The sequence below is a fragment of the Pyrgilauda ruficollis genome, unplaced genomic scaffold, assembly GCF_017590135.1.
Source record: "Pyrgilauda ruficollis isolate IOZ18807 unplaced genomic scaffold, ASM1759013v1 scaffold169, whole genome shotgun sequence".
In the NCBI taxonomy this organism is placed as follows: domain Eukaryota; kingdom Metazoa; phylum Chordata; class Aves; order Passeriformes; family Passeridae; genus Pyrgilauda; species Pyrgilauda ruficollis.
Window position 1 is genome coordinate 635,034 of NW_024515764.1, and position 142,891 is coordinate 777,924.

At 46.0% G+C, this 142,891-nt stretch overlaps 1 protein-coding gene across 2 annotated transcripts; it reads left to right on the top strand.

Annotated features, from left to right (window-relative positions):
- Nucleotides 1–13,317: 13,317 nt before the first annotated feature.
- Nucleotides 13,318–113,992, top strand: SKI (SKI proto-oncogene). Of its 2 annotated transcripts, XM_041463656.1 has the most exons (8): nt 13,318–14,009; nt 14,118–15,039; nt 101,996–102,121; nt 102,664–102,779; nt 104,193–104,455; nt 104,823–105,124; nt 107,014–107,244; nt 109,199–113,992. In XM_041463656.1, exons 2-8 carry the CDS (start codon nt 14,128–14,130, stop codon nt 109,385–109,387), a joined length of 2,139 nt encoding a protein of 712 aa, XP_041319590.1. In that variant the 5' UTR covers nt 13,318–14,009; nt 14,118–14,127; the 3' UTR covers nt 109,388–113,992. The 2 variants fall into 2 exon arrangements, with proteins under 2 accessions (XP_041319590.1, XP_041319589.1); XM_041463655.1 differs by having other exon boundaries at nt 13,318–15,039.
- The last annotated feature ends 28,899 nt before the right edge of the window (nt 113,993–142,891 follow it).

Here is a 142,891-nt window from a genome sequence, read left to right on the forward strand (position 1 = left end):
GAGGCAATTTAAGGCAATAGCTCCTTGTGATCAGAAGGAATGAAAACATGGCATGAAAACTTGTTTTTGGTAGGTAACAGAGCAGGTCATGACAAAATTGTTTTGTTCCTGGTGCTAAACATGACCCACTCCACTGTTTCCTGTTGTAACACACTGCTCTTGGTATAGCCCAGGTACAGCTCTGCTAAAGGAAATCATAGTGGTTTGACTTGTTAAAAATGGCCTTTCCAACCTGGGGAAGAAGCAGGGACTCAGTTCTGGACTTACACAAATCCATCATTCCATGTGTCTTTCTAATTGTAAGTGATCAGAATGTCAATGTATGAAGTAAAAGATTAAATATGGATAAACTGCAGGTGAATTCTAAGCATACACAACTCCAGTGTGGGTAAGACTGAACATCTAAAAGAAACATTAGTGGTATCATTAGTCATGGAGCTTTTCTAGGTATGAGCAAAAATGAAAGGCAGCACAAATCTGTGTCACACACCTCTTATTTGCATGTCTTCTTTAACCTGGATGTGTTCCCCATGGAGCTTCAGTAGACTAGCCCAAAATAATCTGCATGGATCCAAACAGTCTTAATTTTCTGTGTGTAAGGAGACTGAACTTGGCATTTCTGAATCTTACTAAGCTTTTCTTTTTAGGCTTAAACACAGGAAAGACTTCAAACCTCATTTCTCAGCTTATCGTGCAAATAATATTCTGAATCTTACAGGATCATAACTTTTTGTATAAAGCTTCCCAGCTGTTTTCTGTTGATAAAAGACTTTAGCTGGGCACCAGGAGATAAGCTGTGGGACTGAGAAATTGCTGACTTAGTCTTGTAATCTTCCAGCATGGAATTCCCATAGGGAAGTTATGGATAGGTGTAACTCTGCACAAGTTAATGTTCTAATCCTTGAATCCCAATGAATGGTTCAGCCACTGAATTTGATGGAAATTCTGGGCACCTGACACATTTCAGTGTTTTATACAGAGACTTTTAATTCCTGGCAGATTGTCAGTGTGGAGCTCAAACTGATTCCCTTGGGGCTGTTCCTCTGGATTTGAGAATGTCGTGTTCTGAGAGCAAACCTGGCTGAGAACTTCAGTGACACCCTTTGGAAGGACTCTGAACTTCCAGGCTCCAGATCAGGAAAAACTGTCAGGATCAAACATGATTTATAGCATGAAGAACTTTATTTATTGCCAGCAGAGAATGGCAGTGGAGTTTGGAATAGCTTAGAGCTTATGTTCTTTGCTTCTGATAGCAAATAGACTGTCCATCCCTTTGCTGGGACAAAGGCTTGTCTTGATGTTCCAGATAACTCTAATTATATAGACAGGGAGATAAAATTAAGACAAATAAACTGAAGATGGAAAATTAGTTAGACAAATGGAAAAAATGCATGCAGATGGTTAGGAACACCTAAAATCCCACATGGTGCAGTGACTGCTAAGTCAGCCAACATTTTTTTATGAATGAGAAATCTAATAAGGAGGGGAAACCAGTTAAAATTTGCCCTGGAGCAATTGTAACTTCTACACCTCTTTTTTTGGTTCATAAACACCTCTGTCGCCTGCAAAAATACTTGTGAAGATGCTTTTTAATATGGTTTGCTAAGTTTTGTTGCTTGACTTCATTGTTCCTGCAAATCAGTAAATGAATTCCATTCGCAGTTCGATTTTTTTCCTAAGACAAGGAATGTTCATGCCAGATTGCTGTTCCTACATTTCCCCTCCAAGCTCACACAGCACTGCAGCTCTGTGTGGTGCAGGAAGACACAAGTGCAGGATCCATGTGCAAAGAGCCAGACTATGACAGGTATTTTGCAGTGCTAATCCATTGAGTAACTCGAGCCATACATTGAATGGCACTTTTATCTCACATTTAATGGGTAAATACAGGCACTGAAGTTGTTGGCTGTGTGTCACAGTCCCTTTGTCTCAGCTTCACATGGCAATCGTTCTCTTCATTTCACTTGAGCTGTCCTGCAGCTGATTTATCCCCAGCCCAGCAGATAAGACACTCAGAGAGTGATTGGAGTCAAATCATTCCAGTCTGATACTGATACAAGACAAAGCTGTATGTTTGAAATCAGATTTTTCCTTAGAGTAAGGAAGAAGAAAAGGTGTTCTCCTCAGCTGAGGCAGCTGGGGGGCTGCTTTGTTTGCTTGTTTATTCAGAAGTTTGTGACTTTTTAATATTCCACTCTGTAGAAGACAGTGCTGATGCAAAGTACATAAAGAAAATAAGAAGTCTAAAGTAGAAAAAGTCTGAAAAGCAGAGAGAGCTTTGGAGCTGGTGAGAAAATGAGAGGTGACATGAGAACAGGAAGGAAAGGGGAAGGTTATGTCATTAGAGGCTGGAATTCAATGTTTTGATGAAACTCCATGGATACAGGAAGGAGCAGGGCGGGTAAAAATAGCCAAATGAAAATGGTATGAGTTCCAAGAATTCAACTCTGAAAAGAAAAAAAGAAATATACATTTTTGCTCAAAACCAGGTGGAAAAAGTTATGTATTCTTATGAAGCATTTGAAAGGGTGAAGCAAAATTTGCTGTCTGCATTTTCTTTATATTTTTTTTTCCTCCAACAAAAACTTGAAATTTTATGTTATTATACACATCTCTTCCAAATCCTCAGTGGCCTGGTTCCCAGGAGAGGGAACACTTTGTCAGAAAAGTCATCTCATCAGAAACCCTTGGATGCAGTTCAGATCCGAGGAGTTTTTGGGGCTGAGCACATGCAAATGCTTACAGCCACAAGAATTGTCTCCCTCCCTGAGTGACAGGAACACTCCTGATGACTGCAGGAGGAAATGGCCATCACTGGGAGAACAGTTGACTTTGCAGGACGTGGATTTGAGCAAAGCCAGCAGACAATTACACTGGAGTTTCTATTTTCTTGTACTGAACTCCATGTGCTCACAGTTCCCCTTGGAGATTCACTCTTATCCACAGAACAGAAAGCTCTTACTACAAGAAAAAGAAAGAAAGAAAATCAACCTCTTTGCTTACTTTGATTTTGTTTTTGTTAATTTCTGAACAGATGGTAACATACCACAATGGAAGTTTTATAAAAATTTCCATCTTTTAACTGAGTGCAGGCCTGAAATTTTTCCCTGGTGAAAAAGCGGAGTGTGAGTCATTAAACAGGCTCTGTGCTATCTGCCTGGGATTTTCACTCTGCAGTCAGAAGAGTCAGAAAGCCCTTCCATTACAGTAACTACCTTTTTTTTCCCCTTCACCTGGGCAAATGGCCAATTCCATCATCTCAGGCTCAGTAAGAACAAGGAAGGTGCAGTCTGAGGAGGGATATAATGCACAGACAAGGGGAGAGGCATTGCTACAGGCCAGGAGCAGGAGTCCAGTTCTAGAGCTCAAGCAGTTGTCAGAAGGAGTGGCCTGATTTATGATTTCTCCAGTCCAGTCTGAATTCAGTAATTGAAAAGTTATGGGCTGGGTTTAGAAGGGTTCTGTTGCCTGCAGAGTGCTCAGCACCTACTGAGTCTTGGCCCCAGATTATCATTATGGAGATAGAGAGTCTAAACCTAATCTTTGTTTGGACTCTGTTTGAAATTTGGCACTGATTGCTGTGGGACAAATAAGGCCCAGAGATGCTGAGTGTTCTTTTCTGCAGGTCTTCTGATGTGACCTTGGAGAGCTGGAGGAGTCCAAGCCCTCTGGTCTCCAGTGCTGTTCATCTTAGTGGAGTTACAGAACTTTGCTGAGAGGGGTTGGACATAAAAAGGGATTTTTACACTAAGGCTTCAGAGCATTTGTAAAATCCTTTGTGTCTCCCCAGGGCCCTGAGTGCAGGCTCTGGTGCCCAGTCCTCACACACAGCATCTCCCTGAGCAGTGCAGCCCTCACCAGCTTGTTCCTTGTAACACCTTTTTCTAAGCAAAATTACCTCAGAAAAATCAAACCAGGGTCTGAAATTTACATTTTGGACTTTCCTCTGTATCACATCGAGGTGGTGCCTTCATCAGCTTTGGAGTGGAGATGTGACAAAGTTGCTGACAATTAATGGGCGTGTTAGAAATGCAGAAGGAAGGAAGGATGGATGGATGGATGGATGGATGGATGGATGGATGGATGGATATATCAACCTTCAAGGTCTCTGTCATTCAGGAAAAGATGAGTTAATCCTTCTCAGTCTGTGTGACACTTAATGACATGTACAAAGGAGGTGCATGGCATCTTGTTGCATAGCAAGGGTGATATAGAACACAATTTCCCCTGAAGAAATAGCTCACATACCTTATATAATGAATGAGCTCATTTTGCCTGTGTTTGCCAGAAACAATAAAAGTTAGAAAATGTCCCAGTAATTAAAATAAAGTGTTACCCAGATTTATGGTGAGAAATGTGAAATGTCAGGCAATTGAGTGCAGCTCCACACTCACAAATAAGCTCCACATTCGTTAGAACAGGTTGCATTCATTAGGAGGAACAGTGTGGGTCCACTGCTGGCCCCAGAAGGCAAGGAATGGTTTCTCCTGCACAGGGAAGGAAAGCAGAGGGGAGGGAAAGGTGCCAGCTGGCACATTCCCTGATGGATCCTGGTCCTGGTGGTGATGCTGCAGCAGGCACGGGACAGGCAGGATCACAGCTTCAAGATGGGCTTGGATTACATGATGGATGGGAGGGGGAGAGGAGAGAGTCCCACTGTCAGCCTGCCACGTGCAGGAAAGAAATCTAATAAAAATTTTTGAAGGGTGGAGATGAAAAAGGGGTCTAAGCATGGACAGCCTTTCCTGCAGTCCTTCCTCTCACAGTCACTGTTCATTATTTTAATACAAATGCTGCACCCAGGAATAGTTTAGAAGTTTACTAGGTATGAGCTCATCTCTTGCTTAAAATAATCTTAAACCCTAATTATTTTTTCTATGCACCATTCTTTGTCAGAGGGCCACGTAAGTGAAGTGGGTTTAATCTACATAAATACCATTCCTGCAGCCATAGGGAACCCTGAAAGTGCAGAACTGCTGGAGACAGAAGTGGAACTCTCTGAAAGTCTGGTGGAAGCTCATTTGAGCAGGTCCTGCTGGAACATCCCCAGTGCCTCTGTGCTCTGTACAGCTGGAGGAGGGCAGGCTGTGGAAATGTCCTGCTGGGACACTGGGAACCTGCTGCCCCAATGTCTCCTGTCACCAGCTTTTGTGCTTCTCTCTTCTGACACAGCTCATTAAAAATTGAAGAGACTTGAAATGAAAATGCTTTACATAAAAGCTAGTCTGACAGTTGATGCTGTCTAGAAACTAAAATGTTCAGTGCCTTTTTCCTGAAAAAGAGAACAGGGCAATGTTAAATCAGGCACTTCAGTAAATACAGATCTAGTGGGGGACTCTCACTACCTGCTTCTACCAGACTGAAGGGTCTGGTTCAAAATATAGCCTGTCTTCTCCACTGAAGTATGGAACAGGACAAAAAAATATTTAAACAACCCCAATCCTCTTTGTCTTTCAGTGTTGGATTCTGTTATTCTATATAGTTTTGATCTGGGAGTAGCTCTAGGAATATCATGGAGTTTTGTCAGGAAAAAACCCAGTCATGAAGCTAAAAGCAGTTGATTTTAACTTGGTAAAAGATTTGGATTGTGATAAAGATCTGCAGGGTGGCCTTAAGTCAGTTGTGTATCCTCTCTGTTCTGCAGTTTCACATCTGTAAAATGACAGAATGAATTTGTTTCATTTTCATTACATGCTTGTAGGAAAAATCTCATTATGCTAATGAGGTGTGCATGTGCTTTAATCACAGGTTCATTCAGAAAGCCCATAAATGAAATAAATATGAGATCAAGGCATAAGAATTTGTGAGAAAGGAGTAGAAATGTGGGATTTTTAGGACAGCACGTTCTGAATGAGTGAAGTGATGATGCAAGCACTGATCTCCACAGAGTGCCTGGTGCTCTGTGTGTTATTTATAGGAAGCCCAGCCCTCTACAATAAATTGCAGGTTCACCTGTCAGACCAGCAGACAGGGGATCACTTTACAACAAGAGGGAAGAGGTCATAAATTTCAAGCAGAGTCATTCCCTGCCATGATTTTGGATGTTGAGCTGCTGTAAAGGATGTACCAAAGGACACGAGGAGAGACACCAGGATCAGAAGCTGTGGTGATAAAAACCCAGCAAGCAGATCAGGGGATCTGACAGAGTCTTTGTAGCAAAGGTGCATTAAGCTTATCAATATTATTTGCAAAAAACAGATACCATGATGATGAGAAATGATCTCAAAGATGGAATAGATTATGGAAGAGAGAGGTGAATTCCCTGGAGTCTGTGAGAGGCTCTGGAGGGAGGGAATGTTTGGCCTGAGGGGGCTGGGTGAGGTGTTAGTGAGGCTGTGTCCCTGCTCTGTCCCAGGTGGGTCACACTGGTTGTGGAGCCCAGCTCTGCTGCCCTTTCCTCGTCCCAGCAGCTGCAGCAGATCCAGTCAGCATTCCCAGAGCCTCTCCTCATGGCAGAGTGTGTGTGGGAGGGCAGGTCACCCACCTGGTGTGGTGCAGCTTGGGTTTTGCTGATCAGGAGCTCCTGGAGGGCAAGGCTGGCACACTTCCTTTAATATGGATTGCTTGGGATAAGTTATAGGAGAGACTTGCTTAAATCCAGGCTTAACTTTGTCTGAAATGGTTGATTTTTCTTGCCTGGAATGGTGATGGTGGCTCTGGGAGGAGCTGCTGAGGGGGGACAGCAGCAGTTCAGTGCACTATTGACAGGGACAAGGCTTTGGCTTCCTGTCCCTGCCTCTGCTGGATGTGGGGGCTCTGCCTAGTTTGCTCATCTGTGCTGAGAAATGAAAGATTTGCTGTTCATGTAAATGACAAAGATTTGCTGTGCAGCCTGACTCCCTACAGGACTATTCTGTGAGCTCCTTTGGGAATGCCAAGAGTTCCATCTTTATTCCCTTCTCTGACTCTGATTTTTCCCAGTGAATTCATTTTTTTATTGGCGGTAGCAAGCATGTTTTTTTTGATTTTTTAAATGAGGTGTTTGGCAGCGTCCACCAGGACATGTAGGTGCAGAGTGTGTGAGGGAGGGAGGGGCAGCCCTGAGCAACATACCAGGCAACTTGGGACGAAAAAATTCCAAAAAATGGGAGAACTCTTTTAACAATCTCTCACCTCCCATACTTCCTAGGATGCCTGATGATTTCCTGCAAATTTTATGGGAGGGCAAGTCATGTTTTAAGCAGGTCATATGTTCATTACATGTATTCATCATGGATATCTGGCCAGTGGGCCATGAGCAAGAGGTTCTGTATTTGGGAAAAGATATAAAAGATACAGGAGGCAGGTCATGGAGCTGAGCTGGACAAAAGGAAAAGGGTTAAGGAAGTAATGACGAATTTGAATCCATGGGGCTCTCTGGGAGAAGCTGCTGTGAACGTGGTAAAATAAAATCAGTGAGCTGGACCAAAACCCTAAAACACAGCCTTGCTGCCATTGCTGAAAAGTCCCAGCCACCTCACTGAGCTCTTTGTTCTGAAAGGTGTGCTGTAAATAGTTGACTTTTCTATAAATTTAAAAAAAAAAAAAAATACTGTTTTGGTTGTTATGAGTCTATTGCTGACCTTTCCAGACAGCGAAAATTTTTGTTTGTTCATCTTAACTCTGACTGATTCTTGAAACTTTTTTGGTGACTTTTTAGATGTCTTAAATTCACTTATTTCAGTGCATATCTCAGAGAAATATACACAAAAAGAAGTGATGTCTTTAAAATAAATGTTTCAAAATTAATTTTGGCCAAAAAGATAATTTAGTTCACATTTGTGAAGTCATTTTCTGTAAGCGGAATATGTGTGTTGATGAAAAATTTAAAGATTTGAATGAAAAAGACCACCTGACTCTCAGATAACCCTTTCCCACAGAGAGTTTGAAACCTTATTCCTCAGGTTCTGGATAGTTTGCCATTCCCCAGTTTCACTGTAATTGATCAGTGAAAATGACGACTTTGATAAATGATCATCTCTAAAGGAAAAGAGGGAAGGAAATATCCTGGCCATGCAGAAATTGTTTTACTTGAGCCACAATTAGCAATGATTTTAGTTGTTATGAGTCTATTGCTGACCTTTCCAGACAGCGAAAATTTTTGTTTGTTCATCTTAACTCTGACTGATTCTTGAAACTTTTTTGGTGACTTTTTAGATGTCTTAAATTCACTTATTTCAGTGCATATCTCAGAGAAATATACACAAAAAGAAGTGATGTCTTTAAAATAAATGTTTCAAAATTAATTTTGGCCAAAAAGATAATTTAGTTCACATTTGTGAAGTCATTTTCTGTAAGCGGAATATGTGTGTTGATGAAAAATTTAAAGATTTGAATGAAAAAGACCACCTGACTCTCAGATAACCCTTTCCCACAGAGAGTTTGAAACCTTATTCCTCAGGTTCTGGATAGTTTGCCATTCCCCAGTTTCACTGTAATTGATCAGTGAAAATGACGACTTTGATAAATGATCATCTCTAAAGGAAAAGAGGGAAGGAAATATCCTGGCCATGCAGAAATTGTTTTACTTGAGCCACAATTAGCAATGAATATGTACAGTACAAGCATGGAGCAAGTGGAAATTGGCTGCTCCAAGGGCTGTGCTGTCTAATGTGAGCTGCAGCAGGAATTTTGACGTGTCGCATTCGCACCCACGCTCCCCCCCTTCCTTCTTCACAATCTTCACAATAGGCCCTTCCCAAACGTTTTGTCAAATAGCTGCAATATGCAGCACAGCCCTTGCTAATCCCCAGCTCTCCCCGAGCAGGCAGGCAGAGAGAACCAGAGGGGGCTGGGGGGAAGCCACTTCTCCTGTGTGTGTACAAACACAGGCACAAACATCCCCCCAGCCCGGGGGACGTGCAAAAGGTGGGACCTGCTGCTGGGGAGAGGAACCGAGTGAAGGCGATGGAGAGGGAAGAGAACTGCCTGTTAAATATGGAAAATGGAGCCTGCTTTTTGTTCTGGGCCTTTGGAATCTGTGGGTGGATTGGAACTGGCAGGCAGGGAGCAAACACCCACCCACCATAGGGCTGTGTGGTTCAGAAGTTTACAAGAGTGTTTGTGTTCCAGGAGCTGTTGGCCTTGAAGCCAATGGAGAGGGGGAGGAGAAGAGGGAGAGAGTGAGAAAAACACTGTGGTGTTAGGGCCCTTCCTCAGAGATATTTTTCCCCTCTCCTTTCTCCAGCTCCAGGGCTTTGGAACTGGAGCGAGACTGACTGGGGGACAGATTAATCTGATTTTAAGATGCAGCAGTCACAGTCCGTCATGGAGAGGCAGAGACTCGAGAAGCCACTGCCACCTTAATGCCACATGACGGCTCCCTTGGCTCCCCTCCTCCTGCCCTGCTGCTGTTTGGTTCTGCAGAGTCTGTGGGATGTAAAGACGTGGAAGTTTTGCTGTGTTGTTGCTGCTGCAGGAGTTGAAGCTTGGTTTCTGTCCCGTCATGGCTTTCAGTTTGGAAGCTGCCACTCCAATTGCTCACTGTCTGAGTATTGCAGATACAGAAACTGAGGCACAGAGAGACTGAGCAACTTGCCCAAGGCAACAGGAAATCTGTGGGAGATCTGGGAATAGACCCCAGATGTCCTGAGTTTTCTGTCTTAACCACAAGACCATCCTTCCTGTCTCTTTGGTAGTCCCCTCTGCTTCAGGAATTCCATTTACAAATTCCACCCATAAACAATCTGTTGCACGATCCAGTGATTTACTTGCATTAAAAAGTCATTTGGAAGAGAAAATGGCACCTTTCTTAAAATGAACTGCAGCTACTGCTTGCTGTCCTTTCTTTCTAGGGGATGAAGGAGAGGGAGTGGAAAAAAAAAACCAGCCCAGCTTCCAGAGCTGAGAAGCTTTTCCATTGCTATCCAAACTTCCTGCAGGCATTAGTTTGGTTCTTTAAAAGAATCAGGAACTCCATATGTGATGTTTGAGTTTATCTGGCCATTTATATTTTAGTGGATTATAAAAAGGCCTGAAACTGCACTAAATCCATCTAGGGAGTGATCCTGCTGCTGGTCCCCATTGTATCCGAGTGTCTCTGGTGACAGTCTGGTCAACTGCCACAGCCCTGGGGGAATTCACTGTGTGTCTGGTGCTTCTCCCTTGTCACAGGCACAGTCAGAGCTTCTCTAAGAGGAGGCTGAATGCTGGGAGAGGTTTTCATTTACCAAAGCACACCCTTCAGTTTGGAAATGGTGGAGTGGATGGATGTCCCTCATATTAACAAAAGGTACCATATGTACCTTCTTAAGAATATAATTTAAAAATTATTCTTAACTAACACCTTTTAGATGATCCTGTTACCCAGTGAGGAATATTCCTAGGCCTGCTTTCTCTTAATGTGGCAACTTCTTTAGCATCAGGAATCAACAAGGACTGGGTGGCCTAGATTGTTAAACCTCATCTTGTAATATCTAAAAATCCCACTCATGGATCACCAAATCCTCCTGTGATGGATTGTATAAACAGAAACTTCAAGGGTCCTTCTTGCTACCAGTGGCTTTCTATTAAAGCAATTTGATGGAGAACCTCCAAGGGTCTTCTCTGAGCAGATGAAGACACAGCTGCTGACCTGGACCGATGTGTTTGGTTCCTGCCTCTTCTGAAGCCATTTAGCACTTTGAGGGTTGATGTCCAAGCTGGGTATGTGAGAGTGGGTTCCTCTCTGGGAAAATGCTGACTTAGGGACAAGGTCAAAGCTCTTATACAACTCTACACCTTTTCCCTTTATTCTGAATGGGATTTCAGAATATAAAAGTACAAATAAAACACAAGAGCTTGGTGTGTGTCCTGCCCCATTACAGTGAGTCTGAGTAAATCACAGCAGGTTTGTTTTCCAATTGCTCTTTTAAGCACTGTTTGGATATTTGTCTGTTTGCTCCTCCTCTTTTGTCCCAGTGTGTTTTTTTCTGACATTCCACTGCCATGAACTCTTCCAGAGGAGACTGTCCAAAATTCAGTGTCTGTGTCCCTCAGTCACACTCCATGGATGAGCAGGGCTTAAAGTCCCTGTTGCATTACAAACACTATTAACAATTGTGCTGGTGTGAAAGTGCTCCCCAGCCCTTTTTGGCACACAGTTGACAGAGCTCTGAGATAACAGTGGAAACCTTTTCAGCTTGTTCCTTAATGGTGATGCTAAGTGGTGATTTAAATGTTTGTTAGAATTCTGGGTGTGCAGTCCATGGAAAATGGGAGAAGACAGTTTTTTGCTTTGAAATTTGATATTAATAGAAAGAGCATCTCGCTCCTGACCTGAACAATAAATCCATAATGGAGTTGGCAGTGCTGCTGGGCAGTGGGTGCCCAGTCATTGGGTGTCCCTGCTGTGGTCACTTGGTGTCCATGCCCTGGGCATTGATGTCGGTGCCATGGTCAGTGTGTGTCTGTGCTGTGGTCACTTGATGTCCATGCCCTGGGTGTTTGTGCCATGGTTAGTGTGTGTCCATGCTGTGGGCACTGAATATCCATGCTATGGGGATTAGGGGTCTGTGCCATGGTCAGTGGGTGTCCTTGCTATGGTCAGTGGTGAGTGGTGTCCATGCCATGGTCAGTGACTGTGCAATGGACAGTGTATGTCTGTGCTACTGCCAGTGTGTGTCCGTGCTAGGGACAGTGGATATGTCAGTGCCCCAAGCAGTAGGTGCCATGGTCAGTGACTGTCCGTGCTGTGGTCAGTGGTCAGTGGTGTCTGTGCCATGCTCAGTGTACGTCCGTGCCCTGGTCAGTGGTGTCCGTGCCCTGGTCAGTGGTCAGTGGTTCCCGTGCACTGTTCAGTGGTGTCCGTGTCCTGGTCAGTGGTGCCCGTGCCCTGGTCAGTGGTGTCCGTGCCCTGGTCAGTAGTGCCTGTGCCCTGGTCAGTGGTGTCCGTGCCCTGGTCAGTAGTGCCCGTGCCCTGGTCAGTCCTGGTCAGTGGTCAGTGGTGTCTGTGCCATGCTCAGTGTACGTCCATGCCCTGGTCAGTGGTGCCCGTGCCCTGGTCAGTGGTGTCCGTGCCCTGGTCAGTGGTCAGTGGTTCCCGTGCACTGTTCAGTGGTGTCCGTGTCCTGGTCAGTGGTGCCCGTGCCCTGGTCAGTGGTGTCCGTGTCCCGGCCGCGGTTGTGCGGGGCGGTCGCGGTGATCTCTCATCGGTCGGTAGAGGGCGCCCGTCCCCGCCGTGCGGGGGGCGCTCGGTGCCCGGACACTCCGGACAGCCCCGGACACTCCGGACAGTCCGGAACACACCGGGCAACCCCGGACACTCCGGAACACACCGGGCAGCCCCGGCCCGCAGGTGGGAGCCCAGGAGCCGCCCCGCCTGTGTGCCAGCAGCGTGGCCTTGGCGCTGCCTCTGCCTTCCTGCTCCAGCGAGGGCTCGCACAGCCCCAGCCCCTGCCCACCCGCGCTGCGGTTGCGCCTCTCGCTCCTTCCACGCGTTGAGCGTCGCCTGTGGGTGGAAGGAGCGTGTGACGTGTGCCGGGAGCGGGGAACACATGTGTGTCGGAGCAAGGGAGCACACGTGTGTCGGGACAGAGAAGCACACGTGTGTCGCTCGCCTGTAGTGCTCGGTGGGTTGGGGGCTCCGGTGTCCCGTGGCGCCCCGAGGATGCGCTCTCGTCCCGCGCGGTTGTCGCCCATCAGTTGCGCTCTCACGCCTGTGATTGCTGTCGGCTCGGGGCGTGTGCCCGCAGTTGACGCCGGGCAGGGCGCCGTGAGTGCTCACACACGCTCCGTGCCCGTGCGAGCGCGACCAGCGCCGCTCCCCGCTCCTGTTCCATTTCACCGCTGCCAGAAATCCAGCGGCGAGAGGGAAAAAGCCCTCGCCCTACCGCCCCTCCTTGGCGGCGCGGCGGTCCGTGAACCCAGCAGTTTATCCTCCCCCCCGCTCCCTCCCTCCCTCGCCGGCGCTGCCGCCGGGGCCGCGCCGCGCGCCCGCCCGTGCAGCGGCTCGGCTCGGTTCGGCTGAGCTCGGCACGGTTCGGCTTGGCTCGGCACGGCTCGGTTTGGCTCGGCACCACTCAGCATAGCTCGGCTCGGTTCAGTTCGGTTCGGCTCGGCTGGACTCGGCACATCCCAGATCGGTTCGGCTCGGCGCAGCTGGGCTTGGATCAGCTCGGTTGGACTGGCTCGGCTCGGCTCGGCTCGGCTCGGCCGATCCCGGCACATCCCGGCCGGTCTGGGCGCAGCACGAAGGGGGAGGCGGGCGCTGTTCCTGGAAGAGCCCGGCCCGGGGAGTTGGTCACATTCTTGGCCGGGATTCAATGACTGAGGCAGACACCAACAAACAGAGGGGGGGAGGCGGAGGGCGGGAGGCTGAGCCCGCCTGCATTAGCTCAGCTCTCAGGCACTCTCAGTCACTGCTGGAAAGAGGAGCTGGGAGGATGTGCGCGCTCTCACCGCGGCTCCCCACGGCACAACGAGAGCACCGGCAGAAATAAGGGAAGGAAGGCGAACCGAGAGCCGAGGAGCCCTCCCAGGCCGAGCAGAGGGACCACGAGGGGCAGCGGAGCCGCTCCTCTCCCGTGCGGAGCCCCCGCGCCGCTTTGGCAGTGCCGGAGAGCTGGGCCTTTTCTCCTGCGTTCTTCCTTCCACAGAACGAGCGTGCTGCCTCCTCCTGCTTTTTACTTTCCTCCCCCGCGCCTTCCCTCGGTGGATATGGACAGAAGGGGGATCACTGCAGAGAAGCAGCAGCCGCCAGAACATATTTGAGCCCCGGGTGCTCGGAGCGTGGCACAGACTTTTTGTGTTTCTGTGGGTGGTGTGTGTGTGTGCGTGTGTGTGTGTGTGTGAGTGAGTGAGTGAGTGAGTGTGTGTTGGAGGTGTGGGAGGAGGGATTGGTTTGCCTGGGGGTTGGCTGAGGGGGTGAGTGCTCGGATGAAGACCTCTTTTTGCCGTGATTCTGTGCTCCATCGGGGCAGCTTGGAGACTTGGAGGGTTTGAAATTGTAACGCGAAGCAAGAGAAAAGAAAGAAGAGAGAGACACGCATACAAAAGGATTTATTTCCTCTCCGTTAGTGGATTGCTGAGTGAGAAGGAGGAAAAACACAAGGGTGGGTTGTTTTATTTTGTTAATATTTTTTCCTTAAAAAAATCCCTTAAGTGGATTTGCACCAGGGTGGAAGATAACTGGGGATTTTTGCTGTTTGTTTTGGGAATAGAAACTAAAAAATGGAGACTGTAAGTAGAAGCAGCTTCCAGCCTCATCCAGGACTGCAGAAGACCTTGGAACAGTTTCATCTGAGCTCTATGAGCTCCCTGGGTGGCCCTGCTGCTTTCTCAGCACGATGGGCACAGGAGATGTACAAGAAAGACAATGGCAAAGACCCAGCGGAACCTGTACTGCATCTGCCCCCGATCCAGCCTCCTCCGGTCATGCCTGGTCCCTTCTTCATGCCCTCGGACAGATCCACGGAGAGGTGCGAGACCATCCTGGAAGGAGAAACCATCTCCTGCTTCGTGGTGGGCGGAGAGAAGCGGCTTTGCTTGCCCCAGATCCTGAACTCGGTGCTCAGGGACTTCTCCCTGCAGCAGATTAATTCGGTGTGTGATGAGCTACATATTTACTGCTCCAGATGCACTGCTGACCAGCTGGAAATCCTCAAAGTCATGGGCATCCTGCCCTTCTCCGCTCCTTCCTGCGGGCTCATCACGAAAACTGATGCTGAGAGGCTTTGTAACGCCTTGCTTTATGGTGGCACCTATCCTCCCCACTGCAAGAAGGAATTCTCTAGCACAATTGAGCTGGAGCTCACGGAGAAGAGCTTCAAGGTGTATCATGAGTGCTTTGGGAAGTGTAAGGGACTTCTGGTGCCAGAGCTTTACAGTAACCCCAGCGCAGCCTGCATCCAGTGCTTGGACTGCAGGCTCATGTATCCACCTCACAAATTTGTGGTCCACTCTCACAAATCGCTGGAAAACAGGACTTGCCACTGGGGCTTTGACTCTGCAAACTGGAGATCCTATATCCTCCTCAGCCAGGATTATACTGGGAAAGAGGAGAAAGCTAGACTGGGCCAGCTCTTAGATGAAATGAAAGAAAAATTTGACTATAACAACAAATACAAGAGGAAAGCCCCCCGGGTAAGTGGTGCCTGTAATTTTAAAGGGGGCGGGGGGAATTTCGGTAACATTCGTCGATATCCCCACATTGTTACCAGCTGCTTTTCCTTGGAGTCCTTTAGCAATTTTAATCGTGTTCTCCATTCTCCCCGCGTGTGTGTCACTGTGGAGGAGCAGTGCTCGAGATGGCACCTTTATTTCTCTGTTTTGACCACGGTGGTTGGAGTTTGTTTAAATTACGTATGTGTATTTCTGTATTTTACTATGCGTGGACCTTGATCTTTGAAGCCCATCACGCTGCCCCAGACTTTATCTGGCAGTGGGTGATTTCGGGTCTTCAAGGGTTTCTTCACTCAAGGCACTGCCGGCAAGGAAGAAGCCAGAAAAAGGGAACAAGTGCTGATGGCTCCACACACAAGTCCATGCACTTTTCTGGTCGCTTGAGTGTCGCCAGGGATGGAGGTGCGGGCTGAATGCTCTCAGTGCTTGTATGGAAATAAAATGTGCCTGTTAAGAAAAAAAATTGTGCCGGTAGTGCAGGTTACTGGTTTATAGATGAAGTGTTCAGAACGTGAATGGAGAAGTCCTTGCTTTTTAAGTATCCCTGTGGAGCCTAAATTTCCCCAGCAGACAGGCTTTTATATATTGGATTATGTATACATCCAGCAAATGACTCTGTCTAGGGCCAGCTGCAGCAGCTCCTTAAGGTATTCCATGCCGTGCTGTGCTGAGCCAGACAGCTAAAGCACATTTTTTTTTAGGTGCCACTTGTTTTTCTTTCAGTCTGAGCTGCCTTTAGATCCCAGAATCCCTGGTGTGTGGGTGGGAGGCTGCCTTGGCATCTGGCACCGGTCCTGCTCCATGGGCAGCAGTGCCACAAGGCCTTGGGGACTCGCAGACACCGGGATGTCTGTCTGGCTCCTGCATGGTGCAACTGGCTGGGGATGAGCAATTCTGCTTCCTGCTCCTTCCCCCGTGCGAGGGGAAAACAAACTCCTGCCTCCCGAGTTCTCCCCTGCAGGTTTGTTGGTTGGGCTCTGCCTCTCTCTGTCAGAGATTTCTAAACTTTGGGGTTTTGTGTCTGGAGTGGAAGGGCAATACACAAGCCTGGAAAAGAGAAGATGTTTAAAGCTCACTGTGAAAATTTTGAATTAACTTACCAAATACCTGTTTAAAGGGGCAGACACACACTCTGACTAAGGTAGAGCTTTTATTTATAAAAAAGTGCAACAAAAATGCCCAAGCAAACCACAGATTAAAAAAAAATATGCTGTGCAAACAGTACAGTAATTCCAGCAGACTAGGAGGCCTAGTGAGCCCATCTGACCGGGCTGCACACTTCTGGATTAAGGAGCAGAGTCTCACTCTTCCAGTTTCTCTCCTGGCCCCCGGCTCAGTCCTTGTCCTCACCCCTCCTTTTCCTCCCCGGAGTGTCAGGACGCTGTGACAAAGCTGGGCTGTAATGAGGCACATTATCCCCGTGGTTGGAGGTGGATGTGTTTTTAATGGCTTGTCTATTCTCCGTCAGTCATGTGCCGAGATGGAATGGTGGGATAGATCTACATGGATGTGAGAGGAGAATATGGCTCTCAAACTGGAGACATTTTTGTGCTAGGAAAGGAATTTTCTAGAGCATGCTTCGTTTAGGAAGTAAGATGAAGAAATCTCCACATTCTTGTTGTAGAAAGGTCCTGTTCCTCTGGCTTGGTCATTTCCAGAGTCTAAAATGAATGTTAGTAGAGAAGTGCTTTCCTTTTCTTGTAAGGCTTTTTCAGTGTCCTCTTCAACTGCATCATCTGTCCAACACCCCAGGTGAGGCTGCAGAAGGAGAACAAGAAAAGGTTACTAAATCTTGGCTGTGCCTCAGGTTTTTTTTGGGACCCTTTTATAGGTCCTAGTTCAGAACACGAGAAACACTCTTCCCTCACCCTCCAAAATCTACCTGGAGTGCAGAGTGAATTGAAGACACCTAATAGTGAACACCAAAAATTGTGCAAGGAAATTTTTGCCAGAAATCCATCATGAAATGCTAAAGTCTCCTGCATAAATTCATTTGGAATGTGGTAAGGAGTGAGGTGGCAAGAATAGAGTGGTGTGTGCTCAGACAGTGGGGTAGGGAAAACAGAATGTTTTATCTCATATTAAGTTCCAAGGCCTTCAGGACTCTTGTATTAAAGCAGTGCAGTCCTGAGGAGACCCTGACGGTGCTGGTAGAGTTTTGTACGCTTATCCTTCCTTTTCCTGAAGTCTTTTTCCATTGGGCTTAGCCAACGGATATCATATGCTAAGGTCATTTGTGTTGGAGCAGTGTGTGCAGATAATTATGGAGAGATTTAATCAGACTCTAAGATTGGTAGGCTGTGGCCAGGGGCAAGTAACATTGGAGTAAAGTTTAGATGCCTAGTGAGGAAATGACAGGATGGTCGCATTCCGTGTGTGTTAAATCCTGTGTGGGTTTTGTGTGTCTGTGAGGCTCTGGCTGTCTGGGGATGAAAGGGTGAAACACATGTGTCTTTGTGGTGGGCTTTCTTTTTGATGTAGATCTCAGCTTTGCTTTGTTCTGTTTCATACAGAGGTGTTCGTGTGCCTGGTGTGCCATAAGCTGCTGTGTCAGATATTGGGTTTTCTGCTTTCAGGAGTGGCCTTTTTTTCAGTTTCTCAATTTATTTATTTCTCTGTGTGTGTACACACATTGCTTTGTGTGGTGTGTTTTCCCTGGGGCTCTGGTAGTATGTTGGTAGCATGGGATGCATATGACCAATTTTATGTCTGTTTAAGCAGCAGTGAGTGTTTTGACCTTTTTATGTGTCTCCATGAGGTTTCTGTGATGAGGTCTGGAGATTTCTGCCAGCACAGCTCTGCCTTTTAAGGGTCTGACTTAAATGGAGGAGCTGGGTTGGCACAAGCCCCTGGTGCAGATTCAGCGTAGTGGCAGAACTGCCTTTTTTCATTTTTTTTTCCTTGGCGTGGTTTTAAAGCTTTGCTACAAGGCATAGCTTTTCCTAGATATTTCATTCCCAGTGCATATTTCTCTCTACATCAAGTATCTGTAGTGCATATCCATCCTTCTATACCAGGAGATGGATGTGTAGATGCAGAGATCTCCTCTCTCTGTCAGCTGTGTTGGTTGAACAAGACTCCTGTTGCCTGGTCTTGCCACTTGCAGAAGAGCCCTTTGTCCAGACCTGTGTGAAGTCAGCAAAGGGTCTTAACCAAAAGCTGGAGGGAGTTGTGACAGCTGGGGCCTCCCACTAGAGCAGGGACCAAAAAGGCCTCAGTGACATTCCTTACACTATTCTAAAATTTTGGGTTTTATAGCCTCCTTGTTCATGCTTGGATGAGTAACTGACCTCCCATAGGCTCTTTCACCTTGATGCCGCTTCCCAAAGCTCTTTCTTTTCTTGAGCAGTATAACTTCTCCATTTTACTGACTTTGTGTCCTTCACTGGGTGTTCCACCTTCCCATGCAGGGTTTGCTGTGCTTTGCTTTCTCTCTGCACCAACATGGCTTTTACTTGGGGGGGTGTCCTGTTTCCCTGCCTGCCTCATCTCATCCACCATTACTGGTGTGGAGCACAACCAAGAGAAATTCTGGAGTATTTCTGGAAATTAAAAATGTGAATAACCTGGTGGGGTTGCAAAACAGGGTCCTAGAAATCCAGCATCAGTGCCAAAGCCTTTTCTTGGGCTCAGCTCCTGGTGCCTGGTGCTCTCCTGTGGGACCGACGTGGCCTCGGTGTGTCTGTGGCGCTGCTCTCCAGTCCCGTGTGGCAGACAGCTCCCTGCTTGCCTCACATCAGGATGCTCCACTCGCACAGAATTAGTTCAGACGCAGCCCTGAAGGCTTTGTTGGTTGCTATTTCCAGAAGAGGAGGGTGGGTTCAGCTGTGTCTATTTCGAACCCTTTTTCTCCAATACGGAACCGAGCAACATTTGACAGCACTTTGAGATTCCCCACCTGTGTGCCAGACATCTGTACCGTGAGCAGGACTGGCTGTGAGCAGGGCCCAGGAGAGGCAGAGCTGTCCTTGCACGCGTGTGAGCACACCCACACACCCAGCGCTGCCGTGTTCCCACGGTTCAAGTCCCAGCAGCACTTCTATGAAGTAGCTGGAAGCCAGAAGCAGCATTCTGGGTACTGACACACAAATGAGCACATGAGGCCTCCCACTTTATTTCACAATGCCTCCCAACCCAGCGCTGCCACAACATGCAGCTCGCTCAGCTGGAGGAAGGTTTAGCCAGGTCAAGTGTGCAGCAGAATCAAAGAACCCAAATTGCTGCGAGCGGAGCAGCGCGGCGCTGGCGCGGGTGGAGGGAGGACGTGGGCTTTTAGGTGCTGCCCAGTGGTTGCTGTGCTGTGCTTTATGGCCACCTGAAAGGCTGCAGGAGTAGAGCTGGAATGTGTGTCTTATCCTAAAGTCCTGCCTTCTGGCAGTAGTAACCTTTATTTGTTAATGGGTATATCCTGTGGTGGGTGTAGCAGAGCGATTCTGAGTTTATTCCCTGGCAGACTGCAGGATGGATTTATTCCTCTTGGTAGAAACTGACGTGAAAAATACTGTTGCAAAATTTTTTCCTGACAACTGGAAGTCCAGTTGTTTTCCCATGGAATGTTGAAGTCGTGTGTTCTATCTGATGTTCAAGAATTGTTTTAGAGATTCTCCAGTAAAAGTTTAGAAGTCTCTAAAACAAAATCATTGCATCTTGGGATAGTAGTTTAATTCAGAAGTCTTTTACAGCTTGAAAGTTGAACTTCAAAAGTGACACCAGCTTGAATGAAATCCCGTGTACCCAGGGAGAGGACAGTGTTTAAGCAAACATCAGCAGTTTTTCCCAGGCGTGCAAACAGTTTTACAGATGTTGTAGATCGAGAACAAAGCAGCAGGTACGTGCATGTGTGTTGGACAAAAGAGTTTGCTGCCAATGATCTCATGGTGTTGAGTCAACCACGGCTCTCTCTTGCTCCAGAAAAGTTCCTAAGTTCCTCAAGTCAGTTCTCTTGAATTAGGGTGGGAATTATATGCAATCTCTGCTTTTGAAAATCGCTGCCTAAAATATTTAAACCTCTGCCTCTCCCTCCATTGTCTGGGCTGTCTCGCTTGCCTCTCCATTTCTGTGGTTTCGGGCTTGGGCGTGTGTTCTGCCCAAACAGTAGCACGCTTTGAAGATGAGTGTAAACAGCGCTCGTTTTTTGGATGTGCTGGGAGCCCGACACCTGGTCCCTGGCAGGCTGTGAGCCTGGTTATCGCTGGCTGGGGCTGGCTGACCCGGGAGGGTGTGTTTGCACTTGCTGAGAGGCGCCTTTGCATTGGTGTTGTAAAAGCATCTGGAGGCGTCTGCGCCAGGCTGCTCCCAGCGTGTCCGGGCAGCGCAGCAGGGCTGGAGCCTCTCGCTCCTTATCTGCACCCCAGCACTGCCAGAGCAGGGGGCTCCAGGGCCACAGCCACGGCCTCTGGGTGTCTGCACAGATGCTGTGTCCAGTCTGATGAAAAACTCGCCGTATGTTCGTCTACTGGCAGAGTTATTTCACGGAAGGGAAGGGTTTGAGTGGCCCCAGTGCAGAAGGAGTGGGCTGGTTCTTACTGGGGATCACTGGTGATTGAACTCACATTGCTGGCTCAGCTGGCCAGACTGCTTTGCCATCACATGAGGAGCTGTGTCTCCATGTGTGCAGTATTAAGACACAGATAATTTTTTTTAAAATATATATATTTGGCTTGGTTTGGTTGTTTTGGTTTAATTTTAAAGCACGTTTTGGACTTGACTCTGTAATTCTTTTTTAAGAGGGAACTGTCATGGAAGAGTTACACCAAATCCAATAGGGGGATCTTGGGAAAAAAAGTAGACAAAAATGACTTATACTGGATTGTTGAGAATCTATTGATAGAATCCTGTCAATTACTAGGCTGATCTATTTTAGCTGAGTGGCCGTAGAGCACTTAATTCAAATTGATCTTCTCATACAGGAAGCATTACTTTAAAATGTAGGAATATAGCATGTTTTTGTTTGAAATATGTCAATTGGAGCACGTGTGTTAATGATACTTTGTATCAGATAATATCTCCTTTGTGTATGTTTTGTGTATCTGGGTAATGTGTATTATGAATTAATAAATCAGCACCAATTTTTTTAATGCTATTCCTCTCTCTTTAATACAGGCAGTGTATATTCTTGGAAAATAATTTCAGAGAAACAAGTTTGCTCTGAAAAAATGTTCTCTGGTCCCTTCCCTCCTCCTTTACACCTTGTGCAGTCTTGTACACCTTAAATTTCATTATCAGCATAGAGAATCAGACTCAGATCATCACTGAAATCACCTGCTCCAGATCTTCTGGAACACAGCAGGTTAATCTGAAGGTTTGGGGCTTTGGGGCCGGTTCTACAGCTCCCACTCAAGAAATCAGCCCACAGTAATTGGAACCAGTTCACCCACAAACCACAGCAGACTCGTGTGTATCAGACTCCTTCCTGTGTGTTGGCTGGCAGAGACCAGGGGCAGATCTGAACCAGAACGTCCCAGTGCTGAGGCAGGGTGGCTTCACTGAGTTTATGGCCTTAGCTGGATTTACAGGACTGTGCTGACCCTGTAGTTCTGCTACTGCAGAGTTTTATTTTGCTCATTAATGAGGATTTGGTGTAGAAGACACTTGGTGCTCTGATCCTAGTGGATCTCCCTGAATGGGACAACTGGGAACTGGCTTCAGACTGAAAGAGCCTTGTCTGTTGGTCACTACATGCAAGATTTGGTTTTAAGGTTGCGCTAGAGATCTTCTCTTCCTGTATTTAGGATTTGTCAGTTATGTTTTGTTTTATTTTATTTTTTATTAATGGGGAAATAGGTCTAAGGTTAGCATAAGGAGCAGCCTTTTCTGCTGATGCAAATTCAAGGACTGTAAACGTGGCCTCACAGTTACATCAGGAGCAGTAGATTGAGTGTGCAGCTTTCCATGGCTTTGGGGAATCCTGCTGGCTGATAGAGACTGGCCCCTCTCCTCTGAGATAACGATTTTGCTTTGACTTTAGGTTGGATGAGGTGACGAAAACACTGATACTAATTTGAGCTCTGATCCTGTCATTGTGTGATGGACAGAGCTCTTCTGGGAGCCAATGGGAATTCCCATGTGTGGAGCTGTTATCATCGCCTCCATCTATGGTTTGGTTGCTATCCTGTAAAATTAGGCTTCTCCAAGCAGTGGATGCATATTAACACACCCTGATAAGCTGCACAGACATATGTTCTGGGAAATAAGGCAGGTCCTGCCATCCTAACTCAGGCAGCCTTGTTCCAACAGTCCTGTTTAAAGTGTCAGGGAAAACGTACATGAGGCTGGAGATTCTGTGTGTGTAAAAATTGCAGCATCATTGTGTATGCTGGAGGTAAACAGCAAAGGAGCTAATCAATAACCTGGGTTCTGGCTTTGTTGTTTATTGATTTATGTACAGTTACCTTTGCACATGCTTTGTAGAAAACGGGACTTGTATGTTTGATTTTCTGTAGTTTTTTCTTTAAAAAAAAAAAGGAAGCTTTTTCTGTTTTGGTATGAGAATCTGTACCACTGGAAGCACAAGGACTGCTCAGCCTTTAAGGGTTAAAAGGCAGCAGCAATATCAAGAAGATAAGGTAGAGCCTGGTGCTTGTCTTTTCCTGGGGAAGATTCCAGTGATGGATTCGGGGGCTGTGGTACCCTGTGCTTTGTTCCTCACCCGCTGTTCACTCAGTGGTATCGTTTTATAGAATAAGGTCATTGACTTGGATTGCTTCTTGGTTTCTCAACCCTTTTCACCAGCCAGTTTGTGTAATGTCTGTCTGAAACATTGAGTAAGGGCATTGAAATAGCAGACAGGATATCAAGTGTTCGGAAGTCTGGGTTAAGTATAACAGACAGTTCTGGCTGGTGAAAGGGGAGCAGCCCCTGGAGCTCGCTCTCAGCTCAGCTCAGTCTCTGTGGAAACACCAGACTCGGGGCTCTGCAGCCCTGCTCCAGCTCTTCCCCTCTGTTCCCTCCACACCCATATCATTAATCGTGTGTGGGTGCACCTCTTTTCTAGATATGCCTTCCTTGTTTCTTAGTGGCGCAGAATTGTATGTAATAATGTCTCTTTCTAAGGATTACATAAGTTGAAGATGATTTCTCCACTGGGAGAATTATGCAAGTTTAAACTGAAATGTATTTAGAAAGCTTTTATGTGTGTGTTTTCTGACTCGCAATGCAGAGGGTGATTTATTTGCATCCTTAATTGAACAACATCTGTTGGGGTTGGAAGAAAAACCATTTTATATCTTTTCACTGTCATATCATGCATTTTTATGAAGTCCTCTTCCCCCTCCACTTCTCACATTACCTGTATTACAGGTGCTGATTTCTGTCCAGGTAGATCACTCATATGGTGTGGGATGTTCTGGGCTCTGCAGCATTCTTGATGCATATCTGCTGCAGTGTTTTCTTTCACTTGTTGGATTTCACAGGATCACACAATCATTGAGGCTGGAAAAGACCTCTGAGATCCTGAGTCCAGCCCCTGATCACCACCCTGAATGCTGTGTAATGCTGCTCTTGGTATGCTTTGACCATTTAGTGAGGAAGTTCCTGCTGCCCTTGAGCAAAATCAAGGTTTGTGTCCCAGGATAAGAAAGCACTGCAGTCAAGAGCATTTTTTGAACTTGAAGAGAGGGAAACAACTCCTTGTTTCAGAGTGAAATTGTGTGTGAGGCTAATTGTGTGACCGTGTCCTGGCACCTGTACCTATGCCAGAGGGTGCCACGGGTCTGGAGAGCTGTTCCTGAATTTCCAGTGCCTTTGGGAGAGTCACTTTCTTTCCCTCCCTGTGGAATTCTGGAGTGCTGCACTCATAGTGCTGGGAGCTGCTGTTTCCAGGATCACAGAATTAATTCTGCTGAGTAATAAAAAATACAAGTTGCACAGGCATCCTGCTGCTTACCCACACAGAGGTTGCAATAGTACCAATTAGAAGCAGTGAATTACTTTAAATAATTAAAAAACTAAGTATTAAATTTTTCTAGGTTCCATATTTTTTTACCCTACAATATCTTCAAGATTGCTCAGGTTTACCTGTTCATAGCAGTAAAATAAGTTTTACAGCTTTTATACAGAGTAGTGGGCTAAAAAAAGGCAGAAAATGCACAATATTCGGGCTAAAATACGGTTTGATTTCAGTAACCATCACTGGTGTAATGAATTTTAGACTTACACTTTGTTATGAAGAATTATATGATAAACAGGCTTTTCTGAAGCACCATCATTCCACAGTTGGAAAACTCATCTGAGTTGAAAGATAACAGAGTGTTATCCAAAAAAAAAAAAAATAAAATTGCCATTCTTAACTCCCCACTGGCAGTTCCAGTTTATTCAGTGAATTATCTCATCTGTGCTGGTATAATTTAGAAATATTCCTCTGAAATAACTGTGTTTAGAGGGGTGCAGAGCTGCTGGGAGAAGTAAATCAACCTCACAGCAGCCCAGACTGCAGCATCAGGTCCATTATTGATATTTCTTTGTTCCCATTCAGTCACTGGTAAGAAACATGGCATGCAATGAGTCCTTGTCCTTAAATAGCCAAAGATTTCGTTTTATTTGGCTTTTTGCCCCTTTTTTGCCACAACAGTGTAGTTTTTTGTAAAACCAGTGGAGCCAAATAACCTTTGTGCCATTTTCAGTGGCAAACAGTGACAGAAGTGGAGTAAAGTGCTCTTTTTTACTATCAGTGAATATGCAGAACTACTACTCAAAGGCCTTAGCCCTCACAGCCTGCAAATTCAGTGCTCCTTTTCAAAAACCTTAATTTCTAAAACCATTTCTGCAAAAATATTTTTATAAGGGATTAATTGGTCATTCTTTTGCCCTGTTGAGTCTAGGGCAAAGGTATTGTGTTGAGGACTACTGAGCTCTGAAGGAAAAAATAAAATTATATTTTAATTATTGTAGAGTTTTATACTTTTATTATATAAAATTTTGAATACAAAATCTGTAATTTTTAGGGGAAGAAGAGGTAGAGGGAGTAGGCAGTGCCTTAACTACCATATGCTTGTATTTGTTGTATGACTTGCTTCATTATTTGTAGCATTAACTTATTCATGTGTCTTTTAAGTAAATTTGGTCTTTTTGCAGTTTTTGAGCAATTAACCTGGCTGTGATGAGGCTTGAAAGAATATCATCTGCACACCTGTTTAATGTTAAAGATGAGGCATTCAGTGCTTTGTGGCTTCAGCTTGAAATTCAAGTTGCTTTGAGTCATCCCTTTAGTCTTTTGTTTGGGTGGAAAAAAGGAGTGGCAGCAAAGGGCCTGCAGCTAAGAAATGAAAGAGTTGAATTAGGTTTTAGAAATGTTAGTCTTGGCATTTGGGCCATTTGCATTTGTAGAGATCGTCACGCTTGGCTTTAGTTGGGCTTGAGCAGTTTGGGGATGGAGAATGTTGCGCATCTCTGTCCCGGTTACTCCTCGGGGGCGCTGGGAGGAGCTGGGCTGGAGCTGTGGGCTCACGCTTCCACCGCATTCCCTCCCGGGGATTATTGCTCCACCTGCGTTTCCATGCTGTGCTGCACAACTGCCTCGCTTTTATCCTGGCAGCAGCTCCTAATTCTGTGACCCAGAGGACTCTTAAATCACCGAGTCACAAACATGGGACAGAAGTGCTACCAGAGAATCGCAGCGTTCTCTCCGTTTCCCTTGTTTTGGGTTATTTTGTGGGGAACCTGCAGCAGGAGCATCTTCCCTGGATCATCTCTGGGAATTGTGTGAGCAGCCCAGGCTGCTGTGCCATCACTGCTTGGTCCGTGCACTCAGACTGGTGAGCTTTGGGAGAGAAAAGAGAATATTCCAAATGTCCCGGTGGTCCAGACCTTGAGGGTCTCTCCTCAGTTCTTTGGGCTGGGATGCAGCCAGGATAATCTGTGTGATATCAGTGCTGCAGGGTCTGAAAGGGAAGAAATTGGAGCTTGCCTGCCCCAGACCCTGCCATGGAGCCCCCAGTGCCTCAGTGCAGCCTCTGTGGTTTGACTCCACTGAGGTCACTGGACTGCTTCAGATTTATTAAAATGTGGAAATCACTCCCAAATGTGCCCAGGTTTTCCTGACTGGCAATAGTTTGAGGGCCACATTCTGCTGAGATGTTGCAAGTGAAAATTTCAGTGGAGGTTTTCTTTTCAGATGTCTATTTCAGCATTTGAATTCTGCTCTTACAAATTTACATGCAAATTTATAATTGAGGTTTCTAAAACATTTTATCAAATTTGGCCTTGTTAGCTGGACTAATTTATTGGCGCAGTTTTCTCTTATTATAACATGATTTGATTTCAGTAGAGTCACATACAACTCCATATATTCCTTTGTTTCTAAGAGGGATGCTCATTCATGTACTTGTAAAAGAGCAGCTGGATCCCATCTTGGCAGATGTGAAACCCTTACATTGAAATAGCTATATTTTTTGTATGTTTCAAGGTTTTTTTGCTTGGAAAAAATCTCTTATTAATTAGATCCCCCTATCTTTCGAGCTTTTTTGCTCCCTCAGCCAAAATCTTAATCCCCTGTGACATCAGAATAAACTGCTGGAGACAATTGTGATGTCACAAAGTCTCAGGGAGGAGAAATATGGAGACACACAGATCCTGCTCAAACCAATATCTTAACTAAGAAAAGGTTTTTGTTTTCATTTTAAAGCCAGAAACAAATTTTACCTCAGATTTTCATGGCAAAGTAACAATTGAGTTGATCCAAATTCACTCTCAGCCATCAGGTAAAGGCTTCTCCAATCTGTGATTCCTGCTTGGGCAGGGGAGAGCTGCAGCTCTGGGATGTGTCACTGCAGGGCCAGAGGAGAATTGCAGCCCTGAAAAATTTGGTAAAGACCAGCAGGGCAGAGCCATGTCCCAAAGGAGAAGTTTGCAGAAGTAAATTCATAATTACCAGCTCTGTTGCTCCTCTTCCTGCTGGTTTGGACACACTTGGTAGCTCTTCTTTTTTTTGGGGAGTGCGGTGGTGTTTTTGTTGTTAGGTTTGTTGGTTTGGGTTTTTTTCTCCTTCTCTAGGCTCTGTGCCCGAGTGCATCTCGGGATTTCCCTTTTGCTGAATGAGCTGCTTGTTTGAGAGGGAGGAAGTAAGGTCCCTTCTGGATTAGGAGGGAATGGGGGTGGAGGGTGGGGAAATGTCCTGTTTCATATGCAAAGCACACTGAACTGAAAAAACCCCACATGAAAACCTTTTAACAAAACCATCCATGTCACAGACTGGCAGAGCAGCTGCTGGCTTTGTTAGGGAGAATATTAATGTTTCAAATACTTACAGAACCTTTTAAAAATGAGATAAAGAATTGATTTTATTTATTTTTAAGATACAAGCTGAAGTAAAAAAAAAATCTCCTTATCAATATCTGTGAATGGAATGTGCAATCAGCTGATGTGACACCAGCTTCCACACAACATGGTGAGATGTTATGGTCTACACTCTTCTTTTGGAGACTGGAATGCCAGAATGGCCCTGATTCTCCAGGTGCTCATGTGCACATTGGTGTAAGAACTCTCACTTGAAAAGCTGATTATTGAAAGGAACTCCTACAACCGTTTTCTACCGTGTGGGGAAGTTGTGTTCCTGACTCTGAGTCTTTACCCACTGTAAAAAACATCATCTGAACTCCTCGGAGCAGGGCTTCTGCACACTTTGGGTCATTTGGGAATGATGGGAATGGCAGATAATTACACATTTTCCTTGGCTGTGATTGATCTTAAGAATCAAAGTGGTTTTTTGCTGCTACAGTCTGGAAGTTTGCTCAAACCTTCCTTAAATTCACACTGAGTTTAGTGGTAGAGAGGGACAGACATTGATGTTTTTCTCCTGTGGTTATTGAAATGAAGGCATTGGGGTTTTCCAAGTAGAAATGGATTCTGCTGGATGTAAACTTATTTTTTGTATAGATGAGCAGATAGTGATAATGGGTTAAATAGCAGGGAAATGGAACAGATATAAAACATTTGCTGTAGTTCTGAATATTACTACTGGAGTAGTAACTGCTTGCAGTGAGTTCTGTTCTCATGTTCCTCACAAAACCACGTTGAAAATCTCTCCTGAAAATTTCTGTTTCATTCAGAAACTGGCATTGTTTTTGTCTTATAACTTAGTTTATGTTACTGAGCTGCCTTCCTGTACAAGGAAGTGCTTGTGTAATGCCCAAGCCATTCCCATTCCTCACTGAATGATATGCAAATCTAGTCAATTAAGCAGGGGGGATTTAATTAGCAGTTTAAGTTCATGTGTGAAGTGTCTTGCCTTAATTACTTAACAGTTTTGTTGCAAATTTGCTAAGGTTTTTTTTTTTCTTCCACAGAACTATCAAAACTGTGATTATATTTATTTATTTATTTTATTTTTTTGGTAACATTTTCCAATCCTGAGCATTGTCCAGTGCCTTTAACCTCTGTGTGCATGTGTCCCCCTCCTTCTGCAGCTCTTTTCAAAACTGGGAGGACAAAGCAGAACTATGGCTATTGTCTCAGAGCAGAACAACACATACAGAAAAAAACTCAGGAATTTTGGAGTGAAAAGCCATTTATTTGTTGGGTTTTTTTGCAGCTAGGTGACACCATTATAGTAGTATCAGTAGCAGCCTCATGTAGTAGTCATGATTCTGTTAAATGGTGGCTTTTATTTCATGTTCTGTCTGGCCAAGGTGCTTTTCTGCAGCCCTGCAGAAGCCCAGGCTGTGGCTGTGTGAAGGGATTGCAGTGCTGCAGGTCACTCAGTCTTGGTACAAACAAGATTTTTGTGCTGATACCAGACCTGGTGAGTTTTTATTTCACATATATTCCATATATTTTATTTCACAGCTATTCCTGTGGAATACCTGGGTGGGTGAGGCTGGCTGGGGGATGTGCAGATCCCTGCTGATTGTGTGTCAGGAGGTGCTGGCTGCTGGCCTTGTCTTTGGTGTAAGGGTGAGAAACTGCCATGGACTGATGTGGAACCACCTGCTCCTCTCTCACCACTCATACCTGCATCAAAACTCTAAAATCATGGGCTGCTGTAGCTCTGTTTGACACCGAGGGCTGGTTTGTGTTGGTGACCTGAGACCAGAGCAGGAGGAGTGTGTTTGGGACAGTCCCAGTGCCCAGCGTGCCCAGGCTGAGTGTGCTCAGCGATCCCAGGCTCCTCAAGGTGCCCCACTGCTCCTTCTGCAGCTGGAGATGCCATGGGAGGAAACCTCAGGGGCTGGGTGTCGGGAGCTGGGCAGGGATTGCCTGAAGGAGCCTCAGGACCACTGAGCTCCGTGGCTTCACCACAGATCCTTGGTGGCAGGGGGTGGCTCTGTGGCTTTCTGGCCCAAGGGTTTGATTGCAGCCTGACCCAGGCTGTGGGATGGAGCCATCCTGAGCTCTGGAAGGTGTCCATCTGTATCTCGTGGCAGTGTGCCAGCTCTGGTCCTTTTACTGCTGCCTGACTCTAGTTTTGGATCTGTGATGTGCATGCATGGAGGAGAGGCTGGTGAGGAACAAGAACACTTTCACATCCAGGGCACTGCACCAGATTTACAGTGATTGCTTTAAAGGTTCTCTTCTCTAGCACTGACATTACTTTATGATTCCCCATCAGTACCTTGTGAAATTTTGTCTTCCACACTGCACAAGCTGCCTTTAACTCTGTGTTGGTGGTGGTGTAGTAGTGACATCCTGGGTTTAGAACTTTTAGACTTGAAAATGGGGTTTCTATCAAGCAGGAGTTTGAGACACATGGGTAGGAAAGTATTGCATTAGTTCTAGTGACTAATTCTCACATCTGGGCATCTTGTAGAGAACAGATTTTAAATAATTCAATGCACAGATTGAATTGTCTGCAGTAGGAGGGTTGTTAGAATCACTTCAGTCAGCAGACATCCAGTCTGGGCAAAAGGCTGGGGTGCTCATGTTACTTTCAGGTCCTTGGGTTAAAGGATCCTGTTTAAAGATTTACTGTAGCACCCTGTGATGGGAAATTCACCCTATTAATAATTCTCTTTATGAAGACAGGAGTCCTCATTTCATGTAACTGCTCTTTGTAAATTGCTTTTGTGAAACAAAGCGATCAAAAAGAAAGAATAAAACCACTACACTTCTTACAAGCAGAGACTGAAATCCTGAGTTATCTCCACCACCCCAACCCCCAATATTAGTGGAAATATCAAAGAATCCTGTAATACAAAGCACTTCTCCCTCTCCACAGACTTGCATCACATTTCAGAGTGGCCTGTTCAGGTCTTACTTCCTAAGCACATTGTAAGAGACTCAAGAAAGCAGAAGTTACAAAAAAACATGGAGTGACCTGACCTCTTTGGTTTCCAAACAGAGGTGTAAATGCTGTGATTCAGAATTTTCATTTTGCTCTATAATTTCATACTACTTCTAAAAATAGAATAATATAAAATACTTTTAATTGCATGTGTTCATTCCTTGATTTTTTTTTTCTGTCCTTTCCCAAGCTACATTCTGGAGGCATTTTCTGCAAATTTATTATTATTACTAATCTTAGTAAGATCCTGCACTGGTGCCAGGATATTTTTAAAGAGAATTTCTTTCCAGTTCAGCCAGGGCAACCCCTTTGTTGAACCTTCTTTTGGATGGTGTTCCCATGTGCTGCAAAGGCGCTGACACATGACCTCGTTACACATAGAAAATCCTAAATGTCCTGCCCCTTGCCAAACCTATCACAAAACTACCCATCACCCCCTTTTCAGGATCCCAGATGGTAAATAGCAGCAGGAGGTGAAAGGGGAGCTTTGTCTCCATTCTGAGGCCTGTTTTAAGTATTCTGTGTCTGTCTGTATCCCTCTGCTTTTCCCACTCTGCCCATAAATTAGCAAGCCAGCTTTTCTGACGAGGGAAGACAAAATGTCCATAAGCTGCAGTAACATCACCTACTCAAGAGAATGTTTTTGAACAGTTCCATTTATTTGATTGTGATCTCTCTTGGTTTTGGTAGAACCTCTGTCTGCTCTCCTCGCTGCAGCACTGAGGGAAAGGCTTTCCCCAAATACCAGGCTGCAGTTTATAATCTCTGTGCCACTTTGGAGTTTACCTACAAAAAACAAAAAACCCAAACCCAGAAAAGAAAAGCCCTGCAAAGATCTGCTTGTCTGGTTGCAGTGTTTTAATAAAGCCAAAGTGGCAGGAGGAGCAGCAGTTCCTGCTGGATGGGCAGTGCTGGGAGCAGCTGGGAGCTGAGTTAGGAGGGGATTTCTCAGGCAGGGATATGGGCAGGGGATTCAGCAGCAAATCTGGGACCACTTTGAGAAGCTGTGGGGATGCACCAAGCAGGATATTGTCTCTGCACACTTCCCATGGAGTTCCCCTCGCTGGCAACAATTTCCTGTCCTCAGTGCAGGAAAGATGATGTTGACTTTTGTGCAGGGGGGATGGTGTGCTGAGAGCTGTGCTGGCCTCTGGAGCAGCCTTGGCAGTAGCTGGGTACTCACCTGGGTTTGGGCTGGCAGGGGGTGAAGGATGTGTGGAATTCACACTTGGAGCATCTCTCCAATATCAAGCTGACCTAAACATGCAGGAACAGGAGGCTCAGTGGTTTCTGTGCCCTGCTCTGTGCAGTTTTCACTCTGAGTGGCTCCAGTGGCTCCTGCTCAGTAACACTGATTTATGCTGCCCGAGTACGTGTCCTTGTTTGTTGGCACAGGTTGTTTGTTTTTCCTTAATTAAGATACTGCATTCTACTTATTCTCTCTTATAATTCCCCAACCACCCTGCATTCATCCTGAACCTGGAATCTGGCAGCTTAGTCAGTCTGAGATTAGTCTTTCCTCTGACCTGGGCTGTAGCTGAAGTAATGACTTTCCAGTTTCAGCTGACTGGAAATCAGAGACTGGTGAACTGAAATACTGAAGGCTTAATGAATTCCCTGGATTCCCTGGTGGTTTTTTGGTACATCTTTATTTTAAACTGTTGAATATTAATAAGGAAAGGGGAGTGGGAGTGCAAGGCCTGTTTACTGTCTAGTACTTGAAAGGGATATTCTTTTTTATTTGTTTGTTTCATTTTATGTTGCAAATATTGTTGTAGAAATGCTGTATGTTTGCCAAGTTCCTACCTAGTCTTTGGATGCCAGGTTGTTGTCAGCTGGGAAGCTGCTGGGAGGGATTTAAAGCAATATTACCTCTTTTGCAAATGTGGCTCTCAAACCAAGAGTGAGTCCACCTTTGACCAATTTTAATGAGACTTCATTTTTAAGTTACGAGGAGAATTGTGAAGAAGAGAGAGAAGAGCTCAGGTGTCTTATGCTCCTTTTTTCTGGGTAAGATTACTCTGCTTTCCACACTGAAGGTTGATTAGCAAGGGTTTCTTTTTTTTCCTCCTCTGAGATCTCCTGTGTTTCTCCTGACCTGTAATTTTATGTATAGTCATCAAGTAAACTCGAACTGATGGGCTCAGTTCTGACATGTTGTGTTTTGACAGCACATTTTGTTCATACTGACTCAATACTTTTGAAGCTGTAGTTGCTTGGTCACTTTAATTTGACATATACTTAGCTGCTGCCAAAACTCCTTTTGGCTTCTCCCCTAACACCAGCCTACTGTTCCTGTCACCTTCTTTGACTGTCACTGGTGCTTTTATGGCTGCACAATGTGCAACAACTCACCAGGGAATCAATCTGCCTGAAAATTAGTCGTTATATAAGGGAGAGTCACAAAAATTAACTGAACAAATGTGCTGTTGAGTGCCCAGCAAAAGCACTTTGGGGTCGGCTGGTTTGTTTGGGGTTGTGTGTTGCTGTTTGAGATTGCCAAAGGTGTTAACAGTTTCACTTAAAAGTAGGGTGTGTTCATGGTTTATCCTTTATCTAAACCCAAAAAAAGATAAATAACAGATGAACAATGGTGGGGGTGTGGGTTAGAATCAAATAGTATTTCTATAAGTAATCTGTAATTTGTTGAACTTTTGTGTAGTAGATATGGCTGCTAGAGCTTGGGTCAATGTCTTAAACACCTTATTAGGCTCTTGCTCTAAACCAGGAGCTTCTGGAAATGCATTTTTCAATTTTTTTTAGAAAGGCTTTTGATGGATGAAGCTGTAAAATGAATAGAAATAGTGTCTCCCTCTTCCTTTTTCCTCCTACTCAACGCTCACACACAGTCAGCCCTGGGGTCTTTTCTTTCTGTGTGGTTGGCAGAACAGAGGAAAAGAGAGAGAGCAGGAGACTGTCTGGGCCCCTGGTGCTGTCAGGAGAAGAATAGCCGTGCTGTTACCGCTAAATCCAAAGGGACAGCCTGGGAGCTGTGTGCTGCAGCAGCCAGCGGGCTGAATTAGTGCCATTTAGGCACTGCTAAGAGGCTAATTGAGTCACTGGTACTTGCTGATTAAACCAGCAAATCCAATAATGTATGGATGTGCATGTTTGGGTTTGGTTCTGTGCTCCCTGGAAAATAGGCACGCTGGGTTTGCTGTAACTCCTTCTGCTTTGGGCAGGTTACTCAGTAACTTAAGGAATATCAAAATGTCAAAATGAATGTTTTGGGGAGAGCTGCTTGTATTCCATTCTCCTCCTCCTCCTCTTTGCAGTAGGATTGGATGAGAAGGCATTAAAACAGTTCCATTACCAATGGCTGAACTCCACCAGTTTTAAAAACACTGCCTTAAGTGAGCCCTGGGTTTAATGTGGGATAATCCAAATTGGGAGGTGACAGAAGGTAAAGAACTGAAGCCATCCTTGGTGGGTGATATATCCGTGCCACGTGGGGATGACAAACAAAGCCTGTGTTGGAATTTTGGTTGGCAACCATCTCCAACCACCCCACCTTCTCAGAGGTGTGTTAGTAATGCACAGGTGGTGCTGGCACTGTGTAATACTGAGGATTAGAATGTGGGTAAAGAGATTTCTTGGTTTCAGTGGGTTATAAGGGGAGTTCATCGAGAGTCTTTTAAGCTGACCTAAACTTTATTACACCCTTGCCATGTATTTTCTAATCCATTTTCACTCCTGAAATGTGCCCACAGGCAGGCTCTGCTTCACTTCTGCTCGCAGTGGTTGTTATAATGATTGTGGCTTGATTGACTTCAGCAGAATTATTCCTAATTTGCAGCACTCTGACTGGAGAGCAGAATTAGATTCTTGTGTTTTTCTTTGAAGTATGCAGAGCTCTCAGGGAGGCTGTTGTGCTGAGGGCATATTGCTTTCAGTGATTCTTTTTAATTTCGTTTTTAACATTTAAGAAGAATAAGACGCCTCTCAATCTAAACCAGAAGGACTTGTATGAAAAAATAGTGAGACTCAGAGGCGAATGGTGGGTTCAGAACCTTGTGAGTCACTGCGGGGAGATTGACAGTTTGGGAACATGAACGCGGGGGAGTGAGGATGGGATGCTCAGGGGCTGATGAGATAAGGGAGTCTATGGAGTGGCAGCACAGGGGTCAGCAGCAGCGTGCATCTCATTCCAGAGTTAAACTCAGGCATTGGGAAATGGCATTCCTTGATGGCAAACACAATCTGACAGTTCTCAGCTAGCTACAGTATTCACCTCCTCCTCCTCCCCCCAACTGCGGAGCAGTGGGTGCTTGGGAGATCGTGTCTGTTCTTGCCTTCAAAGCAGCAACAAGAAAATATTTAAAGCCACAAGCACACCTTGGAGGCTGAGCAGGGTAAGTCAGGTTAGAGAGACGTTTCTGCACTATAAAAACTGTGTCCCTGTTGAGGCAGCTCTGTCCTTGGGGCAGTCAGTCTGGTTTAGCTCCTGCTCGGGGATTACAACGCTTCACTTGATGTGGAGCACTTCACTTCTGTCTTTCTTCTTTGTCTTTCTTTCTTCTTTCTGTGTATGTGAAAGAATTTCCCTCTGTTCATGGGCAGGCCTGAACTGGATCAGCTCCTGGAATTAACTACATAGGAGTTCATTCATCCCTCCTCTGGAATTACTTGGTGTTTGCTAGGTATAACTTGTTCATGGGTGGTGTTATTGTTATTACCATAGGTGCAGGGAGGTAATGCTGCCTCAGTGGGTAGGGCAGAAGATTGAGGCAAGAGCAGGTTTTTATAGTCCCAGCTCCTGACTCTCAACTGGGTGACCTTGGGCAAGTTACTTCCCTGGCAAGTCACCTCACTTCTCTGTGAACAGGACTACCAATATTTACTTCCCTGCCCAACAAGGCTCTTAAGAGGAATTTTGTGAAGCATTTTACATATAGACAGGAGTGTGTTAGTGCTGAGAGTTGTTGTTTCTTGATGAATATGTATGAAAGGTGCCAAGACGTTACCTCACCTTGGCCTTCACACGTTACTCATTACAGGCTTGTGGTTGCTCTGAATTTAGGCAGTGGCAGAGACAGGGAGTGTTGTCCTCAGAAGCTGGTGACGTACTCAGAAGAGAAAGTGCCAAACAATTTCTCCTCTAATTAGCACTGTGTTAAAAGAAAAATGTATTTATTGTGAATATGCGGTCCTTCTGGTGACATTTTAGGGATGGGGCCTAGGAAGGCTCCTGTCAAACGAAGTCTGTACTATTTTTCTGTAGAGCTTTTTGTGAGATCCTACGATGCAACTCATATTGCTGAGGGAGGAGAAATAATGGTGAAACATTGTGCTATAGTTTTATTTTTGATTCCTGACAACTGAGCTTTGACAAGGGGAATCAAGAGCACAGCCCCATGAGGAGGTTGCACAAGCACCGTCTCCAGGGTGTCACTCCTCTGGTGTCAAGGAAAACTTCCTCTTTTAATCAATTCTGCACTGCAGCTGCTCTGAAAGGGTGCTCAGAGCTGGGAGGGTTTCCAGTTTGTAAAGGAGAGACGTGATCCTCATCTCATTGGATCTTTTAGGCAGAGTGGGAAAAGGGCAGGAGCGCTGTAAGGGAGATCATCACGGATCTGGGATGTGGAGGGAGAATGTTCTTAGGCAGAAATTAAGGAGCTGGTGCCCATACGGCCAAACCCTGCTTATTTTATCATGAATGTGTGTTCCCAGATGTCACACGAAGAACTTGTGAATTAATTTTTAAGATTTTCTTGAGCTCTGCCAGTATTTTGTTCCATTTCTGTTGTGCTGTCTATGAAAAAAAAAGGAAGGAAAATTTTTCATGGTGTTGTCATAGGACTTCATGTTTGGGTTGCAGCTGTTGAAAGGCAGACAGACCTGAGTACCAAGTGCTTTGTAATAACATCCCAGCCCTGCAGTCCAGAGGTCTTCTCAGGTGATGTGACTCAGTGGTGTAATGACAGCTCTCAGATAACATCTGTCCCTGCTCAGAGCCAGCAATCTTAGATTTAGTCTGCTGTGTTGGCAAGGCAGGTTTAGGTCAAAGAGAAACCTGTCAAAGCTCTGATCTGAATGGAGAACTGGGCTTCTTCCTCTCCTGACATCTTTGGGTTCATGCTTTTTGGCCAGGCCATTAACACTCATCTCTGAAAGCCCATGATGTTCACTGCACGTGGAGATAAAGAATTAAATAGTGAATGTGTGACACGAAGAAGCATGAAAGGTTGTAGAGTCAGCTAAGCATTGCTGTTGTTCTTAGCAGTCTGTAAGAAATTTCTGGAGTGCTGCAGTCCACTCTTCCACAAGTTCTGTCGAGCTGAATGGTTCAAGACCTGCAGTTGATTTTCACACATTTTAGGAGAGGTCTGTGATAAATTAATTGGGGTTTATTCACTAGTAAAACATTTGGTGGCCAGTTTTCCCCCAGAAGACTCCCTAGTCCTTCCATGGGTGGATTTCTGTGCTGGCTGAGAGCACACACAGCTCCCCAGCTCCCTGTCCTTTTCTGGAACTCGTTCTTCCAGCTGCTTTTCACCTCCAGTTCATCTGGAACTGCCTGGAGGAGCTCTGTGCACTCAAGGTGTTTTAGTGCAGACTATGATAAAGGCTGTTGGAGGAGGAGAAGTTGCTCAGTTTGGTCACAGAAACACTTATGTTTCTAACTTACCACAGGAGCTGTCAAGGAGAAGTGCTTCATATGATCAGAGAGTGCCCAGTCTTTGAATGAACCCCTGCACCTTCCCAGCCACTTCCTTGTGTCCTTGGTGCCTGAGGTTTCTTATTTCCTTGTGCCATATTGGCCTTGTTGAAATCTTTGGCAGAAATAAGGATATTTCTCCAGTATCTGTGTGAAATCTGGCAGATCTGTATCTTCATTTGCATACTTAGAGATTTCACGTGGGGTATCTCAGCTTTGTGGGGTTCACATTTGCAGATGCAGCTTTTATAAGTGTATGCGTGCCCTTAAAAAATTCTGTATTGTTGTGGTTAAAATGGAAATGCTTTATCTGGTGAGTGAACATGTAGGGCCAACTGTTTGTGAAGTGGAAAAAATCTGAATCATTATGTGCAGTTTTGGCCCCATATTCAGGTTATTGTCTGGAGAAAGAAAAGTTACCTTCAGTGGTGGAACATGGAATGAAATTCAAACTTGTTCAATGTTGGTTTTTGTAAATAGAGGACAGAACTTGCCTTTTCCAGATTGCAAGCTAGATGCTACATACAAAGTCTGATTGATTTTCACTAGAGGCAGGAATTGCTGGCTGGATTCTGTCCATTTTAAAGTTTGGGAGGTTTTGTTGTCTGTCATGTCACCCCTGACACAACGCTGATCCTGGAGGGGCTGTGTGAGCACGCTGGGGTGACCTGTACTAAACAAACAGGTGTTGTGGCTGCTGGGGACTGTTGGAAGGTTAAAAGATTTGGTGTGACCTTTTCCTTTGTCCTCCCCCTGCTCCCACCCTGACTTGTTGATAGTTTGAAAATCATAGGCTTGAAAATTTTTATTTTATTCATTTTAAAATTGAATTGTCAGTAGGCATCAGGTAGAGAACCGATGTAAATCAGAACTTTCCACAGTAGCAAGAAAGGTTCCCCTAAAGAAATACTTTGTTTCGTGGTTTGAAACACAAGAGCACTGATTGGCACTTCCTCTCTGTGACTGTGGCTGACTTCACCTTGTCACACTGGGGGAGGTCTGTGTCACTTAGCACCTGATGCTGCTGTGCAAAGGTCAGGCAGCTTTCACAGATGATCTTTTGGGGATGTACCAGAGATACTTTCCAATTTGCTTACACTCATTTCATGGCACCTGTGCATTCCCTTCCGCTCAGCTGACAAAGGGAGTTGAGTGTGAGAAATAGTCTGTACATTTACTAGGAGTAGTGTTGCCTGGAAAGCACCACTGTAACAGTGCAGATGCTTACTGGAAAGATCTCCTGGTCTGAGGTTGGAATTCTTACCTTTGAAAGCAAGAGCGGAATTTAAATGTGGGCAATTACTTTATATTAAATGTGCTTTCTTAATTTGTAAAGTGCTTGAAGATGTACTGACATGAATGGCCCTGTGAAAGGGTGAGTCCATGGCAATAAAAAAGGAATTTTGCAGATTTCTGTTCTGTGCAAGGGCTGATTTGACTGGATTGGATTTGTTTAGTTGAAATGGTTCTCGTTTGAGAAAATTAGAAGGGCTTCATTCCTGTCATAACAGAATTGGGTCACTGTATTTAACTGGGTCATAGGAGTTTCCAGCATGGGAGGCCTCTTACCATGTTTGATGAGGGTAAAGTATTAAGCAGCCCAGTCCTGTTAACTCTTAGAAGGTGTTGAGGTTTCTGCCTGAAGTACTGAGAGAAACCACGTGCCCTCTGAAATGCCAGCTGCTGCTTCACCCCTGGTTTGGTACCTGAGCTGGGAGCCAGGGTTTGGCTTCTGCTGTGGCCCGAGGCTCTCCTGTATTTCACTGGGGGACAGGGAAAATGCAGATATAGGGAGCTGTGTGTGACCTGAGTGCTTCATGCTCACCTATTCCAAAGAACCCTGCTCTGAAATCACTGTTAGTGAAGCACTGGCTGAGTGTGGGAAGGCTTTAGGAGCAAACCCCCTCTCATTAGGGAGCGAGGGAGAGTCTCCCCATTTGTCTGCGTGCTGTGAAAAGAGGCAGTGTCTGAAAACCCAAACAAAACCCCCGGAGCACAACAACTGGCCCGGTTCCATGAGCCAGCCCTGCTCCCAGGCTGCCCCCGCTCCAGGAGCCAGCCCCGCTTCCAGCCCGGCCGGCAGTACCAGGGGCACGGGCTGGCAGGCACGGCCGGCGTGTCCATAAAACCCTGGATTTGTGTTGGAGCCGGGAGGCTCCTCGAGTTCAGCTCGGCTGGAACACAATGTTCAAGACAATGCTGTGGGATCCAGCTGGAGCTTCAGCGTTAGTGCAGCGTCAGCCAGATGGAAATGAGGTGGAGAGGGCTGCGCAGAGGTGGGGGATGGGGAATCCCTTCCCTTTCCAGGGAGGGGAAAACAATAGTGACTCTGAAATCCATATTCACATGTATCTGCAGGGTTCAATGCGAGCTCTGATGGGCATGTTGGCAGTCAGCTCGTGCCAGCGAGATGCCACTTGTGCTTTGTGTGGGATTGAGGAAACAGGGCAGAGCCTGTGCCACTGCACCAGGGCTGGATGGACACCGCAGAACCAGAGCACGGTTTGCTCTTTGCCTCTGAGTTCCAGCAGCCCCAATGAGTTTGTGTGTGCAGCTGGACGTGTCTGGTGTTGACCTGCTTTTCAAAAAGTACCAGATGTACGCATTCTAAAATTGCCAATATTGAAAGGTACGAGCACCTCTTTGGAAACTTTCATTTCTCGATGTACCACGCAGCTGGTAAGCGGTGATCTCCCAGATTTGTCCTTTCTGACACCTTTTATTTCTGCTGCTGTGGAGGGATGTGTTAATGGAGCACAGAGCAAGGTCCATCAAGTTTTTCCTCCTCGATTTATAGCATTGCTTTGTTCTTTGCAATGGCTGTGATGGGGTAAGGCATCATCTGTTTGGGTAAAATGATAGTGAAACGAAGCTCCCATCTCGTATTTGTGCACATCGATGGAGTTGAGGTTTTAGATCTCTCTTTGCACTTGATGCCAAAATTTGATATGATGAAAGTAATTTCACGTTAGTAGTTGCTTTGAAGAAAAATCTGTTCTGTTTCATCTCTCACTTGCCATACAAGATTGGAAATTGTGAGCTCATCTGAGCCTCTGGAAAGTCTGTGTGACTATGGAGAAACTGGGAGCATTGAGTTCATGTTTTCATGGAGAAGACAAGGTAACTTTTTACTACTCCCTGTTCCTCAGTCACGCAGCCTTGTGCCGCTCTCTTGAGAGAAAACATGAAATTCAGTAACCTACTGTCCTTCATATCTTGTTTCAAATGAACCAAAATCCATGGAGTTCACCTGAGGAGGGTTGAAGGAGCTTGGTAGGTGGCTTTCCACTGAAGCCATGGAAGTTCTTCACATGGTTTGTCTCTCCATTTTCTATCCATTTCCCATTTGAACTGGGCAGAAGCAGAGCTACCTGAATGCAGATTGAAAGAGCCAGTTCTGTTTGTACAGAAATAGGAAGAAGGAAAGAAGGATTCCTCCTTTACAAGAAGGAATCTGTCCTCTCCCTCTTTTGTTGGTTCATTTTGCTCTTTCCTCTTTAAGGTGGAGGTCAGCAGGTTCTAGTGAACTCTACTTGAAAAGATTGAGAAATACCTCATGGTGCATTCCTGTAAGCAGGCTTGGTTCAGCAATGACTCTTAGAACATCCCTGAAAGTGCCCTGGGGCTCTAAACCATGGTTCAGGGCCCTTCTGAGTAACATCAAGCATTAATTTAACATCACAGAGCCTGGATGGCTGCAGCTGGATGGGCAGTGGGGCAGCCTGGATTTTGGTCCTTTGAGGAACACCGTTGGGGGGAAAACATCTCCTTCATGTAATAAAGGAAACACTTCTAAAGTAAGAAGAAGAACAAGGAGAGGAAGCACAGAGATGTTGCTGTTATTGGCTTCAGTAGGCAAGAGGGAGGTGCATTCTCTCTCCTGGAATATTCCTGGGGTGTTCTCCAAGGGGCTGAAGACTTGCAGTATCAGAGTTGGCTGCAGTCGTGTGTTGGATGCTGAACTGTTAATTAAATTATCCACAGCACAGGTCCCTGGCTAAAGCCTTTAGAAGTGTTCAGCACTCTTTGATCTGTGCCCGAGTATCTTCTGGGAGCAGCTTGCAATTACAGTCAGATCCTGAGAGCTGTGGAGGCTCTCGAGCAGGGCAGTGTTAGTGGTGGTAAAAAGCCAGCAAAGTCAGTGATTTAGTGGTGGCAGGTCAGTGCTGGGAAAGCCCCTGCCCCTTCTTTAAAAGTCTCTTTTAAAGTTCTCCCAAACCTGCCGTTCCCAGGCTCCCATTCACGACGCAGAGAATGAATTTGTCTCTCTCCTCCTCTCCTGCATGTTCCTGTGGTCCTGCAATCATAAGTTGTGTTGCTGTGCTCCATTTTCCCCTGCCTGTGGCTTCTGGGCTTTTGTGTGACTTCTTTAGAATTTCACAAGTACATCACAAGATGCTATTTTGGGTCTCTACAGGATAAAGAGTGTTTAAGATCTTCAGGATGCCCTTTGCCACTCCCCATTAAGACTGTGGAGATACTCAGAAAATGAAATGAATAAACCAAAACTCTTGGTAAATCTTAGTTCAGCCTGTTCACTTTTACTTGCATAGATGAGTTCAAAAGGTGTTACTTTTTAAATTTTTTTTCCCCTGGGTTTATTTTGATCCTGGCACACAGTTTTCCAAATGCCTGAGTCAGAAGCATATGCTTAATGAGCCACAGAACTGGAGCGTGTCCCTCAGCCCCTCCAACACTTCTTACACACTGTCCTTGGACAAAGGAGCAGGAACAAACACGCTGCAGGTATTTATGTTCTGTCTGGGGGCTTCTCATCCCTCTGCTGAGGGACCCTGGCATGTGTGTGAGCATCCACCAGGCTGTATTTCATTCAGGTGTAACTCCTCAGCTCTCATACAGAAGAGGCTTCACTTCTCCATCAAACCTATCCCTTCTTACGTTTGTGGTGCCACCTCCTCTTGGGGACGGGGTGCCCTGTGGGTGCTGAGTGTTGCTGCTAAGGACAGAGCCCCTGCCTTGCAGGAGAGCTGGAGCAGCACCTGCCTGGAGTCAGCTGCAGGAACCCGCTGGCCCCAGCGCTTCCTCCCTCCTGTGCCGCATTCCTGGCGGCTCCCACTCGGCCTTATGTAACTGTCTCCGAGGCAGGAGAGGTCACTCCAGGTGGCTGTTTTGATCCGGTAGTGTCTCCTCTGCTCTCCTCTCTAATGCTGTCTGGAAGGATTTGTTCGAGTCTTTTTTCAGCAGGAGAGGCCGGCCGTGCTCTTTGGCACATGCACACGGAGCTGCTGCGCTGGGATTTAAGGGCAAATGGAAGCCAGGGCTGTGACAGGAGGCGTGATTAGGAACACAATCCTTTCACAGCGCTCTGCTTTTGCATTTAAAGAGACCTGTGTGTGCTCGGCGTTCAGATGGCTGCCCCAGTGACATCCCAGCCTGTCGGGACCCACTTACAGCAGCACCCCCAGCAGCGCTTTGCCTTCCTTGCTTGGTTTGCTGGAGACTGTTGGAACATTTACATATGTTAAACAGCCATTGTGTGACCCCGTGACAAAGAGTTTTATTTTATCCGCTCCTTGAGGAGTAAACTGAGATAGAGAACACCCCGTGGCTTGTCTGTGGCCACACAAGAAGTTTTCTGGTGGACCTGCAGTTAGAACCCTCCGGTCCAGGCTCTGCTGTGTCCTGATGACCTGATGAGCTTTTCCTCCTGGCACGCAGTCTTTGCCTCCAGTGTGATGTTCTGACCTCCCTGTTGTATCTCCAGACCTGGATCAAAGCTGGGTGTCACAATTCCAGCCTCCTCCAGCCTGGAGGAAGCCGTGTGGTCCATGAGGAGGATGTTCTGCCAGCTCCCAGGGATCCCATGTAGCCTGGGATTAACTGAGGGGACATTGGGAGCTGCCCTTATGGAGAAAATCCATGTGCTGCCTTTGGCCTGGTGAGCTCTTGAACACACTTATTGTTGCCCTTTGTACACAGAAAAAAACTAAGCAGGATCCTGTTTGGTAACATGGTGCCTCTTTGAAGAAGTAGAAAATCCAGAAACCAACCTCTGTGCTGGAAAGATGAAAGTTTGGATGAATGTCAAAACGCCCTGAGCTGAATTCAAAGTAGAGTTTCTGACGAGTGTAAATAACGGGGGGAGGGATTGCACAGCACCAGACTGACACATCTCAGTGTCCTTCCCATAAAGTGCTGCCTTGTAAAATGGAAATCGTGTTTAGCTCTGGTTTTCCCCTAAACTGTATTCCAATTTTCTGTGGGAAAAGTATCTGGATGGCAGTGCATGTAGGAGAGCTTTCTGCAGAAACACGCTGTCCAAACCAGCATTTAATTCAGTGAAAGGTGCTGGTGGGATGTTACTGTGTAGAGACGATGCTGAAGGAGATACTGAACTATTTACCTAAATCTCTTAATGGTAACAAGAATTGACTGTAAATAAACTCAAACTTTACATATCTTGCTTTATAGTGAGCCTTGAATTCATGTCCCTTTCCTCTGGTTCTTGGACTGGCTCATGTCCCTTCTGGGCTGGGCTGGTTTTGGGATGATTTGTCCCTTTGTTAAAGAAAAATAAGGGTTATATGGATAAATTCCTAATTTTTTAAGACTTCCAGTTGTATTCAGGCACCACTGTAAAAGGTATCCACATTCCACATTCCCCTTTCTCAAAATATTTCCCAACCCTGAGTTAATTAATAAAAAAACCCTCTTTTTTTTCCCCATGGTGTTAACTCATTTATAGGCGAAGTGCATGTTAAATTCAGTAAATAACTTCCTGCATTTTTGTAAGTATTTTAAGAGTATCAGCCTCTCTGGCAGTGTTGGAAGGATTCATGTGGTCTGTATTTAGTGTTGGGATGTGAGTTACATGCACGCAGTAAAGAAGAGGGATGGATCAGCCCTTCTGCTGACCAGATGTCACATGAAAGGAAAAACAGAATACACAATCCTAAACCAAAAATGGCAGAAAAAAAGGTGTGCAAAGAATTTACTTCTCAGTTTGGTGTAGGCTTTACAATAAATAGCAAGAGAACTCGGTGTGGCCTATATAATGTATCCTTTGTCACAGGAGTGAGTAAGGAAAACTCCATCATGGGAACAGAATTAGAAACCCTTCCATTTATCTGGAAGTAGGGAAAGTGGAAGAGCCAACAAGGATGAAGCTGAATTTCCCAAAGACATTCTCCCTTCCAGAACAACGTGTTCTTCTAAAATCAGAGATTAAGTAAATTCATCCCCAAGTGGGACAATTGGGAAACTGTGCTCATATTTTTTGGTTCTGTTCATTATGGAATATTGGACTATACTGACCATTATATTAATTACTTTTTGGGGCCTCATTAGTGACTTATTTACAGTTTTAATTCTGTTGTATCAAACTTACAGAAGTGTGTTTGAAGTTGTCTGATGTAACATATACTGTGCACCTCTGTGGGTTTGGTTTTATTCTGTGATGGGTTACCTGAGCATCCCTGCAAGCATTTGGGCTTGCTTTTAGAAGGAGTCAGATCAGGATCACAGGGAAAAGACAAATAATGAGCATTGCAAATTCTTCTGGGTTTGTGTCTTTTTAGAAAATTTTATCAGAGCAGGATGAATCCATACAAAAAAAAAAAATACTGAAGTGGTGATTAAGCCTGAACATTCCACATGTAAATAAGAAATTCTCCCTAAAACAACCTGAAGTCCTCATTTTGCATGTGTGACTGTGGCTTCCTCCCAGTACTGGTGATTCTGTGCTGCTGTGGTGAGATCTTGCTCTGAACCACACTAAAGACAACACCTAAGGGAGAAGAGAGAGCAATAAAATCCAACTGAAGTATGTGAGAGGAGAATCAATCCCCTAATTAAATCTAGGTGATAAAAATTAAGATACCTTCTGATTTCCTGCCTGTGCATATTCTAGTAAAGTTCAGCAGAAGTTAAAGTTGTTTGTAATTGAGAAGCACAGAGTTGAGGCTTTCTCTGGGTTTGAAAGGCTGAATTCTTCTCTTTTTCACTTTCTTTCTTTCTTTCTCCCCCTTCTCTGCTCATTAAAAAGGTGCTATTTGTGGTCATTAGGAGGCACCCAGAGCAATTAGGTCCAAGTGACCTTCGTGATAGCTATTCAAGACAGAAGCTGAAGTAGGATTGTATTGTAAACAACCCCAGAAAGGGGGTCACACTAAACTTTATGGCTTGTTGGTATGTCGGGGGGAGATTAGAGGATGATGCAGTCACCATCCCTGTAAATCTTATTTATCACTGATGTGGGGGAGGATGCCATATCTGAGGGGAATCCTAGGACAGTGAGGTTGTGAACTTTGGGGTTTTATCAGTTAAAATGGCAGAGGGAGGAATGGGAGGAGGGAATGAAAACAGAATAAGGCCAAGCAACTCAGCTCTGAGCGTGAGCTGCTTGAGGACTGGAGTTAGAAGGAAAAAATGCTTTATCAGCTGTGTTGTGTGAGAGTGACCATTCTGCTCATCCACCCAGCCCACTGCCCTGACTTGGAAAGTGAACAGTGGACAAATGGAGGAAAGAGACTGGGCTGAGCATGCAGAGATGCTTTTCCCAGTATATATTCCCACCAGTTATGGGTGCCTTAAGGGCTTCCTGAGTTGGGAAGTTTGTGTTCAAAAGCCTTAAGGGACTTCCCTCCCCTGAGTTTGTCAGCTCTTCATTTTACCAGTGTTGTCTCCAATGAAAAGCTAAATCTGATTGAGTACTGGAAAAGTGAAGTTACAGGCAAGCAGTCCCTGGCATTTGAGCTGCCTCGGGATCAGCAGGTGGGTGTGCACACTCCCAGCCTGGGAGAATGGGATCCTAAAGCATATTTGCTTGTGTGGCATTTGCAGTGGGAAAGCAGAGAGCCCACCTGCTGCAGTGCAGATTAACTGGGTTCAGGAGTGCCTTTAGCTTCATAATCTCCTGGGAAGAACCTTTGGTGTCCAGGTTTTTTTAGCAATAAAAATCTTTTCAGCTGAATGTATTGAAAGAAGGTGGTTTACACCAGCCCTTAAAGCACAAGCACCATGTGACACTGCTGAGGTGAGGAAATAACCAGATTTGCTACCATGGAGTCATGGGTGGATCCACTGCCTCCCCAGTGGCAATTCCTACTTCTTTGGAAGATGAATCCATGAGATTTTTTTGGGGTTTTGGTGGGAGGTTTTCTGGTTTCTTTGGTGTCCACTTGGGAGAGATGAAAAGGGTCTTTGTAGCGCATTCACAAGTTGGTTGGTTATGATGATGGGGTAAAGCAAGAGGGGGAAAAAGGATTCAGGGAAAAGAATCTGGACAGTTAAGGACAACCAGGAGAGAGTTGCCTGCAATTGAAGTAGAAATGGGAACTGTGTTCCCTCCCTGCTCTGGGCTCTGTGGTGTTGCTCAGTCTTGGCCCAAGCAGGGGATGTTGGAAATCCAAATCTTGTCCATGTGGGGAAACTGAGGGCAGTGGGAAACAAAGTAAGAGGTCAGTCTTCCACAGCAGCTCCTTGCCTGGGATTCTGGTCTGTAATAAATGTTACCTGTATTCCACAGCTCAGCTGTGGAAGCTCCCTGGGCACTATGGCATGAAATGCCTTTTATTTGGAGTACTGCATGCACACAGGCCATTCTGGAACAGGTGCTGGGATTTTTTTGTGTGTGTCCACAAGCCAATATCGTTAAAATAGGATTTTTGCTTTCCTTGTGTTTGACTGTGTTCACTCATTGCATAGCAGTCAAGAGAAATGGTTGTGAAATGCTCATCCCTAAGAGCATCTCTACCCCTTGTGTAGGAGGTTTAAATCCCCTTCAAGGTTTAAATCCCCTTCTCGGGGCAAGGAGCTCATCTGGTGTTCCCCTCCTGTGTACTTTTGGTGAAGTGTTTTAGGAATGGCTGACCTGCTGCTGGTTCTAAACCCGGGTGTGAATTCCTTACACAGAATTGGAAACAACGCTGGTACAAATGGGGTCGGCTGCTTTAAGGTTTGGAGGTCTCGGCATCCTCTGTGTGGGATGGGTAGGGAAAGGCTTGGCCCCTTCCAGTTTTATGTGGGGTCAGGCAGTCACGGGGATGAAGAAGGCTCTCAGTAGAGTCCACCATCTGGCAATCATAAAACAAGTAATCAACATTTTTTCTGAGGAGGATGGTGAGGAAACAAGCTGCAGACGATTGTCGTGAGATCCCGGCCCCGCACAGACACCTTTATGGCTCTTCTCTGTTCTGGTTGGGTGTCTGCGCTACAGGTCAAAAGTTCAGCCTGTCCTCTCCCCCTTCTTTTTTCTTCCAAAGATGGGAATTAGGCAGCGGACTGGAATGCCGAGAGACTGTAAAATGGCCTGGCCTCGAGCCCCTCCTACCCCTTTCTCCGTGGGCTCGGTCCTGGGAGGAGGCTGGGCAGTGCTGGGGAAGGCAGGAATCGAACTCAGCCTCACTGTGTCAGGGAATGCAGGAATTAAATACAGCCTCAACTGTGTCAGGGAATACAGGAATTAAATACAGCCTCAACTGTGTCAGGGAATACAGGAATTAAACATGGCTTCAACTGTGTCAGGGAATACAGGAATTAACCACGACTTCAGCTTTGTCAGGGAACACAGGAATTAAACGCAACCTCAACTTTGAAAGAGAATGCAGGAATTAAACACAGCCTCAACTTTGCCAGGCTGTGCTCAGATGGAGTGGGCAGGCAGCTCCCAAACAATGAGCTGGCAAGGGCAGGCTGGCTGGTTACTTGCCTTTTTTTTTTGTTGTTTTGTTTTTTTTTTTTCCCCTGAACACAATTAGTAGCTTATAAAAGTTGTTCTGCTGCAGCAGCAGACCTTGGAGGAAAACATGAACATGAAGATTTTGGGGGTGTGCTGTTCAGAACAAGGCATGAAGTCTTTTTGAAAGAGATGAGGTGTTGTCTCTGGAGCAGTTCTGGGCAGTGCTGACCCAGGAGCACATGACATTAAGGGGGTAAACACGTCAATGATTCAGCAGATCTGATACTTCTGTGAATTACACCAAAGAAAAGTAAAACTTGAAATAACTATATAAGGCTTCCTCTTCTGCTGACTTGCACGTTGTGTACAGTCACAGCTCCTCCCACTGAGCTCTGTGGCCATCCCTCTGGCAGGGTGAAAGTTCCAGCTGCCCAGATGTGACAGGAGTAACATCTGACAGATGCACTTTGTGCATTACCCGAATGCCACGATGGTTTCACACTGAAACAGAGCAGGAGGCACTGCTGGGCAGGCAGCTCCATCCAGGGCAGGGCAGGGAGAGGGCTCAAGGTGTTCAAACAACTACAGGATAAGTCAGAGAGCAGTGTCTGAAAGCAGCAGCAAGGATAAAATACAAGGAAGGTTCAGCTGTGAACATGGAATTTTAAATTGATGGATGATAAAAGACCGATCTCTGTTTTCTAAAGAAGAGAACCTGATTAATTTCTGTTTCTGAATAATGAAGAGCATTTTAAAGCAGCCATACCTGGTTAATATGAATCATTCTATAAACTGTTTTTTCCTCCCACACAGCACAGAACCTCCAGATTAACAAATATGCTGGAATGCAGAAGGCACATCTGGTCTGCATTACTGCAGACCGGGCTGTAATCACATGAGAAAGCTACCTTGGGTTTTTATGTAGAAATGTTTGTATTATACAAACCCCTGTTGCCAAGCAATTTTTATTAAAACAGCCAGTTTATGCTCAATATAGTGTCCTGCTGAGGAGCTCGGAATGCCATGAAAATCTACTCCCAGCTTCACTCCCAGGGCTCGAGTTCCAGGGGCTGAGCGTCACCAGGGGAGGAGGTGATGGCTGTGGTGGCTGAGCTTTGTCTGAACCAACAATTCCCCTTTGGAATCTCCAGAGGAGGAGGTGATAGCTGTGGTGGCTGAGCTTTGTCTGAACCAACAATTCCCCTTTGGAATCTCCAGTTGTTGCTGCCGTGCCTTGTCACACTCACAGTGGATTGCCAAGGAAGCTGGAATTGCAACTACCATTTTGGCTGGCTATAATGACATGGAAATTAAAATATCACTACCTAGGCTAAGCTAGTACTCCAGGTGGGCCTGGATTCCAAAAGTGGGGAATTAAACCAAAACGTATTGTAGCCAAGGGGAGCATGGCAGGGTTAGTTTTGAGGGCCGGAGGGTTTCTAATGATGCATGGAAGATTAGAAATGCTTACTTTGAAATCCCAATTCTCAGGACATAATTTTAGAAGTTGCTTAGGATAATTCTCTTAGGGACTTAAAATGATTAAGATTTACCATGTGCTTTAAAGATGCTTCACATTAGAATACTGATCTGACCTGACTAGCAATGCTTCCCAGAACTTGAGTCTAAAAGTGTAACTGTAAATCCAGAAGTTTGGCTGAGTGAAATTTAGGTAAATAAGTATCTGTGAAACTTCTCACATTCAAGGCATGTTCATCTAGACATACTGGGGAGGTGTGTAGTAGTAGAAAGCTGGAAATAAATACTACAAAATTAGTTTCCTCTTATCCTGTAAGAGTTAGAACAGTTGGTACTTGTGGTAGAGTAGGAAAACTTCCCCAGCATTTTTCAAGATCTGACTCTTCTGAGTTAAGAATGGGGTTTTTTTTTGCCTTTCCAACTCAGAATATGCTTCAGAAATGGTTACACACAGTAAACCTGAACAAGTGGCACTAAAGGTCATGAGACAGGAAGGGGAAGAAGGAGGTTTTTTGGTTGTGTCAGTCACAACTGTCTGCAGGAAACCACAGAAACCTGCCCCAGTCTGGGGGATGTCCAGTCACAACACACGTTGTTGGCCAAGTGGTTCCTTCCTGTCCTACAATTCTGCATGTCCTCCCACAGGGAACTTTCTTCTCTTTCCCAGCCTGTCCAGGAGGAGAGCTGCAAGCTCTCACAGAGTGTGTGCCAGTTTATATCCTGCCCTGGCATAGATTGTCTTGCTCTAATTTGTTTTAAAATGCTGTTGGTGAACAAGCAAAGAGATGGACAGAGGGGCTGCAGGTGCCTCATCCCCTTCCAGTGCCCTTTCCTACATTCCACAGCAGGGACATGGCTCTTCCTGTCCTGCCTGGCTAGAAACTGAATGTGTTCTTTCAAATAAATGTGACAATCCTCGATGGTTTTTGCCTCCACAGAGTGGTGAGCAGTTTGTAGAATCAGGCCCCAAGATTTTACACATCTGGGATCCACTACATGCTGTGTCCACATGGAAAATCTGCATAATATTTAACCTAATGGGTGAATTCAAACTCCTGCAGCTAAGTCAGTGCAGCTGTACTTGGAATGTGTGCAAACAGATCTGATAAGAATGGTCTTTTTGTTTAGATTTGTCAGTTAGGAACATCTTAATTTTAAGTACAACACACAAAAAAAATACGAGTCTGTTGCTGTTGACACCAGTTTAGTTAGAAACGGGTGCAGCTTTTCAGTGTAGGAATGATGTTGGTGTTCCTTTCCTCATGAACAGTTTAATTGCTCTCCTTTAAAGAGAAGTTTAAATCTCCAAGGGAGTGTGTGCCAGACTCCTGACACGCATGACAATTGAACTGTGTCTTTTCCTGCCTGCTATTTAACAACACTATTGGCATATAAAATCACTTAAGTTGAATGACTTGGCCCAGCTGAAAGTGGTGGTAGGTGCAGAGATAAAACTGAGGTAATGAAGTAGCGTTGTTAGCAAAAAACTGAATTTTGCCTTGATACTCTTACTACAGCGATGATTTAAAAAACCCCAAACCACCCTGCTTGTCCTGTAGCAGAACTTGTACAGCTTAATAAATCCATATACAGTCATGTAGTGAGGTGCCACTTTCCCTTATTTATACTGAACATGCTCATTATATTTAATTTTTTAGTGCAGGAGCCCTGTTAGAGCTATAGATGTACCACCTTTTTTGAACACATTTTCTTGGCACAAATTGGTGTGTTTTGTTGGTCTGTCACATCAAGCAATATCCTTGTCAGTGCCAACTAATTGCTATCAATCATCTGCTGAGCATGAAAGGCTGGTCTGAACGTTTATTAAAGCACGTTAAAAAGCACAGGACACACGATTCTTCCCCAAAGAGGAGGCTGGGAGGGTGTTCTGTAGGAAACAGGCTGACACATCCCCGGGTTGTGTGGCGGGTGGGTAGATGGAGCAGGCGTGAGTGATTTATGTCAGGATTTAGTGCCTGTCACTTGAGAGCGAGTGTGAAAGTGGTCAGGAGGAAACCATTCCTCCCTGATTGCTGCAGGGACCATCAGGGACCATCTGCCTGCTCACACACGGCTGGCAGAGCTGCTGCTGCTGCTGCTGGGGTGGTGCAGCAGGGCACCAAGGAGTGCAGGTGATGCTGCAGGAGCTGAAATAATCCAGCAGCAGCCAGAGGAGTGCAGGAGCTGAAATAATCCAGCAGCAGCCAGAGGAGTGCAGGTAATGCTGCAGGAGCTGAAATAATCCAGCAGCAGCCAGAGGAGTGCAGGAGCTGAAATAATCCAGCAGCAGCCAGAGGAGTGCAGGTGATGCTGCAGGAGCTGAAATAACCCAGCAGCAGCCACTCAGGGCATCATTGACTCAAGTCTGAAGTTCTCCCTCTTGTTAAATCTGTTTGCAGGCTGTTTATTTCATTGTGTGCTGCCTCTTGGATTGTCTTGGCATCCAACCTGACGTTTAAATTGTGTGTAATAATTTATTAAGATAACAGTAGGCTGTAGCCTGGTTGTCCAGAGCTGTTGCTTTTCCTGCCTCCCTTGTTCCTGGGTCCAGACCCAGGATCCTCCAAAGGCTTTGCAAGCCCTGGGTGAGGAGCTGCCCCTGCAGCTCCCAGGTGTCCTTCTCCTGGAACAGCCATGTCCAGCAGCTCCATGTGGATCCAAGGCCCAAAAGGTCAGAGCTCTTGTGTGTGTGGGTGTTTATTACCTTCCCTTGGCTTCTCAGGAGTCCCATTTCATGACCATCATCAGTCCTGGCCAGGGCACCAGGAGGGTCAGGGCTGTTGTCTTTTTTTTTATGGCTCTTGATGTTTTTTTAGGGGAAGCAGTCATTCCTTCTCTTTCTCACAAGCTCATCTGAAAGTTCTAGAAATAATGTTGGCTATCAAGGTTTGAAACATTTTTATTCTTTAAGAGAAGCTGAGTGTTCACCTTAATTTTAAAACAAGACATAAACTTCAAAACCCAAAGCAATTGCAAGTCTTCACAGCTGTCTGGAATAACAGCCTGAATGTAGGAAAATGAGCAGGGTTGGAAATAAGGGAGAAACAGCTGTGCCTCATTTTGGCCTCTCTTTCCTAACAGCAGGAACCCTTTTCCCAGTGAAGGACTTGTACACTGCAGTTTACTGGTGCCCAGTACACTCATAAACCATTTCAAGGACCCTTAGGATTTTTTTTTTCTCTTTAAAATGTGAAACATAATTCTGGAAAATGTGACTTGCTATGACAGCAGGCACCAAAAAAAAGACAAAATACACCTAAATTCTGAGGAGAAGTGAACAGGTTTGGGGAGAAGGAGGAAGAATCACACTCCCCCTACCCCCCTTTTAATCTTACTGTGCTGAATGGTGTACTTGGGTAAGTAACACATATTTTGTGTCTTGTATTTAAATTGTGATGATGGGTTTGGAAGAATTTTCCCAGATAAATATCTTGTTTTCTGACTGGAAGATGTGTCTTGTTCCTGCAGTTCTATTCTGGAATTCTGTTACCTGTCTTCTGTTGTTTCCCAAGGGATTCCTTGTGCTTTGGGAACTTTTTCTTTAGTACCAGTTTACTTCTCCCTCTCCCCTTATTTATTTTAAAAAAAGCAAACAAACAAAAAGTGGACAAATTGTCATTAAAACACTTGAACACCAGAGCAATGTATTATTCCTTCTTGTTAGAAGTCATCTGTCTTACCATTCATACGCATTGTCATTAAATTACATTTTAATTTCCTTGTGAATGGTATACGAAAATATTTTCCAAATGGATTTCTCGAGAGCTTTGCTGATAACAGGCAGTAATGGGGCATTTTCTGCAAAAGCACAGCAGAGCTGCTGTTCTATATCACAGAATTTGAATGTATCTTTGGAGAAATATCCAAGAGCACTGATTGCTTTGCCCAGGTGGACTTTTAGAGAAGTGCACGTTCCCCAGCTGCAGATCAGCTTTCATCATTCACTGGGATCTTTCCTAATCCATCACAGGCGCCTTCGGAGAAAGCCCCAGAGAAGTCTGCAGGAGACCTGGGCTTTTGCTGGGGTAGCCTAAGTAACAGAACACAGTCAAAATATAGAAACAGGGCTTTAAATTTCCTATGCTACTTTACAAACAGGCTAATGTTTCAGGATAGTGTTGGTTTTTTTTGTTTTTTTTTTTTTCTTTAAAATTAAGCAATACAAGGCCCAAAAAGAAATATTTTCTCATCAAAAATGAAGGCTGTGAACAGGTAAAAAAAATGAAGATGTGTTTAATTAAGATAAGGATCTCCATAGGAAAAGGAGAGATTAAAACTTAAGGTTTTAATTTTTGTGTTCTCATACTTCCAGGGAAGCCTCAGTTGTCTTGACTGGAAGCATTGGGTTTCTTTTCCAATGAAGCTGGGTTTTGCAGATGGTGTTGGATGAGAGGCTTTGCTGAGATGCCTTTGGAAAGCAGTGCCAGGAGGGGAGAGGCACGGGCTGTGTCAGTCCAGGGTCACTGTGGAGTATTTGGGTTTGTCTTTGGAGCCCATTTCCTTCAGGCCATGGGGTTTGCCAGGTGAAGCTTTGTTTGCTGCAGGCTTAAATTTCATTTTTCAAGACATTAATTCAGAAGTATTTGAAATATGCATTTTCCCCTTTTCCCCCCAGTTAAAATAAGATCAACCTGAAGTTTGTCAGCTCTTGACTTCCCTCCTGAAGCCTAAGCTGGACCTGTCCTGGAACTTCCCAATTGCAGCTTGGTGGTGTTTCAGTGCATCGAGTTGTTCACAATCAAAGTTCAGCACCTTGGCTGCTATTGAACTTTTCCCTTTTTGTCACAAAATATTGAAAGTGAGGAAGTGAGTATTTGTTTTTGGTTGTCCAAACCAAAACCACCTCAAAAGGGTTCAGGTTCTGGGAAGCAGTGAGGCTTGTGTTGGTTTGCAGGTTTGTCATACAGTGTTCCACAAAGTGTTATTCAATCACTGCCTGTATTTTTAGTCACAGTTTATTTGTATTATGGTAGAAATCGGAGGTAGTAAAAACACAATAGAGGTTCCCACTGCTGGGAAGTTCAGTACATAATCCCAGAGAAAACTCACTGGATGCAGAGGATAAGTGGAGGAAGAAAACCCAACCCCCCCAATGTGCATTGGTAGATTTGTCCTAAAACCAACCCCAAATCCTCGCCAGATTCCATTGGCTTGCTTATCAGGACAGAGCAATTTCTGAACTGCAAAAAGCAGGAATGCCATTGTGTCCCAGGAAATAATGATCCTGCAGCATTTACATCACACCAGATCTGCCTGTCACTGCTTGAATTGTGGAACAGATCTGATTCCCAGCTGCACTTCCAGAGGGAATCTGAAAAAGGCAGGGTCACAGGGAGGTGTCCCTGTTGGCTGTGGAACTGGTTACAAGATTATTTGCTTTTTTTTTTTTTTTGGTGTATGCAGTGACAAGAGCCTGCTCTGTATTTGTACACAACTTGAAAGCAGAATGATTTGCATTCGATGGCACAGACACAAAAATGGACATATGGATTGTTTTGAAGGAAGTGAAAGTTGTTTTGTTTCTGCAAACTGGAGCAGTTAAAAATACATTGTCAAAAAAATTTCTAAACCCACTTTTCCTTCAGGCAATTCAGTGAGAGCTTGTTTAGGGGTTAATATTGCAGGCTTGAGTGACTTGAAGTTGTAAGAACCCTTGGAATGTGTAAAGAGGGGAAGGATTCTGTAGATAAGGCTGAACTCTGAACTCGGGGCACAATCCAGTTTACAGTTAATCTCCCCCCATAAAAGCAGCATCAGCTGTCAGACCCAGCCAGGACTCCATTCCTCCTCTTCACCTTGTCCAAATAAAGAAAGTAGGCTATTGCACCTGAGAGGAGGGCAGGGAAGGTGGATTCTGTGATTCCTGAGCTTTGAAGCACACAGAGCTGGAGCGGAAAAAGAAGGAAGAGAGGAAGTGTTGATCTGAGGTGGTTCAGCCTGTTCAGTCTCATGGAAACGGAGTCCTCTTGAAGGGGAGTTGTTTTTTGTGGGTTCATTTGGGTGTTTTTAATGCTTAACCCATTGCTCTGACAGCCCATGATCCCCCAAGCCCATTTCCATCCCTGGATGTCTTTGGGAGCTCTCAGGGACTGCATTGTGCAGCTGAGGAAGCAACAAATTCCAAGTTACCTGATTGTGTGCAAGCAGGGAACAGGGGGAAGAGAGACACCCACTGCAGCTGGGCTGTCATTCCAAAATGTTTCAGTTTCAAAATGGTAAAAAATCCAACATAGACATGACTCCAAGTCAAATATTTCATCAGTAGAGGCCTGTTATTTAGTTTGTATTTTAATGTCCTTTCCTTTTTGGGATTGTTGTGGTTCCCTCCTAATTTCACCACTCAGTGAAGTTCTGAAGAAGTTGCCCATGTAGGAAAACATGGGAGTGAGTAGGTTTGTGTGAGTCTTATTTTCTTACTTTGATTCTGTGGCAATCAGTCTTGTTCAAGTGTTTAATCTTAGGTGTTTTATGTGAGGGTAAACCTCTTTGAGTTGATTCTAGAACACACAGAAATAATTTGTGATTATAAACAGAAGTAGGACGAGATTATTGTTGGATTATACCTGCATCTTGATGATAATGGTCAGCTTGAGGGTATTTGAAACATGGACTTAGCAGCTGTTGAAAAATCTGCAAGGGAAAACAAAGGACATAAACTTTAAATCCAGGAATTTGCATTCTTTGGCAAAAGCTGATTGTGAATTTGCATTGACTGCCCAACTAATGACTGGGCAGCTGGTGACAATTAGATCTCTTTATCTTGATTTTAGCACCTGATGTGCATTGACCTTCTCTCTTGCTCCTCCAGAAATGAAGGGATGTGAAATCATAATTTGTTTCCAAAATCTTAAACCATTCCCACAGGCAGAACAAACTCGTATTTGGTCATTTTATCAGGAGCAACAATTTGTGACCTTACTAAAATCAGGAGGTTGCTGTGTCATTCTAACTCTCATTTCCTCAATATCTTCCCTCTTTACATCCTTCCAGTTGATTTTCTGACCTAGGACATCATTAATTTTCTTACAATCAGGTTGTATGGGGGTATTAAGAACTGGGCACGGGTGTGAAGGTTGGGCAGTTGGTTTCTATTTTGGACTGCTGCTGAGTGATGGGCTTGAAATCCTTGTCTCTGTTAACCTGCCTGCAAAAATGGAGATAATGCTGCTTATAGACTTATATGAAGCACTTAGAGGGTTATCTTTTTTGATAGGCTGCTTGTTAGGGAAGGATAAAACGGCTTGAGAGCTTGTGCCAAAACTAGACTGCACTGAACATTTGGAGAAATTGATTTTAATTTAAATTTTCACTCTCGCTGCTGGTGGAAGCCAGAAGGGAAGGAGCACTTCAAAAAGCAAGTCTCACTGGCTTTTTTTTTCTTTTTGGGCTCTTTTTGGAAGGTAGGAGTGCAGCAGTTCCCACAGAAGAGGTGCAACCCATGTTTTTAATGACTGAGGCTGGGGGATCACTGATGAGGCTGAGCTCTTATTTAATCTAAGTTTCAAACCCAGCTACTTGTGCTGAAGAACACAGTCCTGTGAGGTGCAAAAAATACCCTGTTCTGGCATTCCTTTTCAAATAGGGCCCTGCTAATGCACGCAGAGACTCTTGCTTAGGAGATTGCTGAGGAAAGGCTTGGACCTTTGAAATCCAGACAATACCAGAAAAAACACCCATAGGACTCTGAATGGTACCTCCAAAGTGTGTAAGGCAGGGGTGGCAAAGCCTTGCTGCTGTCAGCTGGAAAAGTCATTATTAAGAGATCATTATTGGGAGTGCCAGCTTCTTTCCAATGACAGATTGGTGGTGGTGTTGAGGATTCACTATTCCCAGTACAAATTACACATTTGAGAGAAACCTCCTGTGTCCCACTGGGACTGCAATTCCTGTGTCCCACGGGGATTGCTGGTGGGACCAGCGTGTTCCAAGAGGTTCTTTGGCTCTTCCTGTGCCCTTTGGAGCTCCTGCAGCCACCTGGGCTTGGAGAGGGGCACAGCAGAGGTGAGGGAGTGTCTGCTTGGCTGGCCCTTATCACCTGCCACCACTTCTTCAAAGGTTGCTCAAGGTTTAAAGTTCTGGCTTTGAGTAATCGGCCCAGGAGGACCTTACAGAGGGAAACAAAGGCTGAATACAGAGCTGTAAATGCTGTCACCAAGGAAGTGGGTTTGTCTGAATTTACAACCTTCTGAGAGAACCCAAAATGCTCTGCTTACATTCTGCCTTTGAAAGAAAAGTGTCCTTTTGGCTATATTTTTCAGCCCAGTTTCTGTCCCCTTCACCCCCTCCCTTATTTTTTTAAGCCACCATTTTCTTCCTATGCTTGTTCTCTTTTTTTTTTTTTTTTTGTCATTATATCATGTTTCTCAGTGGAGATGCTTTTTTTTTTCTTAAAAAAAAAAAAAAGAAAGAAAAGCAGCCTCTCATCAGAGGAATGTGCAAGCAGAGTACATTTAAGAGCCACATTCTGTGCTGCCATGGCAACCAGAGTTTTAAAAATGATACCGTCGGTGTTCCAAAATGATGCAACCTACAATGAACATCAGGAATAATTAAGAAAAGTCGTGTGTGCTCTATGCTCAGGAGAAGAAATGATGAGGGGACCATTTCTCTGTTGATTTTTCCCCCTCCAAGTGACGTGTGCTGCTGTTTGGGGTGGGTTTTTGTACCAGCAGTGCTCGCTCAGGGGTCAGTGGCAGGGTTGTGAGGAACCTCCTCGTTTTTTCCTGAGGGGTTTTCTAAGGTTTTCCCCTGCTGAATCTATTTTTTTTTATTTCACTAGCTGCAGAGCTGGGGTGTAGCTTTGGGATGAAGCTCCTGCTGCAATGCCCCATGTTTGCCTTGTTCCAGGGCTTCCAGCCCTTGCTGGTATCCACAGCCGGGAATTCTTGTCCCAACATACAGGCTGTAGCATAATATAAAAGCTCTGCATTTATTAATGTCCCTCCTTAAGCTTAATTTCCATCTTTCATTCTCCTGCCAGTACTGGAGAGGGAGCAGTAAAACGTGGAAGTCCCAGGGGTGGATGCTGGTGCATGGGGGAGTCAGGAGGGCTTGGAAATGGCAAAGGTCACAGGTTAAGACCCTTCAGTGAGGAGCACAGAAGTCTGAACTTGTTAATGAAATGACTGGGATTTTTAGCTGGGTCAGGAAAGGGAGGAGATTGGGAAGGAATAGCAGCCCCAGCTTTTGGGAAGCCTCATGAAGCTTAATTGTGAATATTGCTGCTAATCCCATGAACTGGATACTTTCTCCTTCCTCATTTTTTTCCAAACAAAAAATTAGTTTTTTTCCAAATTAACTGTTCAGTCTATTTAGGAGAATAAGACTGAATCCTGCTGTTTGCCAGACATCTAAGTAGAAATTATTTCTGCTAATTAAATTAGTACAATCCAAATAGCCATGCAACTTCCAAACAGGATTGCTGTGCTGGGGGAACTCAGTGCATTTCCAGTTGGAGGAGAAATATTTCTTTAGTGGACTTGGAAGGTTCTGCTCTTTTGTTGATTCCTCAGATCTTCATTACCAGCCAAACGAAGTATTTCAGACATAGGCTTGTGCATGAAGATAGTGTAAAACACCAAAATTACTTCTGAACTCCACCTCCTGAAAAGCTGTTAAGTTTGTCTTTCCTCTTCCTGCTCTGCATGTGTCTGTTTTTTGTGCCCAAACACAGACAAGCCTCGAGAAACAGGTTCTGTATCCCTTGAAGGTTGTTTCACGAGGACCTTAAACAACAACGATAACAAAAGAAAAAACCCAAACCAGTACCCAGAGCAGCCAGAAGCGAATGGTCCAAGGCCAGCTCCCTCCCATCTGTTCCAGAAGGGTGAGATTGCACATCCCAGCAGTGCAATTGCCACCCACAGCTGTACCTCCACACCCCCACACCCTTCCCCGTCCTCCCAGCATCCCCACCCGGAAAGCGAGAAAGAAACAGTTCTGTGGTAACGTGGGGTTTCTTCTTGTTAATTGTTCAGGGTGAATCCGTAAAAGAACAAGGAGTTCATGCCCCAACCACTTCCCTAGAGTCTGGTATTATAAGAATCTGATTTCTTTCCTCTTTTGCTGACGAGACAGATTGAAAGTGTGTTTTACGGGCACACCCTTTCAGGTTTCTCTATCTCCTCTCTTGCATTAATTTTTAATCACTTCCTCCAGTTGACATGCAACAACGCCTCTGAGGACTGGCTGGATTTATTCTCAGGCAGGACCTGCTCAGCCTTTATCAAAAAATCTAAGGTGACATGACCTTAAAAAAACGGATTCTGATTTCAGACAGGCTGGTGTGCATTGGCTTCAGGGGAGCAACACGAGGCTCCTGGAGATGGGAATCACACAAACACCCCTTGCACTGGAGAGCAGATTTCCTGGGCTATCACGTGTGCCTGCTAGCAGAGGATTCCTTGTGCAATTATGGAATTATGGAAGTGCTGCCCAGTTTTCAGGCAAGAGAGAAAGGTCCTGCTGGTTCATTAACCCTCTTGTTCTGAAGTTTTAAACTCAACAAGGGAAGTGAATACTTGGGAGGATGTGAATGTCTGTGTATGGATATGTATTCAAAGGGTCTGTATGAAATACTCCACAGATGATTAAAGATGCAGTTTCATTTCCCAGGTGATGTGCCAAATTCATTCCAATTAACTAGAAAACCAGCACGGGGGAAGGGGGATTTATATATTTAGTGTGAGTAACCTTCTCACATTTTGAAAAGTGTCCAGCATTGCATCTATGGGATGCATCGTTAATACTCAGTTCCCAGGCACTGTGGGGGCAGATTGTAGTGCTGGACCCTTGGTGTCTGTCTGGCAGCCTTGGCTGCTCGTTCATGGGCTGAGAATTTGGGTCAGAAACCCGAAAGGAGCTGCAGGTGAGTTGGGGGTGGAACACCTGCACACCCCGCAGTGCAGAGCAGCAGCTCAGCCCATGCAGGTGCTCCTTTAAGCCCCTGCTCAGGGCTGCCTGTCCTGGAGGCACGAGAGGAAGTCATGCGGTGCTGCTGAATGGATTTGCCTTGGACACAGTCCCAGCCAGGGAAATTGTGTGACAATTTTAGGGCAAAGGTTCCCCTTGGGTGACATTCGACAGTATTTCAAATATCCCGTGTGCGTTCCCCGGCCCGGCCCTCCTCCGCCTCGAGACAAATCAGGGCGCGGAGAATTAATGAGCTGCTGGCTGGGGATGCCCCGCGCGTCCCGGGGTGACAGAGGGTGACACAGGGTGACAAAGGAGCGGTGGGTGCGGGTGGGGCGCCTTTGCGGAGCCCGTGCGCGGTACCCGCACGGAGCAGAGCGCCTGGGAAAGGCCAGGGCACATCCCCCAGCGGGATGTCGTGCCGGAAAAGCAGCCAGGGCTGCAGAGGCCGGCAGGGAGCCCAGGCTCCCCCGGCTCCTCCAGGGATGCCTGCGGGATGCGTCAGCGGCGGCAGCCGGGGCGGGCGGGCGCGGGGCGGAACAGCCGCAGTCTGGGCTCCAGCCTCCTGGCTAGACTGGAGAAACTTCTAATTGAGTTCCTGAGCCTCCCCTCCCCTCCCTGCAGCTCAGCTGAAAAACACCCTGGCTCCCAGCCATGCCCTTTCGCAGTGACCTTGCCTGCAAATAGCGCGCAGGAATTTTTACAGGCGCTGTGCACTTGGAAAAAGGGCTGGGGGGGTGACAGCAGGGAGCTGGGGAGGGGGTGCTGGTCCCTCGGCTTTAAAAGCCAAATCCATCAGCTTCCCTTGTCAACCTCCTCCCCTTCCCTCCCCCCAAAAAAAAAGCCCACTGAGCCCATGAATTGCAAATTTCGGTTCATTGTGCTTTCTCTTTTTTTACAATGCTATAGATTAATTTCTCTCTCTGATGGTACGACAAATTTTAAGACTCTAAAGATTGATGTAACTGATTGGTTTGAAGGGAATTTTTTTTGTGCGGTGGCAGGATGATACACTGTGTGCTCAGGTTCCTTGCACATAGAATTATTCTTTGACATGTATGTAAAAAATATGTACTTAAAATGTAGGGTGAGTGTGTGTATGGGCCTATAAAAATGTTCCTACATCCAGTTATGCATGAACATAATGTAAAATGATCCTGGTAATGGCTGTCTCCTTAGTGTATATACATAAAAAGCAGCAGCAACCACTGGCTAAAAATAACCCCAAATTCTTCTCTCGGATTACATCAATTAAACTTAGAACGTTTGATGCAAAAAGTTGGGCTGGTAAATTCTGGTTAAGAATCCCTGGTTCTGGGATGCAGGCTGTGGAAATCCCCTGGGGCAGGGACACAGGAGCCACCCGTGGCTGTGGCTGTGACCAGGCTCCTCCACCTCCTGTCAGCAGCACTAAGTCAAATTATGGGCTTTTCTGGGAGGGACGAGTATGACCCGTGTCAGCAGAGGTGTCAGAAGGGATATTCCTGCTGGAGCTGCGTGGTGCAGCCTCTTGGATGTGGGGATGTTCAGCACTCTGCAGGATCCTGCTGTTCACACGTTGCCACCTTGTTCTCAGTCCCCGAATCGCCTTGTGTAACGTGTCACTGGTATCACACTCTTCAGGCGTGTGTTCAAACTTCACGGTACAAAAGGGAAAATTGATAATCCAGAAGTGGCTTTAATTAAAACTTGTTTTTCTTGTTCCTTCTCCCGTGTTTGTCTGGGGCAGCCCCACTCCCTGCAGTCAGCAAGCTGCTTTTCCCTGCTCTCAGAAGTTCAACTGTTGCAATCAAAGGTAATTTTGTTTGTGCAAGATACTCATCTCCAAAGGAAGGGCCAAGAATAGGGGTGAAAGAGAGGACAGCAGGCTGATGACTTAAGTGTTCCTGTCAGGCCTTTCTGACAACCCCAATAATTCTTTAATGGCTTCCTAATAAAGGGTAACATCATTATGTCTGAGAGGTTTTTTGGATCGCTTTTCTACTCATTTGCTAAAGGGAATGAATAAGAAGTGGTCAAAACCAGCAGACCTCTGTGCCTCCACGCTGTGTTGAGCAGATGCTTCAGCAGTGTCCGAGTTCTTTTTAGCTTTTATACAGAAAGGGAGTAATAGACTAAATTTTGTTGCACGTAAATTCAACTGCAAGATTCACCAGTACACATTATGCTCCTGGCACTTTTTGTGAAAGCACCCCAGAGTCTCCCCAGAGGGTTCTGATACCTGAGGGATCCAAAAGGGAAAAAAAAAAAAATATTCTTCTGTTGCAAGATAGAATTTGCTTAGTGTGACTTTCTCTGAGACATATGGTGCAGCAGCACCTGTTTTGTAAGTATGATCTCAGTGCAGAGAGAGCAGATCCTCAAGAATAGAGGAAATTTCTGCTCTCCTTCCCATAATTCCACCTGGCTGCCACCTGCTCCCACATTTAATTGGCCTTAGTCCCTTGGCTTCCCACTCCGACCGCAGGGTAGGCAGGAGGAAGCAGAGACAGACAGTGAGTGTGCAAAGTGTTGTGGGGAAACAAAAGGGACTTGGAAAGAGCAGCTCAGGGAGAAGCTGGGCTGCTTTGTGTGAGCCTCATCATCCCTGGGGACACAGCACAGCTTCTTGGCAACCTGGGCCAAATAACCTCTGCACTTCTACACCATCCACTGGTTCTGGTGGTTCTGAAGTTCCCACCTTTCAGGTCTGGAGCACAAGATAGTGATGATAACAGCTGGGAGTATCCAAATGTAGCTGGCAGTGGTGGAGCCACACACCAGGGATAAACATCCTGACAAAATTGAAGTGTTTATTTGCATGTGGATGTCACTGCTTGGTAAATCCCAACACATCTGGTTGCCACCACTGAGATTTGCCAGTAAAAATGAGGGTGTTTTGCCTCGTTTTTCCCAGAACAGAATGAGCATGGTTGCTCATGGAGAGGAGCTGTGAGAAGCTGATACTTAACAGATTTAATTCCTCCTTGGCTGTGTTCACCCCACCCCTACGGAGTTCAACCACCTTTTTTCACTCACTTAGTATGACCACAGATATTTAACCACGGATTCTCAACTCAATCTAACCACACTGGTAGCCGTGGTGAAGACGAGCAGCTTCGGAAGGAAAAGGTGGTAGTGACACACAAACCTGTGGGGATCTGTCTGCAGAGCTGAGCACTTGCTTGAAACCCTTCTTGTCTCTCTACCTCTCTCTTACATGTGTACCCTGGACAGCAAGCTGGAGTTAGAGGCTCAGAACACTTGAAATAAGCACTTTTATACGAGATGGGCCCTGAGTTACAGGCAGAGCTGGGATGGATCAAAGCAATTCTTGGTAAAGCCAGGATTCCTGTCAGTGTTGTGCTGTAAAGTCAGCAAGCTTTCCCATTCTGAGTGAGGCCTGCAGTTGCTTACTGTCTTACAGCACATTCTGAAGTGTTCTCCATCCATTTTCTGCTGCTGAAAATACTCAGGTCTGAACTATTCTGAGTTCCTGAAGCCCAGAATTTCACTGACACGTGTTAGGAGATGCTTCTCAAATAGCTCTGGGAAGCCTTTTTCCATCCTAAGGTTTTGCTTTTGCATTGCAGTGGAGCTTGGGATTTCATTTCAGCACCTGGCTTGGGGGTCAGTGGATGGGCACCTTCTCCCTCCCTCTGAGCTTGCAGGAAGAGGGAGGAGAAGGACATCCGGAGGAACAAAGTGGCTTAGGAGGTGTCCAGACTGTCTGCAGAGTGTGCTGGATAATCTGGGGCCACGAGACACTCCCAGGCAGTGTGAGGTGGCTCTTGCTGATCTGCAGCATTAATTCAGGGTTTTTTCTATGTTAGTGCACTTTCACTTCCTTTTCTAGAAAAACAGCAAACTGTAGCTGAATGCTCCTGTTACTGCCCTGTAGGCCCCTTATGCAGCAGTGGGGAGAGTCTGTGGAGGGAGGAGATAAGAAAACCATCTCACTTGAATGAGAATTAATTGCTTTTGCCTTGCTTCTGCAACATTCCTAAGTATAAGACTGTAATGGTTACTTTAATATGTAGAGCAATATATGAAATTGTCTTTTTTTTCTCTGGGAGCCTTTGAGTTTTATTTAACTGCTGCCTACATGAGAGGTCAGAAAGTGCAGGAAGCAGAGCTGACTGAGCTTTCCCCTGCTCACATGGAGGAATATGTGCACTGTTCTTCAGGCCCAGTGCCCAGTTTTCAGTGTTTGGGACACTGTTGGATTTAGTAGAGGAAGGCAGAGACCAGGATGACGCTTGTTTAGCTCTCCCTCAGTGGTCTGGCTTAGAACTTTTGCCTCTCACCCCTCAGTTCTTAATGCCTTTTAAAAGAGTTTTAATAGTTGGACGATGATGGATGTGGTGGCTCACATGTCTGCACGTGTGGAGAAGTTGACATCCACAGGCAGTGTCCATAGCACACATTCCAAGGTGAGCTGTCTTTTTTTGGTCAATTAGAACTTTAGAACAGCCTCAGTCCTGCTCTGTCTCACAGTTCCTGGCTGCAAACACACACACAATGCATTGTTACACCTGTGCTGGGGCTGAAACAAAACTTGCAACATTACAGAAACCATTTCTATAAAATCTGTTCTTACAGAGCCTTTTATTTTAGTTTGAGGCTGCTTTATGCTGCCGTAAAGAGGCTTTAGTGCAGTTCAGAATGCGCTGCACAGTCCAGCCTCCAGACACACAAATGGGAGCATTCCCAGCTGTTTCCCAGTGAAGCTGATTTGCCCAGGCCCACCTCTGCCCCCGTCAAGGAGCACAGAGGTGAGAGTGAAATGCAGTAGCACAGCAGCAGGAGCTGCCCCTCTAAATCATCTGGCAGTCAGCGAGCAGAGCCGGTGCCAAGTGCGCCTTATCGGCGGGGCAGATAAGGGAAGGTCAGTGCCCTCGGAGCTGTGTTTGCAGAGGTGTCTGCACAGTCAACACAGCATCTGCTTCTCTGCCTTTCCTTCAGATTTCAGCCCCAGGTAGAAGATCTCTGACTGCTCAGAGGCAGCCAGGCAGTGCTGAGCATCTAAAGTTCCATGTGCTCCATGGAATAGCGTAGTGAGGAGTCTCGCAGCCAGCTCCAGTGGAAGCTGAGACTAAGGATATGTAAATTTAATTCCTTTGCCACATAAATCCTCTGTAAGTATGATCTAAATCGTGTTAATCCAGATCTGCAAAAAGAGGCCTTTCTTTTCCTTTTCTTTGGGTTTAAACTCTTTGGAATAGGAATTGCTTGTAAATGCGTGTGCTCACAGCGCTGTGCTCTTGTTAGAGGTCTGTAAAAACTTCTGCAGGGTCCCTGCTGAAAGAATGGGATCCATTGGAAGTTTTTAGAGAGAGAGCAAGGTCTTAGTGAACTGAGAATTCTTCCGTCTGCCAAGGAGGAAGCGAGGGCAGAGATAGCCTGGTGCTGTTTGATTGCAGAACAAAGAAGGAAGTCATTAGGCCACACCCTTTATGTGTTCCCTTCCCCTGCACGGATGTGAATTTCGGACTGAGACTTAAAGAATCCTAAAGGTAGGGGTGTGTTTGTGCCCTAGAAAAACCAGACTGGATGGTACAGAGTCCTCACGAGCTGCTGTGCACCCAATGAATCCGGGTTTGCTGCCAGCTGAAACAAGAAGTTACGTATGATTCTGTTTTTCTCCTTTCCATATTTCTTTTTTCCATTAGCTTTAGAGTCAGTTAATGTTTATACAGACTGAGTCACTCATCCCTACCCAGCCACCAAAGAATGCATTTAATTCACAGCTCAAGAAGCAAACTGAATGTTTAAATTGACTCAACCTTTGTGGAGGCTTTGATCCATTCTGGAGCGGAGTGACTAAGTGAAACCAGGGGAAGTCAGATTGCAGTACCCAGCTCACGACTGTTGCTGTGGGATCATTTTCACAAAGAACCCTGAATGTTACAGCACTTTGGGAGTGGCATCGGGGGTTCTGGGCTGGGACAATGGCTGCTTTCTGCAGGGCACCACAGTGCAAAATGACTGGGCAGCAGCCAGCAGTGCAGACCTTTGGGGCTCTGCAGACTGCTTTTAGAAATGCCAGCCCCTTCCAGGGCTTGGATTTGGATACCTTGGAGGGATTTAATTTTCACAAAGTGCTGAATACACATGCTCTGAAAAGCAGAGGTGCTGGAAACTTGTCCTGTGCAAAGCCTTGCTTGGTGCCTTTTTCAGAGTGTGGTGTTAAAAATGTCAGTCAAACGTGGCCAAAGACCAAAGCATTAAAAGAAGCCTTTTCTCTGTCATCCCAATCTCATCTTCTGTCCTCAGTCCTCCTCCCCCATTATTCCTTCCACTTCTGGAGCGCTGAAGGATTTGAATGCAGCTGGATTTGAGGTGTAAATAACTAAGCTGTGTGTGGCTGGTTGTGGGAAGTGTAAGGATCTCTCTTCCAGGGACTCTGCAGTATCTGGAACGAGTCCTGTCCAGGCTGCAGTGCCATGCTCCTGTCTCTGACCACCATTCCATACTGAACCAAGGGCTCCAGAGCCTTGCAGAAAGGGGGTAAATTGTCTCTTTTGAGCAGTGCAATTCCTGTTGTACGTTTTCTGGGGAGCAGCCAGAAATCCCTGCACACTGCCTCTCTCTTCTCCCTCTTATGCACACTTTGTCTCTCTAGCTTTTCCCTTGCCTTTTGTGCCAAGAATGTGGTGGGGGAAGGGGGAACCGCACAGGAAATGCCTCTTCTTTTCTCTAACGACATTTCCAGCTGCATTTGGATGGGAGAATTCGAGGAGGGGGAAAGCATCAAATCAGTGGAAAGTTGTTCAGCTGCCAAGTCAAACTGGTACATTTTAGCTCTGGAGACAGTAGAGCCTTTTCTCCTGAATTTTGGCCCATTTTTAAAGTTCCGTTTTTGGAAAAGCAGGGGGAAAAGAAGTTAGTGACATCAGTGCTCCTGGTTTTTATTTATATACGTATTTTTTTCAGCAAAAATGAAGCTAAATTGCAGCTTTACTTCTAAAGGTTGAAAGTGCAGTGGGGTTTAGGAAAGCTTGAGCAGGGTGATGCCCTTTTCTTTCATAGCAAGGAGTGCCCACTTACCTCTCCATCTTTTATCCTCTTTTATTATCTTTTATCCATCCAGCCACCCATGTGCAGAGCCAGAACCTCCTGCTCTCATCTTCTCCTCGGTGGTGTTGTTCAGTAACTCTCCTGTCGAACCTGGGCCATGGGCTGAAGCAACACCCTGCAGTGCAGGCTCAGCCCTTTTCCAGCAGCTGGGGATGGATCCCTGCAAGGGTGGCCTCGCAATTTATGGGGTGCCAAGGACGCAGAGGGGGTAGCTGCAAAGTGGAGATGTAGATAGGACAGGAGATGAAAGGTGTTCCAGCCAGACAACAGGATTTCTTCTCTTCATCTCAGTCCAACGAGGAGGAGGAGTTCTCCCAGAGTTGTCTGAAGTGTTGCAGGAGATGGGCTTTGCCTGTGGCAGGCTAAATTTGGAGTTTATCTCTCTCCTTGGTTCGGTGCCCAGCATCCTGAAATCTTTTGTTCAACTCATGTTCAAACAATATTCTTTTTGTGGCCTGTGAGAGTAAAACTTGTGGTGGACCTAACAGAAGTGGCAGGCAAGCACCAGGATCATTTCAGTGGTACCTGTTACAGTTTTAACAGCTCGAGTGCTGTGGATTTTGCAATTGTTTGCCATATAAACTGTGTTTCTTTGAGTAAGGTGCAGTGAGACATCAAAGCTCTGCAGCAGTTTTACCTTGTGAAAAAAATATATAAAAGGAGGAGGAAAGAAAACGGGGGGGGAAAAAGCAGCTTGTTATTAGCAGCCTGGTTGTCTGCATTTAGAAAACCTATTAAAAATGCATCATGCTGAGGAGACAGTCTGCACAGTGTGTAAAAAAGATGGGTTGCAATAATTCTGTCTCGGTGTTTTGAACCACAGCCTCAGACAACATACACAGGATGGGGAAGGGGGGTTGGGAATAGAATTCTAAGAAAAGTTGTTTATTGCAGTGCAGTCGTATCCTGGACTGGAACCAAATGCGTGACTGTGCCAGGGTCACAGAGGAGCTGCAGCAGGAGAGAGGAAAAGGGCAGCAGGATGGTGGGGGGCAGGAGGAGAGCTCCCCTGAGCTGGCATGATACTCTGGGGAAGGTACAGGAGAGCTGGAGTTGAGCTCAGCTGGATTGATCCCAATCTCTCTTGAGCTGGGGTAAATCAAAGCTGGATTTCTGGAAGTCACATGGCTCTACATTGATGGGAATCTCCAATATGACTTAACTGAAACACAGGAGTTGTTTGATTCTTCTTCTCTCTGCATTTGTTAAGGTTAACAGGAGAGCACAGAGGGAGCAGAATGTCTGGAGGAAGTGGGGGAGAGCAGAAAGTCCAGTCTGTGAATTCTCTGTGTTTGAGGGAGTGTGCTCTGCTCTGAATCCTGGTGACTGCCCTGGCTCAGAGTTTCAGGTCACCACCAGCAGGGAAGGTGAACCAGTCACCTGCATGAGCATCATCTTCATGCCCATGAGGGCTCTGATGCTGCCAGGGACACACATTGAGTGTTCAGAGTGTGCCACAGGCCTAGGCTCCATGATCTTTAAGGTCTCTTCCAACCCAGTGATTCTGGGATCCTGGTGGGGTCACAGGCACGGTGTGCAGCACCCCACACAGCCCAGCTGCTGTCCCAGGGCTTTCCCCCCAAACCTGCAGTTGCTGATAAGTTTATTCTTTCCCTGGCAGCACAGAGGAGCAGATGGGTGTAGTGCAGTGCCAGCTTCTCTGGAGATGCTCTGCAGCCTCCTGTCTCTGTACTTAGAGAGAGGAGAGGGAGGGAGTGTTGGAGCTTCATTCTTTCCAGGGGTGAAAGGATGGTGAAACCCCCATTTGCCCACAAAAGCCAGAGTCACTGAATTTGCCTGTTTTCACAGCCTTGAGGGTGGATGTCCTCGCTGTGAGCAGTCTCTGCTCTTTTCCTTCTCCCCTCTGAAAATGCTGGGTTCCTTTATCTCCCTGCTCCCAAGCCTCTGTGGCCCTGTTGTCCCTTCTGCTTTCCAAAGGCACGGGGAGGTCAGTGAGTGCCCAGGGTGGGCTGGGCTGGTGTTTCCTGCAGATTGGGAGGGAAGGAGCAGCGAGGGAGCTTGAAGCCTGCCCCTGCTGATAGCAGAAATTGTTTTCACTTGGCATTTCCATACTGTTGCCATGCTGCTCTTACCTAACATTGCAGAAGAATAATTGTAATATAGCAGGCCTGGGAGTTCACTTTCTCTGATGTTTTTGATGTCTTTTTATTCAGAAGTTTGAAGCTTCTTGTGTTGAAATGCAACAGAAATACTGCAGAAAGCCCTAAATTGTGATAAATAATTTCTTCCATTTATTACTTTGTTGCTCTCTCTATGCTTCAGCTTTTTGTACTAAGATCTTTATGAAAATGCACTAAAGAAGCTCATCAGTGTCCAGCAAGGTATTTTCTCACACCTCTCCACTCATAGCTCATTTTAACATTGGGAACAGTCTCCTGCTCTTGCAAGCATAAATTCCTTTGGAGTAGATTAGGGAGAGCTGTCTGATGGCCACACGTGGCCTTGGACACACAGCTGACCAGTTTGCTCCTGCACAACAGGTTGGGGCACAGATCTGAACTGCAGAAGAACTGGAGTTTGTTCTTCTATTTGCTTTTTGTGGCAAATTATTGTGTCCTCTTATGTGTGTTTCTCCAGCTGCAAAAGTCAGTTATAAACATGTTTCATTTGTGTGCATTTTGGTGTCTGCAGAGTCACACACAGTGAGGTGTGGGGTGATGTTGTACCCTGTTGTGACAAACTGCTGCTTCTTTAGTGCCATTCTGGGCACATTATTCCTTCTGCTGTGCTTGATTAATTATGTGATGGGTGCTGTTTCATAGTGTCATTATTTGATATATGCTGGAGGAACTGGTGTGGAACACAAGATTGTGCTTCCTTCCTGGACAGACCTTGCTGGGCAGATGGGACTGTGCCTTTATCCTGAGCAATACCTTGAAGGATCAGATGTGCTTGGCAGCCTGAGGGTATCCTGGACATTTCTTTCCATGTCTCTGTGTTTCTCTTGAGTCTGCCCTGGGCCAGGCTGTGTTTGTGGAGCTGGAGCCTGGCTCAAACTCGCTGTTATGTCGGTTTCTATGGAGGAAAAAAAAACACATGGGCTGCCAGACCTGGAAGAGTATTAAAAAAGGAGAAGAAGGAAGTGGAGGGAGGGTGGTGAGGGGAGTGTGGGGTGGAGAAGAAATGTGATCCTCTTGTGCTCTGAAAGTAGAATCTTGATTTCACCCCTCTCTCCCTGTTTTTGAATTGTGAGGGGTGGGTTTTGTCTTCCCAGGCAGACTGAAATCTGTGTGTTTTTAACTGTTTCCAGCAGGGAGGAATCCTGACCATGAAGTGAATTGAGTCAGTGGCTGAACCCAGCTGGGGTGGGAAACATGTTGGGGTTCACCAGCACAGAGATGATTCTGCCAGAGCCTCTAATTGGGGGGTCATGGAACGAGTGCTTCATGCACGTGCTTCAAACCCTCCCTGGCCTTCCTCAGGTTTTTCAGTCAGTCTCGACAAAGCTCTGCTTTTTTAGGAGTAGTTTCAAACTGGTTTTTTAGGTGTAGTTTCAAACTGCTTTTTTAGGTGTAGTTCCAGGCTGCTCTCTTCCCATCCCCACCTGGGTTACATTTCAATAGGTGAGTTTTCAAGTGGCTCAGTAGCTACCTGTGGCATCAGATGAAAGCCCCTGCACCCGTGGCTGCTAATGGCAGTGAGTGAGTTTTATCATCTCCTCTCCATCTGCCTGGTGCAGCAGACATCTCTGAAAATCCTGACTCCAGGGAGTTGTTGGAGGTTCCTGTAAAGCAGCGAGGCCTGACGTGTTCTGGGCGGGCTGCAGGGGAACCACAGCACAGCAACAAGAAATCACCTGCCCCCACACTCATCCCTGGCCTCCAGCCTCTTGACACGTGTCCACTTTGAAATGTCTTCATAGCTGTGTTCTGGGATGATGCCTGGAATTCTTTTGGATGGGTTTGTAGCTTTGTGTTGCCATATCCCTAAAGGAGACCCCCCCCCAACCTCATTTCACTCATCAAAACAGCCCTAAATGAGAGCTGGTGGTGTCTCTGCAGGCTCCCAAACCTCAGACTGGAAGGAAATCCTGGGGTCTTCAGGTGTCATTAGAATAATTCAAACTTGGACTGAGGTGGTTGAGAGTTAGAAGCTTGTTTTGTGACCAGGCTTGGAGCTGGCTTCCAGGGAAGCTGGGAGCAATTTATGGTTTTGTGCACAAACCAGACAGAATTTCTGTGGGTTTTTTCCCCCTGAGTTTTGGTTTTATTGGCTTCAGAAATAGTCACAGGACATATACAGGCATCTATAGCCGAAGTGAAAAAACCCTCAGTGCAGTTTCTCACGGTAGCCTATTCAGTTGTTCCTCATTACAGGGAATATTCCCTCCTTTCAGACTTAAAGGTGCATCTCCCAGAAATGCTGAGTCATAGAACTTTGGTATCTTTGCCTCTAAAAGAAATCCCCAGCTCTGGTTTGTGTAAACTTTCGGATGCTGATAAAAGTGTGTCACATTTGAGGCTCTTCTTGCTTCCATATTTTATATTCAAAATCAAGGCAAATCAAGGAACAACTTCTATACTCTATGGACATAATTATTTGCACCTTAGGCCTCAGTATAATTGCTTTTACAGGTAAATCATATTCTCAGAAATATTCAAAAAGCATGCTCTATTTGATATATTGCCTTTACAGAGAGAAGATTTTTTTTTTTTAAAAAGATAAAAAATCCATCAGAATCTTGCACATTAGTGGCAGTCTTAAGATAAATGTATATTTGCTCCAAGCAGCCCAGTGTGTCTTTTCCTTTTCACTAAAGAGAGGTAATTTTATTTTCAAACAGTGTTGCACCTGCTTGTTGAATGTTGGTATTTTTACCTGGGAAAAAGATGGGTGAAAGGCACAGACACAGCCAGGGGATCCTCACCTGCCTGGCAGTGGGAGGGAGTTCTGTGCTAAGAAAAAAGTGGATGAGTTCACCTGGGATTTTATTGTTGGTGTTGTTTGAGGGGTCCACACATCTAATTTAGAATCTGGTTGTTCCCCTTGGGTGGCCTGTAGGGTGTCCTGACATTTTTGACCAGTGTCCCTGTGAGCAGCACTGTAACTGCAGCCCAGAGATCAGGACTGAGAAGATCCTGGGAAATGTGCAGCTCCTCCATATAATAGTTGGTTTTAGAACAAAGCCTGGAACACTTAACCACATTTCCCCTTTTATTTTGACAGTTCAGACACTGACCACAGGAAAGGCAGTTCCAAACATCTTAATTGCAGCCTGGGCTAGAGGAAAAGGCATTTCTGTTTAAATCCTCCTCGTTGCAGCAGCGTGGCCCTGGACTGGTGGGGGAAGGTGTGGTGGTCTCATCCCATCACCCACTGAGGTGTGGGACCCAAACAGAGTCCTGAGGCTGTTCAATGCACCCTTGTGTGTGAGCACAGTGAATATGATTTTTGTAAAAACTCTGCTGTAGCTGGAAAAGTTTGATAAGGAAGGGAAAAGCAGCAGTGGGTTCAATTTGCCTGCTCAGAAATGGTATGTGGGACAGGGGGGCACAGCCTGTGAGGCTCCTGGAACTCCTCCACCTGAAAATCTCTGTGGTTCTGAGCATTCCCCTCAGCAAACATTGGCCTCAGCTGGCAGCTGAAGCAGGGCAAGAGTTTATTTTTATTTCTTGGAATTCGGTAGACCTGAAATCTCTGTTAAATGTTAACTTTCAAAAGGCACATGCATCAGCATTCTGAGCCACCGCTGGTAGGAAAAAAGAACAGATTATAGAGAACATAAATTAAGTCAGATTTTGGCCTTTCTCAGCCTGCTGTCTTCCTTCTCCTCTCCATGCTCGTCTGCATGACCTGAAGAACAACCTGCAGACAACTGTTCACATCTAATAACTACTATGGTTTGCTTTTAATTTGATCACAGAAGAAACTCTGCTGGCAAGGATCTAACCCCATCCTCTCTCTTCTTTTTTTTTTCAGAATGTTTTCATTTAAGTGAGTATGGTGGTTGCCATAGGAAAAACTCAGCAGCTCAGAGTCAGTTGTTGGAGTGTTGACTCATAGATCGAGTGCTAAAGAGGTGTTTGAGTCTGCGGAGCTGTTATCAGAAATGGCACAAAATGTCTCTCTTGACTCAGTTTGTAAACTGCATATGCATATATAATGAACAAAGGGACCTTGTTAAATAGACAGTTTTGACCTCAGAAAGGGAAAAACCCCAAAAAAACTATCTGGAATTTTAGCTGAAGTTAAAGCAGTTTCTCATTCAGATTAAGTTTCATTCTGTAAAGACCCCAGAGAAGAAATGTCTCCCTCTTGCATTAATTTGGTACTTTTAGGGATTTCATCTAGTAATATTAAGGGTTTTTTAAGTTTTTCTTCCCAACAACAATTTGGAATTATTCCAGATTTATGTCAAACTGGATGACAATTGAAAGAATTGTATATATAATGAATCCTCTTCTACTTCTGAGTATTTGTGGCTACGGACAATAATTGTGCAAGGGGATGGTCTGAATTATTCAGACCAAGTTTCAGGTTTTATTTTGTACTACAGTTGTGTAAATCTGGACTGATTCCAATTGACATCATCTTGGCATTCATTTGTTGACTTTTGTTTCTCTCTATGCTAATAGTAGTACATCCCTCTCTGATCTCACGCTGTGATTACAGGCTCCATTTCACTGTAACACCAACACCAGATTCATTATTATTCCTGCTGTAGTAGAGGCTGGAAACCAGAGTCATGACCTTCTGTGCTTCATGCTCTGTAAATGCATCGAGAGGCACTGACTTCCTTCTTGAAATCTAATTTAGCAGAAAATGAAGCAAATGAATGAGAGTGTTGAGAGGAGGACAAAGGTAATGAGTAGGTGTAGCAGTCGAGGTGGCTGTTGTGCAACCTGATTGTTTTATCATAATACTAAATATATGGATATAAATGTAATCCACACCAACTCCCTTCACCCAGCACAGCCTTTCAGTGTGCTCGAAATGAGAATAGGAATGAGAGCAGGGAAGTGTTCTAAATAGAGGAGTGTAGGGGTTTCAGGGGTAAACTCTTGCAGGCAGAGCTGGCACGTGCCAGTCCCTCAGCTTCTGCAAAGGGTCTGCCACAGACTGGGAGTTTATGCCCCAAATGTTTGCTGTAACAGGTATTTTGTGAAATAAAGTTGTTCCTATTTGGGACAGAAGTGAGGGAGAATCTTGAGTATTTGGAGCTTGGGTTTTTTGTTGCTGGTTGTTTTAAGGATGAATTCCAAAGCACCTCAGCTATGTAGTAAAAATAATAATATCTACTTTGCCCTCTCTCAGTTCCCATGTGAGCCGTGCACTCCTTCCCTCCAGCTGCTCACACTGAAATGGGGCAAAAACATTTGCTTCTCCCAAAGCTTGTTTAGACTAAAGGCATTTGCTACCTTACTGCAATTCTGAAGGGGGACGGGAAACCATTGACAGGATCTAACTGGTCCCAGCTGTGTGGGGTGAGCAGGATCACTGGGGCTCTGCTGGGATGTTTATAGTGCATCCTGGAATCTCAAGTGAGCCTCCTCTGGCTCCAAGTATCCTTTTAATTTACACAGATGTTTCTTCATCATCTATTCTTTTCGGGCTGTTGGAATGATCAACAATTTAGTCTAATTGTGCTGGCTGTTTGGGTTGTGGGGCTGTTTATTTTGTCTGTGTGTCTGGAACAGTCACTCTTTCAAGGACTCTGCTCCCCAGACCGCACATGATTTAGAGAGGAATGGGTTGTGCTGGCTAAAACCTCGGAGATGATGTGCCCAAGCGTGGTCCAGGCTCGGTTCTGTTCTGGCCCTGCTCCATGGCATTCACTCTTTGTGCTGCAGGTGGGAAGGGGCAGAGCTGGTCATGGTTCCCTGGCAGTGCATGGCTTGGGATAAGGGATAGGAAAGGGCTCTTACACTGCTCACACAGAATCATTTCTCTTTTCTGGAGATCCCTCCACTACTGTGTCTGATTCTAGCATCTGGAATTATCTGTGTGGCCTTGGGACAGCACTGGCAAAGATGATGTGTCGGAGCATCCAGCAGCAGTGCCCCCAGTCTGTGTCAGCCTGGGCTCCACGGCCATTCCTGTTCTGGGAGATCCTTCCCAGTGCAGTGCCTGCAATTTCTCAGTTGAGTTTGTATTGTGTGATAAATACAATCAGAGGTGGCTTGTCTTTTAAAATAATAAACTTTACATTATTGGTAGTGTGCTTTCTCTGTAATTAAGGTATTGATTGTAAGTAAACATTTATGACAAGTCCCAAGGCAGGATGTTTTTTCTTGGAGAATTCATCCCAGCACACCTTAGTGACTGGAGTAAGTGCAGGAGATGCTGTGATTCCTGATAAAAATGAATGTTCTTGTAACTGAGGGAGATGAAGAGAAACTAGAAAAGCAATAGAGTAATTGTTCCTTTTTTAACAAATCTGATGGATCTTTAATAGCTGTAGTCAAACAACCTTTCTTCACCTCCCATGATCATGATAGATAATCAATTGTCTAGGACAATTGATGTGTAATAAAACACCAGTTAGTGCAAGAAAACCCAATGTGTGGAGAAAGAAAGAGCCTTTAATGACTATAAGACTATTATTTAATCCCAGGATGTTCCTTGGAGAGTTCTTGAGTTTATAGAGGTGTCCCGGCCTACAATACATTAGGTTTGCAATTAATAGCTGGTTTTCACTTATGAAAAGTATTTATAAAGTGACTCCAGTATTGCTTTTTAACACAAGCAGTAAATTCAGATGTGTGTGGCATCAGGTGTTCTAGCCATGGAGTTGTTGGTTTCTGGAGTGTGCACTCAGTTACCTCGGGGGAGGTGAGCAAAATGTACTTTCTCTTTTTTGGTCTTGAACTTCTCCCTTAGACACTGTGACTTTATTCAGGAAAAGTGTTAGTTTTCCTTATTACCAAGAATAATAATTTGAAAGCCTGCAGACCACCTGATGGAGGCCATTTATTAAGTAACATTTGAAATACATAAAGTTGGTGGCTTGGTTTGTCACTTACTGCATTTTTCCACAGCCAGCTGTGGGACCTGGGGAGCTTTTGGGAAGACTGGGAATGTGTGTGTGTGTCTGTGCTTTCCACCCCACAGCTGGTCAGTGCTTGCGTGTTTTCCGAGTTATTTTCAGTATGAATGCATTAGCTTGGTTTGTGTTTTAGTCCTGACCAGCACTTAGATGGAATTTTCCTGGTAATATTGTGGTTGTGATTGCTGGTTCTGCAGGTGTCAGTCAGGTCTGGTGGCTGCAGTACAAGGGCAGTTGTATATTTTATATTTACTGTAGGAACCTGGGGGGCTCAGAGCCAAGGTAAGCAGGGAACATCAAGAGTGACCAGAAATAAGACCTGGTCTTTTCAGGACTAAATATCAGAGCCAAAGATTCCGAGATTTGCAGCACAGGACAGTGGTCACTGATGATGGGAGTGTGTGTCCATATTTCTGGGCAATAGTAGGCAATAATCCCAGTGTTGGCAATGCTTTTGTGGCATTCCAGTGACAGCCCCCAGAACTGTCAGCTGTGGATTTTGGGAACTGGCAGCTGCTGTTGGCTTTTCCCATTTTGTGAACTGTTCCATGAATTGATCTGGCTTTTAGGTAAAACTCCATTGAACAAAAGCATTAAACCATTTTGAAGACAAGCTGTAAAAATGGGTTTCCCCCCATGGTGCATTTTGTTCTTTCCTGGTGGTGAAGTGGACAAGACAACTCTTCATTGGAGTGTCAGAGCTGCCTTCTCAAAGTTCCTCTGGTTGAGTTAATAACCCACCTTAATGACCATGGTGACATTGTTGGGTTTCTTAATCTCTTCCTGCATGGATGGATCAAAATTCCCATACCTGGGGCACACTCCTTTGTTTCAGGGGCCTGTTACAGCAAGCAGGTCCTGTGGAAGAGGAGGGAATGGGATTCTGAAATTGGGGTTTTTGTCTCATACTGAGGGTTACTTGCTTTGCAAATTGTGGTTTGGTCAGGAGGTCACAACAGGGCCTTCCCCAGGGGATCCCGAACCACCAGGATGGGATTTCTCCCTGTCACATTGTCAGTAACTTGCAGTGTGAGCAAGGCTTGGGGTGAATTGTGATGTCTTAACTGGGGGCTGGTATTCTACCTCTGAAATATTTCATTCCGTACTCTATTTTGTTTTTTTCCTAAAACTGTGAGCAGTAGCACATCCTGCTCTTTTGAAAAGTTCCTGGAGTTGCCTTCCCTTTTCTTGTTGCTTTACCTGATGTTTTCTTCCTTCAATTCATCGTTCTATGCCAAACCAGGAATCTTTTGCATGGGGAGAGGGGAGAAAGAAATTAGAGGAAATAAAAGGTTTTATTTTGCATGGAAACTTGGCAGAGTTTGATGCCAGCTCCCAAACACAACCAGTGCTGGACCTTCCTTACACAGGGGGTGATTTAAAAAAATCACCTTTTGCTAGACATCCTAGAACTTGTTTTCTTCTTGCTTTGTCACCTTCGAAATGCTGTGCTTTGCACCAGATTACTTTTCCTGACATTCCTCTCCCAAGTCTTTAAGGCTGATAGCTGGTGGAAAGAGCTCTTTCCTGTTGCTGCAAGTAGTGGCAGCGCTTTGCAATTCTGTCGCTTTGCAATTCTGTCGGTGGGTCTGGCGACACTTGGCAAAGATGTGGTAATGACAGGCTCCCGGTGGGTGCTTTTCAATGCTGCGCTGAGCTGAGAAATTCATGGCTGGATTTAAACCCTGTGCTGGGACCCTCAGTGCAAGGGAGACACTGAGGGGCTGGAGCCCCAGGAGAGGCTGAGGGAGCTCATGTTTTCACAGTTATTTTCAGTGGGAATGCATTGGTTTGTGTTTCAATCCTGACCAGCTCTTAGATGGAATTTTCCTGGTAATATTGTGATGGTTCTGCAGGTGTCAGGGAAAGGGGATCAGCCTGGAAAAAGGAGCTCAGGGGGGACCTTGAGGCGGAGATTTGGAGTGCCCATCCCTGGAGGTGCACAAGGAAAGCCTGGACATGGCTCTGTGTGACAAGCTGGGCGTTGGGCAGAGCTTGGGCTCTGATCCTGGAGGCCTTTTCACCCTCAATGATTCCATCATTCTGTGATTCATAGTCCAGGACTGTGCAGTACCCAGAATTTGCCCTCTCGCTGTGGTGAGTAGCTGCTGAAGTCAGAAATGTTGGTGCTGCCACAGCTGAACGCGGTCCATGTGTATGGAGCCTGCAGGCTGTCAGCATTAGCATTCCATGGAAATGTGGCCAGCTGTCCTGAGGCACTATCAGCTCTCAGGAGGAATGGTGTTTTAACAAGCATAATGTTACTTTTCTGATTCTTGAGATGCTCTAGTAGAAAAATCAGCGTATTGGAGATTTAGACATTTCTGATTTTCTCTGTTGATCTCCCAGAACTCTGAACTAGCTTGGGTTAAAAATGTTTTGTAGGTCCCTTATGTATTTCATTTCATTGAAGGTGGGAAAATGTCCAGCCAGTGATTGATGGGGTTTTGGAACTTGTTCAGACCTTTTACTTTGCTGGGATGGAGAGGGTTCTTACCCTGGAATCAGATCCAGCCTTCCCTGTGCTGCAAGGCTCCTGCTGGCTTCCCACTGACTTTTTGCTCTTAAATTTATAAAGAAAAGAGAGGGGAAAAGCAGCAAAAAGTAGAGCAAGCCTGAAGTATTTCAGTTGGTTCTGTGAAGAGGATGAAATTTAAAATTTCAGAACAGACAGGTCTTCACTTCCTGCTTCCTTTTTTCCCCCGTCTTGTTGCCCTGCCAGGGCTCCTGTGTTTGCTGAGATTTTCATCTGAAGCCAAAATCCAGCTGATCGGGTGAATTAAATCTGAGCAGTCAGCATTAAAGGACAGTTCATTCTGTGAAGTTTTCAGTGAAAGTTAAAAAACTTCCCAAGTTCAGGATTTTTGAGGACCCTGATAAATGCTGAAAGCCTGAATTGGGGCCTCATTTCAGGAAAAGGAGATGTGAGCATCCCTGAGGGAGCCTGGGACAGGTGTGTCCCAAAAGGAGCAGATTTTCAACAGCAAAAATGATGTCAAAACCCCTCCTGATCTCTGTGCAGAAAGGGGTTTGGAAAACTGACTTAGAAGGCAGGCCTGGTGCATCCTTAACGCTGGAGCAGCTTTCAAGCAGCTCTGTAATTTGGAATGTGAGTGACGTCAGTTCTTCTGGCCATCTGGTTAGAAAATCTAGTTGTAACTGAAAATATCCAGCCCTTTTTTCTCCATTGCTAGGTGGTGACTACACACTTATGTAATTTAACAGCTCAAATTCTTTTCCATTCTGGTGATCTCTTCATGAAGCCATAGCGGGGAGGATGCTGCGGGAAGGGATCAGGGATTCTTCAGGTCCCTGCCCCGTGGGGAAACACAGGGCTGGGGGTTAGAAAATGGGATGAATCCTGCTTCTTCTGGGGCTGTTTGCTGGCTGACCTTGGACAAGAATGTTCTCTTTTTTCCCTACCTCAGTTTCCCTTATTAAATAGTGATAATGACACTTCCTATCTCCCAGGCATTGTTAGATCTAATGAGTCATGCTATGGAACACTCAGCAAGGCACAAGGTATTGTTATAATTACTGCCTGTGCTCTTCTGCTCAGTCCCTGCCTTTCCCCCCTCCTCTTTTTTCCTGCCCAGCACATCCAAACATCCCATTTTAATGCTGTTCTTTAAATACCTGTCGAGCTGCACTGCTCCTCCTGCACAGGTTGTAACTGGATTATAAAATTGTATTGATGGAAAAAAAAAAAATATATATATATATGAAAATGCACCCTGTGATAGTGCCTGAAAAATAAAGGGAGCAGAGCTGTCAGCCATTTCCTAAAGCCTTCTTAATGGCAAAACTTATAAAAGCACAATAACAGGTTGTAAACCTAGAAACTGTAGGCATTGCCATGCAACCTAATGTTCAGATAAAACATTTCTTTTTTTTTATTATTATTTATTCATTCCTAGTAAATAAATTTTCCAAGCAGAATAATGACAATGCTCTGTGATTCATTTTTGTTGAGCATTTCCTCTAATTCTTGCTGAAAAAGTTAAATCTTTCTGTATTACTGACCTTTAATGCCAGCAGAGTCGTGCATCAAGCATCCCTTTAGTTCCCTCCCTTTCACCAGTGACCATGAAAGAAGAGCTGATATCACTGGGGACAGGAATGACAGAGAATTTGCCAGGGATGAGCTGAAGTTTTAGGATGTAGAGGAACAAAAAAGACTTTCTGTATATTTCTTATAGCTGCTCAGGTCATGCATATTAAAATTCAACTTGGAACGGGAGGAAATTCTCCAGTTTATTATTCCAAAGGAGTGCACGAAGGGAAAAACTAATGATAAATAAAATAGAAACTAACTTGTTCAGTGGAGGTAGGAACTGATGACAGTGTTCTGCCCCCTCCCCTTTTTTTAAAGCAAACATATTACTGCAGGTAAAATGGGGTTTGGATTTGCCTTACAGGAGCTACTTTGATAAAAGACTTTTAGCTCCTGTAAATACATAAATAGTGGTGAAGGGGAAGCTGAATCACTGAATGCAGAGCTGCCCTGGCATTACAGGAATATATGTCTGGGCTGTATATTTGCTCCCTGACATATTTGCTTATGTGCCACCACTCCTGTGCTCTTAGGAAATAAATTAGGAAATAAATCAGTTGTCAGTGAATAAATAACAGTGAAAAAAAAACCCTCCCAGCCTAAAGGAAGGCTGTGATAGGCAGGAAATGCTCTCATTTGTATAGTATCAGAACCAGTCACTATACAATAATTTATTTTTTTTTCCCTGAAAGCTTTTCCACCTGTCATGCATAGCTGAAAACTTTAAATGACCGTTCAGCTGGCTCCAGCACCAGCTCTGGGAAACAGTAAATCTTTGTGTTGCATCTCCTGTTACAATGCACCATTTTGGTACATTAATACTGACTTGGAGCTCTAGAGCTTACATTTATTTTCCTAAAGCACTAGAAATTATGATTTCATACTGGGGGGGGGGGGGGGGGGGGGGTGGGAGGGGGAGGGGGGGGGGGGGAGGAGGAGTGGGAATTACTCAGTCGTTAGGTTTAATTGTTCTGAATCCTTCCAGTGCTTCATGAGAAAATGTACTGAGGAGATGTGCAGTATAGTGGGAAATGTGATGGAAAGGTATAATTTGACCACCTACCAGTAGCAGCTGAAAAGCAATTCCAAGGGCTGCATGTCTATCAGGATTAATCACTGGCTCATTATTGAAAATCCCTTCGTGCTCACTCCTGAATCCTCCTTCAGGACGGGCTCCAGCTCAGCTCTTCCCTCCTAGAGGGAGGCTGCAGTTCCAGCCCAGCTCTGTGCTGGGATTGCACAAGAGCACCTTTTGTTTGGTGCAGTTTTGGAGCTTTTTGCAGTGGAAATTGCCTCGGTGGAAGGGCTGGAAGGGCAGGGCAGCCCCCCCAGAACAGCAGCATCTCTAGACAGTTTATGGCCCCCCTGTCTGGTCATTTACCTCCAGCTGAACTCTGCCGGTGGACGTGGCCAAGTATTTCATTTGGACAAGAAAAAAAGAGCATTATTGAAAGGGACTGACCTTTCCATCACCCTGTTCTGTCGTCATGGTGCTTTTATAGCATTTCTCTCGACCAACCCCTTCCCTTTTCTCAACCACAATAATTCCCCTCCTCCTCTCCCGTCCATCCTCCCTGGAGACTCGGTGGTTTCTCTATTTCCACAGACACCTGCCCTGCTGCCCTCATCCCTGGAAGTCCTGGGGGCTCCTGGCAGAAGCTGAAATGCTCAGCTTTGGTCCAGCAGCAGAGCTGGGAGATGCTGGCTTTCCCTCTGGGATGACTAAGGAGAGAGCCCAGGACAGGAGCCTTGGGAATGGATTTCCTCTTCTGCTCTGGGAACAGGAGCTGAGGGATTTCATGGCACTTGTGCTCCTGGAGCGTTTGTTTTACAGGGAGACTGGCTGTTCCTTTGAGGAGCAGGGAATTCAGTGCCTCTCCTCTGAGCTGAAATCCATATGGGAGTGGGAAAATCCTGTGGAACCCCTGAGTGGTGGCTGTGCTGGAGCCCAGGGCTGTGACACTGAGGGATAATTCAGGCAGAGAGATCCGTGCTGGGCACGTGGCTGAGAGATGGGGACAGAACCTGTGGCCATGGGAAATGTGTGTCATGCTCAGGGAAAAGGCCAGCCTGAAAATGGGATTACTGATTTTCCCTGAGCACACAGGAAACACCAACATCTGTGTCGGTGCAGTGGGAACAGTGAAAATGGCAATTTATTATATTGCATTTTTATTTTCCTTACAGAAGTTCCTGGCCAATCTAGAATTGTTTAAAATTACAGATTTACAAAATATTGGCAAAGGTGGGGTGTTTCCATGAATTTGTTTTGATAAACACAAAGTACCAAACTGCTCAAAACCATTTTCAGGGGAAACTGAGATGCTTTTGGGATGATAATTTACACTAAGGAGTTTTGGTTGCCACTGCATTCCTGGGATTATTTGATATTCTACATGGAAAAATTCCACCTGTCCTGCTTCAGTGTATTATGCACAATTTTGGGGCCTTTTGTTCTGCCTGTTGAGGTCACCTGGACTGTACTGCAGGAATCTGTGCATAATTCCAGGTGATCCTTTCTGTTGCTGCTATTATTATTGGACATTCAGTGTTTACTATGGGCATAACTATTGGAGATTTTTCTTCTAGATGCAGCTCCCTTCCACTGACTCTTAAATCTCACATGATTTTAGGGTGGGATCCAAACTTTACATTTCCCACAAGATTCAAGTCAAGCACAGTGTCAGAGAGGTGGATGTTTAAATACTGATCACATATTTCTCCTTCAAAACATGGCAGACTATCTGTGGTATTTCAATAAAAGCATTGTGCTTGTGCATTCCTTAATCAAAGACTCATCTCTGTGTGTTAGACAGGTAAAAACCTGGATTTTCCTCCAATTTCTAATGAACATTTCAATTCAGTAATACACAGCAGACGGTGCACTTGGGCTGGAATGAACTCACAGTTCTGTACAGGCTCTATCTGACCATTTGAAACATTTTTATTGAAAAATCACCAAATGTGATGCTGGAAACCTGAGGAGGGGTTAATGCAGTTCAGCCCCTCAGGTGAGACCTCGACAGGTGAGACAGCCAAGGCCTCACCCAGGCTGTGTTCCTGCTATTTTTGTTTTGCACCTCTGCAAATTTTAATCTTTGTAGTGCTCACTGTGCCTAAGCAGGAGGTTTGAGGAGGAGGCAGGAGAAGGAAGAGGGAAGGCAGAGTGCTGCTGGGCTGGGAGCCAGGACTCCCTGGCCTCTCCCAGATCCAGGGGGATGGAGCAGGGGGGCCCTGGCACGGGCTGGGGAAGGGCCAGACAGAAACATTGATCATCCCTTTAATGTGAGCTGACATCAGAGAGAGTGGAAAGAGAACACAGAGGGAAAACTGCAACCTCAACTCTCCATTAGGAGATCTGTGGGATGGAGTGGTGGCCTTGCTCTCCTGAGATGAGTTTGTGGGATCCTTTCTAGGGAAAAACAAGGAGTGTGTAGATCAGTTGCTCAATGTCCCACTAGGGCTGTGTGTACATTAGTCAGACCCTTGATGATTCCTGCAGAATTGTAACCTCCTCTTAATGAGGCTGTCAATAAACCCATCAGAAAGGGTAAAATCACAGTCAAATGATTCAGGCGTGTGGTTGGAGTGGTAAAAACCTTGCAAACAATGTAACCTGAGTAAGATGGCTCAGCCACCTTTACACAGGGATAACTTGCTTTATTTGTAATCTGCTTTTTGGGTGCAGTTTCAGGCTTTTGCAAGTGTAAAACATCTTTGCCCACAAGAAGGGAGTTGACTTTCACTCTCTTGTTCCTACCTCAGGGTTTTCTGTATGTGGGGACAAATGTACCTTGGTTTCCTTGTGGGTCTGGACCAGATCACTTCTGTTCTACTGAAAAATGTAATCATTAAAAGAGCCATTCATTAAAATAATTCTTTAGGCTTGTTGTTTCATGTGGAGGAGAAAACACCACAAAAATAAATCTGACTTATGCATGAGGCATAAAAGTGTTGTCTAAGATGTTAACAGATCTCAGTCAGCTGACATGAAGGAGCTGGGAGAAAAGATGCTTAAATATTGCCCCTTTACAGAGGGACCAGTCTTGTTACAGGGCGTTTGAACAGGTCTTTGAGGATATTTAGACATTCATTTCTCTGTGCAGGGTGTTGTCCATGAACCTGAATAAACCCAGGACTAAGTTACTGGTTGGCTCCAGCGTAGGTGTCTAAGTCAGAGCTCACTGATGGATTATCTGCAGGTTTTAAAGCATCTCCTCCAGGGTGAATTGCAGTCCAAAAGTGCCTTTCTGATGCCTGCAAGGGACTCTGGACAGCCCCATGTGAATATCTGTAAGCAGAGGGTACCTGTGGTGAACCCAATTCTAAATAATCATATTTTACATATCAGTGCTTGGGTTTGAACTCAGCACATGGACTCAGTGTTGGAGAACATAATGAGCAGGAATTCACAGGGATGTGTGAAGAGGTGTCAGGAAAAGGAGCAAAAAAAGAGCAGCTCTTGTGGAGTGTCCAGTTTTGGAGGGTTTTATCATCGACTAACCAAAATCTCTTTTCTGTTGAAATCCATGCTTTTATATAGAAAGATGAACTGAGCCCTTTTGGGTTGTTGGGGGTTCCCACAGCTGTGTCCTGCAACAGTTCTCTGCAGCTATTGACAAGTTGCTGTCAAAGGTTTGAAAAGTGAATGTTCAACATGTACAAGACAAAACTCATGAGCTGCCCCTTGAATTGTTTCCCAGCTGGAATTAATGGTGTTTAACCCTATTAAAGAATTAGGAAAAGGAGGTTCTTTGAGGTTTGCTTGCTATGAAAACATCAGTTTTGTTTCTGTAGTGCCTTCTGCTAGAAAATACCAAATTCCTTTAGAAACTGGGATGCTGTTTACATTTTTAATGTTTACATTTTATTTACCTAATGCCGTTCAAATAATGTCAGTGGCAGGGGCAGGAATAAAATCCAGTGCTGCTGACCTTCAGGCTGTGTAACTTCAGTCCTGCCCCAAAGCTGATGGGCAGATCCTTCTCCACATTTCACAAGGGGGAGAAGGGGGTGTGCTCTTCTTTTATTTTAATTTTTTTTTTCCTGGGAAAACAATAAAGAATTATTGGAAATATCCATGAGAAGGGCATGAAATGAAAGTAGGTAGAACCAGTGATTTTTGCACAAACCCCAAGTGTGTGACCCTGTATTTAAAGCACATGTGCCTGCTTGGGGCTGTTGGCATTTATTTGTTTTATGTCCTCACTCCCAGCACTGCTTGAGGACAACTTCATCTTCCCTTGTTTTGGGTTTAGACTGATATGCAAACTAAAGAAATTGGCTCCAAAATGAATGAAGTTGAGGTTTGGGGGTTTTGGTGGGATTTTTGTCCAGCTTTAATTCTGTTAAAAGGGGAAGGAAGCACAAACTGTGACTGCTTTCCCACCCATCTGAAGCTGCCTCAACTTGCATTCCACGTGGGTCCTGCTGGCTCTACAATGTCTGCTGCTGACAGCACATGATTTTAGTATCTAATTCTATTAGTCATGACCCAAATCAGCTTTAAAATGGTTAAACACATAGAAGAGGAGTAGGAGTAGAGTGTCAAGAATAGCTTGGAAGAAGATGTTATCCCACATACCAAGGAGCTGGTATCTCAAAGGTGTCACAGTGATGGAAGTGAGGAGAGGGCTGAGCTGCCAAGTTGGTGTAACAAATAAATATTGACTCCCAATGGAACGTGCACTTCTCCATTAATTCAAAATATCCCGTGGCATTCCTGGAGCAGAGCTGCCACAGAGTTCAGCTTCTTGTGCTGCACCTTTGGGAACAATTCCCATCCAGCCTGGTGGGGAACAGGAGCAGGAGCCAGAACCCAACAGCCTTCATGCTCAGCTGCTGGGTGAGTCACTTGGCCTGTTTTTGTTGTGCAGGAGGAGGCTGGGATGGGGCTCGTGGATCTGATGGCACAGCTCGTTGGCTCTTCATGCAGGTCATGATGTAAAATTAGGCCTCATTTCTGAACTAATTGTCACTAAAAAGGCGGTTTTGGCCTTAATGTTTGGGTTGCTCTGGTTTACTCTGTGTAGAGCTGTGGAAATGCTGCTCCATTTACATTTTTTATAATCCTATTTCTCACCACTCCCAACATGCTATCGTGCTGTCTTTGGATGGATGAAAGGAACCACAGACCTACAAAGCAGCAAGTGGAAAACTGTAGGAAAGAATGTCAGGAGCACTGACAGGGTCTGAGGGAGCTGTGCTGGGAGTTTACAGTGGATGTGTTGGAGAGAAGGGAGTGTCAGCAAACCCACCTTCCAGGGTGTCTTGGTGGTGTTAATGCATTCACATTAACTGCAGACCTTAATTCATTTGCATTTCTTCATTTCTTGGTACTTGCCAGGAGCTTCGCACCCTATCGAGAGGAAAGGTGACCCAGAAGGAGCAAAAATCCAGGATTTTTAAAAAGCATACATTTGCCAGAGATAGATATTGCTTCTCCTTGGATTTTAAAGGGGGAGAGCTCAGTTGGAGCTCAGTGTTGGAGCTCTCCCTTTAAGGCTTGTGGTTACAGCCCATGTTTTAATCGCTGCTTTCATCTGATTAAATCCTCAGCCACAGAAAAATCAGCTTAGAGAAACATGTCTCCTGTTGAACCTGAGAGCAGCAGCAGTTCAGAAAACCAAGTCAAGCCAAATACCATTTGAAAAAAAAATGGAAGTTTTAGGTCTCACCAAGAGTGTGTGGCGTGGTGAGTCTCTGGCACTGCTTTCCAGCAAGGTGCTCCAGCCTGCTCCTGGGGATGTCCAAACTCCCCTGTGGCTTCATCTCCTGTGCAAACACATCAAACCTGTCCCAGAAGGGAAACCTGGAATTGCTTGTGTTTTTATTCTTGTGCCTTCTGCCTCTTAGCAGTGTTGGGATCAGGTGAGTGTAGGATGGAGGACAGGGAGGAGTTACTGGGCTTCGCTTGGGAGTTGGGGATCAAATGAGTTTTAATCTTCTTTCAATCTGTCTGTCACCTTATTACTCTCAATCTCCTTTCAAGATGTTATTCAAATCCACATGTGGGTCTCTTTACCAAGATTATAACACAAGAAGTATCCCATTAAACAATTCCGGTGGCACCTACAACAATCCTTAGCCTGTGGAGCGATATTAAACTTGTATGGAGAAAAAAAAGGGGGAAACACCACTTAAAACAAGAAATGTGTTTTCTCTGATATCAGATTTACTCTGTTATTACTCACAGTGCAGCTTTCAGTGTTCATCCCTACTGGTACAGGCAAGGAATGTCTAACACCGACATTTAATTCTTAAATTAAATGTTTTATGTTTCACCTGATCTTTTGAGCCAGCAGGACTACAACAGTTTCATCCTAGAGTGAAAATCAAGACCTGTTTCTCTCCAAATTCACATGAAGTAGCAGTCAGGATATGGGAACCTTGATCTGTGAGAAAGGTCAGTCTCTTCTGTCTGTGCCTTCATCTGAAATTCCAGGGAAGCAGTGAAATCCTTGTTTACACTCTCACTGCAGCTCTACTCAGCCTGACCAGTTAGACTCTACTGTTGTGTAAGAATTGCCATTTTAAAGCTCTTCTGCAACGGGATCAGGTCTGCAGCATTCCTGGGCACAGCAGCCCTGCTGGATCAGGGTTCAATGCCTTGCCCAAGGTCAGGCAGGGCTGCAGTGAGAGGCAGGACAAGAATCATGTTTTATCTGCTATGGTGGCCAGAATCTTGGCAAACCAATTCTTTGGCCATTTTTGTTCACTAAACTTTGTGAACTGTTAACAGACCCTGTTTTAGCCTTCTGGGTGCTACAAGCTCTCTTATACTCCATCAAACAGCAGTGTCTCCACTCCCCTCTGGAGCAGCATTCCTGGCTCAGGAAAAGCTGGGATTCTGACAGGTTTGTCCCAGTGTCCTGCAGTATGGCACTAGCTTTGTCCTGGGAGAGAAATTCAGCTGAGGAGAGGGGTCAGAGAAAATAAATTTCATGGGACTGAGTCTGTTTTGAGCTTTTTCCTACCCCTTGCTGAAGCTGAAACCTCCCCCTGCTTCCTTGGTCAGCTGAAGGATGTGCTGGGAAGCCAGGCACACAGATGGAGGGGATGGAGGTGTCACTTTTCCTTTTAAATTGTGGAGCTGCAGGGGAGAAAAGGCCTGTCCAGACCCAGCCCCTGAGCTGCCCTGAGTGCAGCCAGCTATTCTGGGAAGGCAGCAGCTCACAAAAGCCATGAGAAAGGCAAGAAGACAGAGGGCCCCAGCCTATTGTTTCCCCTGTTCATTCCAAATAATCGTGACTCCCGTGACCTCTGGCTCCTTCCCTCCAGTGAGGATTTGGGGGCAGCTGCTGCCCTGAACAGCTGAGCCCAGCATTATCTGCCTGGTCCCCTGCAGCTCCTTCCTCCCACCCCAGCAGAGCAGCAGTGGCAATGATCACCTCCCCTGCCACAAAACTAATCTGTACTCCTTAATGAAGGTTTGGGATTCTGTTTAGTGTTTCAAATGCTTGTTCTCTCTCTTCCCCTGAGATTTGCTGCTTTAGCCCCGTTCCCTGTTCCATTTGTAGTTGTAGCTGTACAGCTCAGCCTGTTTCTTAGGCAAGTTGGCTGAACTTGGCCTTGTTGAGAGCAGGATTGGGATTTTTGTCAGAGAGAGTTCAATTTGCAGCCTGGTTCAGTTCTTTTCCCTCCTAAGCAGAAGTTTTCTTGTCCTGGTTGGAGGAACCTGCCCGAGTTTCTTGGACAATAATTCTTAAGCTGTGTGTATGGAACAGCTTTGATGGCTGCAAAGGATTTTTCCTTAATGTGCTTGTGGCCTTTAAAGCTTTTGGCTGTTGCACCACTTAAATTATGTTTATATCTACCTAAAGGTGATAGTTTTTGTTTCCTTTAGTGGCTGGCAAAACTCTCCTTGAGGTGAGCTTTGATTTTCTCAGCCTCACTTGTGTTTAGGTGAAATGTCAACTTCTCTCTGCTTCAGCCTAAATGCACTTCACAGACACTGTGTTTGTACCAGCAGGTTGTTGGGTTTTTCCTTGGAGAAACAAAAATCCACCCTGGCTGGAGTCATCCCCCATCAAACCCATCTTGTCCCCTTCTCCTTGGTTCTGGGTTCATCACCTCCTCCTGCCATGCATGGAGAGAGAAGGGATTTTCAGGCAGTGAGGGACACTTTGTCCCACTGGGAAAGGGACCAGTGAGATCCCTCACTGCTCTCTCCAGTGCAGCCCTCAGGCTTCATCTGACACAGGTATGTCCTGTTAAACCTTCAAGTTAACCTGCTTGGGGTTTTTAATACTCAGTCTCAGAAAAATGGGACAGAGAGATCTGTAATGTGAGGTAGGTAAAGGTTTAGGGGTTGGGGCTGTTGGCACAGTGTCATGGGAAAGCAGGCAATGAATTAAATACAAAGATTTAGTTGGAACATCTCACTCCTGATCTAACAGTAACATCTGATCCATTAATTTGTCTGTCCGGGCTCTCCTTTTCTGTTGGGTTGCACAGGTGAACGAGGGGATCAGTCTAATTTCAGATTTTTCTTTCATGCTTGACTTGTGCACTTTTTCCTTTGGTGTTTCTGTGAAGGAGACCCCTCAGTGAAAGGTGATTTGCAGCTATGTGCAATCCTTACAGCAATTTATTCTTGGGGTTTTGTGCTTCTTTAGACATCCTTTAAAGCAAGTAAAGCTGTGGCAGTGTAAGAATGGTTAAATTATCCTTATGGGGAACTCCAAAGATCAAAGCAAACCTTGGGATTACCCATCTCCCAAGCCTGCATTGTTGCTGGATTCTTCACTGGGATGTGACCGATTGTGCTGGCGTGATGAGTGACACTGGCATGGATGTTTTGCTGGTCCTTTTGGGAAGATGTCAGGGCATTTTTCCACACAGACATCTTCCTGGTGTTCTTCCCTGTCTCTCTGTGTAGCCTGCTCTGGAATATGTGCTGCACACAGAGATGGAGTGGCCCAGGAGTACCCAATGTCCTGCAGAGCAGCAGCACAGGACCTTGTGCTAAATGTGTCCTCTGGAAAATGGCTGGAAAATTCTCTTCTTCCTCCCAGGAGCAAGGCAGTTTGTATCTGACTGCAGATCTCTGATTTCTGTTGTCACCCCACAGACCTGAGCCCTTCACCCATGTTACCACAATTTCCTGCAAACTCAGGCTCTGGTTATTGAGTCCCTGCTGTGCATGATCCACCCTCACTTCAGCTCCTGGCATTACACAGAGATTTCCTGTCCCTGTTCTGGATGGATACACACCACCTCCTTCCCTGATTTGTTATTTATTTATCATTCCTTGTGTGCTGGATGTATGAAAACAGCCCTGAAATGCAGAGCCAGTGAACCTTTAGTGTCCCAGAGCAGTGATGTTCTGCAGCTCCCACTGGTGTGACAGCGTTTGCTCCCGTGCAGTCAGGCTCTGAGTCAGGCTTTTCCTTGACCTAAGACTTTCAGGTCAGGCTTTTACTGCCAATTTATATCACTCCTGTGGCCAAAACACATCACAGTTCTACTCCAGGAGATGGAACAGCACAAACCTCTGCTGTCTGTAAGGTCTGGCTTCATCTGGGCTCAGCTGCTCATGATGGTTTTAACCTGAAATACTTCTCAAAGCCTTGTCTGTGTCAGTCACTGCCTTAGAGGCTGCCTTGGAAAAGTTCAACCCAAGTGGGTTTGAGGCTTCCAAGTGTCAGACACAACAAGAAAATCAAACATGAGACCTGGAAGCCTGGAGTTCAGCTCTGTGTTGGTCCCCGTGCTGGGTTTGGTGCAGTGTCAGTGTTGTGACAGCAGAATTCCATGAGCAGAAAGACAGAAAGAAAGGCTTGGACTGATACCTTGGAAATCTTGCTTACTGTGCAGTTTGGAAGCTGGTTGTGTTGACAATAATAAGAAAAAAGCCCACCCCTTGGTTTAAGCTAAGGAAAGTGGGGAAGGGATGTTGGCATTTAGAACTCCAAACTTTCCCTCACCCCTTTCTTTGTGTTTCTGATCACGGGCTGCAGTCCAGGCTCCTTGGTGGATTGTAATTAAACCCAAAGCTTGAAGGTTCTGGGGAGTTCTCGTTGCCTACCAGGTCAAACTGAATCTGGTTTCTATCATGGAATATTTCAGTTCAGTTACCCCTTGAGGAAGTCTGGGAACAGACAGGCCATTCATATTGAACAGATGACCTAGGCTTAAAAAAACCCTTTTTGTCTGTTAAGCTTATAGCTAAGATATTATGAAAACGGCTTAATAATGTGCCCTAACATTTATACCACACTATTTTCTTACTTTAATTTTCCAGGCAATTAAAAATAATTGAAAGTTACTGCCAAACCCCCTGAAGATATACTTTTTCTTTCAAATAAGCTTATTTTCATACTTGTGAGGTCACCAGATATTTATTTGACCATCTTTATAGGGGTCAGGCCCGTTACACACACAGAATGGGGACGTGGAATAGAACTTGCATTGTAACAGCAAAGTGAGAAGTGAGAGCCAAGTCGTGAGGGGCCGTGTTTATTGCTGGGGCACCACAAACAGCACTTGTACATCCACCAACCCCGGCCTAAATTCTGCAGTTCAGCACTAAAAATCCGTGTTTAAAGGCTGTTAATTCTGAATGGAGGCAAACAGAGCTTTGAGTGCTCGGTGAGGATGAGCTGGGGCCAGGCAGTGCCCTGGGGGTTCTCAGTAGAAGGGTTTGGTTTTTGGGGGCAGTGGAGCTCTTTTGGGGGCTCTGGGCATTCTGAGCCCCACGTTGTCACTGTGGCCATGAGAGGGGATGCAGTGGGGAGGGAAAGCAGGAGTTCTGTTGGTGGATGTGGATTGTGCACACTCAAACCTCCCTCTATGCTCTCCTATTAATAGAGTTGTAGCAGACACAACCCATGTGGCTGTGCAGTCACGCTGCTCTCAATATTGCTCAGCCAGTTCTCCCCTAAAGGCTTAAAATCTATCATGTTATACAAGAACTGAAAGCCTTCTTGGAGTGTCCCAGATTTCCCCCTCCTGCCCATCCTATTCCCCTTCCCTTTTTCCCTTCAAATTATCTTTTGCTGCCTCATCTGATGTTACACAAAGTAGATTCTTTGAAATGTTGTGTCTTCTTCTCTCTCTCCATATTCACACACATGGGGTATTTCCTCTTACCTGCAGTCAAAAGTGAGTTTATGTTGGAAAAAAGGAGAGAAACAGGTGGGCTTTTTGTCAAAATTCTGTCTATTGGACAAGACAGTTTGCTAAAGGCTTCTTCTGCAGTGATGATGTTCACGTTGAACATCCCAGTGTAGGGGATAATATTTTTACAGAATATCCTGAGCTGGAAGGGACCCAAAAAGATCATCCAAGTCCAACTGCTCGCCCTGCACAGGACACCCCAGCAATCCCACCAGGTGATTTTGCTCAGTTATTTTAATTTTTTGTAACCTGTTGGAAGTGTTTCTCTTTTCTCAAGGTGACCAAACCTTCTGAAGGCTGAAAATCTTATTCTGAGTGCATCACTCCAGTGTTGTGGCTAAAATTAATTCTGATTAGACAAATCAGTCACTGGAACATGGAAGGTTCCTCCAAAGCAAACCCTTCCTGACACAGCAGAGCTGCTTTGGCAGAAAGAGCAAACTCAAGGGCTCTCTCCTCTCCTTCATTCATCCTCCTCCTCCTCCTTCCTCCCCTCTTAAACCACCTCTGACCCCACCTTAACTCCATGTCTGGTGGAAGGAGCATGTGATGCTTGTTTCTAAAGGCAGCAAACTAAGCTTTGGAAGTCTCAGACTGTAATTGGTTGTCTGCCTTTATCCTGGCAGCTCTGGGGAGGTTCAGGAGCAATAACTGTTACTTAAAGTGGATGAGCTTCTTGTGGCTTCCTGGAACTGCAGGGCACCGTGCTGCTCTGCTGCTTAGGGGAGCATCTGCCTGTCTGCAGCCTTCAAAACATTTTGTAAGCAAAGAATTTAGGTTTTCCCTCTCTTCTGTGTGTGGAGAAGTTGCTCAGTGTGTTCTTGCAGCGCTTGACTGAAAACTGAGTTCCTTTGAAGGATGTTAAATTTGCTCAGGAACTTGAAGCCATTGGCGCCTAAAATATCTGGAACTGTATGGTTGCTTCTCTTCTTGAGTCATCTTCTGATAGAGGGACTCAAGGTGTGAGTTTTTAGATATCTGAGGCCTTGCTCTGGTTTTTTTTTTCCCACTGAGACTGGGGGTTTTCCATGGCACTGCCTTGTAACCTTAATAGGATTTGTAACTATTAATCCATGGCCGATGTATTGACTTTCACTGATATTTATGTAAAGCAGTCTTGGGTTTAAAAACTGTGTTGGGTGCTGAGTGGAGCAGAAAATTCAGATTCTGTGGTGATGTTACAGTGACTTTGTGAAGGTGTTGGAGGTAATTGCACTTGTTTCCCTACACCTCATTGTGCTTGGGCTCCAAAGCAGAGCCTGGCTCTGTGTCCTGTCATTCCACACACCCTGCATCCCCCAGAATGCTCTGAAGCTTTCCCTCTGGTCATCTCAAGTAAATGAAATTCAGTGAAAAATAAATGTAGGGCAGTGCTGCCTTTGTGCAGCCTGAGGATCCCAATTGTTTTGTACACTTTTCATTCTGTATGACCAAAAACCAGCCCTGCAGCCAGCCAGACGTGCTGCTAAAATGCATTTTCCTGCAGTGGGAGGGGGAGGATGCAGAGCATCCTGTAAATAATGCAGGTGAGTGTGGGCACAGGGCAGTGGGGGCTGTGCTTGCTGTTCTCCACTGGCTCTTCAGCCTTTGAGGTAATTCCTGGGGATGTCCTCGGGCTCTTGTCCCAGCTTAGGCTGACAAGGTGCTGTCCCTTGCCCTCAGCAGCAGTGTCACACGCTCACACACATGTGCCAGGCCAAGAGAGCCAGCCTGGCACAAATGCCAGATTAGGAGCTGGGAGGGTGAGTGGGGTGAGGCTGGCAGTGAATTCTGCAGCTGGACTGGCAGAATTGTTCAGTCAGGGCTGGTTACTGACTTGGCTTTTTCTGTGCTGTTTGCTTTTCCTCCCAGAATTAAAAAGGCTGGGTGCTGGTGGCTCTTCAGGGGCAGATTCTGTGCCCCAGGGTGCTCTGCAGAGGAGCTGGGGATACCCAAATCAGGGCACTCTGGAGCTTGGCAACTCCATCCCCAGGTACCACAGAGAAGTTTGACAAAAGAGCATCAAAAGCCCATCAGTTTTATCAGTTTTAGAGCTCCCTCTCTCCTTTCTTGGCTTCCTAAACTGTGCTGGAATTAGTGGAAGTCACAAGGGGAATTCTCATCCTTTTATGTAACATTGGAGACCAAACTGAGGTTCTTGGCTGGCAGAGTGGACGTGTCACCAAACCTCTCCACAATCCAGGAGCAGATGCCTGGGAGAGTTTGGAGCTGGAACTTGAGTCAGTTACAGCAACAGAACCTGCTTGCATTGCAGAGAAAATGTGAGGAGAACATTTTATTCACAAAGGGCTTTTTAATTACCAGAACTGTGACCCCACAAACTGGACAAAGCAGTTTTCCACAGAGGAAATGCTGCTTTTCCTTGCTGAACCTGATGGCATCGCTTCCCTGCCCTTGGTTCTTTCCCAGGGCCAGAAGTGTTTTCCTGGGACACCCCTCCCTGTGTGTGCAGCACAGATCCCTGGCCACGTTCCCCTCCCTTGGTCACTCTCCTTCCTCTGGTCCTGACAGGGCATCCCAGAGTTCCCAGGAGCTGCTGCCAAGAAAAACAGCCTGAGGAAAAGGGGCCATGGCCTGTGCTCAGCCCCTCTGACCTGCTCTGGGCTCCAGCACTGGCTCTGCTCAGCCAGGGGAAGGTGACTTGAGCTGTTTTGTTTTGATTCAAACCACAGGGCAGGGAATTCTTTTCAAGCTGTAACTTTTAGTTTCCACTGGAAAGGCAAAACAGCCTCTTAGCCAGTGGAAAAGAGGCTTCCAGGTGCATCAGCCAAGAGGCAAAGGCAAGCACATCGTGTAACAAATGAGCAGCTCTTTGCAGAGACTTCTTTAGCAGAAAAATCAACAAATCAGGGGTGCTTCATTGGAGGGATTTAACACTGAGGTGGCCACATTCACACATGGCTTTTCCCTTTTTTCCTGGTTTATTTCAGTGTTCCCATCTGGGCAGAGGGTATCGCCCCACCATGGCTTTGTGCTCTGCCCATGGCAGAGGGATTTCTGGAGGAATCAAAATCACTCTGAATGGGATATATTGATTTTGTGAGCAACTACTAAAGGTTCACAGACTTCTGGGACCAAGAGAATGGCTATTAAGAAGTCATTATTTGTAGAAGATTTGAAGAGTTGTGTGGATTTACAGATCCATATTTATATCAAAGAGTAATTCCATGTGATAGATGTAGCAGGAGAACAATAAATTAACAGCATAATTGTAGAGATCAGGGATTAAACAGCCAGGTTAGCTGGCTGAGCATTTTTTATCAATGCAGGTTTCCAGGTAGAATCTTCATCATGTCCAAGCTTCATGGAACTTGGGAAAAAGTTCCCAAATTGCAGTGGCCCAAAGAATCCCAGCAGCTTCACCTGTGGGTGAGAATTAGGAAAGATTTGCCTTTGCTCCCTGCATTGGAGACTGAGGTTTGTGGCTCTGGGGTGTGCCTGGGAGGTGCTTGCTGGGTTTGCTGTACACAGCCTGCTAGAAATGCCTTGTGTTTGCTCCCAAGGATAAGTGCAGTCTGCAGATGTCATCTGGCCTAATTTTTGTGCTAAAGGAATAAAAGGAAAGAAATGTTGAGACAGGAGAGGAAAAGAGGGTGGTTTTTTTTTTTTCTTCTGTGCTAGCCAAGAAGCTTTGAAAATGGATGATGACTTATGCCAGGGGCTATGTAGAGTGTTCTAGAAAATAATTTAAATTTGCCTTTACAAAAGGAATTCATCAAAGGGTACTTGCAGGACTTTGCTTTAAACTGTGATGCTGTCTGAAATAAAACAGCCCAGTCGCTTTGCACTTCTGCTGTTGTAAATTTTGGAGATGTTTCCATAGAAATTAAAGATTTTTGCACAGGTGTGAGAAAAAACTCAGTTCCCAGTTTTTTCAGGTGAACTTCCCATGCTGCCAACATGAGCAAACCATCTCCTCTTTGCATGCAGTTCTTACAGAGCAGCTGGGCAGGTGTGTTTGCATGGAAAATCAGCCCTTTGCACAGCCAGGAGCCCCCTCTGAGGAGAGCAGGGCAGTGCAGGGGGGATTTGTGCACAGCTCCTTCCCTGCCTGTGCCTGGCAGTTTGGTTGGTGGAGATTCCCCCCAGGTCACCCCTGGGGGACACACTGGCAGGGAGTGTGTGCTGAAGGCAGGAATAGAAAGCAAATACTTCCCGTAATCACACGTCCCAAAATGACAGGGGAAAAGGAGTCCTTGTGCTTCCACCAGAGCAGCAAAAAAATGGGAAGATGGAAAGTCTGGATTCCTGCCCAATGAAACCAAAATTGTAAAAAAAAAAAAAAAGAAAGAAAAATAAAACAAATGCTCCATACGCTCCCTGGAACTGACACTGCAGTGTGGTAGGGTTTTTTTCTCTTTTAAATATCTACAGTAGACAAGCAGTAAATCTTCTTACAGCTCTGTGGCACAGCTTTATTTTTAGCTTTTTTTATTATGGAGACAACCCTCCCCAGCTTTCAATCTGTACCTGAATATATTTATTCCTCTAATCCACGTGAAAGTGCAGTCCTTACAAAGACCTCTAATACCTTATTAATCACTTCTGGACCACGTCACAAAGAGGCTTTAGGAAGAAGTGTTCTGGCCATGGCCAACGTGCTCCTGGAGGCTTAAAGGATGTGGATAAAGGGCCCTTTTCCCACATGGAAGGAACCTCCACTGGGCATTTTAAAATTTGATTTTAACTGGAAATTTGAAAGAATCTGTCAGAGCCCTCTCCCTTCTCATGTGGTTCAGTCGGTTCTTGGAGAGACTCAGGCCTGTGATTTGTGAAAGCAGCACGTGGAAAATTCCAAGTTCAGCTCCCAGGTGTGGGAATTGTGGTCTCAGTAACCTCGAGAAGCAGATTTGAATCCTTGTCACTGGTCAAGGTACATTCCTTCTGAAATGCCATTTACACAACTGGGCAACTTCTTAATCCCTGTGCCAGCAGGAGCCTGAAAAACGTGTCCTGGGTGCTCCTGGAGGAGTGGCCACTCAGAGCCAGCACTTCACTGGGCTTAAAATAAAACTCTGCATCCTTCTGTTCCAAGTAAAAGCAGGAGATAAATGTCATGGCACCCTTTCAAAATGGGTCAGTGGTGTTACCCATTTTCTGTCTGCTGCTCAGCTGGGTGTGACTGCTCTGCGGTCACACAAGCGACCCAGGAAAGCCACCTAGAACAGACCCTGCAAATTCTCTTTCTCAGTTCCACTTGCATTTCTCAGTGGAGCAGGAACAGGCTCAGACACTGCTAGCTCAGCTTTGGTTTTCACAGATATTTTCTGGAGCTCAGAGCACCATGAAATGCAGAGCTTGGCAGCTCCTGGGGGGCACGGGGTGCTCCCTGTTGGCTCTGTGCTGCTGTGCTGTGGTTTCAGCCTGTGCTGTCTGCGTGTCTGGGCCCCAGCAGAGCTGCCTGGGTGTCTCAGGGTTTGCAGAGCCCAGCCCTGGTGGTTGCTGCCCTGCTGAGAAAGCGGCTGAGCCCCTGCCCGGCCGGGGAATCCGAAGGGACAGGAAGCTCCACCCGTGCTCGGGGTGCAGCTGAGCTCCCCCCGGTGAGAATGAGCCTGACACACCGAGAGGATGCTCTAAATTTACAGCCCGCTTTTTACGTTCTCTGCTTTTCCAGCTGGGTTTTCCAGTGGAATTGTTTCTGATTTACACCCGCCTCAAGGATAAAAAACGGAGTTCTTCAGCCTCGCAGTATTTTGATAATTTTTTCAAGAATGCAGGTTTCTCTGGGTTGGGATAGCTCAGTAGCTTTGGGGACATGAAATCCTTTCTTTCTAAAGATGCCACAGCATGTGGCAGGATTCCTGCTGGGCTGGGGCCCACATTTCCCATCCCTGTTCTGAAGGAGGAACGAGGCCAGGGGATGGATTCCCCCGTGGAAGCAGCACAGAAGGGCAGTCACAGCTGGCCGGGAGGGGTGACCAGCTCAGGTAAACCTGGGCCACTGCCCTGCTCTACCAGATCTCTGTCTTTAACCAGGATTTGGGATTTATTGCCCAACTCAGACCCATTTTGGGGAGATTTTATCAGCAGAGGGTAGATGGGGATTTGGAGCATGGGCTGATTATTGAAGGTACATTTCCAATCTAAAAATTCACATGTATGGAGGCCTCCTAAAGTGTTTTCCATTTGTTGGTGTTTTCATTCTTAACAAGGCAAAAGGAGCCCAGTTTTCCATACCACATGTTGTGGGTTTGGGGCAGAGGATGATGAGGGAGCAAAAGCCTTTGCTCAGTCCAGATGTGTGACACTGGGATACAGCAGGGGGAAAAAAGTGAATTATTCAGGAAAGGTATTTTGGTAGACACTCAGGCACCAAGAATCACACCTGTGAGCACTCCCACATCTTAAAATTTAAGATTGTTTTCTGGGCTTATTTTCCATTGCATTTTTAGCAAAAATGTTGTTGAGGTGCCTGACCTGCAACTGCTGGTTCTGCTCCTGGTACCGAGCTCCAGGGAAGGTTTGTCTTCCGGAGAAGGAGAGGGTCAAAAATTCTTTCCACTGGTCTCATGGTTTGTTACTGTAATATTTAATTGAAGTAGAAAATTTGATCTGACATGTCAAATGTGGCCCTGGCTGGCTGCAGGCCAAGCTGAGCTGCCTAATTTCGGTTTGCCTTAAAATGGCTGGCAAAGTTCACAGGCCCAAATTTCCCTTTGGAATGTACCTCTGAAATCTTTTTTTAGTGACTGTATAAATCTTTCTGTATCTATTTTTCCCTAAAATTTGCTTCAGAAACCAACAGTCCCAAAGCTTAAGTAAATGTTTCATGTAAGCATTTCTGGGCCCACTTTGTGTCCTGAAGTTTCTTCCATCTGTGGATTGGAGAAAATGTTTATTAACAAGTGACTATGTCCAGCACAAAGCCCATTTAACAGCAGATTAAGTTGCCTCCAATGGAAATAAAAATGAATAGGAAATAAGGAAATATTTATTTCAGTCTTCTCAAGGTTTTGTTTGAGTGTTTCATAAGTCGTTTATGAAGATGGCAAAAAAGCTAGATTGGATTTTCAGTATTTCTTTTGCAACTTGGTGTGTGTTTCATTATTTGGCACAGAGGAAGAAATGAAATCAAATCATCCCCATTTGAAGCAGTCCCAAGGTTTGTTGGCTGCTGTGGCTGGGCTGGAAGTGTCAGAGTGGGGTATCTTGGTGCCTGGAATCTGTCCTGGAGTGGGATGTAATGGCTGAGTCACATGGAGAGCAGATTTTGGTGCTCAGTGTCTGTCTTGTTCCACTTCTTAGTCTCTTCCTGTAGTAGAAACTACTGGAATTGTTGCATTTTTACGTTGTTAAAGTGAAACCTAAATCCAAGGTGGTTTTTTTTAAAGCATCTGCCAAGAGGCAATTTTGCCTTAAACATGTAATGATCCCTGTAATCCAGGTGGGACAGGGATGGAGGGATTGGAGGAGTCAGCACAGCAGCTCCCAAACCACTGTGGCAGCAGCCCTGAGTCCCCTGAAGTTCTGCTCCAGCCAGGCAGCTCTGGGCTCTCAGGAGTGCCCGGGCTGGGAGATGAGTTCAGGGCAGAAAAACCTGTGGGTTCTGCTCAGCACCTCCTTCTCTGCCCCCTTTCCATCCCTCTGGGGGAGGACAGCCCTGTTTTCCCCCGTGTACACACCTCCTTTGCTCCTTTTTCCAGCTGCACCCCACGTTTCCAGACCAGCACAGGCTCCTGGCCATGGAAGTGGAGCAGCATTTCCCAGGTTTTGTGCTCAGCCCCTCCTTGGGGTCAGCCTTGACTTGAAGGCAAAAGGAGGGAGACAGTGGAGAAAGCTGGAGATGATTCCTTTAAAAATGCAAACGAGATCATCCTGTTGAAACATCTCCCCCAGCCTTTCTAGGGCTGTCCCTGCTCCCCATTTCCAGAGCTTGGGGTGCTGCTCTGGGCCCACCCTGGGGCCTGTCCCCTTCCTGCCTGGACAGAATGTTCAGGACGGACGGACGGACGGGGGGAGGGATGGGCTCCATGCTGAGTCTTGCCACCTGTTGCCTTTTTCATTCCAAGCCCCCCTTCCTCCCCACCCTGCAGGCTGAGCTCCCCTCCCCACACAGCTCCCCATCCCCAGTGGACGGGGCTGGGATCAGGAGTCACTTGCCAAATGCCTTTCTCATGCTGTCACTAATTCTGCACAGGCAGCATCTCCGAGAGCAAAAACAAATCTTTTCCAGTGCATTGTCCTGTGTTTTCTAGAGAAGGGCTCAGGAATGCCTTTTCCTAGTTGGGTCTGAGGGGAGGGCCCGTGCCATGGCTGGCCAGGAGGCAGCCCTGGGGAAGCCTGAAGCTGTGCCCAGAGAATCTGCTGCAAATCCCATGGAGCTGGAATTTGGCACTGGCACGGGCTAATTTTGTCCTGGGGGTTGCACACATACACACACACACACACCCACCCCTCCCATGCCATCCTCCATGGAAAGCTGCCCCGAGCTCCCCAGTGCCAGGGAATGTTGTGCTGAGCCCTCCAGGCTTGGCTTGGTGACGTTGCTGGGCACTCTGGGCTGGGAGGGCAGCGAGGGGATGCTCACATGGGCTGGAGAATCCTGGACAATGGACTGAGGCTTCATTCCTCCTAATCAGGGCACTAACGGGGTGCAGGTAGAGAGCTCTTGGGTAGAGAGGCCTGAGAAGGGCATTTGGACAATTCTGCAGGTGCTTTTCAGGTAAATCCTTTAAATCACAGTGCTCAGGGTTCAGTATCAGCTCGAGAAGGAGCCTTGAGGGTGATTTCCAGAACACGGGACATTGGCAAATGAGGTCCTTTCTGTCACTGGCAGGGACACCTGGGCTGGAGCATTTCAGGCTCCCAGGATATTGTCACCCCAGGTTCTCCAGACACACCTGGATCCACACTTGTTTGCCCACAAAAATCACGGTGAAGTGAAAGGATGAAACGAATGTAAATACGAGCAATTATTAATTAGTGCAGTGTGGTTCTGCCACCCTTCTGGGAGCCAGGCTGAGTGGGGATGGGGAAAGGTGGAGAGTGCAGAACTGCAAAAAGACACAAAAAGGAATTAGAAACAGGGGTGGGATGTTTCTTTTATTGTTTCTGGTCATGATGCAGCACAAGGTCCAGAACCTTCTCCCTCCCTGCTGTGAGAGGTGTTTGTACTGGCAGATCTTCAAGCTGGTATCCCCAGTGCACCAGTTAAACCAGTAGTTACCAATTTTTTTGCAAGCCACGCTGGGACTATAGGAATTTTATTCCCTCACAGTGTTGAAGGAAAGGGATTTTGCTTGCCAAAGGGCTTTCTTATGCTTGAGGATGATTTATGGGCCAAGCTGAGCCACTTGTGGAAAAGGCAAAGCAGCTCTTGGCAGCACCCCCAGAATCCACTGCAGCTGTGGGGTAGTGAAGTCATCGGCATAACAACCACTGCAAACAGAATAACAAAGTCTGTTCTGTTCTCGTTTAAAATAATCTTTCCAGTTCAGCAACCACATTAAACTTACCTTTCTGCATGCAAAAATCATAAAAGGCTGATAGTTCTCTTCAGCTTGGAGCGAGTGTCTCCCTTTGATCAGTGCCCATCTCTCCTGTGCCATGCACACTTGACCCGAGTGTCTCCCGTGAAGGAGTGAAGTGTGTTATGTCACAGTCTGTGTCTGCTCCTTGCTTGCACTCCTTTGTTTGGCCTTACATTTGAAAAAAGAAGAAAAACACCCAGAGTTTCTTCTTTCTAAATAACAAAATTTGCTTTTGCTTTATAACTCGTTTCTAAGCAGATTGCAAAATGAGGAATCTGACTTTGATTTTTCTTGCCTTTGTTTCAGGTCTCTTCAGATCCTCCTGCTTCCAAAAAGCCCAAAATAGATGACTCTGCTTCCCAATCTCCAGCTTCTACTGAGAAGGAAAAACAGTCCAGTTGGTTACGGTCCTTATCCAGTTCATCTAATAAGGTGATTGTTGAATATTTTGTAATCAAGAGAGATCAAATTGGCACAAAGCATCACTCTGCTGAGACCAGAGGAGAAAATGAGGGAAAGAACATGCCCAGGGTTTCTAAATTAGTAACATTTCTATCCTTTTCCTAGTCAGCATTGAGCTACACAGTCCCCCCTGATTCCTTGTCACCCTCCAGTGCTCATTGACCTGGATTGTGACAGGGAAGTAAGGAATTCCCTTGTGCCTTTGAGGTACAGGAATCCTGCAAGGCTCAGGATTTGTTTGTAGCTCTTTGTGTGAGTTTGTAGCTCTTTGTGATCCCTACAAACTACACAGAGCCCAAGTGACAAGCCACAAGTGACCAGGTGTTTGCTGCCCAGCAAAACCCACGAGTGCCCTTCCCCTCTGCCAGTGGAAGCCCTGAGCAAGGAGGTCATGGCCAGTGGGGAGCAGCTGTGGGGATGACTGAGGGTGCCCTGGGAAGCCCCGGGTCCCCTCTGGGGGGATTGATGGTTTCAGAGGCTGCTGGGGTCACTCATGTCCTGCCTGTCCCCAGAGCATCGGCTGCGTCCACCCCCGGCAGCGCCTCTCCGCCTTCCGGCCCTGGTCCCCCGCGGTGTCTGCCAGCGAGAAGGAGCTCTCCAGCCACCTGCCCGCCCTGATCCGGGACAGGTAAGGACACAGGGACAGGCATGGGGGGTGGCAGGTGCCTCTGGGTTTGTCCCCGTGCTCAGTCAGAGCGTTTGCAGCTGCAGGGTTGTGTTTGCAGAAGGGGAACACAAAAGGCGTTGCTGGTTGGTGCGTGAAGGGGTTAAAGGTGACACCTGCCATAAAAGTGTCAGGTGAGGCTGCTGTGAAGGTCACTTGGGGCTGCAGTCATCGAAGGTCTTGGCAAGGTGGAGTCCCTGTCCTGGGGCAGTGCTCAGGGTGATGCAGCCTTTGCCTGGCCCTGTCCGTGGTACCGCTCCCTGTTCCAGCCCAGCTCCATCCCCACCGTGCCAGGGAGGCCGAAGGGCAGCAGAGACTTCCCCAAACCCTCTGTGTGCCCTGTGTGACTCCTCAGCCTGTCAGACCTGTCCAGACACCGAGGCCATGCTCTGCTTTTGGAGAGGAGCAGCCCTGAGTGAGTCACCCACAGCAGGTGGGACCTTGGTGTCACACTGAGAGCAGAAAGTGTCAGGGCAGTTCAGCATCGCTGTGCCAGACTGGAGCTGTGCACTCTGAAAAACCTCCAAGCCAGATCCCTGCCTGAGGGTGATGATTTCTGTGGAAAGTTTGACTTAAGTGACCAGGTGTTTTAGGGAATATTGTGGAGCACATATTGTGCTGCCCTTATGAACAAGTTTCTTAGAAGCTGTGGGGATTGATTTTAAAAAAAGGAAAATAGAAGGGCAAAAGCCTATCAGCCTATCCTAAATTTTAAACTAGGTAGGGAAGGAAGTGCTGTAAGTGTCCTTGATATCCCTGTGGGAAATTTGGCTGATTTCAGTATCAGATAAAACCCACCTACAACAGCTCCAGGAGAAATTTTACCTGATACCACATCATGTTGTAGGTGCTAAATTGAAGTTGCGAAGTCTTTGCTCTCCTTTTTGTAAAATTCCATGTATTTGATGTCATGTTAATGCTCCCCTTTAACACCAAGGTTTGACCAAAGGTTTGTTGGTTTTTGTACCTATGGTTTTACACATGGACACTCAGGTGTGTGTCAGAATCACAGAGGCACAAGAAGATGCTTTTCCACTCCATGGTTTGAGTTTACAAAACATTTGTGGATAGATGAAAGTCCAGCTGCGCAGCTGGTTAAAACAACAGTGCCATGAAGAGCAGGAGGAAACAGCTTTAGGACTTTCAGGCTCTGGGAGGTCTCACCTCCTTGGTGCTCTTAGGGTGTGTGGCACTTGGGATGGGATCCCTGGGTTTAGTGAGGGCAAAACACAAAACCATGGGCAGGTTCTCAGCTGTGTCAGTCAGTGGGATTCACTGCCACTCCCATGGGTGTTTGCAGTGTAACTCTGGATTGGGAAGCTCTCCAAGGCAGGAACGTGACCATTTTCTCCTTCCTTCTGCCTCCCCCTGAACCAGCTTTTACTCCTACAAGAGCTTTGAGAGCGCCGTGGCCCCCAACGTGGCCCTGGCCCCTCCAGCCCAACAGAAGATCGTGAGCAACCCCCCCTGTGCCACGGTGGTGTCCAGGAGCAGCGAGGCCCTGGGCTCTGGGCAGCCCAGGAAGAGGAAACACGGCACAGAGCACACGGCTGTCCCCGAGGCCGCCGCCGCCGCCACCACGGCCCCCGAGGAGGACAAGGAGTCGGAAGCAGAGATTGAAGTAGAAACCAGGGAAGAATGTAAGTGACACTTGTGGCCGGCTGGGTTTTTTGCAGGGGTTCCCGTGCAGTTTCTGTGGGGTTTAAACAGAATTCTGGAAGCCCAGTGCCTCAACAGTGCCTTTGTGACAGGAGTTGCACAGTCACAGTTTGAGCAAATTGAACTCAGTCCCTTAAGTCAAGGTTGCATTTTCATCATTTTTCAAGTATCAAAGTAAAAAATGAGTAGGTTTTTAATTTCCTTTCCTATTTAAAATTGATTATCAAGTGTCTCTGTACAAAAGGGCCTCAGCACATTTTGAGCTGTATAATACATATATGAGTTGTATGTAATTATGTCTTAATTATTGACATTTTAAAATTAATTTTCAATGTTTCTTTTTTCCAGTCACCTCCTCCTTATCCTCGCTCTCCTCCCCATCCTTCACCTCCTCCAGCTCTGCCAAGGACATGAGCTCCCCTGGGATGCAGCCCCCAGCCCCTGTCAACAGCTCCTACGAGGTGGCTGCACACCCTGACCCCCACAGCAGCGGGCTGGAGGCTGAGCTGGAGCACCTCAGGCAGGCCCTGGACAGTGGCCTGGACACAAAAGAAGCCAAAGAGAAGTTCCTGCACGAGGTGGTGAAGATGAGGGTGAAGCAGGAGGAGAAGCTGAACGCGGCCCTGCAGGCCAAGCGCAGCCTGCACCAGGTGAGGCTGCCCTGCCCTGCCCTGCCCTGCCCTGCCAGGTACAGCCCAGCAGGGAGCTCTGAAAAAGGAATTGCCTCATTTTTCCCAAATAGCAACAGCCTTTGCTGGGGCTCTGTTTGTAAATCCAGCCAGGAAACCAGAGCACAGGAACCAGTCCTATGTTTTTAAGCTTGCCACCTGTTTTTCCTTGGGTTATAAATCCATGGTTACCAAAATCAACATCTTTTCATTACTGAAAAAATCTTCTAGTCCAGCAGAGTTTATTTTGTTTTCATTTCACTGAACAGGAAACATTTCTGGAGGCTTTAGCTGGAGTTTTAAAAGGCTCTGTGAGGGAGGGTGTTCCTGGGACACGGCCACAGCTGAAGTCAGGGCTTTGTCAGGCATCCCACTGGCCACACTGCCGAGCTTCAGGCAGGGAAGCAGCTCCTTATTTCTGGAATTCCTGGATCCATCAGTGGTCAGGCAGGGCTGCAGGTCAGGGCAGAGCTCAGTGATGGGGGAACTGGCTTTTATTTGACCTGGGGTAAAAAGAGTGGAGAGAAACACAAGAGGAACCCAGTGTGTCCTCTTGGAATATTTGGTGTGGAGCTGTTCCCAGGCTGGGGCTGGAATCCATGGGATGGAGTAAAGAAGGGCCTGGTTTGATCGAGTGTGAGAGACACAAAACCAGCAGTGATGCTCTCTTTTTTAGTTACCCTGAGCAAATTGCTAAATTCCTTTGTGTTCCAGTAAATCAGTGTTTTATTTTATGTATTTAAAAGTAAGCATTTATACATAACGTGTGTGTGAGTGTGCATTTCCAGGGGTTGTGTGTGCATTTCCAGAGGTTGTGTGTGCATTTCCAGGGGTTGTGGGTGGATTTCCAGGGGTTGTGGGTACTTCCAGGGGCTGTGGGTGTGTTTCTAGAGGCATGGCCAAGCTAACTTCCAGCCTGGCTGGGAAGTGAGATTGTCAAAAGAGTGAATTTCCCATGACCCTGCAGTGCTACTTCACAGCAACCAGGGCTGGAGGGTTTGACTCGGACAGGGAGGAAATGCTGCTTCTGGGGGAAAAAATAGATCTTTAGTTTCTAATTTAACCATTTAGGAAACATGAGCCACATCTCTGTGCTTGCTGTAAACATGTATTTTAACAGCTTAGGGGTTTCTTCCTTTGTACCTTGAAGGTTCCTTATCATTATCACTTCAATTAATGGTTCCCTCATGGGTTTGAGATTCCAAGGCAGCAGCTCCCAGCCTGGACAGGGGGAGTGGCAGTTCCCAGAGCAAAATGTGCTTTCCATTCAGCTTCAGGTTTTAGCCTAGAGTTTTCCAGCTCTTGTGACAGAGCAGTCCATGAGCTGGTTCTCAGGAGTCTTGGGGCTCACCCCAGTCGCCTAGAGCACCCCAGAGCTAGAAAAGACACAGTTTGTGTTCTGTCCTTGCCTTGAGTGGATTTTTGAGGGGAGCTCGATAAAATGGAGCTGATTTCTGACATCCTGTTGAGCTTTGCTGTACACAAAGGACACTCAGAGCTGCACTTTCCACGTCGTGCATCTTCAGAGCCTTCAGCTCCAGCCCAGGCACTGCAGTCGGGTGGTTTGGAACGTGGAGCTGGTGCTGGAGCTCTCTCCAACTGCAGTTCATCTTTATTCAGGCCCAGATGGTCGCAGCTATTCTGCTTGACAAAGCAAAATGGGGCTGTAGCGCTGAGCTTTTTGTTATCCTGGGCTCCAGGGTAGCTGGAGTGCAGGAACTCCACAGGATTTAAAGGAGAAGGGCTCGTGCAAAGTTCACAGTGGGGTTTAGCCATGGTCACAAGCAGCAGGAGGTGGGAATGTGGTTTGGATGGCTTCCCTTGCAGCTCTGCCTCCTTGCACTCACTCCTTACCTGCTTCTGTGTCCCAGGAGCTGGAGTTCCTGAGAGTGGCCAAGAAAGAGAAGCTGCGGGAAGCAACGGAGGCCAAGCGCAACCTGCGGAAGGAGATCGAGCGCCTGCGAGCCGAGAACGAGAAGAAGATGAAGGAGGCCAACGAGTCGCGGATCCGGCTGAAGCGCGAGCTGGAGCAGGCGCGGCAGATCCGCGTGTGCGACAAGGGCTGCGAGGCCGGCAGGCTCCGCGCCAAGTACTCGGCACAGGTGAGGCCCAGCCGGGGCTGGAGCAGCTCCTGGGCTCCCTCCTGCTGCCCCCTGGCAGGCGCTGCTCCCACCCCGGCTCCTGAGCTGGGAGAGGCATCAGCAGAGGGCAGGGCCAGCCAGGAGGCCAAAAAAACGGGGTTTGAATTTAAACTCATTCCGTGCACCTGCCACAGAGGTGTGCGGGGCCTCCCCTGCTAAAGGGAGCCCTCAAAAGCTGCTGTTTAACATACTTCAATTTGTGTGGATTTATATGTTCTTCAAATACTTCACATAGTTTAACACAGCCCTGAAAAGCTCGTGGCAGAGGGAGTTCCAGGAGTGCTGGAGCAGCAGTTGTGAGACACAGGTGCTGCTGGAGGTGGGAGCTGCAGGTCCCTGGCGTGGTGGCTTTAAGGGAGGAGGGGAAGAGCAGAAGCAAAGCTCACAATCTCCAGGGCTCTGATAAGGGGAAGGGGAGTGGCCGCCTGCTCCCGCTGAGACACGTCTGGCCAGGAGCAGGAAATGATGTGGGGCTTCCTCTCAGCATCACAGGATGTCTCACTGATAAGGGGTGGCCAGACTAAACAGAGCCTCCCGGGGCTGCTGCGCTGGGCGTTCCCCCCAGGGCCCTGGGGAGCAGCTCCGGGGCAGGTGAACACGGCCTGGGCTGGGCTTGGGGGCTCACGTGTGTCCTGGGGGTGACTCTGTGACACTGCATGTTCTCAGACTCCTAATGCATTCCCTCCTTTAAGCTTAAAGGCTAAAAGTCACCTCAAAAAAGAACTCAAGTATCCAATTATTCCTCTTTTCTGAGGCCAGGCCTGGCAGGTTGGCAGTGTCCCCTGCAGCAGCCCCACTGTGACGGCCACCCCTGAGCCCCCCAGAGCTGTCCTGGGGCAAAGGGCACGTGGCAGCTCCTGTTTCCTGGCTGGCATGGCTGGTAACAAAACTCCTGTGAGTTACTCACTCCCAGGGCTGAATTTTATAAGATGTCATTGTAACTTCAGTTCTTAAGTCTTGAGAAAATGTAAAATAAAGCTTTATACACCCTTGCAGCTACAGCTTGGGGTGTTAGAGGAAGTTGGTCACATACTATTTTTGAGGAAACCGCAGTTCTCTAGACAGGCTCAGTCTGACAGAAACAGCATCAGGCCAGGGTGGGAGAAGACAAAAGTGTCAGAGTGGAAATGCCTTTGTGTAGGCTTAAAGTATTAGATGCTTAATACCCATTGAGGAGCTGTGGTTTATGCCTCCCTTTTTCTTACCTTGATACTGAAATCCAAACATGGATGGAGGGAGGTTTACCTGCATTTTAGCCCAAAACATTGGAGGTTTCCCTTCCCTGTTAAATGGCAATCTTTGCTGACATTTCCTTTCTCGCTGGGCGCTGTTTCTGGTATTTGCACCTTCTGGTCCTGGGGGTTTTCTCTGCCTTTTCTGTCAGAAAGTTCCAAACAGGGAGGTCAGGGAGGCCAAGGGCAGCTGCAGGTCCTGCTGGGAGCAGAGTGGGGACACTGCAGGGCTTTAATCCATAGCAGGGAAGGCCTGGCCCACCAGCAGCCAAGGCCCTTTCTGGTCACTTCCATTAACAATCAGTGTAAGAGCTGAGAGTGAATCCCCTGTGCCAGCAGCTGGGGTTTGCTTTGCTGAGCTGCTGCCACTGCCTAAAGATGCTTGAAGAAGTGACCAGATTCTGTGGCACTAAGGAATTCTTGAACTGTTTCTTAACTCTTCTGGTTTTCACCTTCCTTTCTGGAGCTGGAATCACTGGGAATGTTTATGTTTCAAAGATGAGCAGGCACTGCACTGCAGTAGTGTATGGAACAAAGGAACAGGGAATCCCTTCCTCAATTTTGATAATCCTGTGCTTGGAGTACACATTGTCTTGCTCCCCTGGCCCTGTGCAAGGTCTGTGGGGAGGCACAGGCTCTGTCCCAGCCCGTGTCCCACAGCCCTGTGTGTCCTGTCCCTGCAGATCGAGGACCTGCAGGTGAAGCTGCAGCACGCCGAGGCCGACCGGGAGCAGCTCCGCGCCGACCTCCTGCACGAGCGGGAGGCCCGCGAGCACCTGGAGAAGGTGGTCAAGGAACTTCAGGAACAACTGTGGCCTAAAGCCAGCAGCCAGCCCAGCAGTGAGAGCACCTCGAGCCCCATGGAGAACTGACCCCTCATCCCCCAGCACAGGGAGGGAGAGAGTGGGACTGGGAGTGCACGTGTGAGTAGTGGTGTCCTGGCACACGCTTTAGGAATACGGATTCTCAGTAGTTGGAAGGCAAATGTTGTTACTCTCTAGAACAGAAGCACTGAATTCCGCCTCTTTTTTTTCCCAATCCATATAGCACAACATCTTACTGTGCCTAGAAAACACGAAGTGTTTGTAAACAAAATACTTTTAAGTCCACAGCAAATTTTCTACTGGCAAACTCTAAGCAAAGCAGTGTGGTCCAGCTAAACCCGGAGTCCAAGGTGAGCACGGCAGTGGCTTTGTGTTCTCCTGCCTGTTGGAACATTTTGGAATTTAAAAACAAACCGACTTTTCTTATAAGCTATTTAAAATAATTCATTACACAGACTTGGTATTAAAAAAAAAAATTAACAAGATTTTTATAATGAACCTTTAAAAGCAAAACAAAAAAAAAAAAAGACAAAAAATAAAAAACCTTCGATGCACAATTTTTAATGACTTTATAGGCTTTGGGATTCTTTGTGCAGAAGCCCCTCTTGGTGATGATGCCATCCATGTCAGGAGCAGTTTTCCAGCCATCTCAGAAGCCATCGCGGTTCCATCCCGTCACGTGGGTGTAGGAGAAGTTCAGAGTGCTTTTCCAAGTTGATTTTTTTTCCTTAGAATGATTATGTCCATTTCCTGCCCTGGACACAGGAAGAAGGGAAGCTGCAGGAGTGTGCAGGGGGTGAGGGGAGCAGAAGGGGTTGGGTTGAGAGCCCCAGCCCAGCCCCACAGACCCCCCTGTGTTCAGAGACTTCACCCAGGAGCACGTCAGCCTTGGGAAAAGAAAGAGAGAAAGGAAGAAAGGAAGGAAATGGATGATCAGTTGGTAGAGGAACAAAGCAGAGACATCTGTGTGTTGAAGTCATTCTGAAATCTTCAGCTTTCAGTTTTCTGGAAAACTCATCTTGTTGCACCATCTTACCATGAATTCAGTATTTCCCTGCTTCCATTCCGAACTGTCAGTCAGGATTTCTGTGCCCAAGGAGAGTCCAACGTTGCAGTGTCGGATACTACAGAACAGAAAACCAACATTTTTGCTGCTGTGAATAAGCCTACATCTTTTTTTTAAAAAACTTTTTTGTTTTTAAAAAGAGAATTACTTTAATTTTGGGATCCAAGCCGCAGCCCCGGGATACAATGCAGCAAACCATCACTGCCTTGGGGGTGGTGCTGAGGTTTTTTATATATATTTTTTTTTTTTTAAACCTGCACTTTGTCAGAATCTTACTCTGCATTTTATTCCCTGTTTCTAAGATGTACATGTCAAGCATTTGAGATTCTGCCCTAACAGCTGTGCAAACCATGAACCCAGTCTGCCACCTCTGCCACCTCCCATCAGCATCCGTGTAAGCAAAGGAGGATCCAGCAGCTCCAGGATCCCCTGAGCAGGAATTCCCCTGTGCTGCTGGTTCAGTTAGAACCTGCTTTTGTGGCTGTGTATGGCCCAAGCTGGGGAGCAGCAGAGATGCTCCCAAAAGTGCTTAACAAATAAAGCTGGTGCTTTACTGATCAGGAGAAAATTGATTTTCACCCATAAACACTCACCTCTGACACGCTCAAGCAAGTGAAAATGTGATCTGGGGCTGCAGATGTGCCTTCCAGCTCATTTTTCCTCTCAGCATCTTCTCTAGGCAATGCTAACACATTTTTTTTTTACCTTAAATAATAAAAAAAAGGAAAAAAAAGAGAACCCCCTATGCATCATCATACCCAGAGTTATTCTAAAAGAAGAAACATATTTCCAGTAATCTTTATTTGCTTTTGGACATTAATGCAAACTATGTAAGCTTCAAAATTATTTCCCAGTAGACAGAAAGCGGCTTCCAATCCTAAAATTATGGTATTTACTTACAGTACATTAGAGAGATTTTTTTTTTTTTTTAAACAAGAGCTGTTTGCTTGAAACCATTATAGTAACCATTATAGTAACTGTGAGCATTAACAAAGAAGTTCATATATATGTTTTAGGTACAAAAAAGAAGAAATATGAAAGGAATGGAATTACTGGGACAATGTAAAACTGTTGGGAGCAAGAAGTCACACCAAGTCCATGACCTGAACCTGTCTGTGGATACAGGGGTTGGCCCTTGTGTGTTTGGGATACTGGAGACTGGCTCTAGGTGCAGATCTCCTTCTAAAGTGCAATGCAAAAGGAATTTTGATTATGCTTGAGCAGGTTTTGTTGTTTTTTTTGTTTTGTTTTGGTTTTTTTTGGTTTTTTTTTTTTTAATGTGGGGTTTTATTTTCTTTGTATGTTTTTTTTTCTGTGATTATTAAATCATATGCATGGATTAAACTCTGCCATATAGTCATTAATGGGCATTATTACTGTCTTATGTAAAGGGGTTCTTTTGTTATGCAGTATGCAGAAAAATGTTCTCAGCCTTATGATTTCCAGATCTGTATTATCCATTTATTTCTTCAAGGGAAACTAAACAACTGTAGCTGTAGCTGATCATTTTTGTGCATTTCAAGTCTCTTGTGCTCTGCTTTACTGCCGTGTTGGGAACCACACAGAGAACAGACCCCGCTCCTGTGGCAGCTCATGGAAGCCTGGCTTTGGAAATTTTGCTTGTTTGGGTTTTCCCCCCTGATCTATGATGGTTTCTCTCCCTTTATAACCCCCAAAAAATAGCAACATGTCCATGTCCAGCTGTTGTCTCCCAGGAAAAGCCACTCACCTGAGCACACCGTGAGTTTTTCTTTTTGTGTCCAGGGAAATGCAGTCACTCACTGGCATGAGGCTCCCACACTTCTGAAGGAAGAAAAATCTGCAGGATTTTCAAAGGAAAAAAGCAAAACAATAAATTAGTCACCACAATTAGCAGCCTCACCTGTGCTGCACAGGTAAAGGGTCCCGGGGCAGCACAGAGTCTCCAAACCAGAAAATTGCAGCTTCCTCTCTGCCCCACTCACAGGCACTCCATGCAGGGCCATACCTGCAGGTGAGCTCACCCCAAGACTCCCTGGGATTTGCTCCTTGGGAGTGAAAGGCCATTTCTATCAATCAATGTTTAAAAGCATGAAGAGAAATACGGTGCAAGAAGAGCAGGAACAAACATTCTGCAGCAGCAGCCACTGCCCAGGAGGGGCTGGCAGGGCTGGGCCTGGCTTAAAGCACTGGGCTTTTCCTACCCGTGTTTAACAATCAGAGTTCACTCTGCAGAGCAGGTGAGTTATTTCTGCAGAGGGTGTGATTGATTGCTCATCCAGAGTCATTAGCGGTGTCTCTGTCCCAGCCCCAGGGGCTGATTCTCACCAGGGGGGCTCTGCAGAGCAGCCCCCCCTGCGAAGGTGCTCGAGGCCAGGGAGCTCTGGGGTCATTCCTGTGGCTGCAACACCTCAGTAAAGCTGTGTGAGCCTGGTCCATGGAATCCCTTCCTTCCTTCCTTCCTTCCTGCAGCCCCCGCTCCCTGCTGCATTCCCAGGGAGAGGGGCTGCCCCTCCATCCCCCCATCCGTGCTTTAGTTTCCTTTAAGAAGTTCCAAGGGAGAAGAGGTGTTTCATACAGGCTGTTGACTCTCCCTGTACTACAAATATATTACTACTTGTATATTCAGTTTAATTACTCCTTGTTTCTATTACTGAACGAAGACTTAACGAAGGGAAAAAAAAAAACCAACAGCAATAACATTCATATCTATGGAGCAGCTAACTCTATACATAATATTCTGCTTTTCAAACAGAACTAGCCAATGTAAAAAAACATTAAAAGTAAATTCAACATGTAAATACTTTTTTTCATTTTACACTGTTGTATTATAAGTGTATATGGTGTTTACTTTTTCAAAACTCTTTCTTACCTGGTAGTTGTCTTGTTTTATGAGTTGTGTTTTTAACTGAGAAGAACCTTTGCTGTCTGTTAGGAAAAAAACAAAACAAAATCTTTTTGCAAGTTTTCAGTGTGGGTTATAACCTTTTCTCCATCATTTGCATTTTATTTGTCCTTATTTTCACTGTAAAGTATTTTATTACCAAAAGGTTGGTTTTTGTTCCATTCTGCCCTCTCAGCAGTCCATGTGTTTTAGAGAGAAGTTTTTTGTTGGCTTGGTTGTTGTTTTGTTTTTTTGGTTTTGTTTTGGGTTTTTTTGTTTTTTTTTTTTAATTGAAAGAACTCACAGAAATGACATTTTTTCAATTGAAGAAAAATAAATCTTTACATTTATAATAGCCAATAGCATTTCAGCACATTTTTGTTATCCTGGTCTCTCCTATGCTGCTGCTAATGACAATATTATGACTTACTCTACTATTCTAGAACTATTTTTATGTAAGTAATGTATGCTTTCTTGTTTATAAATGCCTGATTTAAAAAAAAAATAAGAAAAAAGCTTGGCATATTTATCTATTTCGCTGTGTACCTTGATAGTCCTTTTCCACCCCCTTTTCCACGTCCCCTCCCCCTGATGCAGATAATATTGTAAAATAAAGGACTTTATGAGATTATGTATGAAAATAGCTATGCTTATATACCACAGTGACTGAATGTACAGTGTATAGACGCATTACCGAAAATAAAATTGTTTGTCCAGAAAAAAATAAAGAGCTCTGGGATGTTTTTGGAGTTCTCTGTGCTTTGCTGAGGTGCTGTTCCCCCCTTCACGATGATCCCACAGCACCTGGTCCCCGATTTCCTGAGGGCCCAGGAGAAGGACCCTCCCCAGGGCATCATTTAACACAAAACCTCTGCACTGCTGGAAGGAGACTGGAATTTAATTGGGATCACAGCATTCCACTGCGTGGGGAAAATCTAACACTCCAGTGAAATTTCTTTGGAATAGTGAGAATTGTAAGCAAAGAGAAGTTTGTTCTAGGTCAAAGAAAAAGAAACACAAGAGGGGAAAATGCAAAAAGCAGGAGATGGAAACATATGTCAGAATAATTCTCTCATGGTTTTCTGAGAAGTGGCTGCAGAATTTCCACAGCTCTGGGACATTTCTGAAATGCCTTTGTAAAGCAGTGGAAAAGCTGGAGAATGAGCAAAGAGCTTAAAAAAATAAATCTCTTCTTATTTGAGACTCACCCAGCTTTCCAAGGGGTGGGTTTATGTCCTAAATGCAGCTCCACATCCTTGGGGAGGGACTTTGTGCCCCATTTCCCCTCCACATCCCTGTCCTTCCACCTGCACAGCCCTACTGTGACTCGGGGTCCTGAAATTAAAAGTTCAAATAACATTCCTCCTGCTGCTCCTTCTCAGAGAGACTTGTCAGGGTATTCCTGGTCCAAACTAAATAGCAAACTAGATTTGGCTTGATAAGGCTTGGTACCAGAGGCTGAAAAAATTATATATTCTGTCTCCAAGGACCTCTGAGTGCAACAACACAGATTGGTAAGCCCAGTCAAGCTGTCTTGTGTTTCTGAGTTTGAAATTCTGGTTCTGCTGACAAAATAACTTCAGTTTACTAGGAATGAGACCTGAGCCTGCTCAATAACCAAGTGAGCTGAACTGACCCAAACTCAAAGTAGCTGAAAGAAATATAAATAGAAATAAAAATCCAATTTCCTGAGGCCTGGAGTAAAAATTTCATGATTTACTCAAGAGCTTGTGTTACCCATCCATCAGAAAACACCACTAAAAACCCAAACACGGGGTGTACGTGGCAAATCCAAACCTTGTGTGGGGCACAGCTGAAAGAAACGGCCACAAAATCCCACAAATGGGGTTAAACAGCACCTCGGTGCTTCCCAGTGTCCTGTGAGCAGCCCCCCTGAGCCCAGCCTGGCAGATGGAGCACAGGGAAGCTGAACACACACAGAGCAGGGAGAGGCCTGAGGGATTTTGGGAAAGAGAAAGGAGATTCCGTGTTACTGCTCAAAGCACCCAAACCACACCTTTAAGGTGCTCCCACCTTCAATTGCTGAAAAGACATTAAAGAAACATCCTGCAGGGAAGGGATCCAAGGTGTGGAAAATGACAGGAATCTGGGAAGCAGCAGAAGCCCAGGAATGGCAGAGTTAATGGAGATCTGAGCTCCAAGGCACTGTCAGGAGGAAGAGCACAGCTCTAATAAAACCCAGCTGTGTGACGTACACGCCACTGGAATTTTTATGAGATGGCTTATGTGCACTTTAAGCATTACCTGACTGCAATGCAAATTCCCACACACTTTTATTTGGGAGGGAAAGAAGTTTCCACAGCTCTCTGGGCTGGACTGGTTGAGCCCAGTTGTTCTGCACAGCATCTGTGGGGTTTCTGGCTCATCGTTTTGGATTTACCTTTGTGTTTGTTTCTGTTGAGTCAGCTCCTCAACCTGGAATCTTGAGAATTTCACCCTTATAAAACTGCCCCAGAGCCACCCTGGCCCAACCATCCCAGTCCTCTGGCCCTTCCACCACTGCTCTTCCACCTCCCATACCTATGCAGTTGAGGAAGATTCCAAGGAAGAAGAGGACACCTGCACAGGTCAGAAGAAAATGAGGTTTCACTGCTTCAAAGGTCAGATTTGCTCCAAAATCTCATTTCTGTAAACACCATAAGGACCATAAGGACCATAAACTTGAGTGACCATGATCTTGGGAAGAAAGTTTACGAAGAGCCTTTTATAAACCCTGTTTTATAAACCAATGTTTTGGATTGCTCCATGTGCTCAGCTCCATGTGCTCTGGAACAAGAAATTCCTTTATTGTCTGGTTCTCAGAAAAGGTCATTAAACCCTTCCCTTTATGTGACCAAGGATCAAACAGGTGCATGAACAGAGCGTGAACAGAGCTCCTGGCCCCACAGCCCACGAGTGAAACCACTTCAGGCAGCACAGATGGATTCCCTGTGCAGCATCCCCAGTGCCGGTGCCCTGCTGTGCCCTCCCTGCAGCCACGCTCCTGCTGCTCACAGTCCCAGCAGGAAGCACCCACCAAACATCTCCCTGGCAGTGCCAACTGCAGGCCCAGCAGGGCAGAGTGTCTCTTTACAGGCTGCTCAGCATTCCTCAATCCAGCTCCTGGATTTCCAGCACTGCCTTGCAAAGTGGCCAGTCAGACACAGAGAAGTCGAATTTCCTTCAGTTACCTTTCCAACCCACAAGGTGAGTGGAGGACAGAGGAAGGCACGGCACCAAACCTTCCATGTGCCATTTCCTGGCATGTTAAACTCCCCCACAAACCCTCTGCCCCAAATTCCAGCCCCTCTGCCTGGCAGCAGCTCCCAGCTCAGGATTACACTGCAGTGCCAAGGGATTCAACACACGCAGCATTTTTCAGCAGCAGAGGTTTCCTAGTCCTGGCTCTGCAGCCTGCAATTACTGCATCTTTGCTGATGTCAGCCCTGCTGCTTTCCCTACAACGCTCTGCATGGAAAATCTGGGATGGGACTTTGGCTACACCAAAAAAAGAACACAGGATGGGATTGTACACCAGGACTGTGAACCGACACGAGGCTCCCAGCTGGACCTGCTGCTGTGGGCTTGGAGATTCTGCACGGGAAGTTCTGAACTCCTTGTGCCCACCCAAGCCCCCTGGGGTCGGTGGATGCCCGGGAAGTTGCCAGGGAGCAGCAGCCCAGGGCAGCTGCCACCATCCCTGCCCAGCTCTGAGCACACCACACACAGCTCCCGTGCAGGGATCCCGTGCTGCTTAATTCAATTTGGCAGATAACACTGGGGAAAGGCATTGATTTCCTCCCCTCGCTCCCTCCTTCCCTTCCATCAATTTTCCCAGATAAGCAGCCTGTGGCTCAGGTCCTGCTGGTGACGGATGCCTTGTAATTGCTCTGAATGGATTATCCCCAGACATGGAGCAGGCATTTACAGTGCACAGCTGTAATCAGAAACACTCGCACCCAGGAGAGGGGCTCTGAGGAGCAGACAGCTGCCTCTGGCCTCTGCCTTGTCTCTCTGCTCTTATATTAAGCCTAACTTTATGTATTTGTATTTTTAATACAGTAATATCCAGGACATCCCTGAAATCAGGGTCCAGGTGGGCTCAGTGCCATCCCGACCCTCAGAACTGATCTCTGCTTCTCAGGCTACAAAGGTAACCTGAGATTGTCCACCCCATCCACATCTTTCTAAAGATCTTGCAAATTGTTATTTGGCTAAATCAGAATCCACCCACTTGAATGGGTAAACCCAAACTCGGGAAATCTATGCAGACATACTCTGTCCTGGCAATTACTGGCTAAAAGACATTAGATGAGACAGTTCTCACCTCAGTTTATTGCTGCTTTTCTCCCTCTGCCCAGACTAAATTGTCAGCAGCTTGTTTATCAAGATCCCAGGGACTTTCTAATTTGTATGTCTGGGGGGAGAAAACCCATGAATAACTAAGTGTGAGACAGACTGTTACACAGGAACAAAACACAGCCATTTGAGCCACTGTGTTTTAATTTTGTGCAATTATCCACAGCAGCCCAGTATCAAGGGGCAGCAGATCCAAGACCAGGATGCTTAGAGTGAAAATCTGATCAACATCAAAGTGTTTTGCCCTGCAAACTTTCATTGAGGTCACTTAATGAATGAAGGAAAGCAGCAGAACAGCACCCACAAGGAAAAGCTGATCCTGTTCTACATTCCCTGTTGCTGGAAGCTCTCAGGCACTGGGGTTTCCTCCTCCAGCACTGGTTTTCCCCCAGGATCCCTACAGTAAACAACAGATCATGGATTGTGCTGGAGGAAGCAGGAGCCAGGTGCTCTCATCCCCTTTGGTTTGGTGTTTGTGCCACCCTGGTTTTCGTTCTCAGCTCCTGCAGCATCAGTTTGGTCACCCTGTGCAGGACACGGACAATGGCAGCTCCACAGGAAAGGTTTTGTGTTCAGCATGAACAGTACAAACTTCACTCCTCCAACCTTTAACCAAAATCCAATCTTACTCTGAAACAAAGTCCACCTAACCCCACGTTCCAGCTCCCTCTGCTATCTGGGAAAGCAACAGGAATCCTTTCCTGGTGCAATTGATGCCCGCTGCTGGTTTGGTGCTGGAATTGGGAATCCTTCCCCACACACCCCACCCCGCCCTGGCCAGCACAGCCCTCCAGGCCTGGCCTGAAGTGGGGCCCATTTCCCAGAACTCCATCTTAGAATGTTTCACACTGGTTTATTAAATGTGCAGAAATCAACCACACAAAAAAAAAATCTTTGTTAAAAATCACACAACACAAGTTTTTTTCCTGGTTTTGCCCCCCAGAAGCAGCCTGCAGGCAGGGGCAGAGGGGACAGTGGCTTTGGGACCACACGTGCACACCCTGGCTCGTGCAGCTGGCAGATAATGGGCTTTGCAGGTCACTGGCTCTTGAGCACTGTTATCTCTGTGTAACATACACCTTGTTGTGTCTTACTGCTTAATTACAGCTGATACACAGGCCATAATATTGCTTATCATTAGCCAGAGGATGACAATTACCATTTAAGATTAAACAGCTTGCTTTCTTCAGCCAAGTCTCCATGTGACACTTCCTTGCCCAAGAAAAGATTTGCACATGCAGAATAAATCCCCAGACTAATTGGGGATGTGCCCCTCAAAAGGAGCTGGAATTTTGGAAGCACACGTTGCAGGTGAACACCACCAACGGTCACTGCAGGGCTCAGCAGAACCCTGAAGCTGAGGTGAAAAGAGTGTTTCACAGAATTTCTAAAGTCTCTTGGCTTTATCAGGCTCTTGTTTCTGAAATGGACACAGTGAACAGAGTTGGAAGCAGTTGGAAAGCCTGGACTATTAAAGGATCAGCAAAACTGCTGAGGCTGCACAAGCTGAGCTGTCATTAAGTAGCTTCACCCTTTCCACAAAACACAGATGTGTTCCTGTGCACAAACATGTTTTTGTCTTACTGTGCACAGACAACACGAAAACTGCTGGGAAATATTCTGCACTGGAACCCACCCAGGCCTGAGAGGAGATTTCACTACTGATCACCTACAAAAAAAGCAGGAAGACTGAGTGAGAACCACATCCCCTCACCTCTGCTGAGCATTTCTGAGATTCCCTCAGAGCAAAGCCTTTCCCTCCAGAACATAAATGTGATAACATACAGTTGTGATGACTAGTAATGTCACAGGTCAAGGGTTTAAATCTCATGTCCTGTATTTTGTCAATTCCCATTTATCCCATCCAGCACAGCACAAGGGTGCCACACATAAATCTTCCAAAAATGTGTTCTGATCTTTCACCTACAGTAGATTAAAAATAGCCTGGAGCAAGAGCTTTTAGCATTTTGTCATAGCAATTTCTCCATCAAGTAAGATGGATCGCCAGCTCCACGGGGAAGGAATGAACCCACCCTGAGATCAGAGCATGGAAAAGGCTGAGTTCCACCTCCAAGGAGCAGGAGTTGTGCCCTGGGTGGAAATCCCTGCTGAGCTTCCCCTGCTGAGCCCTGTTGCAGCACAGAACATCCAGGGAGGTTTTTCTTTCCTCCTTGCACACTTTTTATTTAAGCCTCAAAACAGTTTGGGGAGTTCAGGCAAAAGTCTCAGGTCCTGGTTTGGATTTTGAAATCCTCCAGCCTGACTTTGGGTACAATTCCCATTTCCCAGATTTTATTTTTAAAAAGTATTTGAAGACAGGTGCTAATTTTGGCTATCCAATATCATTATTAGAGCTCCAGCCACTCAAATTTTCTGAAAACCTAAAGGCCAGAAAATGAATAGCCACAACAAAACATCTTCCTCTCATAATCCTGCTCAATTATTCTGTTATTAAGCCTTGTTATTTCTTAGGGTCTTGTGGTGATCTTGCAGCAGTGAGATGCACATCACCAGTATTAAAGCACAGAACAGTTTTTCACTACCTGCACAAGCAAATCTTGACAAAAACCTCTCCTGCTCTATTAATGTCTGCTGGGCATTAATGGTTTCCTTTCAAAACTTCAAGACCTAACTGCCTGAAAGTGAATCCACCTTTCTGTTATCAGCTGGTTTGATAAAAGGTCCAGCCTACTGCAGCAACTGGGCTTTGCTTGTGTCTTTATCTCCCCACAGCCACAGTTGCCAAAGTGGAATAGATGTCCAAAGAATTTATTCAGGAAACTAAAGCTTCCAAAGCTGCAGCTGCTTCCACATGAATTCAGTGATGCAGAGTTTCCCAGCAGCTCACAGAGACTGGAACATCTGTTTACCAGACACCTTTATGACATTCTACCTCAGTGTGCTGAGATCTCAAGAGTTATCACATTAAATCTTGCAGAGGTGCTAAATAAACTGCAGTCAAAAAACCCCCCAAAAAAAAAAAAAAAACAAAAAACCAAAAAAATCCCCAAACAAACAACCACAAAACCAACCAACCAACCAAACAAACAAACAAAAAAAACCCAAACAAAACCAAAACAGCATAGCCTTGCTCATAACCCAGAAAATCCTGAGAAACTGAGAATTTGTACTCTCTGCCACAATTCAGGGCCCAGCTTTCAGGATTTCCAGAGAGGCTGCCCTTTTATTTCAGAGTGATTACAGATGCCATTGTCTTAGACATAATATTGTGTATTTTTTATATCTATATCTATATATATATAAACCAGAAAACCAGCACCTGTAACAGAGATGTGCAGCTCTCACTAGTTCAAGTCATCAATGAGCACTTTCAGCATCATGTGAGAGAAACTGGGGCATCACCTGTGAGTCAGAACTGGGTAAAGCCTACAGAATTTACCCAGTATTTCCCATTGGTTCCCCTTTTCCAAAACACATTCTCAGTTTAAACAGATTTTACTTTTGCATCAGGGAAGGAGTGTCTGCTTTATTCTCCACTGTTACAGCTGGAACAACCTCCCACATCAGAGATTTCCACACTTTTCTAATGGAATGCTCATCAAGAAAAGAGCCTTCACCTTCCTTCCTCTCAAGCGCACACTGCAACTCTTGGACTAGAGCAGAAAACATGGGGAAAAACACATTTAGGGTTTGGACTAGATGATCTTTAAATCTCCTTTCCAACACAAACCATTCTGTGATTCCATGACACTTGTGGTATTTGTGTTTATGTTTTTCCATAGGTTTTTTTAACAGACCTCAGGGAACCATTTGTGGGGCCCAAGTAATGTGGATTCACATGATCCCATCACATGTTCCTGTTGGTTTTGATGCCAGGATCAAGAGGAGAGATCCTGTGTTATTTTTATGCTTCTGTTACGTTTATGTTATTTTAGCCTCATTAATGGGCCTGTGGAAGGGGAAGGGCCCATGAAAAACACACAAATGCCAGGACATTGGGTTAATTCAGATTTAACTGAACATTAAAGTATCCTCAGAGCTCCCTTTGGGGTTTGGGGAGTGGGGCAGGGGGGCACAGGCTCTTCACTGACAACAGGGCAGATTCCATCTCTTGGACACTGCAGCATTCTCTGGCTACTGAGTCATGGAGGAAACTCTGACACACAAAAATCTGCAACTTCATATTCTGCAGCAGTGAGAGAAGACAGAAAACAAAGGTACAGCTGCTAAACTTCCCACCAGAAGCCAATCCAAAGGGAGGGAAGGGGGTGAGTCAACAGGGCCAACAGCATCCTTAAGGGGAAGATAAAAGATAAAGGAAAACATGTTCATCACAGTTACACTGAAAGATATTTGTGATTTTTATCACTCATCTTTCGGTGTCCTGTGGATTATTTACATTTGGAGGATGGAGGTGAGCATGAGATTCAGCCCAACCCCAGGTGATTCGTGGCACCACAGGTGAGGAAGGGCCTGACCCTCCCAGCCCCAGTCAGTGATGGAAAGAATCATCTCCCAGAGCCATCCAGTCCCTTCCAGCACTGAATCAGATAGCATTTCCCTTTTCTTCCAGCTGCCAATCACCACAATACCTTCTCACCTGTATCCTCACCACAAGTCCTGCATGCATTAGAGCCCAAAGGGCTCTGACAATTCCACCTAAGGTACACTCAAAGGGGGACTTTTTCCTTCTCTGCAGGGTCTCCCATCCCTCCTGTGGCAGGAGGATCCTGGAGCTCAGCAACAGAGGCCCAACACTGCCCTCTCTGCTCCTGCCCTTGGTCCCACACCATGCTCATTTTCCATTTATAAGCAGTTTATATGGAGGCAATAAACTATTCTCAGGTGTTATAAACATTTTACAGGCTGGGGCACTGCACACGCTGGGGTGAACAATTATTTACTAAAGCAGCCACTAATCATTTACAAAAAGGGTATGAACTGAGGTTGGGTGTAATCCCCTGCTCTGTGCAGTGCCTCTTATCTTGGCTGCCCCACTGGGACTGGCCAAGGATCCCCACAGTTCAAAGATTAACCAAACACCTCAGGGTAGGAGCAGCCAAGCTTCCCAACAGGGAGCTGTGACAGGCTCACACCTACCACAGGTTGGAGTAACAAAAGTACAATAAATACAGGAAAGTTCACTAAACCTCCTTATCATATGACCCAAATTTCTCAGTCCTGATTTTTCCTTATCTACAGTTTCACCACCTGTTTGTAGGGATATAAAGGATTGTGCCAAACTTCCTGTATATGGTGCTGCAATCTTTACACCCCCCGAAATTTAGGTGTCCTGATATGATGGGTGCTTTTCTTGACCACCTGGGAGTGTTTCCTGTCCACTCTGGAAGGATACAAAGGAATAGCTTTATTTCTTTGGCATTTTTAGAGGGATGAGTCAGAGAGTCGTGAGCTCAAACTGCTGAACATACTGGTATTTTCAGACACCTCAAATGCTTCTATGACACAAGAACATTATGAAATATAAAACATTTCTTTACTGTCAAACCAACATTGCCTTGTCCTGCCAACAACCTGCCTGCTGATTGGGGTTTCTGTGGATTTCTTTTTCCTCAGCATGAGTTCAAATCCTGTGCACTTCTGCCATATTTCAATTATCCATTACATAAGTGATCTTCTTGCATTAAATCTGATTTAGGATGAGTTCACAGTACAGGGCATCTGCACAACAGCACTCCCTTCAGCAAACCAGCTTCCTCTGGCAGTATTTTTCATGCTCCAGAACCCCTTGTGAAGCAGCAGAACTGAGTGTTCCTCTTCCAGCACTTCCTCCTGCAACAGGTGTGTGCTTTCCACATGGAATTATGCAGCAGAACCTATTTCCCCCCTGACCATTACAATCTGCTCCTGCTCAGAGGCTGACTTAGATGAAAAATCAGCCACCCCCAAGCTCTAATCTGAGGAAATGTTTAAGCAGATCCCTGCCAGAGCCAAAGGGAAGTGCACAGCCACTGAGTGGGACTATTTGCTTGCTCAAGCACGTGCTTGAGCACTTTCCTGAATGGAGACTGTGTGAAGCCAAGGGCAGCCCGGGCCTCAGTGTAACCCTGGAGATACAACAAGTGTCCAGGCTGCGTCTGTGAGCCTGATAAGCTCTAATCTGATAAAGACTTCACCACCCCAGCTGCGTCAGAGCCACGCTGGAGCAAGTGGATATTGCAAGGGTGCTGCTTATCTGGCGGAGAACAAATGGAAACTCATTCAAAGAGCTCAGTGCCTCGGAGATAAAGCTGGGGAGGCCTTGTAGGGCGGGCACGAGGAGATGAGGTTATCACAGAGACAGACAGGCCTGAAAAACTCCACCTCTTCATTACAGTGGCAATTAAAAGATAAAAGTCATAGACCTTCAAAAGCTGTAGAGGTGTCTCGCTCCAATTTAAATCACTGTACGTGAAGCACTTATGAGCTTTGAAAATTTGGATCGTATTGGCACTGATTTTAAAGGGCAATCAAATTTATGTTACACTTTTTAAAAAGAGCTGTCTGTCCCCATTCGTTCTTCACGAGTCATTGGAACAAATGAATCTGCAAATTTAGGTTAAAAAGGGAAGAGTCCATAAGGGAAGCATGTTTCATATTTCCTATTTCCCAGTGATGGAATACCAGTTCCAAGGAGGATCCCAGCACCAAAAATGAGCCCTTCAATTTGGGGCAGGACAACAATTAGACATGTTTGTATGATGAACACTTGTGTACCTCTCCAGCTGACTCAGTGACAGCTACAGGGACACAATGCATTTAAAAATAATGCTCAATAGCTTCCTAAATTAAGCCACTGATGATTTGCACTGAAATTTCAAACAAAAGTATGTCCCCTCTCAAGATATGCCAGGAATAAAGGAAATTTTAAATCATTCTTTTTTTCTTCCTATATCTTGAAAACCACTATAAGAAGGTCAAACCCTACAGAATGGACTGTTTTCTCACCCAGTGAAACAGAGCACTGGCCAGTTTCATTTCCCCAGCACTGAAATGCTTAAATTCCCTGCTTTACTGAAGAATTGCAGCTCTGAGCTCCACTCCGTGCACTGTTTCAGTTCTCAGGAGGTTTGTTTCCCACAGCTGCTCTTCAGCCAAGCTGTGAATGAACCTGAAAATTCATTTGAAAACCCCTCTATGGTTTCTCATGCTTTCACAATTACAGTATAGCTTTCCTCAACATTTACACCACCCCCTGCAGGGAATTCCCCCGGCACAGGGCTAAAATTTACCAGGAAGGCTTGTAAACCCTGATAAGCGTTTCATCTCAAAGAAGGCAAAACCTTGGTTTCAAGCGAGTCTGGGAAATGTTCTTTTGCAGGCTCCGTGATTGTGCTGTGGAAGTTTGGCCTTTCAGAGCTCTGTGATGCAGCCCTGGAGCCCTCGGAGGACTCTCATTAATGGCAGCGTTCAAAGCGCTGCTGTCTGTCACTTGTGACTCAGGAGGGAAGTACCAGAGCTGCGGTTGGGGACAGCCCTGACGTGGAGCCTGGGGACTTTGTGGGAAATGGGACAGGAGCCACTGCCCGGGGGCTGGAGCTTCTCCCCTTCCGGCAGGCAACAAGAGGGTGTGCAAGGGTTGGAGTGTGCAGAATAAGGGTGTGAAAGGATCGGGGTGTGCAAGGATTGGGGTGTGCAGAGTAAGGGTGTGCAGGGATTAGGGTGTGTGAGGATTGGAGTGTGCAGAATAAAGGTGTGCAAGGATTGGGGTGTGCAGAACAAGGGTGTGAAAGGATCAGGGTGTGCAAGGATCAGGGTGTGCAGAATAAGGGTGTGCAAGGATCAGGGTGTGCAGAATACGGGTGTGAAAGGATCAGGGTGTGCAAGGATCAGGGTGTGCAGAATAAAGGTGTGTAAGGATTGGGGTGTGCAGAATACGGGTGTGAAAGGATCAGGGAGTGCTAGATTCAAGATCTGCGAGGATCAAGATGTGCAAGGATGGGGATGACAGGTCAGACCCAACTCTTCACCAATTTCAATTAGCGATCACTGAGGTCACAGTTCGCACATCAGGGTGACAGTCACCATGGAAACCACTGGAAACATCTGCTTGATGTTTTAAAGAGCTGGGGAGCTGCTTGCCCTGCACAGGACAGTCGCTGTCAGAGAGCAGCTCCCAGCACTGGAGCACTGATTTCCTCCATGGCTCAGTCACAGCCCCACTTCCCAGCGCCGTTCCTGGCACATCCCGGGCTCCAAGTGCTCCAGGCTCCCTGGGGCATTGCCACTGCTTTGATCCTGGGGTAAGATTCTGCCACAACCTAACAGAGTCAGTCCCTAAATTCACACCCCAAAACCCCAACAGAAGCTCTTATTTTTAATTCATACTGGCAAATCAAACAAATTTCAAATTCTTCAGAATGTGTTTGCAAAATATTGATGGTCATCATCTTATTAATGTATTTTACCTATAATCTAGCCAGTTAAAATTAAGGTAATAATTAAACAAAACATTGTAAAATGAAAATCCACAGTATAGGTTAGTTTCTGATGAGCCCATACCAAAAAAGATGCCTCCATTCGATACATTGAGCCCATATCTATTTAATTTTTACAATTTATATGTGACTAGATTTTACACTGGCCATTACCCTGCTTCTCCTAGACCTTTAAATAAAGAAAGAGGTGAACCTGGGACACTTCTTCTGTGGATTAGCTCTTGAAACTCTGGTGTTTTGGGGACAGGAATTCCCTACAATGTACAAGCATAGCTCTAGAATAGTAAATCTTTGATCTTTCCTTTAGCCAGCACATCACAAAACAATTAATATTGTTCAGTAGTCTTACATATTCAAAATATGCTCCTGCATAAAGTTCATGCCCATGAACCCCATTTTAAATCAGTACTTGTGACTGATCAAAGAAATCACTGACACAGAGTCAGCTACAATGACACTCGCTGGAGCATAATTTAAATAAACACCATGTAAACAACCTCCTGAGACACGTTCACGTTCTCTGAGAAGCAAAGGTGACATGAAAGGCAGCAGGGGGAGGGTTTTAGGCAGATTTTCACTTCAAGTAACAGATATCAGTACCAGTACATGAAATGTGCACAGGAATGTGCCCAAACATTGAGGGCAGCTGACACAGAACAGCTCATGCTGGGATTGGAAACCTCTCAGCTCTCTGAATCCGGGTGACTGCATCAAAACCACTTCTTGGGAATGATCTCCAGCTTCAAACCCTACCTGGGAACAGTTGAGACAAATACCAGCCTGCACGGGCCAAAATTCTGCCAAGTAACATTCCAGCACTTCACTAGTACAGTATCATGTTCCACACTTGAGGAACATTCCTGGGAACATTCCCAGGCATCCTTGATTTTACTAGCATGGACACAGCCTAAGATTTCCAGATGCTCACCAGAATAAAGTTTTGTACTTGGACACTGTCATCTGAACAGAGGCAAACAAAAAACCAAACAAAAAACCACAAAAAAACCAAAAGAAAAAAAAAGAAAAAAAAAAAAAAAGAAGGCTTTATTATGGCAGACTAAGCATTAAGTTAACATTTCCTAGGAGGGATTCCAGGTCCAGTGGAGCACTTGCCAGAGAGCTGTGTGCACATCAGACCCTCACTCTGCCCTGGAACAAACAGCCACAGCAGCTCTGGCAGATCCCACTCGAGTTCCACTGGTCGATTTTCACTTTGGAATTAAAAAGGGATCTCCAAGCAGAAACCACCCCAGCTGTGAAGTGAAATCACAAGTGTGACAGCCCACACAAAACACAGGTTCCTGCCCACGAGCCTGAGGTTTCCCTTGTCACCTCCTTCACCCTCCAAGTCCCCTTTGATCAGTACAAAAACGGTGTCACCTTAGCTCTGAGAGACACCAGTGCCAGCTGCTGTGCAGATGCACCTTCAGGCTGGGACAAAAAGTTCCAGGAAAACAGAAGAATACTCCAGGATGATCAGAAAGGCAAATGGGGAAGAATCACTGGAAAAGGAAAACTGAAAGCGTTTCTTTGTCCCCAGGTAAATCTATGAGTATGTGGATATTTGGGTCCAGTACTGACCTTTTCCCCATTTTATAAAATGAAAATAGAACTGGAAAAGGCACAGAAAATGGAGGGAAGGATTATAATAATTAATCAGACTGGGCAACACATTTTCTATAGAAATATTTTTAAATGGTTAAAAAATTTTGAGAATTACTTGAAACAAAATAAAATTTTTATTAGCTTACTTCGATTTATAATTCCTGATGTTATTCAATCACATTTTCTTGAGGTTTTTTGCCTCTAACTTCAAAAGCCACAGAAACCCAGCTTTTCAAACACAAAACCAAGAGTCCTATAGCAGGAATCTAGAGGTGGGCTTGACAAAAACTCCCAAGTATCACAATGTTAAAAACCAAAGAGTTGGCAAAATACCTCAGATTTGAGGAGGTGAAGAAATATGAATGGCACTAGACGGACTCGAACAGCTGTACATATTTCAGCCCAAGATTTTAAAATTTCTGTCAAAATATTGCAATGAAAAACCAACATTCTCCATGGAAAGCAGCTATTTTCAGTGAAAATGCTATTTTATCAAAACTCTATTTTCCATTAAACACAGTTTTGACAGAAATTTTTCAACTATCCTTATTCAGTGTTATGCTCTGTAGTTGGAAATGTTAGCAGTTTTTAGGCTGTCTCTACAACTGCAAAGATTTATAGGAACTTGGCAAAGATGAAAAACACACCAAAAAAATCTGATTTAAGACTCATCTCTGTCCTTCTATATTACACACATCCCTGGAAATTATTTTACAGAAGTTTAATAAAATACAAGACAGCGACACAGCACAGCAATGCTACTTCAAAACTATTAATATTTTCCTGATTTTTTGTTCCCCCTCTAAAATTTATTGGAAAAGGATCTCCTCTATTAGCTCTGGATAAATTCCTTTTTGGCTTAACAAACTGCAGGGGTACTTTCCCCCTATGTAGGCCCTGGTCCCTCTGGTCAGAGTGTTGATTTCAGGGTTCTGTAGGTGGAGTTGCCCCTTCCTGTCCTTTGGGATTTGTGGACTGTGCAGAATTCCCTGCTGGAATTACGCAGGAATCCCAGGCTGGCTGCTGCTCCCTGGGTGTCTCACATTACAGCCCAGCCTGAATTAAAACTGGGGGGAAACAGGGAATCAGAGGGTGCAAAACAGGTATTTGGAAAATCAGAAACGCACTGCTATACAGGAGAAAGAAACCCAGAGACCTTTTGAGTATTGTGTGATAAGCAGCACTTTTTTAAAGCTTTCCAAAATGTATTTACAGGGGTTTGGGGCTCTGCAGCCTCCCCACTGTGTGCTGAACTCTGGCCAAGCCAGCAAATCCTCGGGAACAGGATCCCACCAGTGGAAAGGGGAGGAGAAGCCACGGCCATGACCTTCACACAGCCCAGCCCTGGCCTCTGCCTGAGCCTGCAAAGGGACCAGGGACTGCAGAGTCTGGGGCACTCTCACTCTCTCCCACCCTTCCTGCTCCTGGGGATGCCTGTCCCTCAGGAACAGTGTTGGGATATCAGCTGGTGGAAATCAGGGTCTCTCCACTCAGTCTGGGCCACATTCAGAGCTGCCACAAACCAGTGACGCATTGGGGTCACACAGAATTACTGGATTTTGTTGCCACTGTTAAAAGATGTTTCTCTTGTCCCTCCTTCCTCTTCATCATGCTCAGAACTCACAGAGTCACCATCATCAGCTGAGGTCCCTGAGCTTGCAGTCAGGGATGAGGGGTACTTTGAAAGAGCTTTTCAACCCACAATTACACACAGAGCCCATTTGCACACACCAGCCAAAGTCAGGCAGAACCCGGGCACAGAACACCTCGGACCTAAGGAAATGAGCCAAAAAGAAAACCAAGCCTGAAGCAGATCCAAGAGAAGGAGTCTTCCATACAACATCCCCACCTGACTGACTAGAGAACGATGCAGGGAAACAACAGGCTGTTTCCAAATCAGAGACGTGTACACACGTACACTTACAGAGTTTCTGCTAATTGCCTCTGTGGAACCCCTAAATATCCAAAATATCATTATAAATCCTTCCTTCCTGCAAGCCAGCATTCCCCAGCCCGTTCCATCTCTCACTTCCCCCACAAAAATGACAGACTGACTCTAAGCTCCCACCTGCATAAATCTCCTACAGACAACCACAAATATTTTAGCTATGCTGATTTATGGAAGCACAAGCAAGACTAAACCAGGAGATCTACCCTCCACGCATGGTGACTGATGGCTCGCTGCAAATCTTTCCATTTAAAGCATTGTCACTTTTGCAGTTCCATAGAGAAAGAGAGAAAATAGGAATAAAATGACCTGCAGTAATGCAACTTATGGGGAAAAAACCCCAAACATTTGTGAAACCAGATTTCTTCCAAGTTTTCTTGCATAAGATCCTTGCTACTAATTGAAGAAATTCTCTTTGAGAGAGGATGTGAAAACAGCTTCAAGACCCCTCAAGTCCTCCTCCTTTCCCCACTCCATTTTCTAACTTTGACCACAGCAATCCTGATTTATAGCCAGTGGGAAGCTGGCTTTTTGACCAGTGTTTTCAGGCTGATGCTTCATGGGTTGAAAGAATGAATGAAGATGGGGATTCCCTTCTCAAATTTAACTCTATCAGTAAACAAAACCAGGCTGCAGCTCCTGATTCCAGATCCATTAACAGGAAAGGTTGGAAGAAGCTTTGGAGGCCACTAGGCACAGGCAACTCCCCTTGACCTTGGAGAACACCCACCACAGATGGGATGAGTCTGACAAGAAGGAGACCAGCATGGCTGAGTTTGCTCATGGGAGATAAACAAAGGAGACAAACTGTGCCCAACAAGAGCCCTGTCAGCGTCTGCCTCGGTGTCTGCATGCTGGGGAACAGCCCCTTGGAGGCAAGAGCTTGCAGAGGACACTGAGCCCATTTCGTTGTTTTAAGATTTGTGTTTTGCACAAGGACATCAACAGGGACAAATAAATGCTGCTGTGGCAACACTTTACTGCTCCTCTGCTGAGCAGTTTCAAGAGCTGGGCTGGGACCTGGAGTCACAGAGCAGATCAAGAGGTTTCTGCATCCTGGCTCCAGCAACACCACATTCCCAGCACTGTTCCCTCCCTTGCACTGGGCTGAGTGGTGCTGAAGGTCCCAGTGTCACCTGTGAGTGGTGCTGAAGGCCCCAGTGTCACCTGTGAGTGGTGCTGAAGGTCCCAGTGTCACCTGTTGGCACAGGCAGGCTGGTCCCTGCAGCTGGGCTCTTGCTGCTCTGCTGTCCCTGAGTGGTGGCACACGCCTCTGGGGCAGCTCTGAAATTCACCTAACTCACCAAACCTTGCTGGACACGGGGCAGCTGTGTTTTCACATCCCAGCCCCAGGAAAGAAATAAGGATAAAGAGAGCAGCAAGAGGTATTTTATCTCTTAGGAATGCAGAGCAGGACAGGTAGATCTGAACTGCAGTGGGTATTTCAGGGCATGTTACACTGCCTGCATGGTTATTATACAGAACCCTGGGCTCAGTTTCCTCTCTAGGGTTTCTAAATAATCACTTCCTTTCTCTAGACCTTAACTTCCTCAGTCAGTAAAGGGGAAAATTAAATCTACTCTCCTTAGAAATGCCTTTAACGACAAGCCTTTGTGCAATACCTAATTGTGCAATATCATTAATAAAGAAGACCAGCTGACAAATACCTTGGGAAATTTCCTTCCATATCAGTGACAAAGTTAAACAAGTTTTTCTTTAAGTTTCTCATCCAATAGTCACTAGTGAAATTCGAGAACACCTGTCGTAACAGGAAACTCTGCCTTTTCTTGCTATGATTAAAAAAAAAAAATCAAACAAAACAGTGGTAACATTCTGTACTTTATTTTACCAGCCTGCAAATCCAACTCAAAGATGGGAAAAGAAAATCCTGATTTGAGAAGGAAATTAAAAAAAACCCCAGAATTCAGTGACAGACTCCAGTAAGGCCCAGGTGACTCTCCTGGGTCTGAGGGTGAAGCTGTGCACACTGAGACAGCTTTAAGTAAAAGCTGGACATGGTTATGCAACTTGCAGCACCTTCAAACAGACAGTACAACAAAAAAAATCAAAGAAAAGCCAGAGAACAGGGATGAAAAGAACCACTGGTAAACAACTGGGTGGAAACCACTCCTTTAAGAGTTTGTTTTTGCAGATTATCCTCTTCCAGCTGCAGAAGGAGGCCAGGGAGAGCCTTTGTGATGCAGAACCAGCACACACTCCCTGTGCTCTGTGCACCTGAGCTCCAGTGTTCACACTGGGTGCAGGAGGAGAGCTCTACTCTGCATCCTGAGGCAGCAATGGTGGAATAAACGAGGGGTCCACGGAGTCTTCGCAGTTCACAGGCTTGACCTACTTCAAAGCAGGACCAGGGAGGGCAGTGGCAGGTTCACGCTGTGAAGAAATTGTTGCTGCTCCAACCCACCATGGCAGATTGCAGGATGCTGCTGTGAGGTCACCTGAACAGATTCAGTACAGAATTCAAAGCCCCAGAGTGACCTATTTTACGTCTGATAATGAAATAAGCTGCTGGGAATCATTTCCAGAGAAGTACCTGGTCAGTGACTGCAGTGAAATGTCAGTACAGTCAGCACAGCCCTCTCTAGTACTGCCTGACCTGCTCTAAGGAAAAAATACAACCAGACTCACTTTTAACCCATTATTTGTTTACTTTACGTTTACATTTTGAGAGCCTTACAAAGGACATGCAGTCAGAGACAAACCACACAAACGTCATCAGAATCGCTTTCTCATCTCAGACTCCTGTAAGCCAAGAGTAACTCCTCAATGAGAACAATTTAAACCAGAAATTAAACCAGGGGTGTGTTTATGCAGTTGAATAACTGATGAATGGCCATCTGAAAGAATTAAGAGGCAAGAATTTCAAACCTGAACCAGTAATTTTTGTGCCAATATTGTTCCTTCTGACTACCAACCCCTGCACAAAAAAGGTGCTACATATTCATAGTTCACTACCAAACATTAGGACAGATTTTCCAAACGAGCTCAACTTCCAGCTTAGGTACTTAAATGATAGCTGAATTTCCAAAAACACATGGGACAAGGTCAAGGCTAAAATGGTGTTTTGCTTTCTTTTGGTCCATAGAAAATGGAGTTTTGGCAAAATCCAGAGGTTTAACTCAACAGAAAAGGGGATCTTGTTTGCCACAAACCAGGAATCGGCACTCTGACTCTTTCTGCAACCCCAAGGACTTGTTATTCATAAAAGCTTCCTTCTTGGAAGCCAGCAGCCTCAAAGGACAAGAAAGGGCCCAGGAAAGGAACTGCTTGTCTCTCTCCTCTGACATTCCACGACAAACCAAACACAGACTGTCCCCTGCCTCGCTGTGACAGCAGAGAGCTTCAGAACACAAAACACGGAGCCCACGGATCACAGGATCCCCACCTCAGCTCTCCTTGTTTCCTCCCAAAGCTGCATGAACTCACTGCTCAGGCATTGATCCTGGATCTGTGCAGGGAATGGGTGGGAAGTGGCTGGATCCTGGATGAGTTGTCAGCACATTGTGCTCATGCTGCACTTCTCCCAGCATCCAATATTTTTGGTTTTGCCTTGAAAACCAGCACAGGTGATGGAAAGTCTGGGAGTATTTTTTTGTGCAGAAGAGAAGAAAATGCATTTCAAACTGAGCAAGAAAGATGCCTCTCCAAAAGCTGAGGGGGAAGGCTCAGGAAACCAAGCACGTGCAGGATTTTGCACATATGAAAACGTTCTCACAAAATGGGAGGATCTGTAACTTTGCAGCCTGGATTTTTCCCTCTGCACAGGGACCAAGGACAGTGCTGATGTGCTGCAGGTGCCTGGCATGCCAAGAGGGATGGATTTGTTGAGTATGAGCTGAGGATGCCTCTGCCAGCTCCTCTCGCCGCAGGTTGCAGGATTGATGTTATAACAGGCAGACTTCAAAACTGCAAAGAACATTCCTTTAAACACGAGGGTCAGATGGTTCTGATCAAAAGAAAATAAATCAAAAAAGCAAACAAATGCATTTAGGAGGACAAGTTTCACCATGAAAGGTGAGAGAGTCTTTTTTCTTTGGCTGCTATCACCTTTATCATCCTGAAAATAATGGTTTGGGAAGCAGATTTCAATATATGCCATAAAAAAATCAGTGGCCAGCCTGGAGGGAAGGGTGAACTACTCTGGATGTTCTAACCAATGAAATGATTTAATAACATCAGCTAGTACATATCACTTATAACTTTCATAAGCTTTCACACTGTATTTTACTCACTTGAGAATTCTTGACAGCTGTTAAGATGCTTTCCAGGCACCCAATTAGGGCAGAGGAATGGTACAATTCCAAAAATTACTTTCAGAATTTGTCAGAAAATTAGAGTAAATGATCGTGACTTTTTTTTTTTTTTTTGCTTTCAAAGAAAAAGGTATGATAGCTGACATTAAAATGTTTCTGGAGGAGCAAGTACTAAGGAAGTATTTGCACGTGGCAAACAGGCTGAAATCTGGGTAAGAACAAATCCACACCAGTTCACAGGGCTGAGGAAATCACTTCTCCAGACAGTCACAGACAATCAGGAAGGTCTGTTGCAGGTTTTATTTTTGGCTTGGTTAAATGTGATATATAAGATTATGAGATACACTGCAGGGAGATAAACCAGCATAGAACAGAGGCAGATCTGGGCTATTTAATGAAACACCTTCTGGTAACAATTCAGCTACATCAGAGGTCTGTGTCCTGCAAACCTCGCCAGGCTGAGCAGAGGCTCTGACAGCAAAGTGGTGTTTGTATTTTCTGAGGAGTTCATCTGAGTACAAACCTCCTCCCATCTCTGAATGAGCAGGAGGACACACTTCACCAAAACCTGGACAAAGCAGGGGCCAGCTCTGTCCTGCTCCTCAGGCTGTTTGGGACTTGGCTCAAACCCAACTGTCCCCATGACCTGCTAAGCACAACCAATACCTGGCACGAGGCACATGGCCTGGGCTTAAAAACGATCAAAAATGGATAGCTTGGGCAAAATGGGATGTGCCCAGCCTTGTACAGAAATTTGGAAGTATCCATGCTCCCCCCAGGACAAAGTAATGCTGTGTGATCTGCATTTCTCTTACTCATTTGGCTTCAGGATTTTTTGCAGGACAAGAACTTTACATGAACTGGAGAAGAAAGCTCCTGAGCTCAGCTTGTGGCTGACACCAGCTGTTTCTTGCAAAATTTGTCAGGTCACCCCACTTTCTGCATATAAAGTAGGTTTAAACAATGGTTTCAGATGCATTGGGTGAGCAAGATGAGCACACAGAGGTGAGCTGAAGTGTGTAAAATGCTTCAAAATCCCTCAGCTGCAGACACTAAAGCAAATATTCATCATGTTAGAACAATGCTAGTATTCAGAAAGCTTTCTTCCATGGTAACTGGGGAACTTACACACCCAGAGCACACACTGCCCCTTTTCTTGAACCAAATTAATTTGGTGCCACTGCAGTCCCAGAGCCTGACATGGTGCTTACATCCCAGTTCATCCCAGTTGTGTATTGTGGTCACCAGGACAAATCCAGGGCTTCTGTGCAGGGCAGGCCAAGTGCAGAGAGCTGTGAGTGCCAGGAATGGCGAGGGAACAGGGGCTGGGAAATGGGAATGCATCACTGCCCCGTGCAGACACAGAGCTGCTGCAGCAGGGCAGGAGGGCCCAGCAAAGATCTCCCTGTGATCTCAGTGCCCCTGCACAGATCCTCATCCCACTGAAGCTCATGGAGCTGGATGGTGGCAGCAGCTTGTCCAGTGGAACATGGAATAAAAGGCTGGAGCAAAGGGATCCCAGATGGAAGTTGCTGGTAGAGTTTGTGGGGTGAACTCAATCATTCTCTAACATCACAGCTGCTCTGCATGGCCAAGGCAGTGAGTGTCACAGTGAAAGGGGAAGAGGGGCATTCTGAAGGAAGGCTGAAGAGATCTGAAGCCCAGATAGATGTTTTCAAAGTCTGGGCAGAGTGGCAGATGCCTGTCCGGTAATTCCTCCAGCCTTCATCTTCTGAGCTGTGCAGTGGCTGTGACTAATATCAGTCCTCCCACTTCTCCAGCCTAGTCATTTCAGCTGATATTTTAGAGTGTACCACACTGTGCTGACATGCCTCCACCCTCTGCGAGCTTTCCTGTTCTAGAGAGAGACACAGAGAGAATGACTCATGCAGCTCTCCTACTATTCGAGCCTTTTAAGCAAATTCAAAGGAAAGTTTTAAAGGTGCTCTCTTGATTTGGGAATGCCTGGGTGGGGTTTTCTTTTTCTGCGTGTGCTTGTTTTGTCAAATTACATGTAATTTTCCAACCTTTATGATGCTGAGACGTTTTAATAATTCATGAACCTTCCTGACACCGTCAAATTGCAATTTGGAAATGTCAGAGGTACCCACTGGTACAGGCATTTGTGAATGCTACAGGAAAGGAAATGGAAAAGAAGAAGGATGGTAGAATTAGGTTGCTAAATGCCATGTCTGGCTTGTGCTCTGTTTGACAGCCATAATTAAGAGCTGAGGTGGTAGAAAGAGGAAAGTGAAAAACCTGAAAGGAAATGGTATAAAAAACCCTGATACTGATGCTAATTGGTAACTTTGGAGCGTTCTGAGGAAAAAGAAATGCTGGAGATTGTTATTTAACTTGCAGAACATTTATGCCACTTTTAAATGCGAAGTATTTTATCACCAAACCTGGGAGCTTTGGGGTGACCTAACTGTGGTCTTTCAGTGCCTGAAGGGGTCTGGAAGAAAGGCAGAGAGGGACTATTTACAAGGGCCTGGAGTGACAGGACAAGGGGGAATGGCTTCACACTGACAAAGAGTAAGTTTAGATTGGATACTGGCAAGGGATTCCTGGCTGTGAGGGTAGGGAGGCCCTGGCACAGGGTGCCCAGAGAAGCTGTGACTGCCCCTGGATCCCTGGAAGTGTCCAAGGCCAGGCTGGACAGGGCTGGGAGCAGCCTGGGATGGTGGAAGGTGTCCCTTCCCATGGTAGGAGGTGGAACAGGCTGAGCTTGAAGGTCCCTTCCAACCCAAACCAGTCTGGGATCACAAAAGCTACAACAACAATTAATCCTGACTGCAATATGAGCAAAGAAACAATAAAACCAGCAGGAAATAAGGACTTGAAAGTACCTGTGTGGGTTTGACCAGACTTGAGCTGTTTTGAAGGATGAGGCTGTATTTCAAATCTTCATGAGGACACTGCAGATCCCTCTTGCAGCTTGACCCAAACACAGCTGAGGATGATAATGGGATCATACAAAGGAGAACTGGATCACCACAAGGCAAATCCTCATCCATGGGCAGTGCATGCAGCCAGCGACACGCTATGGTCATGTCACCACGAGGGACGCTTTCTTTGTCATGTAAAAGTGTAACAGTGAGGGACACTCCAGTCTCTCTCTGGAGAGTCTGTTCCAGTGCTGGTAAAGAAGTTCTGCCTGGTGTCCAGGTGGAAGTCTCTGGGCTCAGTCCCTGCCCGTGGCTCTAGCCCCCAGAGCAGAGGCTGGGCCCTGCTCTGCCCCTCCCTGCACAGACGGACACCAGGGCTGCAGACCCCTCTCAGCGGGGGCTCCTCTCGAGGCTGAGCAGCCCCAGCTCCCTCAGCCTTTCCTGGGCACCCAGATGCGACAGGCCCTTCCTCAGCTCCTCAGCTTTCGCTGGCCCCGCTCCAGGAGCTCCCCGTCCCTGCTGTGCTGAGGAGCCCAGAGCTGGACACAGCACTCTAGATGTGCCTCACAGGGCTGGGCAGAGGGAATGCCGTGCCCCGCTGATCGGGGTCTCTCCCCGCTCCACCGGGAATTCCCGTCCCGGTGAGTCACTCCCTATCCCGCCGGGAATGCCGTGCCCCGCAGGGCTGACCGGGGTCTCTCCCCGCTCCACCGGGAATTCCCGTCCCGGTGTCCCCGGCCCCGCTGCGCTGAGGGGGCCCTCAGGCGCCGCCGCCCCCTGGCGGCCGCTGCTCGCCCCGTCCCCGCCGCCGCCGTCGGGGCTCCCGGGGCGCCGCGGCCGCAGACGGGGCGGGAGCGCCGGGGAACGGCCCGAGGGATTGAACGGACCCGGGAGTGTCCCGGGAAACGGCCCTAGAGCGGCCCGAGGGATGGTGCGGGCCAGGGAGTGTCCTGGGAGCGCCGGGGAGCGGCCCGGGGCAGGGGCCGAGCAGCAGCTGCCGCCTCCCGTGGGGCCGCTCGGGAAGAGCCGCCTTCGGGAGGGAGCGCTCCCTCCGGCTGGAGCTCTCTCCATCCCTCTGGCCGAGAGCCCTCCAGCCCTCCATCCCTCCAGGCGGGAGCCCTCCATCCCTCCAGGCCAGAGGGATGCTCCTCCTCTGGGAGCTCCCCACCTCTCCCCCTCTGGTCGGGAGCTCTCCGTCCCTCGGCCCGCAGCTGCCGGGGTGGGTCCCCCGGTGTTTTTTTGCAGCCGTCGGGTCCCACCTGCGGATTTTGCCTCATTCAAGCCCGCCCCTGCCCGCTGTGAGCCACGCGGGTGCGGGAAAGAGGGGTCGGTGTGTCCACGGCAGGGCAAAAACCCTGAGCAAAACCCTCGAGTCACGACTTGAGCACAGAAGTGGGGATGGAACTGGGGCTCTTCTGAAGATGCAGAACAAACCTCCCCCAAAACTCTTCGCAGTTAATACGGGTAAAACACTGGGAAAGCCTTTCCAATTCATTCACCGCCCCAGTCTCTTTGACGGGGTAAATTTTGCCATCCCACGGGCAGCCAGTGAACACGGCAGTCCTCCCGGTTCCGTGTCAGCAGCGCCCAGGAGCAGCGTCTGTCCCAGTGGGACTCCGAGCTGACATATGTCAGTGAGTCACCCAGGCGCCTGCCGGATCATTAGACCATGAATACTTCTGAAAAAAAACACAAAAAAAAGGAAAAAAAAAAAAAAAAAAAAAAGAAAGAAAAAAAAAAAAAAGCCAAATAGCAGCTTCTGAAAAAAAATAAAAAAAATAAAGGGACACCAACAAACAGCATCAACACTCCCAGCCAGCTCAACCCTCCTCACAGCTGGACTGTTTGTCTGACCTGGGAGGCAGCATTTTATCACTTAGAGATTGCAAGTTCGATTGCAGAGCCGAGGCTGATGGCTGGCTGGATAATTTGTCTCTCAGCTCCGAAAGAAATGATGGAAGTCAATTTGACAGCTGCGAGGCTCCCTAAGGATTCCAGACCCAAAGTGCACGGAGCAGTGACAGACACGCCGATGCACTGAATATCAATGAAGCTCTGCCTGGGAATAATGCTGAGGCAATACAAATTGCACATGTTCAGCTGGAAGGTTATCACTATCATTAGAGTTATTAATGATTGTTATTATTATTTCTATTATTAAGATGTAACAGAAGCCAGAAGCTCCTCGTGGTCTTGTAGAAAGTAGATGAGTTCCCAGCTCTGACTGACAGGCTGCTCTCCAGGTCAAGCAGCACATGGATGGAATCATGGAGTTATTGAGGTTGGAAAAGACCTCCAAGATCATCGAGTCCAGCCTTTGACTCATGTCCACCTTGTCACCAGCCCAGGGCACTGAGTGCCATGTCCAGCCCTTCCTTGGACACCTTCAGGGATGGAGACCCCAAACCTCCCTGGGCAGCCCCTGACCACCCTTTCCATGGAGAAATTCCTGCTGTTGTCCAACCTGAGCCTCCCCTAGCACAGCTCAAGGCTGTTTCCCCATGTCCTGTCCTTTCTTCCTGGGAGCAGAGCCTGCACCCCCCTGTCAGGGAGTTGTGGAGTGCAAGGAAGTGGAGTTACAGAGGGTTAAGAAGATCCTGCACTAGAAACAGCCACAGAGCTTCCCACCAGGTGGAGAAGCAACAGTCCTGGGGTCAGGGAAGAAATGGACTCATTTGGACCCAACTTTCCTGGGAGTGGAAACTCCATTGCCTTTTCTTGCCATGGTGCAGGGAGCAGCCCCGTGGATCTGGGAATGATCAGGCAGGAAAGGCAGAACCAAAGGACAAAGACAGAAGTGCTCATGGTTCTGTTGTATGTCAAACCAACGAAACAGACCTGCTGAGCTGGGAACTGCAGAATTTGGCCATCAGTACCTATCAGACTGCACTTTATAAGTTTAAAATAATAACACTCAAGCCCCTATAGCTCAGTTTCTGGGACGGGTGGCAATAAAACTGAACATCCTTTGCTGTCACTTGCAAACACAGGTGTTCTCATGTGAAAGCCAACTTAGATTCTTTGCTTATTCTGACTTCTCTGGCTCCTTTGGCAAGCCTTGGGCAGTTGGCTTAAAGATCTTTAAATCTGAAGTCAAATGCAGCATAGAAAAAAAAAAAGAGGGAAAGGAAAAGAACCCCCACCTCTAAGCAAAATTACTTTTGTGCTCATATTCAAAACCATCCTTTTTTTGCCATTTGGAGGAAGAGGGATCAATTAAAGCAATATACTATAACCTGCTTACATAGCAAATTTATTCCTGAAAAACAGATTTACAAGGGAAACTCAGCTCAGTGGCAACACCATCAATTCAGTCTGAAGCAGCACGATTGTTTGGCTAAAACTATGGCAACTGCACAGACACTAACATGCAATCCTGCTTTATTAAATCAAACCTCCAGTGAATCTGTTATCACCATAGTAACACTTAGTTATTACATGGAAACATGTGGAACTACAGTTGGATATTAGCATCTGGTTAGCATCTGCACAGTCTCTTATTCATATTACTAAAATTATAATCCAGGCAGTGAAAAACTTAAGTAAAACTGTAGCTTTAAAGCCAAGTCCTGGTCTCAGGTGCATTATATTTAATGTACAGGTCTATGGTACATTCCCTAGATCTGGGTTTATAATTAGGGGCTTGGGGTGGTATTTGGAGGTTAGTTTATGTATCTCCTAGGATGTAAATGCACACAGTGTTGGTTGTAATAACATCCAGGCAAAAAAATTGCAAAACCATACGATAATTGCAAGTGACCTTCCCCCGAGTGCTCTCCCCAGCAGGTTTGCAGGGCCTGCTTTCAGCATTCCCAAGCTCTGAGCACTTCCAAGCAGAGCTTGTTTGAGTCTTATTTATTTTAGGCCACCTGCCACAACATTTTTCCTGTCTTCTTCCTCCCACAGAAAGTGTGGCACTTTGTATTCAGGCCAGTGCCATTTTGTGAATAAAGCTCAGAATTCTGCAGGGGTTGGTTTAAGGCCCAAATATCTACGCACGGTCGGGATGAGAAGTGGCTGAGTTGTATCACTAGAAAGAGAAATTCCTGGGCTAAAAAAGATAGGAATAAAAAAGGAAAACTAGTGGTTTTCTTCTGGGCTAATAATAGATTGTGATATGCTTTTTTCCCCCCACTGCCACTGAAGCCCACATACTTCAACTCTCAGTAATCAAGTTTGTAGATTTATAGAGAGATGAAAACTAGTAAATATTCTCTGTTATTTAAACATAATTTCTCATTTGTCAGGCTACAGCAAGTAGAAAATATAAGATGGAACAAAGTGTTGCACACTATTCAAAATATGTCTCCTTGTCTGAGCAAAGTTTGTCATGCCAAAGGAAGGAACAGTTTGAAGCACACTCAGATTTTAAGGAAGTCAGTAAATTGAGACATGCATATTCATGATGAGTCTCTAACTGCTACCACAGAAAGTTTGATGGAGGTTTTGGGTGACAAAAAGACAGAAGAATACTCAAATCCATAAAATATAGAGCTTCCTGATCTTCCCAGGTGCCCACTTATGGACACAGACCAAAGTGCTGTGGCAGCCCCAGAGAGCTCAAAGGGACCTTGTAGGTTCAAAGATGACCAAGCCAAAGAACCTCTTCAAGGGCATTTCCTCCTCTTTCCTCCACAACCAACCAACTTAAAGGTTTCTTCCAACCTAGTGATTCAACCCAGGTGGAGCAGCTCCTCAGTCATTAATTAATGAGTGCCAATGGAGCAGAGACTCTCCCCAGCTGGGTGAGGGGAAACCAGCCAGGCTCGGTAGGAGCTGTATGGGGGAGGTCTAAATTGCAGCACTACCAGAGCAGGTGAGCAATGTTGGCACTATTTGGGGATGAGATTAACATTACTGGTGTTTTACACACACTTACTGTCTTCAGTCTACAGTGAAAAGCACTGTCTTGGCTCAAAGTATGGCCAGGAACTGGAATTCAGAGCACCAGACCCTCCAAGAGCCAGGGGCAGGCACAGAGCTGCACCCATTGCACCCTGGAACTGCATTTTGGTTAAATAAAAGTGCCAGCACACAATTCAACAGTAGCACAACACACACCACCAGTAAGGGCAGACAACAGAAATAACAACAACTGAGACAGGGATTAAATTAAAATCTGCAGCTCTTTTTGTGCTTTTAGTCACATGCAGGCTCATAGATGCTTTTTGTCTTTTAATATAAGTTCTACAACTCCCTCCTGACTCCCACATAAAGCAACAGGCTGCAGACAGTTAAAGACATGATCCTTCTCTGGCTAAGAAGCAGCTTTAAGATCCCCAAAGTTACACCAGTAAGAAGCAGCCAAGAGCAGTGGCACCAGTAAGAATGGGTCAGACCCTGTGTGTTACTGAGGAGTCCTTGTGAAACCCAAATCCCACTGACCCAAGGCACACAAACTCTGCAGGGAGAGCACAGGTGACCCCCAGGGCTGCTCCTGCCCCTGTGGCAGAGTTCAGGTGCTGTTGGGTTTCATCAGCACATCTCTCACACGGTGGCCATTTGAAAGTTACTTCTTGCTTGCCCTTTATTTTTTTTTTCCCCCCCTCCCCTTTTTAAATAGTGAAAGAAGCCCAACAAGGACCCACACTGAGCAACCCCAGGTGTAAAAGTAAAAACATAGTTGGTACATACCCCTGCTAAAGCCAAAAGCAGCAGCACAGCAGGACTGATCCTCCTCTGGCTCTGATCTTTGGTGCTCCCTTCCCCACTATTCAGTTCACCTTCCAGGAGAACCTGCTGCTTCCAAATGGCAATTTCGTAAGCACCTGTGAGAGAACTTAATTGGAACTAATTATCTGTTGGTTGTCTGGGACCTGAGGAGTCACAGCAATTACTTCAGTCAAGAAACAACCTGGGGGAGGTCGTTGCTTCTCTTCAGAAAAATGAACTAAGCTACTCCCTGAAGGAAAGTTCTTAAAGAGATGGAACCTGTCAAATGCAAGTTAAATACAAGTCAGTGGAATCACACCAACCAATGATTTATGATTGCCATTAATAAACACATCTCTAACAGGAATCTGTTATATATATGCTCATCAAAGGTTTATTCCTGCTAGTTTTGATGTGATTACAGAATTGTTTGTTATCAAAGCAGGCACTGCCATGAAGATACATAAACACAGGGAAAAAGATGATGAGCAACCTGGCATC

Bases quoted from the DNA above. Each gene is read 5' to 3' on its own strand.
- SKI (XM_041463655.1), top strand. From the start codon at position 14,128: ATGGAGACTGTAAGTAGAAGCAGCTTCCAGCCTCATCCAGGACTGCAG. The intron at 105,125-107,013 runs GTGAGGCTGCCC...TCTGTGTCCCAG, and splicing joins CCAAGCGCAGCCTGCACCAG to GAGCTGGAGTTCCTGAGAGT. The intron at 107,245-109,198 runs GTGAGGCCCAGC...CTGTCCCTGCAG, and splicing joins GCGCCAAGTACTCGGCACAG to ATCGAGGACCTGCAGGTGAA.